Below are 127,469 nucleotides of genomic sequence, written 5' to 3' on the forward strand. Positions count from 1 at the left end.
TTCTTAGGTTTTATTTGACCCTTTTTTTTTTTTAATGATTTTTCAAAATTTGATTTATGGGCCTTTTATTTCAGAGATTAAAGACCATTTTTTTTTTCGGAGTTTAAGTTGGGCTTTAAAAAAAAAGGGGGCCAGGTTCATGGTGATGGTGTGCAAATTTGTATTGCAGGGGGTTCAAAACAATTTTTTTTAAAATATATATATAATTTCAAGTTAGGGGGTTCATTTGAACCCTCTGCCTATAACGTACCGCTACCCTTGCGGGTGAGTAAGGATGAATGTCCCTTACTCTTTCAAGCTCTCTATTATGTGAAAAATTAAGGTTTCCCTTGTACAGTGACGATGTTCTTACTAAAAGGGAGGTCTTTTTTCTACCTCACTTCCTTACAAACTTTCTACTCTTTTCTCCAATGTCCTATCTTGGTTCTTACCCTAATAATCTAGCAACATGTTCCTCTTATAGTCCGAGGAATGTTGTTAGGTACAAAAGATAGATATCAAATCGTGATTTCCCCATTTGAACCCTAATATAGTTACTGTACTGTGTAGTGGCTGGAGGAGAGAGAGTAAGCACACCAAGGTTAGTGTAGCGACGTGAAAAGTGACCCTGCCACTATGTGGGGAACAATCCTTGGACAAGAAAAGGGACATCAGGGGCATTGAGAGTGATGCCCGTATCCCCAACAGTGGTCTAGCACAAGCATAGTCAATGAAAGGGAAGGATTTTATAACCTTTGACCAAAGAGGGTCACTATCTCCCTTTTGTGAGTGCTGGGTGTCTATATTATGTGCAAATCTCACTCTTCCCCCAGATGATCACGCCGTTGGCACGGACCAAAGATCTTTTCCTATAGCCAATGTTTCCTCTCCTTTGCTCATAGCCATTCCACGTGTAGGGTATGGATCCAGTCACGTTAGCATCCTCACATGCCTTGGCTGGTGTACTGTGCAATGTGCAATTCATGAACATGTATGTGATGTAATCTACCCTAAGGGATGACATATGAATGCATAAACACGAGATACACATGAACAAGTGCACACAAGATATAATCTATCCTAAGTGATGACATATAAATACATGGGCATGTGCAATGCATGAACGCATGTGATGTAATTTATCCTAAAGAATAACATATGAATGCGTCAGGACGTGAGCATTTATTCTAAGAAAGTGTGTGGCATATGCATGTCTAAAGTCTAAATCTTAGATTTTGAGGGACCAAATTTTGAAATTTGAGGGAGGGGGGGGGGGGGGCAGTAAGTCATTTTCTGTATAAATTCTAATTTTTTCACTATTCTAATGGAAAATTGGAAAAGTTAGGGGTATTGAATTCTTAACTCTGAAACCAACCGTATGTAGCGTGGCTTAACTCGATTATTATAATTTTTATTAAAGGATTTTACTATCAAAGAGAATCAAACAAGATAAAAACTATCCTTGAGATTTATATCAGAGATACAGAGATGAATTTCCTCAATCTAAACGGAGTCAATAATAAAGTGGATGGCATTACGGGCCAGTGTGTGAATTGCTTCGTTTGCATGTCTTCTAATGTGTTGGAAATCCCAGCTCCTTAAGCCCATAACCAAAGTCTTTGCACCTTCATAAAGTGCCCGCCCGAAGTAAGATGAGTTTTTAGTACTGTCACGAAGAGGCTTGAATACTGAAAAAAAGGCCCAAATCCGTTGGGCGTAAATAAAAGAAAAAGGAAAAAGAAAAAGGAAAAATTGAAAACAAAAAAAAAAGTGGCAACCTCGCGCGCCTGTAAGTAAAACTGAAAAAGCGGATAAAGTCTGAGAGCGTAGGGCCTTCTACTCCAGTGAAGTGAGTCTCTCATTGAAGCGAAGCAAAGCAAGAATCAAGAGAAAATGTTAGCAAACCCTAGCAGTAGTAGCCTCTTCAAAACTCCCTGTTACTCTCGAACCCTCACTCTCACCCCTTCAAATTGCCCTCGTCGCCTCCTCACCAGAAAGAAATCCAGGTTCCGTTCCTTATCATTATCTTCATCATCTCACATTTTCTTACCCACCAAAACCTTTCTTGGTGCTACTATCAGAGCAGGAGCCGCCTTCCAAGAACATCAACCCTTGGACTCCGACTCCGACTGTTCTCCTCACCCTTACTCTATCAAAATCCCCGTCGGTGATAGACATGTAACTCAACTTTAAACTCTTCTTTTTTTCTTATTATTATTATTTTTATCGAATTGAAATGAAAGAAATTGTTTTTGTGTAACTGAAAATATAATAATAGGCTTTAGGATATGGTGGCTTTTACTCTTTAGGGAAAAAAAAAAAAATAGTTGCAAGTATATATATCGTATTGAGGGGAAAAAAGTATTTATATAATTTTTTTTTTATTAAGTGCTTGTGAATCTTATGATACACTATACAATTTACATTTTGACAACTATGGATACTAGAAGTAAGAGGAAGTTGCTGAAAGAACCTAAAATTTGAAGCCGACGAGCCTTAGCCTCTAGCTCAAAAAGAACTTCATCTTCTATAATAATAGAAGATATGTATTGAATTATTAACAATGCCATGTGAATTGTTACTGTGTGCTTTAAGATTATGTATGTCTCTCACTCAAAATAGGTCTTTAATGATATACTCTTACAATCTTTTGTGGAGGTGCAGCCACAGAATATTTTAGAATTGGTCCTTGTTGCAATTGAAGGTTTGGATATCAGGCTTTAAAGTCATTTACTTGGAATGATTTGTAATTTAAATATTGAGAAAATGTATGGCGATTGACCATGTTTATTGCATTGTTTCATTCATCTATTGTGTGTTTTTATTTATTTTGAGTGGGTTTTTTTCGTTGAATCTCCCTTTTGTATCCATTCGACCTTAGGCAAATGTATGTACCATAACAAAAAGAAGGAAGATTTTGCTCTTACACTTCTTAGGATTCTAAGCAGAAGACCTTAATCTGCTATTAGCAACTAAGGGAATTTTGCTTTAGTCTTATTGAGATAGTAGGCCCAAACTAATTATTGGAAGATTTTTTTTTTTTTTTTTTCGATTCTTTTAACAGTTCCAAAGGATTGAAATAAGAAGATTCATTATTACCCTTGTTATTGCTAATGAATGCATGGATGGTAGGGTTAAAAGTCATATTATGGGTGTTATCTTCAAGCCGGATATTGAAAATGCTTATGAGCATGTCGGTTGAGAGACTCTTCTTTACATATTGGACTCCTACTTGCATCTCCTCGACCCATTTCTTTATCTTAGTTAATGGTTCCCCTGTTAGCTTTTTTTTATTTAAAAAGAGCTGAAATGCACTGTACTGACTTATAGTCTCACGCCATTACCGCTGGTGCTGCCAGCATGTTTACGCTACTTCTTATTCTTCTTCTCACATCGCTTCAGCATCTTAGATCTGTTTTTCTCTTTTACAATCTCCCCCCATTGCCCCTTTTCCTTGTTTTTTCTAACTCACAAACGTGAATAACTGATTTAAGTTTGTATGAGGTTTTTGTGATAACGAGTTAGAATCGGTTGATTAAGTGATTTATATATATTTTTTATTCTAATGTTCCAATATGTGAAGTTTTTGATTGTTTGAGGTACATGCCTAATTTGTAATGGTAAGTTGTTTGTGATTGGGAGATAATGTTCCAATATATGAAGTTTTTGATTGTTTGAGGTTCATGCTTAATTTGAAATGGTAAATTTATGTTTGTTGTTTTCATGATATGTTAAGAAGTTCAGATGGTATGCCATTCCCATGCATTAAGAGATATTAACTGTAGATGATCTCATTAAAAGAAATATTACTTTGGTATCTTGGTGCTGTATATGGAAGTGTAGTGGAAACTGTGGATCATTTACTAATTCATTATGCATTGGCAAACAAGTCATGGTCTTATGTATCCTCTATGTTTGGAGTCCAATGGGCAATGCTAATGAAAGTGATCGATGTACACTTTGGGTGGAGAAGTTAGTTTAGGCACATGAGTTCTCTCATTTGGAATATGTCCCCTTTATACTTAATGTTGACAATTTGGGGGGAAAGAAATAATCTTACTTTTAATGGTATTTCAGTGTCAATTATTGATTTGAAATTGGTGTTTTTGATATTTTGTGATTGTTGTTTGAGTGGTCTTTTGTGCTTTAGCACCATTGATGTGCTTCCTTATGTATCTTTTATTGATTCATTTTCTTTCTAATTGTAATTCTTGAATACAGTAAGTTTTTAGAAGAGTTTTGTATACAAATCCTGTGTTACATGAGGCTTCCCTCAATTCTAGTAAAATATAAATTTTGTTTTTTCAGGAACGCTCTTTTTATTGGATTTTCTACTGTATTTAGAATTCTGGTCATTTGGTGTACATGTTTATAAGAAAGGGTAGCTGAATAGCGCTTATTTGAATAAATATCTAATTTCTGTTTGGGATCTTTGCAGATTTTGGTTGAGACAGGCCACATAGGGAGACAAGCTAGTGGTGCTGTTACAGTAACAGATGGAGAAACCGTAAGTTCCACCTTTGCTCATCAGCATTACATTCTTGTATAATTACAAATAAAACCCATACCTTTCTAGCGCTGTCTGTCTCTCTCTCCACCCATAGGGGATTTGTTTTGGTGTCATTCTTGGAGATAAGAAGATTTTTTAAATATTTTTTTATAATAATTTTAATTTAATTTAATTATTTATAATTTTTTTATTACTAAAGCACACTTTTGGTCCTTAAAGTTTGGGGTTGTTTTCATTTTGGCCCTTTATGTTTAAAATTTTATTTTAGCCTTTCATGTTTGATTATGTTTTCATAATGGTCTCACTGTCCATCTCCGCTAGTAATCTTGCTAGTAATCTAATTGTTAAATGCCAGATTAACGGTTAGATTACTAAGCACTCATTTGGCACTTAATGATTAGAATACTAAAGGAGTTGGATGGCATGACCAATATGAAAACTGAATCAAACATGAAGTTTCAAAATGAAAACAATCCAAAATTTTAAGGGTCAAAAGCGTACTTTAGTCTCTCTTTAAAAAAAAAAAAAAAAAAAAAATTATCTCGACTAATAAGTAAAGTTTTTTGGTAATAATGTGCTTAACATTGTCCCTCAAGTGAGATCCAGATGCTCTTTCTCATTCAAAAAGTTTGTAGTTTAACTTTATCGTTAGTACACTGGAAGTATATGGATGATATTTTAATACAATTATAAGATGTGATATATATATATATATGTATATAATTTTATTACAAAAATAGGTTTCTACATAACCATGTTGTACCGTGTAGAAAAGGAATAAATGTATTAATTATTTTATTTGCAATGAGATTCCATTTAGGTGTAACCTGGTAATTAATAAATTGTAACTGTGAATCTGGGATTTTCCAGCTTCTGAAGAAATAACAGATGTATGTTTCTTCTCGCAGATCGTGTACACATCTGTTTGTATGGCTGATGTTCCAAGTGAGCCTTCAGATTTTTTTCCTTTATTTGTTAATTATCAAGAGCGTTTTTCTGCAGCAGGTCGGACTAGGTGTGTCTTGCATCTTTGTTTTCCATTTCATAGTTATTTTATTTGTTTCATGAAAGAATACTTTTTTTTTTACACACCTTATGTTTGTTATTTTCTTAGTGGTGGGTTTTTCAAACGAGAAGGGAGGACAAAAGATCACGAGGTATTAGGCCTTAACTTTTGAGTAATAGAAATCATATAATCCCAGCTGGCAGTTGAAGCTGTCTTCTTAAATATGGATATTTTTCCTGAGATTAAAAAATATGATTGTTCTTTGGTACTTTGTTTCATTGGGCTTGTATTTGGGGGTGTACGAATTTTATTTCTTTATTTGATTTTTTAGTCTCTATTTACTTTAGTTCTTGATTATATTGTATCTGTTTCTTGTTCAGAGTGTTCTCCATCATGAACATGATGTTCAATTTTTTTCAATAAAAGTCTTATTACCTATAAAAAAAAAACACTGGATTTTGTTGGAAAGTTCATGAAGGCTTGCTTTGTGTTTTTCTGTGAAAATCTAGTTGGCTGAGAATAGAGAGAACAAATAATTTTTAGTGCAAAAGGTTGTTAACTCGTTCTTTTCTTGGGGCATTTTACTTGAAAAATACTTTTGTTTTAAAGCTTTTGGTTGATGCTTTATTAATTATAACGCCTAATTAGTGACACATGACTTTGCACATCGTAAAAGACTTAGATTTATAAATTGTTGTTGTATGTGCAAATTTGGGCCTCAGTCAGTTGAGCATTTGCTACTTAATTCTGTTATTGCATGACAGTGTTTGGCTTTCATTGGGTTATGCTGTGGAAGGTTGTTGAAATCTTTGTTAGAGTGGGATGTTCGGATGACACAAAAGCAGTTTCTCTTGGAATGTTAAGCCCGTCTGCATTATGTGGACTATTTATTTGCAGGGAGAGGAACGGTAGAACTTGAACTTTCCATGATTGTGATAAAATTTGTTTTCCTCAAATCGTTACATTTTTGGATTACTGCTTTGGACAGTATTAGTTTTTCCTTTTTATTTTCTTGATTTGTTGAGAGTTAGTGAAGAAGATTATTCAAAGAGAGGAGCTAAGGAAAATTGTTACAACCCTTAACCTTTATATTCCACTTCTTTACGAGAGTTAGTTATAAAGGGATGGGAACATTCTGAGAATGAAATTTGGTGGGGACGCCTCACCATTACTATATTCTAGACTCTTGTAGAAGAGTGCAAAAACAATGGTACTACTCATAGGATATTAGCCAATTGTTGGATAAATTATTTGAATTTAGTTTAGTGATAAAATAAGATTTCCTAGATATATTAATATTGTTATTATTTTGTAACAAAATTAATTCCTATGTTTTAGGATAGGATTGGTTCCTATATTTTAGGATTTGTTGATGAGGTTATCTCATCCTCAGCTATTTTATGTACGTTGAATGCATTAATGAGAATTAACTATTAAGTTGAAAATTAACCCAAAAAGTCTATTCTCCCTCTCAAGTTCAGGGGGCTAGTCACCTCGAATCGACTAAGTTTTATTTTTATTTTCCCGGTTCACAGCATTTGGTATTAGAGCGTTTTGATCCATTTGAAGCATCAACATATCTCATCCAGCACCGAAACATCTAGCTAGCACCATCATCAACACAACAAAATATTTTCAAAACCACAGTGCATTGACCCACAGCTAGCCACTGAATACTATAAGCCCAAAAAAAAAAAAAATCCAAAACCCAACTCATAGTATCCATCAAACCATTCACACAAGTTTCCACGTGTAGCACCCAAAAAAAGAAAAAAAGAAAAGAAGATATGCCTCATCAAGCCCATCATGTGTGCACTAGGAAGCACCTGCATGGATTTGGGTGTGGGTGCACTTGTTACAAAAATTGCATTTGAAGATCAAAGGATCAACGAAGTAGAAAAGATAGATCAAAGGGATCTTCTTGTGATTACGAATAAGTCTACCTCAATCCCACACATTGACTTTGTCATTCCCGATGAGTCCAAGGATGTGGGAAGCAATGCGTTTATGTTTTTGGTGCTCACAAAAGTGGTCGAAGAATTGGTGCAAGTATCAAATATCCAAATTCTTATCCTTCAACACTTAAAGATTCGAGGTCAAGTTTTCTCTAATTGGGGAAGAAGGATGTGGAGTAAGAAAGTATTGATTTCCACGTTTCAGAATCTTGAGGACAAGATTTATCTTGAAGGGGAATGGAATGTTATGACCTGGGTGTTGGATAAATTATTTGAATTTAGTTTAGTGATAAAATAAGGCTTCCTAGATAGATTAGTATTGTTATTTATTTGTATTCAAATTAATTCCTATGTTTTAGGATATGATTGGTTTCTATGTTTTAGGATTTGTTGGTAAAGTTATCTCAAGTTTGGCTATTTATGCATGTTGAAAGCATTAATGAGAATTAAACAAAAAAATAACCCAAAAAATCTATTCTCCCTCTCAAGTTCAAGAGGCTAGTCACCTCGAATCAACTAAGTTATCTTTTTATTCTTCCGGTTCATAGAACACTCCCCCTCAAGCTGGAGCAAATATGTCATAATAAGCCCAGTCTTCTTTTTTGATTGGTAACTTATGCAATTTTACCAATCAGAGAAAATAGAAACTTTGAGTTCACGATGGCGAACACAAAGAAACAAAAGAAAATACAAAAATATTATATAGCATATCTAAGAGAATCTAGGAACTCAAGGATGGATGAACAATTAGAAAAGCCCCACCACATTGACCATTCAAAAGAGTGCAGTGAAACATAGATTTTAATTGATCCAAGGAGTTTTTGGTTTCCTCAAAAAGGCAATGATTCCACTCCCAAACATTCACATTAAACAACTTAGTACCATATTCCAATTTCCAAATAATTGAGCCATGCTTCCTAAACCAATTCCTCCAACAAAACAATAAACTTGCAACAGACCCTGGCATGACCCAATGAATCCCAAATATCTGAAACGCAACCCCCCACAGGGCATGGGCAACGTCGCAATGAAGTAAAAGATGATCCAATGACTCCCCCTTAGACACATACAAGACTAATATACTAATGGCAATCCCCTCCTTATAAGATTATCCAACGGGAGGATTCGACCTAAAGCTCGTATCCACATAAAGAAAGCAACCCTTTTAGGAAACTTAATAGTCCAAATACCCTTTCATGGAAATGGGGAATTAGTATCACCCCGAATCACAATAAAAAGACCATTTCATGTTTATTTTGTTTCTCCATTGAGTTGAGATAGAACTATTTGATATCTTACTAACAAAATGTCATTTGGTTTGATTATTTGTGTTGGTTTGATGCAATACCAATATAAATCTGTTGTTATTTGTATTGGTTTAAACTTTGAAACTCTAATAAAATAGTTTGTGTTGGATTAGTGCTATACTCATGTTTATTAGGTTATAAATTTGTATTTATTTGTGTTGGTGCTGTACTAATGCTCAATTAAAAAAAAAATTGTCCAACGAATGGGTCCAACCTGAACTAGGTGGGTTGGATTGGACCCTTGTGATGAGTTGGGTTGGGTTGGATTTTGTTCAACTAGACCATGGTGGATAGGATTGAAAAAACCCCTCAACTCGACCTAACCCGATCCATGCACACCCCTTATATAGCTTAGTTTGACCCAATGAACACTCGATGTCGGGCTTAGCCCACAATGTACAACACACATCTATCCAATTCAATCCACGTAATTCGGGGTATCACACATGACATGTGCAATCAATATTTTAGTCTTGAGCAAGGAATTATTATTATTATTATTATTATTTATTTATTTTTTTTTTTTTACTTATCAAAAAAAATTTCCTTGCGCAAGACTAAAATATTGATTGCACATGTCATACAAGGGATTCATATTCTTTCTCAAATAGAGTAAATGTGTTGCAAACACTATCAAAATAACCTTTGCAGATTGGTCGTGTGTCAAAGTAACCCCAATGTTGGGTCCTATATTGGATAGCACTAGAGAGTTGATCAGATTATTCTCCTAATCCCATAGGCTTGTGGAAGCAGCAGACGTAGTGAAGGTAGTTGAGCCTTCTGATGAGTTGGTTGCATCACTTGCAGATGCAAAGGCTGATGGCTTGTCACATATAGGTGATCAAAAAATCATTTATTTCTTGCCAAATTCAAATTTCTGGAATTACCCAAAAAAAAACCAACCAGACTACCATTATAGCATTATCTAACACTGAAAATCGAACAGTAGGGGGAAAAAAAGAATCCATTTCATTTATTTCTCACCAAATTCAAACCCTCCCAAAATGTAAATTAAGCACCCCCAATTAACATGATTATAAGCTTTTTTGAAATGTAGTATGAGTATAACCTTTGGGTGCAGAATGAGAATTGAATCCAAAATCCAGCTTCTTTCTAGAAATGCATTATTGAGAATCTGTCACAAGCTTCCCCAACACCTGTCTAAAACGGTTTTCCAGGACTTTAGCTATATGTTTGTACACATCCCAACTAGGCTAATTTGCTGAAAATTGTGAATATTGCAAGCATCGGCCCTTTTTGGCACTAGTTATTAAGGATATATCCAATAATTTCTTAAACATCATACACTCATAAAACTCCAGAAAAAATTCACAATATCTTCTTCCATGGCACCTCTTGAAAGCTATCAAAAAAATTTATTATTAGGAGTTACACTTGACATGGCCAAGTTTCTCCCACCTCAAAAGTTGGTGTGGAAATCATACACTTGATCCTCGTCACATGGCTGGATGATGGAATCCCACTACCAGTTGATTCCAATTAATTCATATTAATGTTGATTGATGCTGAGACTTTTGGATTTGATTTGATTTTTTATTTTTTATTTTGGTATTAAATATATAATTGATTACGAGCTTATTTCCATATTTGATGTAATTTATTATGATTTTTTTCCTTATTTGATTCATCTTTGGATACCTACTTAAAGGCTCTAGAGAACATTTTGGAGTATGTTTGATTTGATGAATAAAATTTTGTTAAATATTTTCCAGTTGGTGCTGTTTCCAGGCAACTTTAGGTTCTGAAACCTAGGGTTCAGAATTCAGATTCTAAATTCCTGCACACATTCCCTTTGCAAACTTTTTGCTGCGTCAAGCTTGTTATTATTTAAATTCATGAAAATGATTGTTGATATTTTTCCTCTTTTTAGTCTTTTACCATTGCTTTTGATTTAGTTGGCTGAACGTAATCGATTGGATTGGAGACAAGCATAATTTGTTGATTCTAACATGGTCTTGCTTTTTAACTATCTAATGAACTCTTCAAATAGTCAACTTCTCTAAGCAAGCATGGTGAGAGCGGTAACTCTTTTTTATTGTTTCATATGGTGGTTTCACAAAGACAAAGAATGAAATCTTTGTGGTTCTTCCAGGTTTTAGGACTAGGTTGAATAGTTAATGGGTTGGATGTGTATTTCCTTTCGCTGTTGGAGTGGGCTTCTGCTGTTGCATTTTCATCTGCTTAACCTTCTTTGTTTCTTTAATTCTCTTTCCCCCCTGGGCTTTTAATTCACTAGGTGCTTTGAATTTGAATGACAATCTCTTGTTAATTCTATTTCCTTACTTCCAACCTAGGATGGTAATAAGAATTGAAGAACTATTTCATTTGTTAAAGCATAATGTAGCATAAAATTGTTTAGCATTTGATTCTTTGCAATAAAATTTATTCCATTTTATTGATAAAGTTGTTGTGTTAGTTAAGTCCTTACTTTCTGTTGTGTGCAGGTTCTTATTTGTAGATTGATTGATAGGCCTTTGCGCCCAACAATGCTTAAGGGCTTCAACCATGAGACTCAGATACTATCTTGGGTAAAATCCTTGGTTATTCCTCCTGAAGAATGCCTTTCTTATATCTGGTCTTCTGTTGTCTTTATATATTGTTTCAGTTTGCATCATTTGGAAATCAGATGCTTGTGTTTTGTGGCCTTTTAAACAATGGAGTAACTAATAGCTGCTTGCTTTGAAATTGGGATCTCTGATATTTTCTTTTATTTGTAAGTTTACACAACCAGTGGTGTTTTATTTTTTTGATAGGTAAGAAAAAGTTTATTAAAGATACTACAATATGCCAAAAAAGCTCAAGTAGTCAAAAAGTACAAAACAAGGAAAGAAAAAAACAGAAGACTAACTACAAAAAAGAAGAGAGCTAATAAACAAAGGGATGGAGTCACAAGATGTGAGTCTCCAAGCCTGAGAACAATCAAACCAATAACCACTAAAAGAAGCAAGTAACTGATCATCAGAACTATTCACATCCTCAAAAGTATGACGGTTACGTACTCTCTATATGCACCATGACAAGCACAATGGTACTAATTTCCCTAGGAAATTTCTCCAAACAAACAGAAGATCAAAAACCGTTTTTGGTAGGACCTAAGAAACCTCAAAATATTGGAAGACGAAATGCCATAACTATTGAGCCTTATTACAATGAATCAACAAATGATCCACAATCTCCCTACAACAGCGACACATGGAACACCAATCAACAAAATCAAACTCTTTATTCTTCATATTATCACTAGTGAGTATCTTATTCCAAGCTGCGGTCCAAGCAAAAAAAGAAACTTGCCTAGGGGCCTTCACTCCCCAAATACCTTTCCAAGGAAAAGTGACAGAGCTCGTAGAGCATTATAGTGCAATTGAATGTCAAAGTTTCCATTCTTCTTCTTAGTCCATCTCAATTGATCCCCATTATCAGTTAAAGGGGTATTATTTTCCAAAAAATGAAGAAAATCCACCATAGAACCCACTTCCCAATCGTTTAAATCCCGGGTAAACCTCACATCCTAAGGCCACCTTTCCCCTTCCCTCTGCCTAGACAAGGATAAAGCAACAGAAGCTTCTTCTTTATTAATGGCTATCCCATACAAAACTGGAAACGTCATTCGAAAAGGTTGATCCCCACACCAACAATCATGCTAGAATTTCACTCTATTCCCCGCCCCAATCTCAAACCGGATATGTTGTCTAAAGTCCTCCCAACCCTTACGAATGTCCCTTCACAAACCACAACCATGAACACCCCTTCCCAACTTAGAAATACATCCCTCTACTCTTCCCCAAACTTCATAGCTATCACCCTTCGCTAAAGTCAATTCTCCTCATCTCCAAAGCGTCATAGCCATTTTCCTAATAACACTTTATTAAGGTAGTTAGTTTCCGTATCCCCAAACCACCGTTAGCCATAGGAACGCATTTTATCCCATCCTACCAAATGTTGCTTAGATTCACCCCTCATACCTTCCTAGAGAAAGTCCCTTTGCAGTTTTTCAATCTTATTGGCCACACTAGTAGGAATGGTAAAAGGTGATAAGAAGTAAGTAGGAAGACTTGATAATGTACTCTTGATCAAAGTCAGTCTACCACCTTTGGACAAATACAACTTCTTCCAACTTGCCAATCTTCTCTTAGATTTCTCTAAGGTAGGATTCCAAATAGAAGAAGATTTATGAGAGGCTCCCAAAGGCATGCCAAGATAAGACATGGGTAAATTCCCAACCCTACACCCCAAAATCCTTGCCAAAACATGCACTTTATCTACCGCCCCAATTTGGACTATTTCTTCAAGCCAGTGACAACTTGAAAACATAGAAGCAACATCTGTATATGAAGAATTTGCTCCACATCTGCATCATAAAACAAGTTTGTATCATCGACAAAAAAAAGATGAGAAACACAAACTTTATCGTCCCACCTACCATTAGCCTTAAAACTGCTAATTAAACCAGTCCCTTCCTACTAAAGATCTCTATCATGATCAAATATAGCATAGGAGATAGTGGATCTCCTTGTCTCAATCCCTTCGAACTTCTAAAAAAATCAGCTGGAGACCCATTAACCAAAACAAAGAACTAAACTGTGGAGATACAAATGCGAATCCACCCACACCATCTCTCTCCAAAACCCATCATCCTTAACAGATCTAGGAGTACCTCCCAATTCACATAATTGTAGGCCTTTTCAATGACTCTTCACTCTTCTATTCACACATTCATTGGCAATAAGAACTGAATCAAGGATCTGTCTACCACCCACAAAGGCATTCCGAGATTCTAATATTAGCTGGTCTAAAACCCTTTTTAGGCGATTTGCTAACACCTTAGCCAATATTTAATACACACTCCCCTCCAAACTAATAGTCCTGAAATCTCTAATATCAGATGCATTATTCTTTTTAGGAATTAAAGCAAAGAAAGTAGTGTTGAGGGATTTTTCAAACTTACTATATTGATAAAATCCTCAAAGAAAGTTAGTACATCTTTTTCCACCACTTGCCAGCAATGATGAAAAAAAGGTCATAGAGAAGCCATTTGGACTCGGAGCTTTATCCCCTTGCAAATTCCTAACAGCATGGAGGATCTCCTCCTTATCAAACAGCCTTTCAAGTCATCCCCTATCCAGCCCCCTATTTGCTCAAACTCTAAACCCTCCACCATAGGTCGCCATACCTTAGTCTCTTGATACAATTTTTTATAAAACTGTACTATTTGAGAAACCTCTTTAGATTCCTCCTCATATAATACCCCATTTACCTCCAAAATACCCAAATGATTGTACCTTCCGCGAACGTTTGCCATCTTGTGAAAGAATTTAGTATTATTGTCGCCTTCCTTGATGCATAACATCCTCAATTTTTGTCTCCAAAAAATATCTTCCAGGGATAAACGTTGCACTCTATTTGAGAGGAAGAATCCACAACCTTACCCTCCATCCATTATTATGGAGGGAGGAAGCACTGTTTAGAGCTAGAGCTCATTGGCTGAAATCTTTGATCTTATTTATTTTTTCAACAATTGAATTGCAAAACTCCAACGGGATTTCTTATGGGGTGGTCTCGGGATTGAACCCAAATTTCACCTAGTTAAATGGGCTACTGTTTGTACCCCACTTTCCTCAGGTGATTTGGGAATAAGGAATTTGATACTTTTTATTGAAGTTTTGCTTGGGAAGTTGCTGTGGAGATTTGGGTTTGAAAGGGATGCTTTTTGGCGGCAAGTGATAGAGGTGAAGTATGGTTGTGTATAGGGTGGCTGGTGTACTAGCTTTGTTGCTAGTCCTTATGTTGTTAGTCTATGGAAAAATATTAGCCAAGGTTGGCCTTCTTTGTCTTGCTATATTCTATATGAAATTGGTGATGGGTCGAGGGTGAAGTTTTGGTATGATCAGTGGTGTGGGGAGACTCCTCTTGCAGTTAGCTATCCTGAATTATTTAGAATTTGTTGAGATAAGGAGGCAAGTGTGGCTGAACTTAAGAAGTTTCATAATGGGGTCCTTCATTGGGATATAAGTTTTTTAAGGGATGTCAACGATTGGGAAGTGGAGGCTTATTCGAGCTTCATAGTTACCATTTATGGCTCTTTTGTAAGGGGAGAGGGATTGGGGAGGATAAAATTTGTTGGAAACTAGATAGAAATAAGGGGTTTATGGTTAGTGCTTATTACTCTCTTTTAGTTGGCACTAATGATTTATTTTTCCCTTGGAAAAGCATATGGAAGCAGGGGATCCCATCTCAAGTGGCCTTCTTTGTCTAGACTGTTGCTGTGGGGAAATGTTTGACGATTGACATTTTAAGAAAAAATGTATGGATTTTGGATTGGTGTTATATGTGCAAGTGCAATGGTGAATCGGTTGACCACCTTTTCCTTCATTGTTTGGCTGCTATGGAATTGTGGTCTATGGTTTTGGGTTATTTGGAGTAAGTTGGGTTATGCCTAAGTTAGTTGTGGGGCTCCTAGCTAGCTGGCAAGGTTGGTTTGGTCACCATTGAAATGGACATACATGGATAGTTCCCCATTGTTTAATGTGGTGTTTTTGTAAGGAAAGGAATAGCAGATGTTTTAACGATGATGAGAGATCTTTGCCAGACCTGAAGCTATCTTTCTTTAGAACATTATTGGATTGGTGGTCAGCTTTGTGACACCAATCTTTTACTTCTTTTCTTGATTTGTCTTGATTTATGTAATTTTGGTACTTGATTTGTTAACTCTTGTATACTCCTTGTGTACTAGGGTGTTCCTTTTTTGATATCAATAAATCTTATTAATTATTCAAAATTTTTTTTCAACAATTTCATTTCAAAGATCTGGTGCAGTAAGATTTCTTTTTTGTTGCCATTGTCCTGATTAGCAGCCAATGTATCATACCATTCTCGGATTTTGTTAATGATGCAGGGCATTTCCTGTACTGTTTTGAGTGTTGTTGCTTGTTCGTGGATATGAAATATGTAAGGATAGTATAGTCTATTATTAGTTGTAGAGAGTGCAAATAGAATTCTAGCTCTTGTAATTAGTTTTTCAGTTGTAACAGAATATCCTTTCCCTTCCTAAGGACTATTTCTTTTTTGTTAGAAAAAGGCTACATCATGCAAGAAGAGTGAAGTAGCAAAAAGATACATACAAAAACACAAAAGAAAGCAAACTATGTACAGTAAAGAAGGGAATCTAAGAACAACGGAACAGAATCACTAAAAGTGAATCCCTAAAAACGAGACCAGTCAAACAACATCCCTGTCAATAATGCTATAAGCTGATCCACCAAATGCTCCTGATCCTAAAAAATACAACTATTCCACTATCTAAAAATATTCACATAACACACAAGGGTACCAAATTCCAAATATTCAATGCATGCTTTCCCAACCAATTTCTCCACTGTATTAATAAATCACTCACCTTTGGAAATATCCAATATACTCCAAAAAGCCGTTATTATGCAGGAGCATAACCAAGACTATCTCAATATTTTATTTTGGATTTTTATTGGATAATTTTATATTTTAATATTTTTATTTATTTAGAGTTATGATAGGGATGGAATTTCATATCCTTAGATAAGGATTAGTTTAGTATTTGAGTTCGATTAGGATTTGTTTTAGGATGTCTACTTTTATCTCGTGATTCATGGAAGTTGTATATAAAACTTTAGATGATTTCTTTTGTATTTAGACTATTATTAATATTATTCAAATTATTCATGCAAAGTTTGCATTGCATTTGGTGGTGAATCCAAACAACCTTAGGTGGTGAAGCCTAAGGTCTATAGTGGGATTAATCTAGGTGGGAAGCCTAGGTTGTCCTACATCAACTTTGGTATCAGAGCTTAATCTGATCTATCAAGTTTTTAGCGACCAAAAAAAAAAAAAAAATTGCCATTCTTTTCATCACTGCGAACCCAGACTTTCAAGCCAAACAAGAAAAACATCCAGCCACTCTGATCAAACAGCCATGTGAGGAGGCCACAATCCACTTTTCTTGCTTTAGTTGCATGACCCATTGCCCAGTCTCACTAAGCCAGCCTAATCAAGGCCCAATGTACAAGATCACTGCATCACACTACAAACATCACTGACGTGCCAAGATAGAGCAAAGCCATGGTTAGTGATAATTCAAGTTTGCAATCTCAGGTTCTTGTCACAATTTCCTGTTGAAAATTTTATTCTAGTGAATCATGGCAGTCTCAGAAGCACCAACATTTGATGGACATCAAGATCCATGGACCCTCATCAACTGGCTAGATGAGATGGATCAATTCTTTGATCAAATACGTTGGCTAGATGCTAATATGGTTAGGTTTGCTAGGATAAAATTGACAAGTAGAGCTAGAGACTTTTGGTATAGTATTGAGAATTTACACAATGGAAGGAGCAAGCCTGCCATAATTGATTGGAATGAAATGAAACAAATACTTAGAGAGAAATATGTTCCCCAATCCTATCAAGAGAATTATCAACCTCAATCCTCTCATGGAAATTTTCTACATCACAGGCAATATTCAACAAGAAAACACCTCATCCACTGCCATAGCTAAAGACTTAAGAAATATAATAAAGTTTTTGCTAGACTCTTCTACTAAAAAAAAGGATGTTCAAGATCCACCAAAGACTAATGTTGATATAAAGGTACAAGTGCCAATAGATGATATTTCAACATTCGTGCAGCAAGAAGAGAAATTTCAACAAGAGAGGGAAGATTTAGAGGGTGCACTTGATGTGAAAGTTGATTTCGATGAAAGTGCTACTGTTCAGCCCTTCATAATCCATGAAGATCTATAGGTTGATGAAGTCCAAAAGGTTGATACCATGGTTCAAGATAAGATTGTGCCAGCTCCACACATTGATTTTGTGTTCCAAGGGAGTTTCATGGTGTTGTGGAATTGAAGATTATTCTACTCACGGTGCTTCCTAGGGTGATTTCTAAACTGAAGGAAGTATTAAGCGCTAGAGTCCTAATTCTTCAACACTACAAAACTCGAGGTCGAGTTTTCTCAAACAAGGATAGTATGATGCAAGGGCATAACCAAAAACTATCTCAATATTTTATTTTGGATTTTTATTGTATAATTTTTGATTTTAATGTTTTATTTATTTAGTTTGAGTTATGATAGGGATGGAATTTCATATCCTTAGATAAGGATTAGTTTAGTATTTGAGTTTGATTAGGATTTGTTTTACGATGTTTATCTTTATCTCTTGTAATTCCTGGAAGCTGTAAATAAAGCTCCAGATGATTTCTATTGCATTCAAACTATTATCAATATTATTTAGATTATTCATGCAAAGTTTGCATTGCATTTGGTGGTGAATCCAAACAACCTTAGGTGGTGAAGCCTAAGTTCTATAGTGGGATTAATCTTGGAAACCCCTTCACAATGAATCAACATATGGTTAACATCCTCCCCACTACGCCGACAAAGACAACATCAATCTACCTAAATAAGTCCTCTCCTTCTTAAGTTATCACCTGTAAGAAACTTTCCCCATGAAGCTGTCTAAACAAAGAAAGAAACTTGATGTGGAGCCTTCACACGCCAAATACTTTTCCAAGGAAAAATAATAGAAGATCCCCTTAGAGCACTATAAAAAGAATGAATGTCGAAATCTCCATTTTTCTTCAACTTCCACCTCAATCGATCCCTATTTACATTTAAAGGAATATGAATATGAAGCTCCAACTAGTGAAAGAACAACCCCTTTTAACTCCACCCCCCAATCATTAAACTCACGTTGGAATCACACATCCCAACTGTCTTTCCCTCATATTAGAGCACTAGCATCTGGGGATGCAAAAAAAAACCTAATTTACATCCTCAAACACCAATTTATTTATTTTACCAACCCATTTTACAACTCACCTTACATCCCAGTTTTTATTTTTCATACAACCCAATAAAATAATATAAACTACTTAATAAAATAATAAAAAATACTCCTCTCTCTCTCTCTCTTCACCCACAACCACAAATATAACCAACTGGCAACCACCAAACCCACAGTCAAAAACTAGCCGCCTCCACCACCACCACAATTAGTATCCAGCCAAAAATCAATTCCATAGCAAAAAAAAAAAAAAAACACACGTGTACCTAGAAGTCTCAATCCTCACTGGCATGGCTGGACCACGGCCCCATGACCCATACCCATCAAGGCGTGAGAGAGGGAGGCAGAGGATATAGCGGCGAGCAAAGCCCATCAAACCCAAGACCCATGGCGAGCAAAGCCCATTGCCCCATGGCCACTGGCAACCCACAACCCAAAACCTGAAATAGCCAAGCCAATCTACACCCACCCACCCACCCAACGCCGATCTGAAGCCCACCCACTCAAAGTCGACTTGAGAGAGAGAGAAGCAAGTGTCACCGACTCACCGTGAGAGGAGAGAGAGAGAGAGAGAGAGAGGAGAAAAGAAAGAAGATTGAGGAGTGAACTCTGAAAGTGAGAGGAAGAAAGAATGTGAGAGATCAAAATATTCTATTTTTGTTTACAACCCCATGAACAATAAGGTTGCATATATGCAACCTTACTGTAGTAAGGATGGGAAAAAATTTGGGTTTACATACCCGAATGTAGCATGATTTTAAGGGTTTATGTGGTAAAGTAGCAACTGGGGGCCTTTACACCCCCAATGCTAGTGCTCTTATGTCTCTCCAAGACATCCTTATTGATGCCTCTCTATTTGATGCAATTGCGAATAATAGCGGAAACGTCAATGTCATAGGCTGATCTCCACACCACCAATCATGTCAAAACTGTACCCTATGCCCTAAACCAACCTCAAATCGAGTATACTTAGAAAAGTCCTCCCACCCAATCCTAATACTCTTCCACAGACCATAACCATGTGAACCCCTACCTAACTTCGAACACCAACTCCCCTATCCACCGCAAACTTTGAAACTACTACATGCCTTCGTAAACAATTCTCTTCAACTCCAAAATGCCACAATCATTTCTCCAATAAAATATTGTTGAAGGTAGTGATCTTCCTTATCCCTAGTCCACCACACTCAACACTTATGCGAATCCCCCATCCCCCCCAACCAAACAAAAAAAGAAAAAAAGAAAATTCGTTTGCAACTTTTCAATCCTATTTGCCACACTAATAGGGATAATGAACAGAGATAAATAATATGTTGGAAAGAGTACTTTTAAGCATTGTCAAATGACTGCCCTTAGGAAGATATAACTTTTTCCAACCCACCAATCGGCGCTCCAACTTCTCCAATATCAGGGTCCATATAGTAGCGGACTTATAAGACGCTCCCAATGGCATACCAAGATAAGACATTGGCAAGGACCCAATCTTACACCCCAAAATCTTGGCTAGAACCTCCACATTAAACTCCCCAAGTGGAACCATCTCACTGTTACTCAAGTTAACCTTCAAACTAGCTGTAAAGCATATTAGCAACATTTTGATATGAAGGATTTGTTCCACACTAGCATCACAAAAAAGAATAGTATCGTTTGCAAACAAGAGATGAGAAATGCACAACTCATTATTGAAAACACCATTCTCATTAAATCCCTTTATGATGCTAGCCCCCTCCATTTTCCTTAACATTCAGCATAGGACATAAATGATCCCATTTTCTTAAACCTTTCGCACTACCAAAGAATCATTCACTAAAACTGAGAACTGTACAGTAAAAATACATGTACGTATCCATTGTCTCCATCTAGCACCAAATCCCATCCTCCCTAGCAAATAAATCAAAGCATCTCAATTCACATGATTGTAAGCCTTCTCAATGTCTAGCTTGTAGATAACACCTGGAATCTTACTGCGAAGTCTACCATCAACACACTCATTAGCAATTCAAACTAAATCCAAGATCTGTTGACCACCCACAAAGCATTTTGAGACACTATCTCCTATCATAATTTACTGATGAGATGAGATGAGATTTCTCATTTCTCAATTCTCGCACACCTTTAGACTTAGCTTTTGTCGTACGTGTCCACTAGATTTTGCTCCTTTCAAAACCCTCATATCATCTAGCTCCCTTTCAACATGATGCAATAATGCCATACACAACTTTTCATGACACTCCAAGGATAACCGAACCAACTTGCTAAATCCTCGAATTTTGTATTTTACCCATCTAGATACCTCCCTACTCCCGTCAAAAACCTCCAAGAGGGTTGCTTCTAGTTCATTCAAATTTGGGTAAACTGAATTTAACAATTGGCATATAAGTGGGCTCTCCTCCCTATCCACACTTGACTCCAATAACCCAACCCATTCCTCACCCAAATTCGCCAATCTATTGCAGCCCAAATTTGACCCATCACAGTTCATCTCCACCGGTATCGATAGTGCATACGAACCTCCTAAACAGGTCACTTCCTTCAACCCTGAAACAACCTAAGGCCACTACACCAACCAAGACACCGTATCCTTAGATCAACCTACCTCTTTGCTTGTTCTTGTCAACATGCCTACAGTCACCTTAGTAACCAACTCACACAGCTTGACAAAGAAAGAATGACCCAAAACATTTCTAGTGGAACTACTATTGTCAAACAAAACAGCTACCAAAAACTGCTTATCAACATCCGACACTAGCTCAAACACCCTGCCTTCATTTGAAACTAAGAAGTGACGCATTCTAGGTGAAGGCTCAGATATGACTAAGACCTCTCTTTTCTCTTGAATACCCTCCATAAGCTGCAGATTTGGACTTTCTTCATTGGCCTTGGATGTTTTGCCTAACTCATATGAGCTTGGGCTTGAAAAAATTGAGCCCATGCACCCTTTATTAGTGGGTATAGGCTGACCCCCTGGTACATCAAGTTTTGGGTCCACACACATGGCTTCTTTACCCAAGCACATAACTTGGCTCAGCCCACATTGACCCAAGACTTGAAATTGTGCATTATTTTCTTTCAATTACCTCCACAATTAAATCTCTCCTTGACCAATGTGAACCCTTTAAATCTCTCTTTTTCCCACTATCGTTTGAATTTGAAAAACTAAATGGAAATCGTTTATTTATAATGCCCGAGATTTTTGCCCCCTCATTAACAATTTCCATATTCAACTGGACGACTCCAACCCCCGGCTCCCACGGCTGTTGGGAGTGGTTTATCACCAGTCTTTCCCATTGATGCTATCCTATTTATTTGAGATTGATGTTGGTTCTTCAAATCAGCGGGCAGAACCACTGTTTCCTCTGCTTCACTTTTCCCTTTGCCATCGACAAGAGCTTGCCTTATTTGCACCACCTCCTCTTGTTTCTTTTCCCCTCTAACCACTTCCATGAAAGACCGATCTGACTGTACCACTGAGTGCCTCTTGCTGTTCTGTACCAAGTTTTTTTCCATGACCTGGAGCCACCAAAGCATAATTGGAGGTTTCCAACAGTTTTCTTAATTCAAGTCCAAACCCCCTCTTGCTCCTCTTTAATTTTCCTTCAGGTATAATAATAGCCTTTCTTCACCCACCAACTATGAGCTCAGTCATTGTCAAGTATTGGTCAAAGGCATTTGATGACCGTTGACATTTGTAAGCTATGTCACTATACCGAAAGGTGAAAAATTGTTTTGCACTATCTTCAATGACACTTTTCTTAATATTATTCATCAACCACTGTGCCGCTTTCTTGCCCATAAGCATTGATCTCATGAAATGCTTACCGCATTCAATTATTTGTGCTGCTTTCTTGCCCATAAGCATTGATCTCATGAAATGCTTACCACATTCAATTATTCGTAACACAAAAAAATTTCCCCTCTCCTCTAACACCAATGGGATTAACTTAGATTCAATGAAAAACTATGAATTCCCCCTATGCCGATCTCCTCAGTTGTCACAAAGCAATTTTCTAGCTAATTTGTGGTAGCTAGGCCTCCAACACGATCCAGAGTGAGAGAGACCCAAGTACTATCTCTATCATTTAAAATCAAAACGACGCATTGTGAATAGGTAGAATTATAGTAAAATGTAAATGGTTTTTGTGAGAATAAAAACAAAATAAATATTAAGAACAGTGACAAAGTAATAACAAAAAACAACAGAATAAGTAACCATAAAAGAAAAAAAAAACCAATAAGCTATAGCTCAATTGGCACTTCCTTTTTGATAAGTAACAAGAATTCATTGATAATAAAAAAAAAAAAGACACCCAAGCACACAGGGAGTATACAGGGGTGAACAAGTCAAGAACGAAAATTACAAAAGTCAAGTAAATCCAAAATAGAAAAAGGATGGTTTCTCCACACAGAGAACCAATCAAGTAAGGTTCGGATGAAAAGAAGCTTAAGGTCAGGCATAGCACGCTCAAAGTCTTCAAAGCATCTACTATTCCTCTCCTTCCAAATACACCACATCAAACAAAGAGGAACGGCCTTCCAAATAACTCCATTGCGGTGACGACCAAAGCGACCTTGCCAGCAAGCAAAGAGCCCAACAACAGACAAAGGCATGACCCAACACACTCCAAATAAACCAAAAACCATATCCCATAACTCCGAAGCAACCGGGCAATGAAGGAAAAGATGGTCAACACTTTCACTATTACACTTGCACATATAACACCAATCCAAAATGCAAACCTTTTTTTTCCTTAGATTGTCAATAGTCAAACATTTCCCCAAGGCTGCGGTCCAGACAAAAAAAGCCACTCTAGAGGGGATCTTCTGCTTCCAAATGCTTTTCCAAGGGAAAAATTGCTCACTATGGCCAACAAGAAGATGGTAATATGCACTAACCGTGAACCCCTTACTCTTACAAGGCAGCCAATATCTCTTATCCTCCTTGATTCCCCTTACAGGAGTGCTATAAATGGAATTGATGAAGCTCCTGAAAGCTTCCAATTCACGATTATGCACCTCCCTACAAAACTGAATCTCCCAATGGAGGACTCCATTGGAGTACCTCATTAGATCCGCCGCACTTGCCTCTTTGCTACAGCTAATCCTATATAATTCGGGATAGCGGACTGTGAGAGAAGAAGTCCTACACCAACAATCTAGCCAAAACTGCACTTTTGAACCATCTCCAATATCATACATAATAAACCGAGATAAAGAGTGCCACCCCCTGCTAATATTTTTCCACAAACTGACACCATAAGGACCAGAGGAAGAGCTAGAACACCAACCACCCCAATCACAACCATACTTTACCTCTATCACTTGACGCCAAAGAGCATCCCTTTCTTGCCCAAATCTCCAAAGCCATTTCCCTAAAAGAGCTATATTGAAAGTTCTCAGGTTCCTAATCCCTAATCCACCTGAAGAAAACGGGGTACACACCGTAGACCAATCAACCAGATGAAATTTGGGCTCATCTCCTAGGCCACCCCACAGAAAGTCCCGCTGAAGTCTAGCAATACGTTTGGCCACAGAGGCAGGAATAGGGAATAAAGAGAGAAAATAAGTAGGAAGGTTAGAGAGAGTGCTTTTAATTAAAGTGACTCTACCTCCCTTAGATAAATATAATTTTTTCCAGCCTGCTAATTTTCTTTCCATCTTCTCAAGAATTGGATTCCAAATAGACTTGTCTTTAAATTTTGCCCCCAAAGGAAGACCCAAATATTTCATTGGGAGAGACCCTTGTTTGTAGCCTAAGACAGCTACCAAAAGATCCATGTTATGAACAGCCCCCACAACCACCAGCTCAGACTTACCCAAATTGACCTTTAGACCAGACACAGCCTCAAACCAAATGAGCACCATACGGAGAATCAACATTTGATCAATATTAGCATCACAAAAAATTAGAGTATCATCAGCGAAAAGGAGATGAGAAACCATCAAAGATCTACCAGCAGAAGCACCTGCATTAAAACCTGACAAACGACCTTCATGGACAGCCTTATCCAACATTCTACTGACTGCCTCCATAACCAGAACAAATAATAAGGGGGACAAAGGATCACCTTGCCGCAACCCCCTAGAACTTCCAAAGAACCCATGGGGAGTACCATTAATAAGGATAGAAAAACAAACAGTAGATAAACAAAAAGAGATCCATCGCCTCCACTTATCAGGAAAACCACAACGCTCAAGCAAGAGAGTAAGAAAACCCCAGTTCACATGATCAAAGGCTTTCTCAATGTCCAGTTTGCATAACAACCCTGGCTGACCAGACTTCAATCTACTATCAAGACATTCATTAGTAATAAGAACAGAATCGAGAATTTGCCAATTAAGAATAAAGGCATTCTAAGGAGCAGAGATGATCTCGCCTAAAACCAAGCAAAGACGAGAAGCCAAAACTTTAGCAAGAATTTTATAAACCCCCCCCAACAAGGCTAATGGGCCAAAGTCTTTTATTTCCACTGCTGCAGCTTTTTTAGGAATGAGAGCAATGAAGGTTGCATTCAAGCTTTCCTTCCATAATAATAGGATGGAGGGTGAGGTCGTGCGTTTAAGACCCATTGGGTGCATGCGTAACTTACCAATCAATAATAATAATAACCATAAGAAATTTAATAGTAAATAAACAAAATAAAAACAATGACTACAACAAGAATAAGAGTATTAAAAATAGGTTTTTGTTAAATGCAAGAATAATAAAAAAGGAAAGAAGATAAAATGAAAAGGGTAGAGAGAGAGAGTGTTCAAGACGACCATATTAAACCATAAATGGCCACTTACCCTGACATATTAGACCCCACATTTCCAACTTTAAAGTAACAAAAAAAAAAAAAGGACCATGCTTGGAAGCCTCATAAAGAAGCGGCTACTATGTTTATGCAAGCTTCAAACTCTTGGCTCAACCCCTGACCCTGAGGGCAGGAGCTGAGAACCTTCTCCAAAGACCTCCCAACTGCGCTCATTATTGATTCTGCCTTCATTGAGTCCTGGAGGCCCAACATGGACCCTCCTAAGAGTTCTTCCCACTTCATGCAGCCTCTTCAATGAATATTGAGAGAGAGAGAGAGGCTGATGAACTTGAAGCAGGGCTAACGAGTGCAGATCTGGGTGGTTGTAGTGCAGATTGAGTGCGAGAGTATATCTAGAGAGGGAGAGAGTATGTCTAGAGAGTGGGAAGTCTGTCACTGTGTGGGTCAAAGTGCTTTGATTATGCAAGGTTATCAAACATCCATCTTTTTCCTTTTCTTTTTCAAACTTTTTTAGGTCATGTGTCTGTGCCATGTCTTGATTGTGTCCAAATTATGTATATATTTGCCAGATAATTTGCAGACACGCATGCAGCTGTGTCTTAGTCCAACACATTCACATAGGGGCTTTTGCTGTGTTTGTGCTCCTTAGGTCGGGCCTCTCTCTCTCTCTCTCTTCTTCTTCTTCTTCTTCTTTTATTTTTATTTTTTGCGTTTTTTAAACATTACTGGCTACCTGTTCTATGTATTGTTAGTAGATAATTATGCTCTTTTGTCAGTACTTGCTTTTTAATACAACACACACCAAACATGACAATGCTTTTCTCTTGCTAACCTTATATTTTATCTTGCCAAGAAATTCCACATTCACATTATGCTTACAGGTTTTGAGTTATGATGGTTTGCATTCCCCTGATTCTTTGGCAGTCACAGCAGCTGGGATAGCAGTGTAAGCCTGATAAATTTTCATTTGCTCCCCCATTCCTATGAGGATTTACAGCAAGTTATTACATTTAAGACATCAATGTTTCTTTAATCCTAATCATTTAAAAATTACAGAGCTCTTTCAGAAGTGCCCAACTCAAAAGCAGTTGCAGGAGTTCGAATTGGTCTTGTTGGCGATAAGTATATTGTGAATCCCACATCGAAGGAGATGGAAGAATCTGAGCTGGACTTGTTGTTAGCTGGTACAGATAATGCAATATTGATGATAGAGGTAAACTCCTTACTCTTATTTTTTTTTAATGTTTAATTTTTCTTTTGTTTACCTTTTTATTTTTCATTTTGTATATTTAACGGATAAGTGGATGACAATATCCATATATATTTACAATTTATTTTTTTGATTGGTGAGTATTTTTTTGATAGATTGACTGGTAAGTTATACACACATCTAGTGGGTTTTGAACTTATGACATTACCCTTCACCCATTCTTATGTCATTGACTATATTTCTATTTTTAGGAAACTTGGAAACTGATCTTTAGTCTTTACAAATGGAGTACCTTTGTGAGAACTATTGCCAATTCTTATGTCATTGACTCAAATGGCATTTTCTCCTCTCACAAAAATGAGTGGAGGGTGAGGTTGTAGGATCAAAACCAATTGAGTGCTTATATAAATTACCATTAAAAAGATATAGGCTTCTTTACTAAATTTCATTTCCCTTAAGAAGTATTTTTAATAATCACAAGATCGAAATGCTATAAATCTTCTTGCACGTACTACATTGGAAGAAGGAAAAGAACCTGTTGTAGAACAAGGAGCTCCGATACCAAGTTTGATGCAGCACAATAAACTTTAAAAGGGTGACTTGTGTATGGGAAACAAAAGAATGATATTACAAAAGGGATGGGGCCTAGGAGTAAGCATCTAGTGTTTGTTTGGAATCAACATCAAGCATGATAGGAACCTAGGTATCAGTACATGGCCTTACCTGGAATCAGCACAAAGCATTGGAAGAAAACTTCTAACCCAAATTTAATAAATCCGTAATCAATTGCTTACAATACTGCATTTTGGGGCCTTTTAATAGGACTCCCATATTACATCATAAAAGGAAAGGAAACACATTTCTAACCTAAAAATGAAAGGATAATACTTGTAATCAATTATATTAAATGGGATGTAGGATGGAGGGATTAGTGGGCTTTGGTAATACCTAGAAATGCATCTTTGCAGTAAGGTAGGTTTTCTTGGGTATATGGTGACAAATAATGGAATTGCGATTGATGAGGGGAAGGTTAATGTCATTCTAGATTGGCCTGTTCCATGATTAGTGGCCGAGGTAAGAAGTTTTCGTGGTTTAGCAACATTTTACAAGTGATTCATTAAAGGGTTCAGCACAATTGCAGCACCACTCACTGACTGTCAAGCTGTCTACTATTGCATGGGATGAGGCCAAGCAACAGAGTTTTAAGGTCTTGAAAAGCTGTCCTTACCGCAGCACCGGTATTGCAGGCTCCTGACTTTGAAAAGATCTTTGAATTGGATTGTGATGCTTTTGGTTTGGCATAGGGGGTGTTCTCAGTCAAGAGGGTAAACTAGTGGCATACTTCATAGATGCATGATCTATCAACAAAGCAAAGAGACAACCACCAATGCCTAAAAAGCCTTGGACTAGCATTAGCATGGACTTTGTGCTTGGATTATCCCCTACTACTAGAAGATCAGACTCTATTCTAGTGGTAGTGGACAGATTCTCCAAGTGGCCCATTTTGTGGCTTGCAAGAAGACTAATGATGCCTCCAATATTGCTGGTTTATTTTTTGGGGAGATTTATAAGTTGCATGGAGTTTCAACCAACATTGTGTCTGATAGGGATGCCAAGTTCCTTGGCCATTTCTAGAGGACTTTGTGGAGGAAAATTGGTATAGACTTGCAGTACAGTACCAGTTTCCATCCTCAAATGGATGGATAGACTAAGGTGATCAATAGGAGCTTGGGCAACCTCGTAAGGGTGTTTTGTGAAGGACAAACCTAAGGAATGGGAGAATCTTTTACTTATAGCAGATAACTCATCTACCAATAGAATGACTCAACACTCTCCCTTTGAGATTGTTTATGGGATGCAACCAGCCAGTGTTCTTAACATGTCAAGATTACCATTACCCAAGAAGGAGCATTCGAAAGCCACTGTATTAGCTGACTTTGTACAACAGCTACATGCAGATATTAAGACGAAAATAGAGGCCAACAAGGCTAAGCATAAGGCACAAGCTGACATGAAGAAAAGGCAAGTGATTTTCAAGAAAGGTGACCTAGTATGGGTGATCTTGACCGAGGAGAGGAACCCTGCTGGACCTTATACTAAGTTGCAGCAAAAGAAGATTGGTCCTTGTCCTATAGTACATAAGATCAATGACAATGCCTACCTAGTCAAGCTACCTGATCATCTATGCTTTTCTAACAGTTTCAATGTACATCACTTGCACCCCTATTGTGCACCAGATCAGCTTACCACAAGCCACACTTGAGGAAAAGTGTTTTCCAAAGAGGGACAGTCTTAATGCAGTTGATTTTTAAAGCTAGTTGTTACTAGTACTTATGTTATATGATAAGTAGTTCCTTTTACTTATAATAGCCCTTATCACTTGTAACAGAAAGTTAATTAGTTGATGGGTTGTTAGTGATAAGTGCAATAGCATATCAGTTAGTTAGAGAAGTTTGTTAAGCTTTAGCCAATCACATGGCAGCCACATGGTGGGTTCTTGTAACTAGCTCAGCAGCTTGCTTATGTAACTATAAATAAGCAAGGCTGCACTCATGGTAACTAGTTGAATATTGAATCCAAGAAATCTTTACCTATAAGATATTATCCCAAGAATGTGTCTCTTGAAGAGTTAGTTCATTCTTTCCTGTAAGCAAATTAGTTTTCTAAAACAGCCTTCCCTTTCACTGATTTCCTCCATCAAGACCACCTGTTCCTTCAATGCCCTTTTGCCTCTTATTTATGGTCCTTTGTTTTTAGTTTATTTGGTATATCCTGTGTTATGGCAAAACAAGTGGTTGATAGAATAATAGAATCTTTGAAGGGGAGGAGCGTTCTATTATTGAGTTGAAGTGCGTTTTCCTTCTGTCTTTATTTGAATAGAGGACTGTTTTTGAGTGGTATTCTGTTTTGAGTGGTCTTGCCATACCCTCTGTTTTAGATTTCATAGATTTATGTAATTTTTAGTAGGCTTTTGCTTTCTTTGTACACCCTGTGTATGAGAAGTTGTTTTCTCATTCTTGTATTTTTTTCGTATTTTCAATAAAGTTTTTTATTTACCGATCAAAAAAAAAAATTATCTTTCCTTATTCACTGTCCACAAGTCTGTTGGTGATAGATTAGGAATAAATTAAGAAGTAGAATGCTAAACCAACGACAAGCGTATGTAAACAAATCCTCCAATTTGTCCTACGTTAGTTTGTTTAAGAACGCATATGAACTTTGGGCAATTCTTACTGATTATAGCTCATATCCAAACATCTGATTAGTGAATGCGACACCCATGAACTTCAGGCAGAATCTTGGGCAAGAACATGGTTGGCTCCCTGGTAAAGATGGTCTTCCCTAGAAGAAGAGTTTTGTACCAGATGGTGAAGATGAAGGGAAGGGTTGAAACAAAGTACAAACCTTTAATTGGATTATAACATGCTCTACAAAAGTTTGTTGCTGACTTGCATAACGTTTTTGTGGAGAACTGACAGATTTTGGGTTCTGTTTTAATTTCTAATGATTGTGCAAGCTGGATTAGAAGTAGATTTCCTTGTGCTATTTGCAAGCTAGATATTGAAAAAGTATATGACCATGTGGATTGGTACACATTCTGGTTTCTTCAGCAGTATATTTCCTAAGTTTTTTAATTCGTATTGAGATTTACAGTTGGGTTGTGAGATAAACAATATATCCTTTCTAGTCAAGATCTCTATTATCACTAACCTGGTTTGTTGCGATTTATTATTGCTATAGTTGATTAATGGAGAACAAATTACTTTGATAAAGGAGATATTGACTTAAAAGAATGTATTGGTTATCTTTTCCCAGTGTTAAATACAGTGTGATCTTTAACAATTGCTGTGCTTGCTCATTTTCATGCTTACTCTCATTAACAGATGTGTTAAGTTGTTCATTGCAGGGTTACTGTAATTTTCTCCCAGAAGAAAAGTTGCTGCGAGCAGTAGAAGTCGGGCAGGTTGTTTACTTCATTTAAGTATGTAGCTTAATTGCTACATTGTTATTATTTCTATTTTTCTAGTTTAAAGAACACAATGCTAAATAGCCTATTGGTTATTTTTTGGTCAAGTTTTTAATTTGATGTTTAATTGGCTTGTCTTGCCCCTTTACATGTCAAAGTTTCATGGCCTTGTCTGTTCTTTTAGACGTTTTCTAATGTATAAGCAAAGAGGGTCTCAATCTAAATTTGACCCAAATAAATGAATGAGGGTCTCTATAAGAACTTGAATTTGACCATATATATAGAGTGGTACTTCATAAATTGTACTGTCAGGTAGCACCATGCATTTCTCCTAGTCTTGTTTTCCACAAGCTAGTGACATTTCTAAGGGAGCACATGTCAACATTGTGGATTATAACTTAGTCTGGTACATTTGTATTTAATTGTTCGGACAGAATTGTGCTAGCAGTTCATGCTTTTTAACTTCTCATCGGTTAGTTGATTATTAGGGTTTGTTTAGATACCGCTTATTGCTAAAAGCTGAAAATTGAAAACATTATAATAAAATAATTTTTAAATGTGTGAATAGTGCCGTGGGACCCATTTTTAATGAAAGTTTGGCTGAAAAAAGAGGTTTGTGGGTCTCGTGAACAGTGCACAAGACCCACATGCAAAATGCTAGATGTGCAAATGCTGGACGTTTGCGCTACCCAAACGTTCACTTAAAGTACTTTCTTGATGTTATGTGGTGAAGTTTATTGATAAGTTCTTGTTTTGACCCTATGAGTTGTAATTGATCTAGAAGTCATTTTATTAAGAGTCATTTTATCTTTTGACCTGCTTTCTTTGTAAAATATAATTTTTTTTGAAGTGTATACCTTGTCATTTCTGGAATATTTGCAACTACCTCAGGAAGTGAGAGTTTAATTAGCAATTGTTTCTTCTAGTGAAGTATCCCTCAGCAGCAGATGAATCTGCATAGATGGATAACTATTTACCTGTTTGCTAATATCAGGATGCAGTACGAGCAATTTGCAATGAGGTGGAGGCTTTGGTTAAGAAGTGTGGGAAACCAAAAATGCTTGACGCAATCAAATTACCTCCTCCTGAGCTATATAAGCATGTGGAAGTATGTTTTATATCCCTTTTATTTAATCAATATCATCATCTCTCTCTCTCTCTCTGAATTGCAAGTATTAATTTAAATTTATTGCATACTTTTTTTCATTGGTAAGTTACGATGAGTCTTGAAGTCATGACCTCACCCTCTACCTAGAACTTGTAAGGGGAGCTGCCAGTTGAGCTAGAGCAGCATTTATTGTGTACTTAGGCAGCTTACTGAAGGGTGTATTTGGTTTTTTCTTTAATAATTTTTTTTCCCAATGTTTTGTGATGTGGATGATAAATGGGAATTTTGAATGATGGATAATGTATTGGAAAGGTAATGTATTTTACAAGGATTGGATCTTCTACAGTGTTTTATTAACCGGTAGCATTTTGCAATGCCTCGTGTTTTTATAAATTGGTCAAAGGGTATAGAAGAAGCCATGTTATTCATTATCACAAGCAGCTGTTTTCCCATTGATATTAGTAACAACAGCTCTTTTTTGTCATGATGTTGGATCGTGTCCACACCCCCCCCCCCCCCCCCCCACAAGAAAAAAAAAAAAAAAAACAGAAAACAGGGAAAAAAATTTCTTGCTCAAATAATTGTTTCTGTGGTGCCTACAAGTTGCGCCATTTTAGCAAGGTGGGGTTGGATGGGATGCTAGTGGGGGAGTTTAAAACTCACTGCTTGTTGAGGGTGAAGCTTCTCATGCTAGCAGTGTTGAGGCATTCTTCATAGGGCACCAACATGAGTGTTTGTGGTGGTACTGGTGCTCATGTGAGCTTTTGGCAAAGGATATGGACTAATGGACTTGGGTCCGAGGTGGGGTTTATTTTTTATTTGGGTTTGGAGGGGGATGTGGTGTGATAGTTGGATTCAATTTTATATTTTGATATTATATCCAAAGATTATTTGGGGGAAAGAAAGTTGATTCATAAGGTTGAAAATAATTGATTGATAAAAGTGAGGGAGTAAAGAATTAAAAAGACTTTTTTTTTTTTTTTTTTTTAAATGGGGGAAAAGTCTCCTTAAGTAGATAACTGATGCGGATTCTTCTATGCCATTGGATTTGTTTGCAAATATGACATGTTATAAACCTCATACCGGATACTACTCGTTAATAACAAATTGGCATTTTTATTGGAGGTTCTTTGAAATTTGGCTGCCGTACTTGGGGATGCTCTCCAAGTAGTTAGTCATTGTCACAACTAGGAGAACGTTAATCACATTTGCATGATACTCCCCGTAATTGCTTTTATAATACAGATCAATCTAGTACATGCTTGATGTGGGATTGGCATGTATTTGTGTGATGCATTTACATACCAAATCATTGTTAACTCACATTCCAAATCCTTGGAAAATTTTGGTATGAGGTTCCTCAATTTCCTTCACTTACATTCTTGATATCCTTGTAGTTAGAGTTGTAAAATATGAAGATTTAGGGTTATGTGAGAAGAATGAGCAAGAGAAGAATAGAGAGAGACAGACAAAGAGGAAAGAAAGAAAAGGTCTAGGGCATAGTCAATTAGGCCCACACCTTAGCATATATTTATATTAGGGTTTATAGCATGATTACAAAAATACCCTTATTAATATGCTAATATAAAAATAACTAGAACTAATAACACTTGTTTTGTGTTGCATGCAATGCCAACAAGATACACGGTGCTGCCATGTTAGTTTTGATACTATTTATCATGACATAGGGAGCTCCTCAAAAGGTATAGTACACTTTTGGTGTAACTAAACAAACACCCACTCTAAGGGACTAAACATTCCTAACCATTGATGACTCACATACAAAATCCTTGACGTGAGATATCATAATGCCCCACAATAGATAGTATCCAAAGACCAACACTCAATCATGTATGGGATTAGGTTGTATACAATATAGATAACTATTTAGAAAACATTGTCATACTCAAAATATAACTGTAAAATATAATTTATGCAAACCTCACATGAACAGATGCTTTCTCATATATATATATATATATATATATAGAAATTATAGCATTCACAATTAGAGTACACTCCAGAAATTTAATTCATGTATTTATAGTCAAACATTAAACGCACAACTCAAATATGAAGGCAAGTATTTCTATGCATTTTAGGTATCACACACATGCACATCAATTGCACAAATTAAGTAAGATTGCGAGAGAAACTAGGGTGTTGGATCCAAAAGACCCTTTTATGTGGTTGGTTTCAATATTAAAGCTTCATCTTAGTTAAACTTGTTATTCTAGGATTTCGTTTCAATTTCTCCATCCTTGATTATTTCTGTATCTTTTTCAGTACTTTGGATAATTATAGTTATTGGAATATGAATTGTAATAAGTGGTAAGTATAATAATTCACCGTGTGCAGGAAATTGCTGGAGATGAGTTGGTGAAAATCTTGCAAATTAGGAACAAAATACCTAGAAGAAAAGCTCTCACATCATTGGAAGAAAAGGTTCTGACTATACTTACTGAAAATGGTTATGTCGAAACAGATACAGTTTCAGGAGCTGCTGAAACATTACCAGATTTATTTGAGGATGAGGATGAGGATGAGGAAGTGGTTGTGGATGGTGAAGTAGATGAAGGGGATGTTCATATAAAGCCAAATTCACGAAGATCTACGCCCTTGGTAACTTACAATTATAAAGTATTTATAGAATCGATTATGTTGAAATTTTAATTTGCCTTTTTGGGTTAACAATTTAATTCCTTTATTTATTTATTTTTTTTTGTTGTTGAGGTTTTTAGAAATTTTTATTGATGAATGAATTATTTCTGTTTTATCTTCTATGTTGTTAAATTTATAAATAGCATATTGTGACGCAAATGTCAATTGATTACAATTATTGTTCTTTTCCAGCTTTTTTCTGAGGTAGATGTGAAGCTAGTTTTTAAAGAAGTAACATCAAAATTCTTGCGAAAGCGCATTGTGGAGGTAAGGTGCTTTCTTTCTGTGAAATAGATGATTGGTACAAAAATTAACATATTTCCCTTCCTAGTAGTGCAGACTTATAAGTTGGTGTTAGTAACATTTCATTCAAGTTGCCATAACTATTACAGAGACGCTAGGATTACTTGATAACTAGTTTTGGCGGGTGGGGTTAGTTGCCCATAGGAATTTGATTAACTATGAGGATTGTTGTATAGTATGTTCTGTGACATGCAACTAATCTGAGTGAAGTTCTCCTACGTTATCAAATAAAAAAGAAAAAAGATAGGTGTTACAACTTAGAACAGATGCAAAAGTTTATTGTTGTCTTGGGCATCCCTATTCTATTAAGGGATTTCATGACGAAGTAATGGGGTATTTTGAGAGTTGAAAGTCATTGGAAAACTAGTCTTGGGGGTAGACAGAAATGCCATAGTTATTCAACAAGGGACTTAAGGCAATGGAAGAATTTAGAGTCTTGTATAAATTATCGTGCAAGGAGTGGATTTTGTAGAAGAGCCAATGGTAGGGTTAAATGATTTGAGGAAGAAGGAAATAATCAAAAACTGTGGGAGGGTTGTTGAACGAATTGTGGAAAGGGTTGGCTTCTGCTCTGGGGGATTTACTTTGTTCAGTTTGTTGGAAATATTGAGGATAGCTCTGAATGGGTTTCTTGAAGGGGTGTACGAGCCAAACAAAGATAGGGAGCTTGGAAAGTTATGGGTTGATCTAATATAAGTAGTAGAGAAGTGGGCTCTTTGATGCGTGGCAGGGCACTTCAATACTGTTTGCTATTCTCATTAGAGAGCTAGAGCTGTCAAATTTACTAGAGCTATGATGGAATTATTAAACTTCATTGACAAGATGCATCTAATAGAATCTGAAAGGGGTTCCTACGCATGACATACAACTAGTACATTCCTGCTATGTCCCGGAAAGATAGATTCTTGGTTTCTACCGAGTGGAAGGAACATTTTGGGGATTCTTTGAAACTGCTGACCTGTGTCAGATCTTTGCTCAAAAAAGTTTCAACTTTTATGATAAATTTTGTTGACATATTTTTATAATTTTTTTTTTAGAAAGTATAGAAAGTAATAGAGATTCTCATTTTAAGTTCTATCTTGGTTTACATCTTCATTTTATTACTTTGTTTTTGGGTAGGTAATATAAGTTACCATTATTAACACACAAACCAAAATAAATTGACCAACCATTTAATAATGTTATGGTCAACTTTTACAAATGAAATGCTTTGTCAATAACATTGTCAACAGTGACAGCAACCAATAGATAGTCTAGGCAAAGTATAATGATAAACTTATCATGATTATCTTATTTATGAGTCAAATGAAATGGGCAAGAGAAAGAACACCACAAATTATTAACTGTTTGAGTATATGTAGTTGCTAAACATCTCCAAGGACACATGTAAAATAGCAAAAAACTGAATGTGGGAGAGGAATATTACTTGACCATTAGTAAACTAGAACTTCAACCAGTTAATACTTTGACTCTCTAAGATTTGCAGAAAAAAAAAGGTCTCTAAGATTTGTCCCATTCTTAACTGTATAGAGGTCAAATATCTCAAAGCATTCTTCTACCCCAAGGGTGGCAAAATAACCCCCCCCCCCCCCACCCGGCAAGCACATTTGATAACTTCCTTCTGACATTAAATATTCTTCCCTCCCTTACATAATAGTGGGAGCTTATGTTAAACGCTGACAAAATCGATAAAAAATATATTTACTGCTTACAGCTATATAAACATTCAACAAAAAATTCATAACCCTATCATTTCATACAGATATAACCAAACTTTTTGAGTGAGCTATTTACAGTAAATATATATCAAGATCCAAAGGGCCATCTAAATCCAAGTTTTAGTTTGACTAGTCACATCCAAAACAATCACAAAAAAATTAACCCTATGTTTGAATGGAGGGAGAGTAGAGGGGAAGGTCCACTTGCCTTCATCTCTACTCTTCTCTTGTCTTACCTCATCTCCTTTTATTCCAAACATACCCTAAAGCTCAACTCAAGACGAACAAAAGCATCCAAGATGGTCAGAATCCAAGTTTACAAAAATGCATTTATGAGAATGTCACATATAAGAAAATCATTAAAAGAAAACTCATATTTATGCCAGCAAAATGAAACTGGCCTTCCTGTTTTAGTAAGCAGCATTCTCTCTATCTTTATGCTAGAAAATTGAAACTGACCTTCCATGACTGCAAGATATTTATATGAGTTAAGATGCATAGATAGTGAAAGATCAGGGAAAATTAATGTATTAATTAGAAAGAATGTTATGCATTAAAATGAATATCTAAAACTGATAGTAAGGAGCAACCTCCTGGAAGTTCATACTTTGTTCTGTAGTCTTTAAATTACTAAAAATTGTTTAAGTGGTTGGCTATATTTTGAAAGAATTATAGTTATTGAGTTTAAAAGGTGGAAGATTAGGAAAGAACAGACAATTTTTACGGTAGCTAAACTGTAATTGAGGGTTATGTTGTTGGTATTTCTTGATAGAAACTATTGTTAAGAGCTGAGATCCTATAATGAAGGTGCATGGTCAGCAAAGTTTAAGGTGCAGACTGCAGACCAATGGTAGTTTTAGGTTTAAAATATTGGAAAAAGTAGGGTAATTTGAGGCTGTACATAATGTAACTGCTGAATACTTGAGAGAAAAAAATAATTGCAGCCAAGTAGAGTTTATTTTTTTGAATGCTACAGCTGAGTAGAATATTGAAGAAGTGTAGTAGAGAATATTTAATTAGGATTAAGGTTTAGTTGAGTTGAGTTGATAATATTCAATAGAAGCTGAAGGAATGTCTCAAATTCCTCTAAGAGCTGTTCATTCAGATTCATCAATAGCTAGTTATTTTCTTCTTGAGGCGGGTTTTCATACCTAGGATACCTTAGGCCTTGCTTCTGGGTTTATCAGGGCTATGTCAAACAATTTGGATCCTTTTGTCAACTTAATATGACTGATGCAAGCAAATTATTTCTTAAATGATTTTTCGCTGCACTTATTACAGGGTGGTAGAAGAAGTGACGGACGCGCCTTAGATGAAATACGTCCTATTAACTCAAGATGTGGATTACTTCCAAGGGCACATGGAAGTGCTCTTTTCACCCGAGGGGAAACACAGGTTTGATGCAATCTAATTTTGACTTTGAATAAAAGCCTTCATGACTACCCGCTGATGTTTATTTTCCTGCATGTGTGTACTTGGAACTCCTTTCTTTTCTTTTCTTCCCATCGATACAAGTTTATATAAAAACATGTTTACATGATTAACGATTGAGTGTGTGGGTGTGTATGTACATATGCATGTGTTGCGTGTGTGCATGGGGATTACTTTGTGTTCTACATGGCTTGCTTCTTTGAAACAGTTACTCCAACCCACTGAGTAATGTTGCCTTTCCTAGTGTTTGTTTCTTTAAAGCATTTACTTCTATCCACTTAATCATATACTTCTTAGTGTTTGTTACTAAATAAATGGGGAGTAATTGCACTGAACAAAAAGAAAGAGAAAAAATTTACATTTGCTAAGTGCTGCCTCTTGCCCCTTAAGGGAGATTTTATAGTTCAACAGTAGGAGGGGTGGGTTTTGGGCATATGACTGCACTGAAGAAAAAAAAAGATCAGAAATAATAGTAATTGTTCGGTGGTTTGACCCCTTTATAGTTCCACATTTAACCCATGTGAGGGGTAGGTATGTGTTGAATTTTGTAGAAATCTTATGCTAGGTTAATTTGATTTTCCCTAATATTGGTTTTATTATACTTAAATAATAATATATGGACTACAAATATACCCTCATAAGGGTTAAAAAAAAAAATTTAAATAATATCTGGACTACATATTCCAACACTCTCCCTCAAGCCATAGCAAAGATATTGCATAAGCCCAGCTTGCTTAGAATGGTATGAAAAACACTACATGGAACTCCTTTAGTTTAGAATTCTTCTAATTGCTCTCCTATCTACATCAATGGAGTACAAATAATGTCATCATCTTGCTTCTCCTTGATGAAATGCATGCCAATTTCAACATGTTTAATCCTATCATGTTGTACAGGATTGTGAGTAATATTAATAGCTACCTTGTTTTGATAATTCAATCGTATTGGTTTGATGCAACAGTAATCGTGGTTTCTGGAACTGATTTAGAGCAAAGAAGAATAGGAGAATAGAAAGTGTACACGGAAGAAACAAGCCCAAAATAGGGCTTCAGAGAATGATTCTCTAAAATATGTATTTTAATAAGTAAAAAATTTTCTACATTAACCCATACTTGACATATAAATAGCACTACACTACATTCTCTAGTGACAATAATTACTCTCCCTAGCTCCAAGATCATGCATTCAAAAGGTCATGAAACTCAAATTAGGACGTATTGACTGACTTAAAATTCTACACAAACTACAACATAAAGGAATAAAAAATAAATTGACCAGACTTCCAAGAAATATTAAATGCATTTTTTGAAAAATCATATCTAGCAGGCTGTATCCGTCTCCCTTGATTTTAGAAAGCTTGTCCTCGAGTTCAAGTTCAGATCCTTCCCCCAATCTATTGGATGTCCAGTCATTCCTTTCCATCCTTTTTTTCTCAATGATAAAAGTGGAACTGACATGCTTCTGGTCAATCTTTTCTCGCTCGTGATAAACCTTGCTGAACGAATTCTCAGTTGTAATTTGTTTTTCCAAAGTGTAGCACATGAGACAAATGCTAAGAATAAATCAGCATTGTTATGGGCATAAGCTAGGGGCAAATCAGTAAATCAATGTATTCATTTATATAAATAATATTTAATATGTTATGGTAATTAGTTTGATAAACCTGATACATGTCTTTCTCCCACAACATGGTTCAAAGCAATGTTAGCGACCATCTGCTGGTGTGAAAGTCGTGTGAGTAGTCCTTTTCATTTAATTCATTCTGATATTTGGGGTCCAAACATCCAATAAACACTCCTTATTAGGATTTAGAGATTTTTTCATTTTTGTTGATGATTATTTTAGGATCACCTATCTTTATCTTATAAAAGAAAGGTCTGAATTTTACTCAATTTTCAAATTATTTTTTATGGAAATAAAGACTCAATTTAATGCTTCACTTTGTATTTTTTAATTTGATATTGCTCATGAGTATTTTCGTACATCTTTGTCTCAATTTTTTGATGATCATGGTATTTTTCACCAATCTTCATGCCCCCATACTCCACAAAAAAAAACAAACAAACAAACAAAAACAAAAACAAAAATAGAGCTATTGAATGCAAAATGTGTTATTTGTTAGAGGTCACTTGTGCCCTATTGTTTCATGTGTTCCCAAATCATACTAGAGTGATGCTATGTTAACTTCTTGTCACGTAATTAATCCCATACCATCCACTGTTCTAGGTGGTCAAATCTCTTATACTGTGCTCTTCCTAATGCACCTTTGTTTCATCTGCCTCCAAAAATCTTTGGTTGTGTGCTATGTTCATGTCTTAGGTAGTGAGAGTGATAAACTTGATCCTAGATCAATTAAATGTGTTCTTCTTAGGTATTCTCTCACTTAGAAGGGATACAGATGTTACTCACCTACTCTTCATCGTCATTTCATTAGTCCTGATGTCACATTTGATGAGTCTCAATCCTATTTCTCTTATTCGGTTGATAGTGACAGTTGTCTTCCTTGTCTTCTTGCTTACCGCCTATGTTTCCTACTAAACCTACTCCTCAGAAACCACTCTAGGTGTATCGTCATCAGCAGAAACCTCCCATTGAGACTTTTTCCCCGCCTAGTGATGCTCGTCCTGGCCCTGACTTTCTTCCAGTTGCTTTTACCTTGCCCTTGAATTCTGATGTTATTCCTTAGTCTGTCCTGGAGGCTATGGCCATCCTTGGTTGGAAGTCGGCTATTGAAGCAGAAATGTCGAGTTACTCGTCCTCCAGGAAAGACTACTATTGGTTGTCATTGGGTGTATACTGTAACATACTTGCTTAATGGTTCTATTGAGCATTTGAAAGTTTGCTTGGTTGCCTAAAGGTATACCCAGGCATATGGTGTTGATTATGCAGAGACATTCTCACCAATTGCTAAAATTTCTTCTGTTCGGATTTTGATCTCCTTAGCTGCTAATTTGGGCTGGCCACTATTTCAGTTAGACATTTAAAATGCCTTCTTGAACGGAGATTTGAAGGAAGAGGTGTATATGGAACAATCATCTGGATTTGTTACTCAGGGAGTCTGGAAAGGTATGTAGGTTGCATAAAGCCATCTATGGTCTTAAGCAATCTCCTAGAGCTTGGTTTCGCAAATTTAGTAGTGAAGCAATGTTAAAGTTTTTAAAGTTTGGACTGCGACGTTGCCAATTTGATCATTATGTGTTTTCTCTTACCTCTGCAAGAGGAAAGATTTTGTTTATAGTTTATGTTAATGATATTATAATCGCTGGTAATGACAAGAATAGTATTGATAATTTAAAGAGATGCCTTCAAAACTCCTTTCGAACTAAGGATCTGGGAAAACTTTGTTATTTCTTGGGTATTGAGGTAGCATGATCTAAAGAGGGCATCAATTTTTCGCGAAGAAAATTGGATATTTTGAAAGAAACCGGCTTGTTAGGATCTAATAGCGAAGACCCCTATGGATCCTAATGTCAAACTGTATGAAGATCAGGGGGAGTTGTTATCTAATCCTGAGAGATATAGTCATTGGTTGGTAAGTTAAATTATCTCACAATTACTCACTCATATGTATCATTTGTAGTTAGTATTTTGAGCCAATACATGAAAGATCCTCTCCTTCCACATTGGGAGGCAATTATTCGGATTGTGAGGTATTTTTAAGCACATCTAGGTTGTGGTCTTTTGTATAAAGCTAATGGTCACCTACGGATAGAAGCCTTTACTGATGTTGATTTGGCAATATCACCATTAGATAGAAAATCTACTACTAGATATTGCACTTTTCTGGGAGGAAATCTGATTACTTGGAAAAGTAAGAAACAAATTGTTGTAGCCAGATCTAGTGCAGAAGCTGAGTATAGAGCAATGGCACACACATCATGCGAGCTTATGTGGACTAAGCATTTACTTGAGGAATTAAATTTTTTTGTGAAGGTGCCTACAACTATGCATTTTGATAATCAAGCAACAATTTACATTGCTTCCAATCCTTAGCAAACCAAGCATATAGAAATAGATTGTCATTTTACCTGGCAGATATTTGAAGGTGGTCTAATTGCTACTTCATATGTTTTTGCAAGAGTCCAAATTGTTGATATGTTTACCAAGGCCTTTATGTAAGACTTGTTTGGGTTTATTATGTAACAAGCTAGGATTATATGATATATACTCTCCAACTTGAGGGGGAGTGTTATGGGTATAAGCTAGGGGCAAATCAGTAAATCAATTCATTCATTTATTATATAACATGTTAGGGTAATCAGTTTGATAAACCCGATGCATGTCTTTCTCCCACAACAAGCATATTCATCCATTGATCCTAGATTTTGTTTCTCTTTTGATTCACATGACACAAAAGCTTCACTTATCTTTTTAGGACAAGGACCCTTAATCTCTATTGAAGGGCCAAAATGAATATCAAATTTATCATCAGGAAATATATATTTGTCAACCCCAAGAAAATCAACATGTGGATTTTGCTCCTCAAGAGATAATGTCTTGACACAATTGCTTTATGGCTACAAGAATGAATCTTACCTTTGAATAATTCTCTTTTATAAAATCAACAACTTTTTGCATTTGAACAAAGGAATTCTCATTATCATCTTCCTCAACTTGTTTGCACAATTCATAATCTTCATCAGGGTGCTTGTAATTGATTGGTGGAGAATTCCAATCCACAATAATGTCTTCTTTAGAGCATTTTCCACCATCTTCAAATATGTTTGGAATACAATAATCCATCGACCTTAGTATAGTAGATGAATAAAGTAAATCCACAGGAAAGACTTCCTTTACTTGAAAACTACCATTGAATTTAGATGAATAAAGTAAATCCACAGGAAAGACTTCTTTAACTTGAAAACTACCATTGAATTTTGGTATTTCAAGCTTTATGTTCATCTCCCATCTTCTATCATCCTGAACAGGTGGCTGCCTACGAGGAGCACGACCATGAAACGGGTTCTCAAAGTCACTACCTTTGATATCAAATCATGCAGTCCATAGTAACCAAAGGTTGCTGGAACTGATTTAGAGCAAAGAAGAACAGGAGAATCGAAAGAGTAGATGAAGAAACAAACCCAAAATAAGGCTGTAGAGAATGATTCTCTAAAATAGATATGTTAATTGGTAAAAAGATTATCTACATAAGCCCATACTAGACATATAAATAGCACTACATTCTCTAGTGATAACTTTCATAATAATTATTCTCCGTAGTTCCAAGATCGTGCAGTCAAAAGGTCTGTTCGTATGGTGACAAAGTCAATCAAGAGCATTCTCCCTCTATTGCCCTAGACGAGTGATTGGTCAAACATTGGAAAATGGAAAACTTACCTGTATTTTTGATTAAAACCTCTTCTTACCTTATTCTTGACCACTATTAGCACAGCTTCGAAAATCGTTATCTTTTATTCGCCTATACCTATATGTGACAAATGAATAAAAAAGAAGATCCCCTCTAGAGTGGCTTTTTTTGTCTGGATCGCAGCCTTGGGGAAATGTTTGACTATTGACAATCTAAGGAAAAGAAAGGTTTGCATTTTGGATTGGTGTTATATGTGCAAGTGTAATAGTGAAAGTGTTGACCATCTTTTCCTTCATTGCCCGGTTGCTTCGGAGTTATGGGATATGGTTTTTGGTTTATTTGGAGTGTGTTGGGTCATGCCTTTGTCTGTTGTTGGGCTCTTTGCTTGTTGGCAAGGTCGCTTTGGTCGCCACCGCAATGGAGTTATTTGGAAGGTCGTTCCTCTTTGTTTGATGTGATGTATTTGGAAGGAGAGGAATAGTAGATGCTTTGAAGACATTGAGCGTGCTATGCCTGACCTCAAGTTTCTTTTCATCCGAACCTTACTTGAACGGTTCTCTGTGTGGAGAAACCATCCTTTTTCTATTTTGGATTTACTTGACTTTTGTAATTTTCGTTCTTGACTTGTTCACCTCTGTATACTCCCTGTGTGCTTGGGTGTCTCTATTTTTATTATCAATGAATTCTTATTACTTATCAAAAAAAAAATGGAGAACTCGATCGAAGGGAAGGCTTGAGTTCAAAGACGAAGATAAGGCTTGGTGGCTTGCAGAAAGACTTTTGACTCAAATTAGGACGTATTAACTGGCTTAAAATTCTACACAAACTACAACATAAAGGACTAAATAATAAATTGACCAGATTTTAAGAAATATTAAATACATCTTTGAAAAATCATATCTAACTGGCTGTATCAAGGTTCCTGTGTGTTAGAACCAGCTCTTTTTACATCATCCTCACCCAAAGTTCACATTTACCATAAGCCATTCTGCACTAGACCTGATGACAATTGCATGTTTCTTGCTTCTCTAAAAGACCAAATTTCCTCCATCAAAGGTGCAATACACCAAGGTTGATCTCCTATTAGTAGAACCTACCCAGTCAGCATCTGTATAGGGTTTTACTATAAAGCATTAGCATCAGTTGTGCTATGCCAAATGCCATTTTACCACACTAAAACGTACTTTTTTTATTATACAATTGCATTTGACATTACTCCATATATAAGATGTTTTATTTTTCCATTCAACACATTAAAATAATATATAAACTACATTAATAATAAAAATAAATAAATAAAAAATAAAAACCTCTTGCAATTTATTAAAAAAAATTCAAAACAAACCCAAAGCTTACGGTCCCTACTACCCCACAAATTACCACCACCCACAGCCCACTACCACTCCACAGCCCACCACCACCTCATCCCCACCAGATTAGAACCCACCACCACCACTACCACAACCACAAACTCACTACTAGCAGCCGTCGTCCAAAATCAACCTAGAACCACCACAACTCACCAAAACTAAATCAACCCAAACTGCAAAACAAAATCCCCAATAAAAAAAAAAAAAAAAAAAAAAAACCAAATTAAAATCATAACAAGCTGGTAAGAGAGACGGAAGATCGACCAGTGGTGGATGCTTTTTCAGTGGTGGTTGCTTCAGACTAGTGGTGGTGGGTTCAGATTGGTGGTTCTACAAAGCAGCTTCAAACAATGGCCAAGATGGGCTTCAAGCGACAGTGATGGCTTCCGGCTTGGGTTTGGTCAGTGAGGGAGGCAGAGAGGGTGACCAGAGAGAGGAGAGCAGGGAGGAGAGGGAAGAGAGAGCAGAGACAAAGGCAGAGAAAATGAGAAAGAGAGAGGGAAGAGAGAGAGTGTGAAGGAAAAAATTAGAAAGAGAAAGGGCCCACCGGGTGAATAAAAAAACAATAAAAAATTTTCCAACATGGTACTGTGCTGTTCTATTAATAGAACGGCATTGTAGCATGTCGAAAAAAATTTGAGATTTGGAACAACTCATGAAGCAAGGATTTTGGTGTTTGGTTTGCCAAATGCCAAAAATTTTGGCATTTGGCATTTGGCACACCTAATGCCAATGCTCTAAGTGACCATGATTAGAGAAGAGTAATCCTCGAGTAAGAGTGCATTTCAAATGATATGGTAAACAATATTCATATAATAAACCCAAGAAGCTTGCATAAATTGACTAACCATGCTAACAGAAAAAGTAATATTAGTGTGATTGTGAGACAAAATAATCAGTCTCCCAACCGGGCATTGGTATCTCCCTGCCAATAGACAATCTGAATCTTCCTCCAATCTATGATTTTGCTCCACTACCGGGGTATCACAGGCCTAGCTTCAAAGCATTCCAATTTTTCTAAGTGATCAAGGACATATTTACCGTTGGTATATTAATATACCTTGCTTGGACCTTGCTACTTCAATACACAGAAAATTATTTAAAGCTCCAAGGTCCTTTAATTTAAATTCCTTGGCCAGATATCCTTTCAACCATTCTATTTCCTCAATAGCATTACCTGTTACCATATCATCAATATAAACAATAAGAGCGGTACCCCTATCTAAAGGTGAGCGCTTGATAAAAAATGTGAGCACTCTAAGCCTGCCTGTATCCATAAGCCCCATGGCCTGACTGAACCGTTCAAACCATGCTCTAGGAGATTGTTTTGATTTTTGCGCAATGATTTATTCAATTTGCAGTCCTGTCCATGAGTTGATAGGCTCCTAAACCTGGGGAACATCCATGTAAACCTCTCATCACAGAGGAAGAGTTTTTTGCATCAAGTTGTTTAAAAGTCCAGTTCATATTTGCTGCTAATATACTCATGGAATTCATCTTAGCCACTAATGCAAATGTCTCTTGATAGTCAATCTTATACGTCTAAGTGAACCCCTTTGTGACCAATCTAGCCTTGTTCCTATCTATGGAACATCAGCCTTGTGCTTAACTGTGTACACCCACTTGCAACCCACTATCTCTTTCCCTTTAGGCAACTCAACTAATTCCCAAGTATTGTTTTTATGCAATGCTGTCATTTCCTCAAACACATCATCTTTCTACTTCGGGTCAGTGAGAGCATCCTATACATTATGATGAATAGGAACACAAGATAACTGGGACACAAAGATACGATAGTTTGGTGAAATATTTTGATAGGAAATATAATTTGATATTAGATGTTGAGTACAAGAGGTTTCGGATCAGCTGATATCGGAGTCTTAGAACAGTTTTGTGGGTGGTAGACAAATACTTGATTCAGTTCTCATTGCTAATGAGTGTGTTGATAGTAGGGTGAAGAGTAAGATTCCGGGGGTTATTTGTAAATTAGATATTGAGAAAGCCTATGATCACGTGAACTGGGAGGCTCTTCTTGATTTGTTGAAGAGAATGGGATTTGGGGTGAGGTGGTGTAGGTGGATTTGCACTTGTATATCTATAGCCCAATTCTTTGTCTTGTTTAATGGGTCTCCAGCTGATTTCTAGTTATGATGGAGGTCTTCAGTAAGATGATGAAAAGAGCTGAAGGGGCTGGTTTGTTTCGAGGCTTTAGGGTTGATGGTAGACGGGGTGGAGGGGTATGTGTCTTGCATCTTTTGTTTGCGGATGATACAATTTTGTTTTGCGATGTTGATGAGGAGTAGATTCTACATGTTAGGATGCTTCTTCTTTGCTTCCAGGCAGTGACAGGTTTAAAGGTTAATGTGTTGAAGAGTGAGATGGTTCCCATTGGGGAGGTTCCTAATGTCCATGTCCTGGCAGAGATTTTGGGATGCCAGATTGGGTCTTTACCTATGACCTATCTTGGTATGCCTTTAGGGGCGTCCCACAAGACCCCTACTTTTTGGAATCCTATCTTGGAGAAAATTGAGCGTAAGTTGGCTAGTTGGAAGAAGATGTATTTGTCAAAAGGTGGAAGACTAACGTTGCTTAAAAGCACATTATCTAGTCTCCCCACTTATTATTTGTCTCTTTTCACCATCCCTATGCATGTGGCCAATAAAATTGAGAGGTTGCAAAGGGATTTCTTGTGGGGGGACTTCAAGTTACACTTGGTGGGATGGGACAAGGTGTGTGCACCTTTGAAAAATGATGGGTTAGAAGTAAGGAAATTAACTACTTTTAATAAAGCCTTACTAGGGAAGTGGTTATGGAGGTTTGGGATTGAGGAGACAAGGCTTTGGAGGAGGGTTGTAGCTCTCAAGTTTGGGGAAGAATGGAGGGGATGGACTTCCAAGCTAGGTAGAGGGGTACATGGGTGTTGCTTGTGGAGAAGTATCCGCATGGGATGGGAGGATTTTAGCAAGAATATTCGCTTTGAGGTAGGACCCTAGGGGTGGGGGATAGAGTGAAGCTTTGGACAGATCAATGGTGTGGGGATTCTCCACTTCAATTGACTTTTCCGAGTGTGTATGGGATTGCATCTAATAAAGGGGCATCAGTGGCCTCTTCTCTTGAACGGTTGGGGATTGAGGAGCGGAGAAGCTGGGATGTTTATTTTACTCGGGGAGCAAATGATTGGGAAATGGGTGGTGTGGATGATTTTCTCTGTACCTTGGGCTCAAATCTACCTCCCACTGAGAACGGAGATCATATGCAATGGAAGTTGACAAAGAATGGGGACTTTGATATTCGATTGTTCTACAATAAGTTAAGAAGCCCCATGCCCATTATTTTTCCTTGGAAAGGTGTTTGGAAGGTTAAGGCTCCTTGGAGTGTTTCCTTCTTTGTGTGGACTGCTGTATGGGATAGGATCCTTACAGGTGATAATTTAAGGGGTAGAGGGTTGGATTTTGTCGACTGGTGTATCATATGCTGTAGTAATGGGGAGATGGTGGATCATTTGTTACTACATTGTGGAAAGGCTTATCGGTTGTGGGGTTTGGTTAAAGATCTTTTGGGTTTTCTTGGGTCTTGCCAAGATCAGTTGCAGATACTCTATTCGGTTGGTGGAATTGGCCCGAAAAGCATTTGTCTAGCATTTGGAATTTAGCTCCATTATGCTTGATGTGGTGTCTTTGGAGGGAGCAAAATAGGAGTACATTTGAGGATTTGGATAGTTTGGATGACCAGCTATTGGCCTCTTTCAGTGGCACTTTGTTTGACTAGTCTAGGGCTTGGAGACTCATCTCTAGTGATTCTCTCCCTATGTTCCTTAACTCTCTCCTGTATACTTAGTATCTTTTCTTGTCTTCATCTTTACACTCTTTCTTTTCCCTTTGTATTTTTCTCTCTGCCTTATGTTTTTCTGCATAAGGTAGTGTTCTTGAATATAAATCTTTATTACCTATAAAAAAAAACAAGATCTAATACTCTTACGAAAGGAAATAGGAGTATCATCATTCTTATGATTATCAGAAGGTAGAAGGAGAAGATAATATTTATATATATAAAATAAAATAAAATAAAGTAGGAATGGGATTAGAGATATTACCTACACTTGAAGAAGTTGATTTATGTGTACTTGGAAGGGTGATCTTGTCCTCCTGCCTTCTGAAATACTTTAGTGACATTCCTAGTAGGAAAAGGAAACTCCCCTTCAACCCAAGAAAGTTGCTGCTATTCCACCTCCATAGTTGTCAAAACGTGAATTGTATCATAAATCGATTATCGTATCATATATTGTAAGATACACAAACACCTAAAAAAATTTATAAAAAAATATTATAGATATACATATAAAAGATAAATTTATTATAAATTCAAAATATATTCGACTAATGACTAATTCAATCATTACTTATGTAATAATATTTAACAAAGCTAACTAAATAAATCAAATTAACACATGTTTATAACATACACATTCAAATTGATTAAACTCAAAAGTGATAATACATGATATATGAACCACAATAATAATTTGGTGAGAAGTGATAATACATGATATATGAGCCACAATAATAATTTATTTTCTTCATATTCATCATCTTGCCTAATCAACTCTATCTAAAGTCATTGCTATCATAATGTTCATCATCTTGCAAAATTATTTCTTCATTATCATCGACATTTACTCTATCTTCTTATTCTTTTATTCTTATAATTTTTCTTTTATATATATACACCTTTTTTTTTGTCATTCTAGCTTCTTCAACATAGAATCATGGACATGTTATTTTATTGGGCTCAATTAAGTAGCCTAATAATTTTGAGTTAAAAAAATCTAACAACTTGTTGGACTCGAATAAAAGCACAAATTTTAATATAAAAAATCAATTTTAACTCACTTGTCTATTTATCGTATGATACGTACGATTCTACGAATCATACAATACAAACCTATGTATTGTACGATTCGTGTGCACTTCCAATATGGAATTTTTTTTACACGATACGATGCATATCGTATATCATATGATACTGACAATTATGTCCACCTCATCAAGCTATTGAGATTCCATCAGATAAGGCTATTTGGGTGGTTTTAAGAGTGATTCTTCATAGTTCAACTAACCGAGGAGGCTCCTCTTCACCAATTCTCTCCTCCTGAAGAGGAGTTGGGTCTAAAAAAATGAGAACAAGACTCAAAGAAAGTAGTATCCATGGTGACAAAATATTTACAAGAGGATGGTAACAACACTATCCTGTTTGTGTTGCAGAATAGCCTAGAAAGATACACTTTAGGGCATGAGGATCTAGTTTACCACATGTGGAGTGATGAGCATGGGCAAAACCAGTACAATCAAATACATGAGGAGTAACATGAAGCAAGTCAGAGGAAGAGTGTGATGATAATACCTCTATTAGTGTCTTGAAATTGAGGACATGTGATTGATGAGTTATGTGGCTATGAGGGTAGCATCTGCCAAATCAAATTTTAGGACATTCATAGTGCTAAAATAATTGTTAAATGATTAAATTTACTCTTTTCTAATAGTTCAAACTTTTGGGATAATCAACAATTTTTATTTATGGTATTAGAGCAAGTAGTCCTAATCTCAAACCAGGTCTTCACTTTACCTCCCATTTAAAAATTTAAAAATCCCACGTATTGGGCTCTTTTATTAAGGGGGGAGTCGAGGACACATGTGAGAGTGAGAGGTAGTTTTATAATAATGATTAAATTGCTAAACTCACTCTTTTCTCACTGATTAAGCTTTTGGGATAACTAATAATTTATCACATAGTAAGCAATAATGAATGTGCAATATCAAATAAATGATGATCTTTATGTTCAGTGACCCCATTTTATTGATGGGTATGCACACAAGATGTTTGGTGAATAATCCCATGCTCACTAAAGTATGATTGAAGATCCTCATCTCTCCCATCAAGTTGATTTAGTGCTATTTTTTGAAAGATGTTAAAGCAAGAAAATACATTACTTTTTTCTTTCAAAAAATATACCAAGTACTTCGAGAGTAAATCATCAATAAATGTAACCATTGAAAACCAGACCAGGATACCACATGAGAAGATGGGAGACATCAGTATGAACAATGGTAAATGCATGAAAACTGTTGCTAGAAGGTAAACGAAAAAAAAAGCATGATGGTGCTTCGTAAGTTCACAAGTTTCACAAAATTTGAGATGTTTAACTTACAAACATAAAGAAGTGAGAATACGTAATAATTGAAATGGTAGATGGCCTAATCTTTGATGCCACAGCCACAACTGAGCACTGGAGGAATCTAAAAGCCATGATTGAAATGCTCATGGGGCAGAGGAATCGAGGATATAAAGACCATCCTGCTAGCACTGCCAATCATCCTCTTAAGATCTTGAAAAATGCAAAAGGAAATTACCATTAGTGCAGTTTTATGTGCATAATAAAGTTTATTTATGTTCCTTGTTTCATGTATACAACGTTATTATTTTTTACTTCTTACTTTATGTGTTTTACAGTCATTGGCAGTGATTACACTTGGTGATAGACAGATGGCACAAAGAATAGACAACCTTGAGGGCGCAGATGAACTGAAGAGGTTTTATCTCCAGGTCTCTTAATTTTCTTTTGATTTTGTATAATTATATGCGGAGAGCCTTTCTTATAGTTGCTCACAGCTATAAATATATTTGTCAGTATATTTATGCCCTGCAATTTTTTTATGGTTTACAATTTTTTGGCCCATAATTATGGAACTACAAATTGGTTGATTGTCCACCCAATTGTAGGCAAGTCATGAATCCCTTTAAACGTAAAATTTCTGAAGTTATTATTGTTTAATTTAGGATATGTCTGAAAAGAAGTCATGGGCCTTTGGATTTTTCTTCTACTTTGATTTTTCAAACTATTGGTTGAATTTTCACTTATCCCAAACAAACAAAGAAACCCAAAGGATATATATATATATATATATATATATATATTGGTTGAACTTAATTTTTGTTTGAAAAGATGAAGTGAACTTAATCTCTTGATGGATTTGCAACTTTAATATATTACTACTGGCGAAATGTTAAGAATTTGTATAAACTTTTCAGTACTCATTTCCTCCTTCAAGTGTTGGGGAAGTTGGGCGAATTGGGGCACCTACTAGAAGAGAAATTGGTCATGGAGTGCTTGCAGAGAGAGCCCTTGAACCAGTCTTGCCTTCTGAAGATGATTTTCCATACACCATACGTGTTGAGAGTACCATCACAGAAAGCAATGGCTCCTCAAGGTGAAAAAGCTTTTTAGCTAATCTGTAAAATTAAAAATTAAAAAATAAAAATGAAAATGATATGTTTTTTAGGTTATTCCAAAAATTTAAAGGCATGTTCAACTTATGTGATGAATATTTCTGCAGAAAATGTGTCTTCTTTTACTCTAAGAACTGCCCATTGAGTCCTTTACTTGACATTATGGTTTACTCCTTAACATCAGCTTCTATTTTGAAACAGCATGGCATCTGTTTGTGGTGGTTGCTTAGCATTGCAAGATGCCGGTGTTCCTATTAAGTGCTCTATTGCTGGGATAGCAATGGGTATGGTTCTGGACACTCAGGAATTTGGGGGAGACGGAACTCCACTTATTCTTTCTGACATAATTGGATCTGAAGATGCCTCTGGAGATATGGATTTTAAGGTCATATATTCTAGAATATAAGTTATTTACTTATTTAGAGTGTTCAATTGTGTTAGAATGGTTAAATTATTACATTCACAATTTTCTAACAGTTTAAGCTTTAGGGACAATTGGTAATTTATCATGTTGTTAGAGAATAAGTTTAGGAGTTGATCCCTTTCCCCACTCTACCTCTCATTCAAAATATTGAAAATCTTACATGTTGGGCTCCAATTATTTAGGAGGAGTTTAGACCCACACATGAGAGGAAGTATTAGAATATGGCTAAATAATTAAATTCATAATTTCCTAACAGCTTAAACTTTTGGGATAATCGGTAATTTATCAAATTGATTTCAAATTAAATTTTCTATTAGATCTGAAAAAGCTTGTACTCAAGATGTATTGCAGAATTAATGGAATGCCAAACTATCAAGATCAAAGGAAAATAACATGATGTGTGTGGTAAACAAAATGGTGGTTACAGGTTGCAGGAAATGAAGAAGGAATAACTGCATTTCAGATGGACATAAAGGTGAGATAGTGTCTACACATTCCAATTTATAGCTTCAAAATTTCTCTTTCTTTCGTTGTTTAGTTAGGAGTAATTGCCATTTATTTGTGAATGCAGCATGCAATTCTGCTTCTATCCAACATCCTCCTTAGAATTGTCTGTGTGAATGTGTGTGTATATATAATAGTAATAAAAAAAATAATAATAAAAACAAAACCAAAATCTTACTTATCAGTTTTTCTTGGAAATATATCAGTAATGTTCAATAACTATATTTAATAAATAATTACGATTGATCCTTCTATGATAGGTGGGAGGAATTACATTACCCATTATGAGAAAGGCACTCCTACAAGCAAGAGATGGCCGAAAACACATTCTTGGTATGCTCTCTAATATTTATTACAAGAATCCATGAAAACTTATCTCTTTGATTTTCTAGAGGTGATATAGTTGTGAACATGGATGTAATTATTCTGGATTTCTTTTCAAATGGATCTTAACATTTTAATGTTGTAACCAACATGTACAACCAATAATATAAATTAGGGTAAATTACATAAATGATCCCCAATCTTTACAACTTATATCAATTTAGTCCCTAACTTTTCAGTGTGTGCCAATTTGGTACCTACTGTTAAGTGTTGGACTGAAATTGTTGACTTGACAAGCGGCCCAAATAAAAAATTATTTCTTTGTCACGTCAACCAACACTTGTACAGCCACATCATATTACATCTAAAAAAAAAAAAAAACAACTTAATCACATCTATTTCTCACGTGTGTGCTAGCTCTTTCGATTACCACTCAACACTCCAAACCGCAACCCATAGCCTCTTCACTCATCAGAGAACCAAATATGCGGTATATTCAGTCTACTTCGGTCCACATGGTCCATTTTGGTCCAATCAGTCTAATTCGGTCAATTGTGGTTTATTTCGGTTCACTTTGGTCCATTCCGTCCACTTTAGCGATGCTTTGAGAGGAGATGTTTGTGTAGAAAGCAGAGCTACTTCATTGACAGTTATGTCACATTCTCAACATAATATTACTAGGTTCTTAATAAAATTATATTTTTCATATGTTATTAGTCTTTTAGTCTTTTATTTTTTAATATAAGTGATGCATTTATTGATATCTCTATCCTCCTTAGGTCATTCAAGTCGTATAAAAAATGAATCGTTTGTAAGGCATGTTAAAAACAAATTTCAACTCCACATTACATTATTTACAAAAGGGTTCGGTTAATGGGTGCCTTTAAGACATTTGTTAATAAACTAGGCATGTTAAAAACAAATTTCAACTCCACATTACATTATTTACAAAAGGGTTCGGTTAATGGATGCCTTTAAGACATTTTTTAATAAACTAGGCATGTTAAAAACAAATTTCAACTCCTCATTACATTATTTACAAAAGGGTTCGGTTAATGAGTGCCTTTAAGACATTTGTTAATAAACTATTTTAGAAAAATTTTAAAACTAATACCACTTTCATGGGAAATAGGAAAAAAAAAATCATAAAAAATTTCTAAAAATATTTCTATTAAGTTTTTCCATTTTAATAATATCTCTTATATAATAATTGAATCTAAAAATATATCATGTTTACTTAAGAAAAAAGAAACACAAAAACAAAACAAACAAATGATTGCAAACAAAACGGAGGTTTCTTGGACAATTCAGGAGTGGGACTTACCCCAAGTTTAAACACCCATGACCCACCAGCTTGTGTCCTTTGACTCCTTTCCCTTTGTGACAAAACCCAACTCCATTCTTGTCTTGAAGAAAAATGCGAGCTTTCAGCTTTGAGAGAGAGAGAAGGTTGGGTTACTAGGGAAAACGCCCTCTGTTGTGTGATTTAGATTGGTATTGGATTGAGTAGGAGAAGAAACTATGTAGCCAAAGATATAAAATTCAGGGTTTTGGCCTGGACTCTTAGTCTTATGCTAAAAGGTGTAGAGGAGCCTCCTGTTGCTGTCAAAGTCAGCATATGGGTCCTAAGGTATTCTAAAGCTACCTAATCACACCATTCTTTAATTCATATTTCTAACTCTTGCTATCTATGCAATATCTCAATAAGAAGCTTGATTTGCGTTGGTTTTTCTACTGACTTTAGGCCCAAAAATCAATTCTTTATTGATTTTTTTTTTTTAAACTGCTTTCTCCATGCACCAGATTTTGAAATGGATGGGAGATATGGGTACAATAAATGAGGTGACTATTATGTTACACTATTAAAGAGTCAATAAAAGACATTATAAATCCATGTGTTTTGGTCTTGTGTCAATTTAGTCCATTATGCAGGAAGTTAAGGCTTGGCTATAGTTCCACTAGAAACTGCTTCCTGTATCACTTTCCTCTTCTTTTTTCTTTTCATTTTTCTTTTTCTATTTTTATTTTTTCAATCTCTTCTTTCCATCTAAATTTCCCTCCCCTTTGAAGGGACTTCAAGGAGAAAAAGATTAGTTAGTCTCACTGTACTCTTTCTTTCTTTGTTTTGGCTTGCTTGGGTTCCCTTACTCAAAAACGGGTTGTATTCTTATGGAAATATGGTTTCTCTGTGTGTCTGTGAATGTGTTGGTGGTGTAAATTAGAAATTTATGTGTTGGTGGACATATTCAAAGAGATGAGTGATGAGGCTGGTTGTGGTTTGGATTTTGGAGTGATGAGTGCTGATCTAAAGAGTTAGGGATTTTTCCCCAAGCACTCACATGAGAAACAGATGTGACAAAGTTTTTTTTTTTTTTTTTTTTAATGTAATATGGCGTGGCTGTACAGGTCATATTACATAAATATGAATTGACATAGCAATTTCCATCCAACACTTAATAACAGGGACCAAATTGACACAACACTGAAAGGTCAATGTCCAAATTAACACAAGGCCTAAAGGTTAGGGACCATTTATGTAGTTTACCATATAATGTACAATATTATATACTGTTTGCAGAGTATCTCTCTCTCTTTTTTTAATATAGTGTAATTTTTTTTTTCTCTTTTTCATAATTTGGTGGAGGACTAACAGTTGAATTTTTCCTAGCAGTTGTGAAAAAAGGTGATTACCTTTATCCCACTCTTGCAAGGAAATTACTTCTATTTCAGAACCAATAATTCCTTGTTTTTCCCAACAACTAGAAAAAAAAAATTGGACAGTTAGTCCTCCACCAAATTAGAAAAGAAAAATTACACTATTCAAAAAAGAGAGAGATACTCCTGCCAAATGTATATAATATTGCATGCTAGTTTGAAAGAAAAGACAATAATTACTCATGCAATTCATAGTTTTCTGGTAACTAACTGTTATTTGCAATCGTATGAAAAAACTATGAGCTACATATGTTTCCTTTAAATTGTAAGACTCAAAATTTGTGCTAATTTTCATCATGTTAAAAGTATGCTCCAGGTTTTTAGTCTACGTACAGCAGTTAGCCCTGGTCTCTGAGTTTCTTTTATTTTTTATTTTAAAGTAGATTTTATATTAAAGAAATCTGAGAGGTTTTATCCCCTAGTATACTAGTTATAGAAAAGAGGTTCTCTAGTAAATCACACTCTGGAAGTTTAATAAATCAAGAAATTCTAAGAAAGAAAAATGCAGAGACCACCCAATCTATAATCCCTTCACACAAGGTTAAATATAAAGATTTGTGTTTGTTTGTAGATGGCTCCCCTCAATTGTCAAAACTGGCAACATATATCCAAATGTTGTCTTGAATATTAGTCGAAATTTCTCTTTCACACTTCCTGTATTCTAGATTGTCTCATTTTGGCAATAAAATTATGACTACTTTAAAATAGATAATAAAATTAGGAAATTTCAATTCCAATTGATTAAAAACTCTTTGATTTAAATAATTAAATTCCTTTTTTGCTTGAATAAAACTTGAGGGTATTTTTTATTTTTTTATTGGTTAGTTACACATGCACCCAATGGATCTTGAATCTACAATCTCACCCCCCCACCATGCTCTTACAAGGGAAGAAGGTACCAAGCTGGGGGATGTTTTGATAAATCACACATTGACTTTAAACCATCCATAAAATGATGTCAGAAAATTATGACTATTAGATATCCAGTGATCATTTGAACATTCCAGGTCTTGATGCCTACAATAGCCTTAGCCTAACTCTCTCTTTGTTACATACCTCTTTTAATAACTCTAAATCATTGTTCATATTGAAGAATTTATAAATAGAATTCACAAAAGTTGCCAGCATTGGAATGCGATGCTCATTATCATAACTTTTATACAACATTTTTTCTTGGTAAGAGAAGGGCTGAAAGGGTACTTTGACTTTTGATTGCCAATTTAGTGGTGTAGATAAAGTGCTGTCCTTTTTAACAACATACACTGCATATGAACAGTAGAACATGTAAGTATGATTTCTGTTCAGAAACTATTCATTTTCTGTTCTTTTCTACATGATCATTCGTCAATATATTATCTTCTACATATTTGATTGTCTCCTTTTAGCTCTCAGTCTAGTCTGTGTAGTCCTGTTTCTTTCAATTTCTCAGGTTCTATAGAGCCATTTAATAAGTGTTTTGTGTTGGTCTTTAGAGGTCATTTTATATGTTGAAAAGCACATTGAGCTTTACTTTGTCCTATCATTTCAAACTAATTTTTTTTTTCTTTAATGTTTGATAATTCAGCTGAAATGTTGAAATGCTCGCCTCCCCCCTTGAAAAGGCTTTCAAAGTATGCCCCATTAATTCACATCATGAAGGTTTGTTTTTCACTTGTAGAACTCATTATACTGCATGGTAAATTAAAATTGATGAACTACAACATATAATGTATTCCCTCACCACGTTGTTTGTAGGTCAAACCAGAGAAAGTAAATGCTATCATTGGTTCTGGTGGGAAGAAGGTTAAGAGTATTATTGAAGAAACTGGGGTAGAGGCAATTGACACACAAGATGATGGCATAGTAAGATCAGAAGAAGGCTTTATCTTTAATATTTTTTTTGTTTTTGATATTTTAAATCCACAATTTATTCTATTTGAGTGTGTAAATATGTGTTGCTTTTGTAGGTGAAAATTACTGCAAAGGATTTATCAAGTTTAGAGAAGTCAAAAGCTATTATTAGTAATTTGACAATGGTTCCAACTGTTGGTGATATCTATCGGTATCCCTTTTTTCCAGTCAAAAGCTATTCTTCATGTATTGGGGAAAAAGCACTCTCCCCCCTTTATGTTTGGGGTAGTTCACGATTTTCCCCCTAAACATTGAAACCAAACAATGTTTCTCTATGTGCAATGTCTAAAATAACCTCAGTTAAAAAAATAAAATATCAAAAATACCCCATGTCAAAACCGAGTAAGTTAAAGATTGAACAAACTACTAACTCCCAAAAATCCCAAACTAATAACTATCAAAGAAAACCACATAATCTCAAAAAACCCACAAGCCCAACATCCCAATCAATAACACAAATTGATTAAAATGAATATTTTAAAAAAAGAAGGTTAATCAAGTAGTTCTGAAACCGTATACCTCATACTCTTCCTTCTCTCAAAATTGTATTCACCACATTCTCAGTCTGGTGCACATCTCTCTCTCTCTCTCTCTCCTGGGATTGCAAAAAATTAGGTCTCTGTCTTGGTCTTGGTCTTGTTCCTAATACCAAAGTTTTAGATTCCCACCATTTCTGAGTAATTTAGTTTTTTCTAGTTCTGTTTGCTCCATGTGTAAATCAAAGGAAAATAAACTCAAATCTCAAAGCTTATATCTTTCCTTACATATCCTTTGTTTGATTCTGTAGAAATGAAAAATTAACTCAAATTGAAGTTTTTCTCTCTTAATTGACTAAAGTGGACCCTTCTAACTTCTAGTGGAAAGCTTATTTTCCCTCTCTTTTCTCAGAAATCAAACAGGTTCCTAGCGTAGGCGTTCACTTCTTTATCTATAAACTTTTCTTTTTTTTGTTATTTTATCGATTAGAAAGCCGCCACTGCAAATGCCATTAGCATTATTTGCATCAGCTGCTCTGCTAGCTTTTTCCCTTGCCAATCCATCTAAAACAAAGTCCACAAACAAGTTCAATTTTTGAGATTAATGTGGTTTTCTTTGATAGTAATTATTTTGGGGATTTTTGGGAGTTAGTAGTTTGTTCAATCTTTAACTTGGGGTATTTTCAGTATTTTATTTTTTTAGTTGAGGGTATTCTAGACATTGCACAATGGAATATTCTAGTATTCATAAAATTCTGTCAAATTAACTCGGAAAATAACGGAATGGGGTCTATTTGCTCATTTCTAGGAGATGGAGGGGTACATTGTTTGGTTTCAAAGTTTGGGGACGGAATTGTGAACTACCTTAAACATAAAGGGGGGAAAGTGCTTTTTCCCCTTATTTATTTATTTGGGTTCAAGGAAAGACTACATTGATGCAATCATTTTTTTATTTATTTTTCTATTTGATGATTCATAACCCTGATAAAGACATGCATAACAAAGGTTCACACATTAATTCTCTAGTGGTCAAATTCCAGTGTGAACTAGGGTCTAGGGGTTCCAACTATTATTTGTGCTTAATTTGTGAGTTTGAGATGTATTTGATCACTTGCCTCTTGCTTTGTAGGAACTGTGAGATCAAATCAATAGCTCCTTACGGAGTTTTTGTTGAGATAGCCCCTGGGCGAGAGGTATATATTTCATCCCAAGTTTCTTATAAAGCACAAACCATTCCATGAGTTGATATTTTTAATCTCTTATTGCTGACTAGTATAATTGATTTTTTCAGAAATATGTACACACACAATGATAGTTGGAATCCCTTATAAAGTTATATCTTGCTTTAACCAGTTTTGTTTCTTGAGTTTCAGGAATGATGTTCCTGTTGTTCTAGCATAGAACAATAAAGTATTTAGTTGATGTGAACAAATTGATGTTATTCTTTTTCTATCTTCAATCAATGAATAATTTATTTTTGCTTTACTCTTTAAAAATATTATTTTACAGGTATTTAGGATTTCTTTTATAGAGGGGATAGGGATCAACAGGGTATCCTCCACAAAGAAGTCTCAATTTTCAATTTTTTGTGCAGGGACTTTGCCATATTAGTGAATTGACTTCAAATTGGCTGGCAAAGGCAGAAGATGTGAGCACATAGTCATTGTTTTCTTTTAATACCCTTATACAGAGTTCATGGTAATCTTTTCTTATTTTTTTTATTTTTATTTTTTTTTTTTTTTCTTTCAGGCTGTCAAAGTTGGAGACCGTATTGATGTTAAACTTATTGAGGTAATGGCAATCTGCTATTTCATCTCCCCCACAACCCCCCCACCCCCCAAAAAAAAAAAAAAGTTCTAAATATTACATCTTATCTGGTGACTAACGGCTTAACATTTATTTTGTTATCTGCCTTTGTGAGAAACATTGTGTTAGGTACCTCATTGCATTGTATCACTTACACTTGTATTGTAACTCTAGTGACAAATAGTCCCAATTACCAGTGGATTAGTTAGGAGGGTTGTTGATTAGTGAGTTAGTTACTTAGCTAACTACTATTCTTTTAACTAGTTAGCAATATTCTGTTAGTTAGTTAGCAAGGATTACGGGTATAAAGGGGACAACAGTGGATTTTTTTGGACATATGAATAATATTTCTTAACAATCACTTGATTGCGATGAACATGATGAAAACCCAAATACCATGAGGAACATACAACAGAACAGATTCCCCCCCCCCCCCCCTTCTTTTCCCTTTGTGCACATTGTGGGGTAGCATGTTATTTTTGTATTATTTATTATTCACATAAATCTATCCATTAGTTTCCACGACACATAGTAGATAATACATTGGTTGCATTTGAATATGAATTTAATTTGTGCTCTCACACCAGAACTCAAGTTACTGTTGTTCTGTTGATCATCTGTTTTCTGTAAAGTCCTTTCAAAATCTTGTTCCTTTTTGTTTTTATTAATTTCTAACATTTGTTAGTAGTGGTGGTGAAGCTAGAACTAGTAAAATTTTATGTGTGTGTGTATGACAATTATAAAAGGGAGCAGGGAAATTTTTTTTTTTTTTAATTTATTATTATTTTGGAGGTTGATATGAAGGTTTGGCATAAATCTCTTTAAATTGTATCTTTAGAAACATATCATTTAATTAATAATAAATGCAAAAATGTTAAATGAAATGACTATGGATGTACTACTAGGATCATAATAAAATGATAAATTATTTTTTAGCAGTTTTCTGAGAAACTTCTGAATATTCTTGTCACATTTCTTTTCTACTTGATGGAGAGCCTCTACAGCTTTATTGAAAACTTGATCAAATGATCCCTATCCTCATATATTTTTCTTGATGAAGTTCGCTTTTTGGGGATCCCAACTCCTTAGTAGAACTTCTTTTTGATAATTATGAGTGTGTAATACAGGTAAATGATAAGGGTCAACTTCGCCTTAGCCGCCGAGTACTACTTCCTAATACAGAACCGGATAGTCCCAATGTAAAGCAGCAAACAGATAGCTCCACAAAAGATATAGTGGCTTCTCAAAAAGCACCTGGCAAAGGCTCAGCTAAGAAAGTAGTGAATGTTCCAAAGGATGGTTTAGCTGAAAAGAACATTGAACAACTCGGGGATAAAATTAGCACACCAAATTTAGAAAGTGCCCCTGAGAGTAATCCATCAGAGGACAATGCTCAACTCCCTCAAAAGAAGTTCATCAGGAGATTGGTGAGCCCTGCCAGAGATAGGCCCGATACAAACAAAGACAAATCAAAAGGCAGCAGTAAAGCAGTCAGTAGTGTCTCCAGCAAGGATGAGAATAGTTTAGTGAATGGAGAGGCTAAAATTGGGTAGCAAGTAAATTGGGTACAGATACATGTTGTTCCCACATGGTCTGAGTGACGGTGCAAGAGGCTTTATGCTAACAGGAAGCAATGGTATGAACTACCTTTCTTTCACATATTAAAAAAATTACAAAAAATTGCTTTATAATCCTTTTCTGCCAATTCTATTGGCATGAAAGAGCCACTTATCATTCACTGATTCAGTTCTTGAATTTTACTTATCATTCACTGATTCGGTTCCCTCATTCAAGAATTGAATACCTCATGCATTGGTCCAAATCTTCCTAATGAAGGTCTATATTTTCTTTTTTGTCCTTTGATCTATTTTTGGGGTGAAGGGATCAAGGTTCTCTAGATTTCCTAGGGTACTATACCGTGTAGAGTTATCTAAATCCCCACCCTTCCTTTAACAAATAAAGGTCAAGGTTATGCCACATCAGCTTGAATCCAGTCTGATTTTGATGGATTAGGTGGTGGTGTTTGATTGGAGCTTAGGGTTGGCTGCGGGTTGGGTTTATGACGCCAGATATTTACACCATGGGAGGGGGAGAGTGGAGCTTCAGCATTAAAAATCAAAGCTATCTCTTAGATTGGCGTCGGAGATTACATGAAGTCTGAGAAATCAGTTTAAACAAAATGATTTATTAGTTATTACCATTATTTTGGCCTATTATCTATCTGAAACGACTTAACAATGGCATAGAAAGTTGTGAAATTTTCAACCAGCTCCTGTTGCAATCTTTGTTTCACTAGTAGTCTGGGAGTTTAGGTTACAATTTTTGTTTCGTTTATTAGAGCAATTTTTTTTCCTCGCTAAATTATCTTGGTTTAGCACGTGGGTTTGTTTCATTAATTTTGCAATTTTTTTGCTTGTTTAGAAGCATTAATTTCTTTTTAAATTAGTGGATTACTGATGTAGCATAATCTTGACCTATTGTAAAAGTAAGAGTGGAGATTCAAAGAACTCCGTACGGTAGAGTACCCTAGGAATTGAACTTTTATTGTAAAAGAAAGAGTGGAGATTTAAAGAACCCTACACAGTAGAGTACCCTAAGAAATCTAGAACATTTTGATCCCACACCTAATGCCACCTGATAAGCTTAGATAACAGTTGTGTGCAGGCATCAACGGGATTGTTTTGTTTTCCTAATGATGTCTGATGGCTTTCTACTTTTACAACTCATTCAAATTCAAACTCATTATTGCATTTTTGTTTTTTGTTTTTGGTAATTTGTTGAGGATTTATAGCCAGCCCAAAAGTTTGGGACAATGGATTTGTTATTGTCGTTTTTAATTGATAAGTTTAACATGCCCCCATCAAGTTTTGAATCTATGACCTCACCTTTCACCGGGTGTGTATTTTTTTTCTATTCTTCTTGTTTCTTTCTATAAAACTTTAGGTCTTTGTGTCAATATTTTTTCGTAAGTCTGCTTTATCCCTGGTGAGAAGACATTCATTCACTTTTTTTCCTGATCATTATATACTGATTAAGGTGTGGACAAATATAATTAATAGTCAATTTTTCCAAGCATGAAAATAAAAAAATGTAATTTAAATAAAAATCATGTAAATTTTTACTTAATGGCTGTTGGCTGACTGATGGATGAATGTCTTTGACAGGAAGAGTTCAAATACCATATTTTGCCGACGGCTAGCATAAATTTTATGATAACCGTAGCAAATTGAACCTTACAGTTATGGCTTTCTGATCAAGTGTTTTGTAAAAGAAGGCTAAGGGGCAAGGGAAATATATTGAAGCAAATGACTTCAATTTAGAATTCCCATTTTTGGTGTTGCGTGTTAAGTGTCTCGCTAAAATGCTTTGAAGTTAATGGTGCTTCGTCACTGCTGCTTCAACAGTTGCTTTTGAAGCAGTCAAAGAAGAATGCTCCTTCCTATTCAATTTTCTTATTTATTGCTAGAATGTAAGAGTACAGCTTCTGTTGATTAAAATACAGTCATTCTTTCTACTGACTATTGTTCCAATGGCGAGAAAACTGTTGTTAATAATGCATTGGTCTCTCTCTCTCTCCATGAACGATTTATTTTCTGGTCACTTCCAAAACCCCGGAGCATACTAGTTATGGCAGTAGCCTTATTTTGCAACTTTCCAGATTGACTTAGTTGGAAATTGTCAATGACGCCCCAACACAATTTGAAGTAGGTTCATTTGCTAGAAGCTGTCTGCATGCTTTTCTTGAAAACGTATTCCATTTGTATTGGTGATGTTAGAGCAAAACTATGTTCTTGTCAACTACTATTTGGCTTACCTTATAAATTCCGTTCTCTCCTTTTTACTTAGCATATAGGCTATGTGGCGTATTTAAGTTCTAACTACTTTTTTTTTTTTTTTTTCTTTTTTAGTAGTATTAGGTAGTCATTGTGATGACTGACTGCAGAGAAAATTATTTGTTAGAATTGAACTTTTTTTTTTTTGGGTTAGAATTGAACTTGAGTTGTCTGGTTTGTAAATATAACTAATGGCTGACCCATGCGGTATAGTTTTGAAAAAATTACATTAAAAGTTTGGTCAAAAATAAAAACTTCAAGTCACAATGCCAATTAAAATACACTTTGATCATCCTTTGGCAATTCAACTAAAATAATGGAATTAAAACAAATGAACATGCAAAAATTTTTTAAAAATTGTGTTCATTGGACATGCAAAATTTTTAGCATTTCTTGATAAATAGCATGCTTTGAATGTGATGCAAGGCATTTCAAGCAATTATATGCCTATATCGTAATCCACTTGTAACTAATTTGTTAGTTAGTTAGAAGATTTCTTAAGCATTAACTTATAGGATTTAGACACTTGTCAACCATCTAGAGGCTGCCAATGCCAAACAACTAGTATAAGTAGGAGAATGTAAGCTCTTGGTCAATTAGTTTTGGTAGTTTAATGAATTGTTAGCCTTTGTGTGCTATTTGGAACTAAGTTTTCTTGCAAAGGTACTTATCCACCTATCAATTTGTTCTAAATAACTCAGCCCTTTCATTGTTTCTAAATCATACACAAACAGCTCATCACATCTCCTGCATTAGTTTGGTATCAGAGCTTGAGATCTTTAGGATTCAGGTTCATTTGCAATATGTTTCTTCATTTTTTTGTCAAAGAACATATCAAGATTTAGTCTTGATTGCTTTTCCTAGCCTAAAATGCCTCTCTTAGAGCATCCACAATAGTGGTGCTATTTTTTTTTGCCATTTGGCTTCACAAAAAGTTATTTTATCTATTTTACCTACTTACTTTACAAAACATCCAACAGCAATGGATCTATTTTAGCTTTCAACATAATAAAATAATATAAGCATCACAATAAAATAATATATCAACTACTATAAACAGCAATCACAACCACCGCCACCATTGACTATTCTACCACCGCCACCACCGCTACCCCACTGCCCCCACCGCCGTCGCCACATGATAGCAAATAGTCGTCTAATGTTAACAAGTGATTTTTTTAACTTCAAATTATACTTATTCATTTTTTGTTTATTAAAACAATTTTTCTCAATCATCATGATAGCAAATAATCATCTAGTGTAACAATAATGTTTTGTTTTAATCCCAAAGTATATATATATACAAATTTATCTTTTGACTAAAAAAATTTCTCAATCATCATGATAGCCTATTATCGTCTGGTATAACAACATTATTTTTTTTTAAACCAAATTATATATATACAAATTTATCTTTGACTAAAACAATCGTCTCAATTGTTCGGAAGCAATCTTAGAACAATGTGAACTATGAAATGGAGGAACTTTATAAGAAAACATATAAAATAGAATACATATTATAGCTAGAACAATATAGTCCATAGATTACTCACATACATAACTCAAACCAAATTACAATAAAACTCACACACTCGCACAAGTTCCTATGACTCATGCTTCTCAACATATAAAAAAAGAAGTTCCTTCGACTCGCAATTAGTTTGTAGTAGCAAGAAGCCATGGTGTTTGGGAAGACAAGGAATGATAAGGGCAAGAAGCAAGCTATTCTTGGAGTAGAGGAAGATGATATTGCGACCAATGGATCAAGGTGTAAACGGGTTCAAAATGGCTTAGAAGCTAAAGTGGAATTGTTGAGGAGGCAATTACAAGCCTTGACTGAACAATTGAGAAGAGATAGGAAACAACAACACAATCAACATGATGTTGCTGGAAGTGCAACTTCAAATGGGGGGGATTATGGGCAGTTCTTTGTTCATATTCCTAAGCAAAAACAAGAGTGGCATAACCGCAATCCTGTGATGGTTCAACCAAAGATGCCAAACCAAAATTGGGAATCAAGATTTGAGATTAGATTCCCTTTATTTGATGGCAGCTTGGATCATGAGGAGTTTGTAGATTGGCTTAGCCAAGTTGAAGAGATCTTTGCTTGTTATGATATTCCAGAATCCAAGAAAGTTAAATTGGCAGCAACTAATTTGAGAGGCAATGCAAGATCTTGGTGGGAGCAGTTGAAGATTCAAAGATTAAGGAGAGGAAACACCAAGATTCATACTTGGGAGAAGATGAAACAGAAGCTTAGAGAGCAATTCTTGGCTTACAACTACAACCACACCCTTTACAGCAAAGTGCAAATCCAAGATGTCCATTTCCTCCAAAACGGCTGGACTATTTCAGAAGCTTTCAATAGGGCAGTGCTAATTGAGAATCATCAAGTCAAGGGGGCACAATTCGTTCCTTTCAATTCTAAAATCAATGCTCGAAGTGGTGATGCAACATCCAACTTCACCAAGAAGGTTGAAAATGGATCAAATGTTGCTAAATCAAGTAAGGCTTCCAAGGTACTAGCCAAGAACCAACATGTTTTGTCAAAGGGTGAATATTGGTTGTTGAAGAGATAGAAGATCAAGACTTTCTGGTTAAAGAGTTAGAAGACCAAGACATTGGACATCTTGTTTTTAATAGCTACATTAAAGAACAGATTAGTGAGGGAGGACAAGAATTGACTGAAAGCATAATAAGTATGGTAGAATCTGTGCATGGTTAGTATGTGGAAGAACGAGCAAATGTTGTTGTTAAGGAAGCAAATGACTCTCCATTAGCAACAAGAGTTATGCAAGTTCTAAAACAAGAAGTGGAAGATAATAGACAACATAAATGTTATGTTCTTTGTGAGGAGGTAGTCATGAATGGGTTCCATCTGTTACATAGATGTGAAAAATCATATGAAGCTATTGTGGGTAGAACGTGCAACACACATAGCATGTACAAGCTAGTGCATCCACACTCCTTGCAACTAAAGAAAGGGAAGGCAAGCCCCAGGCCAATAGTCAAGATGAAGAAGGTTGATTCACTAGTGAAGAATAAAGCCTAGTAGTGTCAAAATATGCATGATTGATCATTAGCAAAGCAAAACCCTTAATGTTCAATTTGGTGTACATGTTTTACAATTGAAAAGTCAACCAAACTTGAGGACAAGTTTGCTTTCAAGAAAGGGAGTCCTCTTAATGCAGATGTATCTACATTGGCATTTCATTTGTGTAGGACTTGGTTGTGCAAAAACAGTAGCCTTTAGTGTGTTGCAACAGCATCAAATTCATCATACAAGGCAACTGTATCATCCTATAACTTCATACAAATTGTGTAGCAACCAAGAGCACTTGAGGTCAAGTGCTTCTTAAGAGGGAGAGTCCTGATGCAGGGCATTTCAAGCAACTATATGCCTATATCCTAATCCACTTGTAACTAGTTAGTTAGTTAGTTAGTTAGAATATTTCTTAAGCATTAGCCTATAGGATTTAGACACTTGTCAACCACCTAGAGGCTGCCAATGCCAAACAACCAATATAAGTAGGAGAATGTAAGCTCTTTGTAAATCAGTTTTGGTAGTTGAATGAATTGTTGGCCTTTGTGTGCTATTTGAAACTAAGTGTTCTTGCAGAGGTACTTATTCACCTATCAATTTGTTTTAAGTAACTTAGCCCTTTCATTGTTTCTAAATCATACACAAACAGTCCAGCACATCCCCTGCATCAGAACGTACAAAATTATGTGAATTTTTTGGGTAATAGTGTTCATTAAATGCACAACTTTCTTTTAAAAAAATGTGTACGTTGAATGTGCGTAATTTTGAGCATTCTTCGAAACATTGCATACTTTTAATGTACAAAACTATGCAAATTCTTTGAGTAATAGTGTTTGATAAATGTGCAATTTTTTTTTTTTTTGAAAAAATGTGTGTGATGAACGTGTAGAATTTCGAGTATTCTTCGAAAAATTGTGTAATTCGCACTTACAAACTTATGTGAATTGTTTGAGTCATAGTGTTCGTTGAATGTGCAATTTTTTTAGAAAAATTGTGGATGTTAAACGTGCGAACGATTGAGCGTTCTTCCAAAAATTGCGTAGTTCGAACGTAAGTTATTATGTAAATTCTATGAGTTTTAATAATCATTAAATGCACAAAATTGTGGAAAAATTGTGTTCTATGGACGTGAAATATTTTGAGTGTTCGTCGATAAATTGCGTACATTGAACGTATAAAATTATGTAAATTCTTCGAGTAATAGATTTCATTGAATGCGCAAAAGTTTTTGAAAAATTGTGTTCCTTGGATGTGCAAAATTTTGAGCGTTCCTCGATGAATAGTATATTTTGAACATACAAAATTATATAAATTCTTCGAGTAAAAGTGTTTGTTGAATGCACAAATTTATAAATTTAAAAATGTATGTGTTGAATGTATGTAATTTTGAGCATTCTTCAAAACATTGCGTATTTTAAATATACAAAATTATGTAAATTTTTTGAGTAATAGGGTTTGATGAACGCGCAATTTTTTTAAAGAAAAACAATTGTGTGACGAACGTGCGGAATTTTGAGCCTTTTTTTGGAAAATTTGCGTAATTCACACTTACAAAATTATGTAAATTGTTTGAGTCATAGTGTTCGTTGAACGTGCAATTTTATTAGAAAAATTGTGGACATTGAATGTGCAAAAGATTGACCATTCTTCGAAAATTTGCATACTTCAAAGTTCAAATGTATATTATTATGTAAATTCTTTGAGTAGTAGTGTTCATTAAATACGCAAAATTTTTTGAAAAATTGTGTCCGTTAGTGATGCAAAATTTTGAGTGTTTCTCGATTAATAGCATGCTTTCAACATACAAAATTATGTAAATTCTTCGAGTGACATTGTTCGTCAGGAGAAGGTATTTGGTATCAAATAATACAGCGTCAGCGGTATCAAAATCCAATAAATGTGAGACATATCAGCAAAAAATAACTAATCTATTAATAATTGAAAGACATGTGTTAGTGGGTAGTTATTTTTGCACACGTCTTTCATTTATTGAGTTTTGATATGGATGACGTGATATCATTTGATACAAAATACTTTTTCGTTCATTAGATGATCTTTTCTTTTTTAAAGTGTGTATGTTGAACGTCATAATTTTGAGAATTCTTCGAAACATTGCGTAGTTTAAATGTATAAAATTTTGTAAATTCTTTGAGTAATTGTATTTGATGGACAAGCAATTTGTTTTTTGAAAAATTGTGTGTGTTGAACATGCAGAATTTTGAGAGTTCTTCGAAAAATTGCGTAATTCGCACTTACAAAATTAAGTAAACTGCTTGGGTCATAGTGTTTATTCAATGCACAATTTTTTTAGAAAAATTGTAAATGTTGTTCATGCGAAAGATTGAGCATTCTTCAAAAAATTGCATACTTCAACCGTACATTATTATGTAAATTCTTTGAGTAATAGTGTTCGTTGGATATGCAAACTTTTGAGCGTTCCTAGATAAAATAGTGTGTTTTGAACGTACAAAATACATTGCCACGTGTCATTGCTATATGAGTCATGATAACTCCAAGACTTAACGTGTGACTTGATTTCATTTGCTTATTGTCTACTATTGACACATCACCACCGGGACAATTAACCAATCTGTATTTACATCTATAAGTCTTTTCTCATTCTCTATGTCTCTCTTTCTCCCTTCTATGTTTTCTTTCTGTCTAATAAAGTAGTTTGATAAGTGTCCTGCAGATTTCTAAGTCCTAAAAGTCTTTTAGTGTTTTTTCAATTCCAAGAGAGTGACCACATGTACGGTTAAAAAACCATATACGGTTAAAAAGCCATATACTTCAAAATCAAAAATTTATATCAATTACTACTTTTTTCTAGGTTTCACATTTACTCATAATCCTACTCTTAGGTGCATTACTATTCTTCTTTAATATATATTTTTATTTAATTGATATTGCATATAAATATAAAAAAGTAGTACTAGAGATACAAACTTCTTTACAAAATTTTTTACAAACTATTGATTTGGTGAATGATTATTGGTAAATGAAAAGGTGATGCATGGGTTCCAGTTAGCTCAACTGGTAAAGTCTCTGATAGTTGTATAAGAGATCTGGGGTTCAATCCCCGCCTACACCAAAAACTGATTGGTGTCTTAGTCTGATGAAAAAGAACTATCATCAGGAGCGGACGCCAGAGGTTGAAACTCTCTCAAAAAAAAAAAGGTGATGCTAATGGTGAGCCTAATTGAAAACCAGTAAAAGTTGGTCACATCAATAGTTTGTGGCTGTAGTATTACTCATATAATAAACTATTATTAATTTGACAAAAATGTATGATTAATTATTTAATTATATTTATTTATGCATTTAATGGTTTTTGTCTTACATATCTTTAAACTATTAATAATTTTTTAGACTATTGTACAATATAGTTATATTGTATACTAAATTGTATATAATATGAAAGTTGTATATACAAAATAATAATAATAATAATAATAATAATTATTATTATTATTATTATTATTATTATTATTATTATTATTATTATTATTATTATTATTTTTTACTCCCCCACAGCAAATTCCCTAGCTCTGACACTATTGACCCCCTAGAAAAAAAATCCTAGAGCCGCCATTGGGCATGGAGTTAGCTAAAACACATTAAATATTGTTATATTGTGTGATATCTTATTTTCTTGTTATGAACTTCCACTAACTTCAAATTACAACAATTGATATTAGAACTTCCGCTATTGCACAACACTAACACTTGTTATAGGTGAAGAAGAAAAATGTTAAAATTACAATAAATTTTACTATATAAAGCTAACAAACTAACATAGCAATGACTTACAAACTGTGATAATGAATGTGATTGGTGAGTTTCAACCACTTAATAATGAATGTTTGAACCACCGCACATCCTTGGTGCGATGGTCACTCCACAAGTATAAGTGTTTGTGGAGTGTGGGGAGTAAGGGCCAGGGTTCAAATCTCCAAGAGGGAGTTTCACACACATATACACTTAGATTATGCTAGAATAGAATTCTATCTTGTATAAAAAAAAATAATAAATGTTTGATTTTTATTATTTTTTTGTAATTGATGACATATCAGTTGTAAGCATTTGCATAGGTTTTTATTATTTTTTTTTTTCTAATAAGCCAATTAATTTGGGACTTTGCAGATCCACAAGACTCCTACATTTGTACACACCTATTTGTCTATGAAAAATGATATGTCCACAACATTTTCACAACATTTTTACAACAAATCCTAAGTGACAAGTTGGTATTGATTGTTATTGTTGGGGCAAAAAAGTAATCTTAGTGTTAGATTCAAATTTGATTCAATAACAACTAACCACTTATGATTTGTTGTGAAAATGTTGTAGACGTAGCACCTCTCATTTGTCTATATTCACAGAAACGCAACCTTCCTTGGGTCTATTTAAAGTCACGTCTCCCCCCACAACCCCCCCTTTCTCTCTCTCTTCAAAACAAGCTTTCTTGGCTGTCACAATCCTTCCCTGAAAAAACTGATAGATGCAGAACTCATAACCCCAAGAAGGCATTTTTTCTCATTGAACTCCATTAGGGTCTTTAATCTTCCATGCTAAATATGCTTAGCATATAAGAACAATTCAAAAAGGCATTTAGGGCTGTTCTGGAGGGAAGAATGATTCACATCAATAAGAAATTACAGTTAATGGAAAATGGGAACTTTCTTCACAAGGGATACCTTTATATGAACAGTTATTTCCATCTGCTTGTAAATAAGAATAAAGATTTTGACAAATACAAAAATTAAGTGGAAAGGGGAATAAAGTACTTGAGAACTGATCAAGCACGCTTGTCATACCAGTAAAAATAGAGCACCAGTCAGTCTTATGAATTACTACTTCATTTCCCCTTTTCCTTTTCCTTTTCCTTTTGGAACTTTCATCCATCTGCAGTACATGATTTTATATGTTCATTACTTCAAATATTATAAATGTCAAGGCTAGAGATCACATATCGTATCTTAAGTTCCCTCATTTACACAAGTAGCCATATCATAAATGACATGCCAATTTTGTAAAATTATTCTTATCATAATGACATGCCAATTTCGCATCCATTTCCACAAAAAGATATGAAGTGAGACAAAAACATAAAAACCTGTATGTTCCACTAATGGAAGGTGAGTCTTCGAGAATGTGAAGCCGAGACTGGAGACCCCTCATTGCTCTGAAAGTCGCTGTGCCAAGCATCCTGAACTTGAGCTGCAAACTGCAAGTTCCAAAGCACATCCTCAAGAGAAGGTCTATCTGATGGGTCCTTAAGCAGACACCTAACGCAGATCTCCATCATTGTTTTTAATGATTGATCCAGGCATGCCTTGTGTACTGCTGGGTCAACCATGTTCCTTCGAGCTACATCATCAGCTGCAATGCATCCTTGTAACTGCATGGTGTTAAGGAGTCGTAGAATTATGCACATTATATGAGATCATCAATCATGCTATGGTTAGCACAAACATTGGTTACCAATATTCTGTAAGCTCATGGCCAGTAAAACATACAATATATCTTGACAAGAGAACACTAACTCCACGCATGTTAGTTCTCTGTGTCCTAAATTTTGTATCCAACTGATCCAAAGGCTTAGAGAAAAGATATAAGTTGTGGTTAAGTTGATGGCCGGAGTAAAGCTTAGTGATTAACACCACTAGAGATACAATGAGTTGAGTAACACCACTATTAGAAGATTGGAAATTAAACTGTGGCAAAGTCATAGCAACATTCTCTATATCGTTCAATTTTTTTGAATAAGCTTCTGAGGGAACTGTTTGTGACAAGTTTAATATAGTAGAACCACTTTAAATTTGCATATATCTGACTACCAAAAAGAACACATATATGAAAATTAACAATGACATACTGACATAGCAATGGTGCGAGTGTGGTCATTGCAAACAAAAGCAAAACAGTTGAGCACTAAGTTAGCAGTGGGGGTAACAGTTGGTGATGTGTGGTCATCAACAACTACAAGAAAAACACTTTTTCTTCCAAAATAATTGGTTAGTTTACAGCTCTTCTTATTATGTACAAAAGTAACTTTAATTTTCTTATTGGCTAGTTGCAAATAAAGGGGGAAAACCCAGGAATACATAGAATTTTGAGCACTAAGTTTGTAGTGGGGGTTGCATACTGCTGGATTGAATCCTGTCTTGTATTCAAATTTGGGGTTGCCTTTGCCTGTGATCTCGTATCGTATTTGAATTCTAATTTTTGTTTTCATATTATTGATCTTGGTTACCATGGCAATTAAACTATTAGGAGAGAGAGAGAGAGAGAGAGAGAGAGAGAGAGAGAGAGAGAGGGAAAGGGAATTGGCATACTTACTTATTGGTAAGTTAGAAAGCAGTCTAATGGAAATGCTTCAAGTCAAACTATGAAAATTTAACTCTAAATTTTTCTTTTTTTAAAAAGAAGAAGAAGAAGACTGCAGACACTTTGAAAAGATGTTTTCCGTTATATAACTATACATGGACAATACCCATCCTAAAATTAGCGAGAAGGGAAAAAAGATGAGTAAATTATTTTTCCAAATCATGGCATGGAAGAAGATACAATTTCCATGCCATTCCAGACTTTACAATGCATTAACCATGTAAACAATAGACATTTTCGAGAAAACAGTCGATTAAGTACACACTATCTCCTAATTTTGAGAACCATACAACTAGATGTTGTTGATATTACCGTTTCGGTTTATGAGGAGAAATGAAGAAACACATTAAGAAAGGGTGTCAAAAGAAAATTATAATAATAGAACCATTCTTACCCGATCTTTTAGAATGTCCACTTCACTTCCAGATTTTACTTTTCTACCCAAAATTATTTCTAGCAACATCACTCCGAAGTCATAAACATCATTTTTGGCTTCATGTGTAACCCTGTGGTGTGATAGTTCATAGACAACAATTGTGTGAAACAATATTACTTGACTATATAATTAACAATAACAAAATAAACAAATCAAGTGTGCGCGTGTGTACTTTTGAACACGCACACCCCATAACTAACAAGATATTAAATCTGATGAAATGAGAATGACCACAAATCATTCTTATCCTCAAACCAGTCAATAATCATTTCTAGTTAGTCAATAGGTAACCTATATACAACTCTCAGATAGGTTTTACTTTCAGCAGAGAGCGAAGGGGGGGGGGGGGGGATAGGTTTCACTGCAATTGCAACAGCTCATAGATTATATATATATATATATATATATATATGATTTAAGGCCTTTTCCTTAACAATATATTTTAAATTATTAATTGAATGACTCAAAACCATACAAAATTTCAATTGCAAACCTTGCATTAACAATAGGATCTTTGGATCCGCTAGGCAGGCTTCCATGACCAAACTGCAAGGATGAGGAGAGGGGGGAATATAAATTCAAAGGATTTGCCCCAAGGAAAAGTACACTACTCAATAAAAAGAAAAGTTACCTTTACCATGTTCTCAGCTAATAAGGGCAAATTGTAACAGCTAATTTTTGCAACAAGGTTCTGATCCAATAAAATATCAGTTATTTTAAGATTATTGGAATATACACCAGGCACGATCCCTGTATGTAAAAATTGGATGCCCTTTGCTACTCCTATTGCAGCACTTATACGTTGTGTCCAAGTAAGAGAATGTTGAGAATGTCCCTCTGCCAAATGAAAACAGTGACCAATCATTATGTTAATGTATAAAGTAACTCAAAATGTCATGACGGAGAACATAATGTGGCACCTAGATGCCACTACTCTATGGTCTAAAATTTAAAGAATGAATAATTTACGGATGGAAAAAATCACTCACACGTTAGATGATGATCATAGGTACCTGAACTAAATGTATTCACTATATCATATAATGATCTTTACATATGATCAAAGGTAAATATATAAAAAAGTCAACAATTCAAAGATAGTTTTGAAAATGGGATTTCATGTGGAGGAACCCTTTCAAAGAATGTTTGCAGACCCTAAGATCCTGCATACCACAAAGGGAGTTTGCATCCTCCAATCTGAGAATTAAATGTATGGATTAATAACATACCAGAGATCCAGCTCCTTAGTGTGCCATTTGGTACATATTCAAAGACAAAAAAAATTCTGCTGACACTTGAATCATCCAGGTAGCACTCAAAGCAGTGTCCCAAAGCACTGACCAAATGGCGATGCCTGAGTTTTAATATCAGCTCTATATGGTGCATAAAATTTTGAGTGCTGTGGCTTTTTTTCATTTTTAGGCATCTAACAGCTACAATAGAACCATCCTTTAGCCTGCCTCTGTACATCTGAGAACATGTAATTTGATAAGGAAATTAAATACGCATCAAATAGCACTAATCTTAAAGAGAAATAGTTTGGCATTTGATTAACTGTGTACAAACAAGCTACCGGTTCATTTCAATTGAGAAAATGCGTAAATGTGTAACCAAGGCAGTTATGTTTGGCATATATACTAGAAAACTTTATCAAAGTAACCTCTGACATACCAGAAGGAATCCCAAAAATTCTATGTGAGAATTAAATTTGAGAGTAGACTAAACTGCTTATGAGTCAAAAGTCTCATGAATATAGTAAAACAGAATGCATACCTGTCCATGAGAACCTTCACCCATGAAAGCAGATGTGTCAAAGTTGTTTGTAGCCTCCTCAAGCTCTTCCAATGAAAAGGTTCGATAAGCTGGAAGACCCAGTTCTCCCATCTTCATTGTTTGAGATATATACCCTTCAGGGAGAATTAAGCATATGTCAGATACATGATAAAGTTGGAAGAATGCTTGGCTGCATCTTTTTCCTCTTTATTTCCTGTACTCTTTCTAATAAGTAAGAGGCTTGAATTGAATATAATGCACTTGAATACTGAAATCAATGCTCTTTTAAATATAACACCTATTTACTGAACTCAATAATACCTTGTGATCCAACTACTTAGGCTGACTTTACAAAAACTTCCTTGCCATGTAACTCTTCATAGAGCTGTATTTAGTTATTTTTAAATTAGAGGGGCATTCAACTATTCGATGCAAACATCTTAAACCAGAATTTATTGGTGGAAGGCTCAAAGAAAGGTGAGTTCAGGGTCAATTTTAGGCCTTACTACATTCCACAGTGCAAGAATCACTAAATAAAATTAATACAAAATATGATCACAATTCCTTCAAACAGCTTGATGAAAGCGTTATATTAATGGACAACTGATGAAGCTAAAAAGCATTTGATTCTGTAATAGCCAATACAGGTTTAACATTGAACGTGTAATTTAAGAAATGATTTATTCTGATCAAAGAACATTTATCTTTGTTGTTATTGGAATATCTAGAAAAAGACCCTATCTAACATATTAATTTTATATGTGGGATTATCCAAAAACAACATAAAACTGTATTTCACTCTGCATACTCATATTCAAAAATGCATACAAGCAGGTGTCTACACCTGTGCACACATGCATGTACACGCATGAGAGAGAGAGAGAGAGAGAGAGAGAGAGAGAGAGAGAGATGAAACCTTACTTGCATCCGAAAGTATCTTTGAGGTGTACCCAGCGGATGCATTCTCTGCTATTAATCTTGTTGGAGGTTTCTTAACCTTTGTTTCTCTCCTGGCATTTACTCTTCTAACCATCAAGTAAGCTAGTCCAAGAAGTGCAATTCCTCCAACAAGCCCTCCAATTATAGCCAAGAAAAGAACTATTTTAGAAGCTTCTTTCTGATTCTTGTGATGTGGAGGAATGCCCACGGCTAAGGCTTCATTGCGACAAAATGAAAATGGATGTTGACTTTGTTTTCCAGTGGCCAAACAATTCCTGGCATACAGGACTACCCTTTCCTTAGAATCTGTCAGTAGACAGCTAGGTAGGCTTCCAGTCAAAAGATTTGAGGAAAAATCCACAAATTCAAGTTCAGAGCTGCAAGATAGATTTTCAAAAAGCATTCCTGTGAATTTGTTCCCTGCAATACTCAGATAAGTAATAGAAGGCAGTGATAACAAGGACGCTGGGAATCTTCCCACAAATGTATTGATAGACAAATCCAGCCATTGAAGCTGATAATAAGAGCTCACTTCAGCAGGGATGCCAGACCTGAACCTGTTCTTACTCAAGACAAGAGTAACCAACTTGTTGCCAAGTCGAGGGAATTGAGGTCCAAAAGCATTATCTTCCAAATCAAGCACTTGAAGGTTTGTCAAACGTTCAAAATCAGGCACCGCTCCATAAAAGTGGTTATGTGAAAGTGCAAGAACTCTAAGATTCTCCAAATTACTTAATGCACTTGGCAGAGACCCATTGAACGAATTTTTCTTCAAACTTAAAACAGTCAAAACCGGAAGTGAACCCAGCCAATCTGGTAGCTGGCCAGCAAACATATTGTCATCAAGTATTAGTGTCTGGAGGCTTGTTAAGGATGAAAGCTCTTGAGGAATGGAACCATACAGGAAATTGGAAGTCACATTAAATATTTCTAACGATGATAAACGCACAATTTTACCAGGTAAAGTGCCCCATAAACCGAGAGAGACCAATGCGAGAACCTTCAGGTCAGGAAGCTTAACTAGGGTGGTCACAAAGGAGTCTAAAGAAAAGTTCCGAGGTAAAAGTGGCATTCCCTTGTTGCCAATTATGTGCAGCTGGGTTATGCTTCCTTCATAGCATATAACAGTTGAAGATGAATTTGCTTCAGTGTTGCAGAAATCTGTGTTGTTATTCCAGCTGCTTAAAACAACTGGAAAGTTTAGAAGTTGCTGAATTCGTAAAAGGGTCTGAACCTGGGAGGTTTGCAGTTGCTCTGAGTGATTGATGAAAAGCAAAAAAATAAAAATAACTAGAAGCTCATGATGGTGCAACATTTTTCCCATTGGCACCAGCAGTAAAGGCAAAGCACAGAAGGGATTTTACAGAGCTTTGAAAGAAGGAAATGGAAAAACAAAGTGCAGAGGTCTTATCACTAATACTGAAGATCATCTAACGAGTATTTAAAGACCATGAAATTCGTAGCTTCTTAACTACTAAAGCTCAAGCTTCCAGGATCACAAACAAAATTCCTGCAACAAAATATATATACATAAACAGATAACTCAACAGTTTTGTAACAAAATATTCAGAAAAAGGGTACGTTACTAAGGACCCAAAAAAACCAAAAGAACTATTTCTTGATAATTATATACCAAAATCACAAAATCATTCTTCTTCTTTTTTTCCTGGTCAAAGAGAAAAGAGAGAGAGAAAGCTGCATTGTCTATGTTGCAAATATTTTAATTTTTAATTCTATTCTTTATCTCAAGCATGAATATTACCTATATATGCTTCATTAAAAGCTTACCTCTATAAACAACACACAAATCACTCATGACCTTCAGAGTTCGAATGTGCAAGTACTCTCCAAGCTCAAGATCGAGATAACCCAGTTAAATTTTTGTAGCCTGGGAATAAATACAATGCTTTATTTTCCTCTCAAAATCAAAAGGAATAGATGCAGCCACTTCTGCCCCAAAACTTTTTGCTCAAGCCTGTGACCAAAACTATAGTCAATCAAAAGTTAAAAAAATTAGAGGATTATAACTTCCAAATGAAGTTAATAATCCCCCATAATTGTTTCCAAGACCACTGCAAACGCCAACCAAATCCAACTGAAATAAGAGAGAGATTGAGAGAGATGTTTCAGATTTTGTAATATTCAGTGTGTACTTATGTCGGTGATCAATGTTTTGTGTTTGTAGAGTAGGTGATCTATGTTCATCAAAAAAAAAAATATAGAGTAGGTGATCTATGAACAAACTCTTATGTAATATTTTCATGTTAGTAATAATATAACTATACTTCTTTACTAAGCCAAAAAATAAAATAAAATAATACAAACAAACAAACCTTTGGACTTCAAAAACGACAAATACCCAACTCAGGTTAAGCAATAGTATATGCATCTCGGATCACACATTTTTATAAGAAGTATAAAAAAACCAGACAGAAGAAAGTTCATATCACATGATAGACCCTGCAAGTGCAAGTGTTTCAGATGACCCAATTGAACAAAACCCAAAAGTTTTTCAACACACATTCAACAGACCTGTCAAAAGAAGGGGCATCCAAATCTTACTGACACATAAAGAGACTCTTTTTCAGGAGAAGGTTTCTGTTTGGACACGCCAAGACAAGTAAGTGACACAAGTTCGAAACTCACACACAATATGACCTGGAAAGCTTCACCAGCCGACACTCCAATTTGCGAAATAATAAAAGAGGAAATAATCTCTTTCTCCATTACTTTATTTTGACAACCAATTTTTCAGAGGTCTTAAAGGGAAGCCATTGTTGAAGAAGAAAAAGCGAAAGAAAGAAAGATTCTTGCGGAGAAGGGAAGTCCCTTTATTCCACTGCGTGTGACCAAATCTTTACAGTCTCTGATTGTGGAGTCCAGCTGATTTTACAGGGAATTTAATGTTGAAGTTGATTTTTATTGTTATTGTTATTTTTAAATGTAATGCAAGCTCTCGCTTTCTGGTCCTGGATCTGGTAAAGCTTTGGCATTCTCTGGTTGTGTCACTTTATCACGGGTGGCCCCATGTTAACGTAGGCTGTTGCTTTTGGCGCCATTCTATTTCTTCGTCCTTTTTGTTTGTGATAAATCCGAGTCATATCTATTCTATAGTGTGTACATTAATATTAATATTATATCCAAAAGTAGCATTTAGCCTGTTTCGTTAGAAAAAAGTATAGTTTTTAGTATTTATTATCAATTTTTATGGAACTCATTACTGTCGATACTATATTTTATCCGGTCCGATTTACGCATCAAAATAAAAATAAACAAAGATTTTAAAAAATTGAATAAATGTGCAAAATCATGAATTTTAAAGCAAAAAATGGTAAAAATAAGTACAACATGACTGGATGGTGAATAAAAAGGTTACTATATTTGAAAAATCCATTTTTGCAGCCATTAGGACCAAGACCCTAACCAAGTATGGTCAAAAAGTTGACTTTTTTATCCGACCGTTGGATTGTATTAAATTTTGGATCATCTCATAGGGCATATTTTTCCCTTTGAAACTATATTTTATTGGCCGAAATCGGAGTTCAAACAAATGAGATATCACCAAAATACCAAAAATCCTAATAAAATCTTCACTTTTTTAGAAAAATAAGCAGTTTTCAACTCGACTTTGTGCAATAGACTGTACCGATTGGGCGAGAACTGTAACAAGCAGGTTGGACCATCTTGAAGAACAAGGTCTCAGCTAATTTTCATCAAAATGGCTTAACGATATCTGTTTCGAATTGGAAGATATGAATTTTTCAAGAAAAAACATCACCGAATTTTTCAACTCTACATCACCTTCCTTCCGAGCGCTATATCTCGACAACCATAGCTCCAAATCAAGCGAGGCCATGACCATTGGAAACCAAACATCCAGAGCTTTCCGGCCATATAAAGTTTGAAGAAAATGGAGCTCAGAAAGGCCTCCAAACAACTACACGAAGATCATGCTAGAAATCGGAAAAAGACAAAATAAGCTGATGAGGTGGCAAAAATGGGAGGCTAGCATAAGTGTAAAATGTTACAATTATGGACGGCTAGCATAAGTAACTTATGCTAGCCTCCCATTTCCTCATTTCCACTATAAATTCCCCCCATTTTAGAGAAAAAGAGTGAAAAATAGAGAAATGGGGAGGAAAAAGTGAGAAAATAAAATAAAATAAAAAAGTGAGGAAATTCTGGAAAAATAAGCCTTGAAATTCTGAAATTTCTCTCTATCTCTCTCTCTCTCTCTTTGGGAAACCCACCAAAAAAAACTTCATCCATTTTTGTTTGTAATCTTGGTGGGTAAGGCTATAGGGATGGGTTAGTTTCTTAATAACTACACTCATCCCACCATCCTTATTATGTTGTAAACATCATTTCCATATATATAAAATCATTTCTTTTTATCTTACTTGTTGTTCATAGTTACTTTATTTTCCTATGTTCTTGTGTATATTTTGCATATATCTCTCTTTATTTCTATATTCATATTATTGTTGATTGTTTATGTTATTATGCTTGTTTCCCTAGATGGGCATTGAACCATCTCCTAGGACTTGTATGGGAAGTACCCTTAGGGGGAAGAAATCTCATCCACCTAAGAATCTAGGGATTTTTACTATTCTTGCTTTTAATTTATGTCACCTCATTTATTTTCCAAGCAATCCCCTTCCCCTTTTAATATATGTCATCCCTTTTATTTCCAAGCAAATCTTCTTCCCCTTTTAATTTATGTCATCTCATTTATTTTTCAAGCAATCCCCTTCCCCTTTTAATTTATGTCATCCCTTTAATTTCTTGCACAATCCCCCTCCCCTTTTACTTTATTGCACTTATATATATATATATATATATATATATATATAGATAGATAGATAGATAGATAGATAAATAGGTGCAAAAGAAAAAACAGTGAGTTAATCCCACATTAGAAAATGAGTGTGTGTTAAAGAGGTTTAAAGTCTGTACTGTGTATCCAAGAGTTAGGCTATTTTGGATATACATCACTGTTAGTTTCTTTAAGACCTTCTCCCATTTCCTCGTGTGTGTGTGTTAAAATAATTAGTATTCTCAAAAGAAAAAATAATGGGTTAATCTCACATTGGAAAATGAGTATAAGTTAAAAATGTTTAAAGTTTGTGCTGTGTATCCAAGAGTTAGGCCCTTTTGAATATATTACTGTCAGTTTCTTTAAGACTTTCTTCTCTATCTCCGTGTGTGTATGTTAAAATAATTAGTATTCTATATATATATATATATATATATTTATATATATATATATATATATATATATATATATTATACCTAAACACCTAAATGGTTTCTAAACCTCCAATAAAGCACAATATGGATATGTCTCATAAGAATGGTTGATGGTTTAGAACTCCCATTTCCTTATGATGAAGAATCCATAAGGCTTGAAAGAGATTAAAATCTATTTAAGAGAGACATAAATAAAAAATAAATAAAACGTTTAGTCAACCTTTACAATATTTCAACCCTTTAAATTTCTATACTCTTTACTTTTATGTCATTTAAATTTCTGCACTTTACTTTCCTTGCAATTTATTTTCTGCACTTTATTATTGTTGTTTCTTTACATTTCTCATTATTAAGTTTACCATAAAATAAATATGCTTGGGTAAAACATTTCCCCTACACACTATTCTAAGAAAATGCCTTTTTAAAACCTTTTTCTAAAATATATATATATATATATATATATATATAGTTATATGTTTTACCTTTTTCTTCTTAAAAGTTTTCAAAAAAAAATCCTTTTTTCAAAAGAGTTTTCAAAGAAATTTTTTTTATGCTTTTCTCGTTTTTTTTTTTTAAAAAAAAGGGGAAAAATAAATGTTTTCAAAAAACAAAATGTTCTCAAAAAACATTTTCATACATAAAAATGTTTTTTTTAATGCTTCTTCAAAAAAATACATGTTTTTAGAAACACTTTTACCCCGTTGAAGAAATTTGTTTCTAAATAGTTGTTTTCAAAAAAAAAAATTTGTGTTCTTTTCTTCCTGAATTATGCTAGTACCACATAATTGGGCACAACTTTGTGCCACAACTTGCCACATAACAAGTTGTGATTAACAAAGGTGTGTCAGTGGGCCATGAGGGCACACACCTTTGTCAATTATAACTTGCCATTTAGCTAGTTGTGACACAAAATTGTGCCCAATTTTGTGGTACTAGCATAATTCTTTCTTTCCTAAAGAGAGTCGAATTTATGCAAAAAATAAATGTTTTAAAAAATAAATGTGTTTTACCATGTTGCCATGTTGGCTTTTCCCACAAAATATAATATATATATATATATATATATTCTCCCTTCCTTTAAAAAACTATAAAATAAAATAAAATAAAAAATCTTTTGAAGAAAATGTGTTTTTACCACATTAAAAAAAAAAAAAAAAAGTTTTTTCTAGAGAAATTGTATCCAAAATCTTCTTCCTTTTTTTAAGAAACCCGAAAATTGTGAAGTTTTCTTTTAAAAAATGAGTTTCTTTTTACACGTTGGATTCCCTTTTAAAATATATATATATATATATATATATATATAAATAAGAGACTTAAAAAAAATGTTTTTCTCAAAACTTCTTCATAAAATCTTTTCTAAAAAAAATATGCATTTTCAAAATAATAAATGTTAACATTGTAACCGTTTTAATGCACTTTAATTTCAAACATTTTTCTTAAAATAGTTGTAGTTTAAGGATTTGTGTTCAAGGCTCATTCTCTTGAGTCCTTGAACACCCTTAAAGCTTACATTGTCCCTATCATTTCTTGGCACTAATGAGTTTCATTTGTCATCTCTTTTGCATGATTAAAAATTTAAAAAAAAAAAAAAAAAAAAAAAAGAGAAAATTGTGGATGACAACAAGGTGCTACTTTTCCAACTCCCTCTTTTTATATGTTGTAATTTATTTTCGTATAGTATTCACATGATAGCTATATAATAAATAAATACTCATATGCTATTGTATAGCATACTTGTATGATCTCTCACATGTTACCTATGTATATACCTCACATGTTTTGATTTTATATATTCTTTAGAATTAATATTCACATGTTAGCTATACATAAATATTTACTCACATGCATGTGTGTGTGTGTGTATTGTTCGCAAAAACCTTTTCAAAAAAAATCAAAATACCAAGTATTCTATTTCTTCATAAAAAGTTAACGTTTAAAATAAATTAAAATGAGATACCATCTTCAGATAAGCGTTGTAGGTTGCCTAACACCTTCCTCACACGTAACCAAACTTCCGAGTCCAAGATCTTTAGTTCAAAGCTTTTGGTTTACCTTAATTAATGAACCTTTAAATTTTGGTATAGTTAATTAGGGAAGTTAAAATAAATTAGACATGTAGGTGACCAATCACACCTAATACAAAACCAATGATTGGTGGCGACATTTATAACAAACTCAAGGGGAATTTTGGGCTTGTTCTACCATTTCATCCTTGCCGCAAAACGTCCTGACACATAATTAACATTATTTTATACTTTATAAGTATAATGATGATAAATAAATAAATTCAATTTCAAAATAACATCAATTAAAGTATAATTAGCATAAAATCTAAAAATTCTCATTTCAAATCAATGACATTCTTTCTAAATTTAGAAATATACAATCCAAGAACAATAAAATTAAATGAGAGTTTTTTTTTTTCTTTATTTTAGTTAAAGAAGTTAGGATTGTAGTAATGGTTTCAACATGCAGGAGAGGCCTTTGACTTTCTTGTTTCATTTCCCACTAACTAAATTATTTGGATCAGTTAGAGGAGCTGTCTTTTCTAGGAAGAGTTATGGATATGTCAAACATTGTCACCCTTCTCTTTTGTTGCTCCCATATCCTTTGTAATAGACTTGGAAAACAGATTGGGTTTGGTGGGGTTCGAATTTGACCTAGTTAGGTATGGATCAAAAACTTATTGGAATAAAAACAAGTTTTTTTCCTATTTAAAAAAATTAAAGATATATAAAAGTTAAAAAATACATAAATTCTTAATTTTATAGTCCTGTAATTATTTCTAATAATCTACTGGTCCAATATTTTTACAAAAGAAGAATAGAAAATGTGTATATATATTATATATGAACATGAGAGAGAGTTAAATTACCTATAAAATAACCCGTGCTTTTGGGTTAACTCTTTGTTGAAAGCTTATTTGCTCAAAGTCAGCAAAACTATAATTATATATAAATTTAAAATGAGGCTTTAAAATATGTATTGTACATAATCAAATAAGCTAAAAAGTTATATTGAGAGAGAGAGAGAGAGGCTAATACAAACTCATATAAAGAGTTTTAAGAATAACTTTAGCATGTTATGTAAAAATAAAATAAAAAAATAAAAATAGGAAGAAAATTTTATGATGAACTTCGGAAAAACTTACTCAATATTAGTAGTATATTATATATTGAAAATTTTATGGCATTTGAAAAGCAATGTCTTTAGTATTTTCATTTACAATATAAAAAATCTAATGTAACCTTAGTATACGAGCATACATAAAAAATTAAGTTCCAAATTCAATAATAGAGGTTTGATGAATGAGTTATATCAAGTCGAGTCTAAGTTTGACCCGGGTGGGCCAAGTCAAAATTGAGTATGGTTTAGACTAAAAATAATTTGGGTAGGTTAACGGGTTTTTATCTAATTTTACTAGGTATATATGGGATACTACTCATTTTTAAATGGCTATTTTCTAAAGATTTTTCTACAAAATATAATGGACATATATAATTTGTGCCCCCAATCTGGGCAAAAGTAATTTTTGCCATCTTCCCTATTCCCTCTACACTAACCAAAAGGAAGTTGTTAGTTTTGTTACATCATGCCAATTTTTAAAAGTAAATCAAAAGACCCAAATATTTTACTATATGCTTTTTCATTCCAAAATAGAGTATATATACTCTCACAAAAACTAGGTTTTGAAGCTATCAAAAAAAAAAAAAAAAAAGACTTGGTTTCGAATTCTATTTTTCTCTAGTTCTTTTTCATTTTTTCATTTTCCTAACCATGGGAAAGAAACGGATTCGTATGGTTAATGCTGAAATTGAGGCACAGCCACAAGGCCCATCACATGGGCCATCAGCACCTAATCAGTCACAAGACACACCACCGCCAAATCAATCACTTTGCCCATCAGCTAATCAATCAAGTGCCCTATTAGTACCTCAACCACAAGCGGATGATAATTCAGAGGAATCTAGAGAAATAGGAGTTCAAATTACAATTATTATGAAATTAAATAATTATGTTTTATTGTAGTCCCTTTTCACAAGAAAATCTTAATTAAAAGAAAGCTTATGTTGTTAACCACATTCTTTGTTTTTTCTTTTTCTTTTTTCTTTTTTTGTATAAATAGATAATGGTGGTATATGTAGCACACGTGGGATAACACACATATGTGAGATATGGAATTTAATTAATGAGAAAAAGGTTGAGTTATCTTTTAATGGTTGTTTTCTACCAGTTGAACGTGAAGGTGTTATTTTTTATAGATTTGTGGGCATTGTTGCAAGAAAGCCAAACTTATGTCCAATTAATTATTTTAATTGGCGTAAAGTGCCTAATGACTACAAAGAAAAATGCTGGACTATTATTGAGGTATTAAAATTCTAGTACCAAAAGCTATATTTATTTCTAAAATTTTAAATGCTTCCATACAATGGGTACATTTTTATTTTTATTTGTGGTTACATTTTAATACCTCAATAATAGTCCAACATTTTTCTTTGTAGCCATTAGGCACTTTACACCAATTAAAATAATTAATTAGACATAATTTAGGCTTTCTTGCAACAATGCGTACAAATCGATTAAAAATAACACATTCATGTTCAACTGGCTGAAACAGCCATTAAAAGATAACTCAACTTTTTTCCCATTAGTTAAATTTCATATCTCTAAAAAACTTGTTATCCCATATATGCTACGTACACCACCATTATCTATTTATACAAAACCAAAAAACAAAAAACAAAAAATGTGGTCAACAAAATAAGCATTCTTTTGATTAAGATTTTCTTGTGAAAAAGGACTACAATAAAACATAATTATTTAATTTTATAATACCGGTAATTTGAACTTCTATTTCTGTAGATTCCTCATCTGAATTATCATCTACTTGAGGTTGAGGCACTAATAGGGCACTTGATTGATTAGCTGATGGGCTAAGTGATTGATCAGGCGGTGGTGTGTCTTGTGACTGATTAGGGCTGATGACTCATGTGATGGGCCTTGTGGCTATGGCTCAATATCAGCGTTAACTATATAAATCTGTTTCTTTCTCATATCTATTTAGGAAAATATCAATATAGATAATTATCAACACAAATCACATATTCATTATACATAAATCCAACAAGAAATGTATAGCAACAACGCAAACTTAACAAATAATTTAAATAATTTATCACCCTATGAGAATGCTTTTTCAGATAATTGGTATTGTGGGATTACATAGAACTGATTACACAGCAAGTTTTCATGCGGGCCGGTGAAAGAAACAACCTAGCAAATAAGATATAGAGAGTGTGAAGAATTTTCTTTGTGTGTAGTTGTAGGTTTTTAAAAATTTGACTCTATTGCATTGACTGAATCTTCTTTATTCATCAAACCCATATACAATTACATCTATAAGCCAATTTCTTGTGCTTGACATCAAGGCCAAGAGACTTTAATGAGTAGATGTAAAGCATATAAATCAAACGGCATATAAACAATGTTTAACCGAAAACACCATACCACCTTTATTAAAATAAGTCTTAATATTAGCATACTTTTGACTACCTATGTACAATCTGTGACATTAGAAAAGAGGGAAAAAAATGGAAAAAAATTACAAACCTTGTGAAAAATTAGTTCTGCCTTGCGATAGAGAAGTGAAAGACAGACATGGAAGAGAGACAGATAGAGAAGTGAAAGCAACAGAAGTAAAAGACAGACATGGAAGAGACAGTGAAAGCAACAGAAGTAAAAGAGCCAACGCAAAGCAATGTTTCGCCCCACGCCAAAATGTATCTAAGATAAGATTTGGGTATTACGGATAAAAGAGAATTTCAAACCTTCGGTTACACTTTTTTTTTTTTTTTTTTTGATAGGATAAATGTTAGTTTTTGATAGACTTCTATTTCAAAAAGAAGATTGCTAACGATTGAAGAGCAAAATAATCTTCAGGCTATTACGTGGGTCATGCTTTATCTAAGAAATTTAATTTTTTTGGTGAAACAAATAATTTTTATTTTATTTTTTATGGAAATAGATAATTTCTCCTTTTTATAATAGATAATGTAGATAAGAACAAATAATTTTAGCTCTCAAGACTATAAAATATATGAAAAAAATTTGAGTATGTTACCAACATACTCAATTTTTTCAGCTTTAAAATTAACTTGTACCATATTACTGTCATAACTTTAGGAAAATTAAATCCAAAATCCGATAAAATTATAATAATTTATAATGACCAATATAAAAATCTAATAATATGATAGTTTGTTATTTTGATTAAAATTAATCATTATAAAATAAATAATAACGTAACTATATGGAGGTGGGCAAATTCCATTGTTCAAAATCTGTTGTTTTATTGTTGAGTTGTTGCCATGGGTTTCGACCATACTAACAGTGTTATTATCGGTGGTGCTAAAAAGTCATATCGCTATTTTTAGCACCACTAATTAGAAAACTTGGGTTGCATTGGTGGAGCCAAAGTCGAAAATTTTAGCTTCTCAACTACAGTGCACAGCCAAAGATGACTATGCACTGTAGCTTGAAGGTAAAAAATAAAAATAGAATATTTTAATTTTTTTTTTTTTCTCCTCCTTTCCCATTTCTACCCGTTGCTCCTCTCTCTTCAGTCCTCACACTCTTCATTTCTTCCCGTTGCAAGTTCCTATTCCTCCACTTACCGCCAACCCAAGCCCCTACCCAGCACCGACCACTCTCTTTGTTCTCCACCCTTCTCTCTCTCTCTCTCTCTCTCTCTCTCTCTCTCTCTCTCTCTCTCATTTTTCCTCTACTCTGTCTCTCAATCTTTCTTCACCTTAAACACCAAGACCCATGATCGCTGATGCTGGGTTTTGATTTTGTCGTCGTTTGACAAAACAACATTGTCGCCATGACTAGGTTCTGTTGATGGGTTTATTTTTATTTTGATGAATGGGTTTTGATTTTGTTGATGGTTGATGAACAGGTTTTGTTGATGAATGGGTTTTGTTGATGGTTGTTGGGTTTACGGTGGTTGATGGTGGCTAGTGGTTGGGTTAGTGGTGGTGGATCGGTTTGTAGTGATTGTAGTGGTTGTAGTGGTTAATGGCACCGATGAGTGAATGTGGGTTGAAGGGAGGGAGAAGATAGAGAGATAGAGATGGAGAGAGAGAAAAAATAATAATAAATAAATGAATAGTGTTTAGCTTTGATGAGAAAATAAGACCACTGATGTGGGAGTGAATTATAAAATGGTAAGTTAAAATAAATAAAGTGACTTTTTGTGGTGCCAAAAAGCTAAAAATTTGGCTCCACCAATGTGGATGCTCTAAGGCCAAGTGTAACATGATGAGATCTAAGCTTTTTATTTTTATAAATACAGCAAATTTAGTTAAGTGACACCTAACTACTAAAATCGACATTGGTTTAAAGGCTAGGCCCAAAAAACTTCCAATATAACTAATGACGTCTTCAAATTATAAACCAAAACTTTAAGTGCATTATTGAGAAGCAAATGAAATTATTAATGTGGGTAGGGGGGGGGGGGAGAGGAGGAAAGATCAAAGAGGATTGGGCCTAGGTTGAGCCCAAAGGGTATTCATGAAAGGGAAATGGGCTCAAACCAAGCATTTTGGCCGAAAGGTCAAGAGAATTGGTCCAGAGAAGACTTGTCTAAAAACAAACCATCATCTAGAATTTCGATAAGACCAACCCGAGGAAGGTTTGAACCAAGAGCCTGGGCCGAGGAAGAGGACAAGCTCAAAAAAATAGGCAAATGAAGGCTAGCAAGCTACACCTAGGATACTATCTAGCTAAGGAACAATAATTTCCCCAAGTGGAGGTTAGAGGAAGCTTTCTTAGAAAGCAACCATCTCCTCAACATTAAATACACTGCACCTACTAATCATGCCGCATTTTTGGTTAAATGACTCTCCTAAACAGTGTTCCGACAGCCTGTTACCTTCACATCTTAGGGTGCGTTTGGTTCAACGGAAAGTCAATTCCGAGCGTAAAATGATTTCATGGGAAATTATTTTCCCGTAAGGAAAATGTATTCAGGCTGTTTGGTTGCACCATGGAAAATAGGGCAGAAAACGAATTCCACTGTTTGGCTGCCTCGAGATTCATTTTACGAAAAGTCAATTCCTGCGTTTGGTTTGTTCAAACATTATACTGAAAATATGAAATGCCTTACAAAAGAAACACCTGCATTGCCTAGACAAACCTGTAACAGTACAAAAATAATCATCCACTTCAACATCAACAAAGAGCATCCGAATAGACCATAATATTTATATTAAAACGCACATAATGTACTTTCACCATTGGCATTACACCTCTATGGTGTACAAAAATGATAACTTGGGCAATTGTATCGTCCCAATAATACAAAAGACTACACATCCTACAACCAAGGTATGTAATTGTTATCCCTTGGAGCATAATAGCTCACAAAATATACGTACCATCAACATATGTCCAAGGTTAGAAATACATACATAGCCTGCTTACCGATAATACAATTGTGTCACATATATAATACAATGATAGGTGAATACTAGTACTACAACAAATGACAATCCCTAAAGCTACCATCACAATCAACACCAAACAGACAAGTCAGAGTCGAGTGAACAAATAACCATCCATCCAAAGCTTCTTCAGCTTCGCATTCTTGGCTAGAAATCCCCTAGCTACCTTCTCATTTTCACAGAGATGGTCAAAGGCAGTTGCGAGCATATCTTCACTATACCCATCCACCACCATAGCCATCACCTTAAAGTAAAGACTATTGTAATCAACAAGCCCCCAGTTGATTTCTTTCAAGGCCACAGCTATTTCCTTCAGGTGATCAGACAGATCAGTCAGAACACTATCATCAGAGGGAGGTGCACGGCCTCTTTTGCGGGACTTCGAAATTGTGGACCCAATGGTAGATGATTCTACCACATTCTTCCCTTTATCCACCACTCCCTCCTCCCTATTGTCAGCCACCATCTCAGTGCTCTCCCCATTGTCTTGCTCTGTGTCAATATCAACATACGACTTAGCAAAGCTACCCATGGCCATATCCTTCCCCACTACAATGGCCAATTCAACGTACATCTCTATCTTTTTGTTTAAATATTCCGCATGCTTACGATGCACCTGTAAGGGAGAAAGGAATGTATAATAACAATACAATAATCACTTCACGTATAAATTCAATATTCAATTCAATATAGATGCCATTAGATGATTTATGTCAATGATAATCAAAAAAGGTTGTTAGGAAACAGGAGACATAACCCATGATTTATGGGATAAGTACAACAGAAAATACAATGCACAAGTGCTAAGACCAGATTTTACAATAGATCCGCACATGAAAGTTACATTTGAAAATTTGTAAAAGTAATGGAATCCTAAAAAGAATGACACTATAAATCTCATATAAAGAGGGTACTTGAGCAGCTTGTCTTGTTCTTAATTCATAGATTATAAAAGCCAAAAAAATATATTATCATTTATATTAAGAAAATATAGTTGGAAGCCATACCATGACTTCTTCTTGATAGGTCTTCGCATCACATGTGATCATTTTCAAGTTATCGTCCCAGCCAAACCCACTCTTCTTCCGGAGAGTTTAAATAGTGCTCCATATGGTCCTCAGAGTACGCAGCCGATTCTCAACATATGAGGGGTGGCACTCTACCCCAAACTGAGTAGATATCTCCTTGGCTACAATAGCAAAGGAGCCGGCCTTGAAAGTGTTTAAGAGCTTGTTTCCCTTTGCGGCCTCTTCGGCAAGTAGAGTAAGCATGGTCATGTGCATTGAGGGCAACCACCTGAAGTGCTTAGTGCCCACTTTTTCTTTCCCTTTTGACATTACTACATATGAAAATTGTATAGTGAAAGTAGCATTTAGTAATTACGCTCAAAATATGAACAACAAATCAAACACACATACAACCACACTTATAGATGTGCACAACAGAGTGAAACAACTACTGGAAATAACAATGTAATGTTGAAAATACTTTTTCCTTACACCACCAGAAGTGTATAGTAAATACATTGTCCTTACAGAAAGAAAAATACAGCACCTATTACAATCATAGAAATCTAAATAAAGTACTACTCTCCACTCCTAGTATAATCAAACCACATAGCTTGGCATATCTCATCTCTTTTAGCATTCCATACTCTATTGTCTTCAATGGAGTCCCGACGTGACTGTGTTTCTTGTTGGGAACCACTAGACTCTACTTGGTTCATTGCAGCTTCCATAATATAGTCAGTAGGATCAACCCCTATAATGTGATTATGAATCACACAACATGCTAACACTACTTTCACTTGGGTTTCAAAAGACCAAAATGGTTCTGCATCAAACACTTGAAAACGTTTCTTCAACACTCCAAACCCTCACTCAATGGTAGTTCTCAATGAAGAGTGTCGGAGGTTGAACAATTCTTGTTCATTCTCAGGAGGACGATCACTAAGCTCTTTCAAGTGATATTGCACACTCCGATAAAGTGATAGAATTCCATTTTTATTACCATACCCAGCATCACCAAGATAATATTTACCTACATATATTCAAAAATAAAACCAAATTACTACTATGCTTAGGAAAACGCACAAAAGTTATTAAACTAATAAACCCAAAAGGTGAAGTAATCCTATAATACCTTTGGGAATTGAAAATCTGCCTGGCCTAGCAAATGCATCATTTAACACACTAGACTCTAGACTCGGTTCATTGCAGCTTCCATAATATAGTCAGTAGGATCAACCCCTATAATGTGATTATGAATCACACAACATGCTAACACTACTTTCACTTGGGTTTCAAAAGACCAAAATGGTTCTGCATCAAACACTTGAAAACGTTCCTTCAACACTCCAAACCCTCACTCAATGGTAGTTCTCAATGAAGAGTGTCGGAGGTTGAACAATTCTTGTTCATTCTCAGGAGGACGATCACTAAACTCTTTCAAGTGATATTGCACACTCCGATAAGGTGACAGAATTCCATTTTTATTACCATACCCAGCATCATCAAGATAATATTTACCTACATATATTCAAAAATAAAACCAAATTACTATTATACTTAGGAAAACGCACAAAATTTATTAAACTAATAAACCCAAAAGGTGAAGTAATCCTATAATACCTTTGGGAATTGAAAATCTGTCTGGCCTAGCAAATGCATCATTTAACACACGTGAATCATGTGCACTGTCTTCCTATCCAGCCAATACATAAGTGAACTTCAAGTCAAAACTAATGGCAGCTAACACATTTCGCGTGATTCCATCTTTGCAACCATGAAACCTTCCTTGTATTTTAGGTGGCACAGATGCACAAACATGTGTATCATCTATTGCTCCAACACAATCCTAATTTTCGACAGACATAATGATTTAAAATTACACAAATCTTCACAATTTACAAAAATACACAAGTCGCAATATTTACCTTAAAATATGGATAGAACCTTCTGCTATCCCTTATCTCTAAAGGTGTATCTTCGCTAGGCAGTCTTATTAGAGTTCTATATAATTTTAGGACCCCCCTAAGAACGACATTGAAGTATCTATGAACAATTTCAGTCGATCTATGGAACTGACTACCAATTACACGGAACCTCACATTATGACCAATAATGTGTAAGAAAATTAGCACTTGCTCTGTAACGGACATGTGAATAGTTGAGCGTACGTGCTCCCTCTCAGTGAGAATGTGACATAACTAGTGGAAAGCTATAGGCTTCATCCTAATTTGACTCACACAAATTCTCTCACTTCCATGCAAAATACTATTTATGTAATGCTCTCTTTCAGCTACATGATTAACATAAGGCGCCCTAGGCAGTCGTCTACGCCACAATTTCCTTACCAATGCAACCCCCACAAGAAGGACAAATGCAATTGAGGCAAGAATTAGGGTTTTGGTTTTTTTCTTCATCTAAAAAATCACAAACACTATGGTCTAAGAGATACGCAAACAAGCATGCTATTGATTACATAGTATATTAAAACAGCCACAAACAGAAAACAGTAGAGCACACCCTATCAACCAACACAACACTCGTGATCTCTAACACAATCAATATATACAGCCATGCTCAAAGTTTGTTAAACCATCCAAATTCACATAAATGTCATAACAAGCCCAGTTCAAAATCAAGGGAAAAGACACAACCACTATGGCAATGTGTCCACAGTATTCACAAGGTGCCATGTACATTCACCAAAACATCCAAATCACATTGATAACGAGTACCAAAATTTATGCACATATATTTCTGTATAATTGTAACACCAACAAAAGTTAATTTCTTAAATCAATAATTAAATAAAAAATGGATAATTATAAAAAGTAAATAAATAAATAAATATGTATTTAAATAAATAATTTTATAAATAAATAAATATATATATATATATATGGATCAGATTTGAGATAGTGAGAGTAGCATTTGGGTTGTTTATAGGTTTGAGGGTGGATTTTGGCTAGATAGGTTTGAGGGGATATGGATTGGCTTTTGTAGAGGGTGGGTCGGAGGTGTGTGGATTGGAGGTGAGGTGAGGTCGTCGAATTGAAATAGAGGGTGGATCGGAGGTGAAGTGAGGTGAGGTTGTCGAACGCAAATAGAGGGTGGATCAGAGGTGAGGTGAGGTGAGGTTGTTGGACTCAAATAGAGGGTGGATCGGAGGTGAGGTGAGGTCGTCGAAGTGAAATAAAGGGTGGATCGAAGGTGATGTAAGGTTGTCGAACTGAAATGAACTCAAACAGTGGAGGAAACTCACCATGGGTGGATCGGTGGCGCTCGTCGAACTGTGGGTGGAGCTCGAACTGGCGTGAGGGAGAGGGTGACCTACTTTTGGCGTGTCTTGCTCTGTGGAGCTCAATCACAATTGAGCTTGGAGAGTGTCTGTGAGGAGTGCGTATGAGAAGCTTCGAGAGAGTGTGTGAGAAGCTTCGAGAGAGTGTGTGAGAAGTGTAAATGATTTAAAGGTAAAATAAAACCTAAAATGGTTTTACGGGGAAAGAGGGTTATTTTACGGTCAACGCAAAAATTGATTTCCGTTTGACCAATTTTATGTGCTTACCAAACACATAGGCTGGTGTAAAATGATTTCCTGAAACCTTTTTCAGCCAAAACAAACGCACCCTTAGTCTCAAAATGAGGGGAAAAGGAAGATGGGACAAGTATCCCACTTGAAGAATCATCCACCCTACAAGTGGATGGCTGAGATGGCTGCAATCAACCTCTAAATAGGAAAAAACTATATTATGTTAAGGGATGGAAGGAAAAAAAAAAAAAAAAAAGATTAAGTCTAGAGATAGATTATTGTGATCACCCTCGTGTATAAGTAGTCTTCCTCGGATAAACCGATGAGAATTTATAAAAGAAGAGTATTGTTCATTTTTCAAATCTCTTAGCCTTTAAGTATTTTTATTATGAGTTCCTTTGCACTATTTCAAAATTAGCTTTTTAAGCCTAAATTAGTTTTTTTTTTTTTTTTGAGATAATATAGACAGAAGACATAGGGAATGGGGAAAGATGGAGTGGAAAGACAAAACTTACAACACTAGTACTTACAAAATGGTCTAACTTTTGTAAGTACTAGTGAGGCTTATAAACCGAAGACTCACTCACTAACTAACCGATGTGATACTTTAGACCACTTATCTTTTTTTTGAAATAATATAGACAGAAGACATAGGGAATGGGGAAAGAGGGAGTGGGAAGACAAGACTTACAACACTAGCACTTACAAAAGGGCCTAACCTTTGTAAGTACTAGTGAGGCTTATAAACCGAAACTCACTCACTAACTAACCGATGTGGTACTTTAGACCACTTATCTTTTTTTTATAGATAATATAGACAGAAGACATAAGGAATGGGGAAAGAGGGAGTGGGAAGACAAGACTTACAACACTAGAACTTACAAAAGGGCCTAACCTTTGTAAGTACTAGTGAGGCTTATAAACCGAAGACTCACTCACTAACTTGAGAGCGTTATTCGGTTTTTACCGAGTACAATTAAAATAAATGAAAATGAGAAAAAAAATGCATTAATTCTGAAATTACTAGGACTGTTACTCTGCTAGTCAATTCTTTGGGGGCAATTCCTAATTATTTTATGAATCCTTTAAAAATCTATTTCCTCCAAATGTGAAGAATTTCTTTTGGCAAGCTTATACTAACAGCTTACCTACTTAAACAAAACTATTTGATAGAAATATTTCTCATAGTTACACTTGTGTTTTATGAAATGAAGAGGCCGAATCCACCTCTCACCCATTATAGGGATGCTCTTTTACGCAAGTTGCTTGGTTTCAAGCTTCTTTTTTTTTTTTGGATTCCTTTAATTTGCCAACCAAAACTCACTTCATTGATGTTATGGAATTAGCTTCGCAAAAATTGAAAACTTCAAACTTTGACATATATTGTGTCTTGCAAGTGCGACAAAAATGTTATGGGATTGCGGGATCAATTGCAAATTGTTGAAAAGAGAATCTCAAAAGCTTCGAACTTATGGTCCCGAACTTCTGTCTACACACTAGAATTCATCGAAGCAAACAAGAAATCTGTTTTGGGATAAAGTACAAGAAATCTGTATTCACTAATTAAAAAAAAAATACAAAAATACAAAAATGGAACAAAGTTGTACAAATGAGCAATCTTGATTAAAAATATAAAGAAATAAATAATTTTTAAATATAATTTTATTAATGTGGGGGCCAGTTACTCAGGAAGTATTGTTAAAAGCAGTATTAACTGGGCCTATGGCCCTATCCGAGGATGTTGGACCATCCGAGGAGGCCCAAACAAGGCTATGAGTAGAATAAATCTAAGAGAGGAGTAGAGGCAATGTGAGATGGGTCCAATAAGTGTCTGAGGACAAAAGTATCCTCAGCAACATGTGTCCGAGATGGGTCTGAGTACCTTATCATCACGAACTTACTTCGAGACTACGTCATAGCTGAGAGTGGAACATTGGATTAGGGATAAGGATAAAAAGCCAGAAAAATATCTTCAAAGGCTACGACCTCCGTATTAATTGTCTCTCAACCAACTCTCTAGCCGCATTAATGTGGAAGTGATGCCTGAACAGTGATCAAGCAGCCTTACAGCTACTGGTTGATGGTTCCAGGAAGTGTTGGATGGGACAGGAATGAATCCCCCTAATCTAGCATACACATGTGTGGTAAGGATGACACGAAAATTTCAATATATAACCTGGAAGAATACACTGAAAGCGGGATCAAAAAAAACTCTTATACAAAAGACTTCTTGAGGAAAATCATAAAAAACTAAATAACCTAGTTGGTTCCGAGGAGAAAATTCGATAATTTAATCTGTGTCATATCATCTTGAATCGCTAAGTTTAATCGTTTTTCCTCTGGGATAAATCTAGTTCTTCTATCCACGCTCTACAAATTTATTGTTTGGGTCGTTAACGTTTAAGCCCAATCCGGTTTTGGGATCAATACAATTTCAGTCTCCACAATTAATTTTATATATATAAAAAACATTAAAATTATAATATTAATCCTTCAAGAATATTGGTTATAATGAGAATGGCTAAGTATCTGTCAACTATAAAACATAATGATTAATGCTAAATATATTATTTATAATAATAATAAAAAAAAAACTTATATATAAGCTTATGTATTTTATATTTTTATTAATTAGTAGGTGTCATGAACTATTTTAATTTATCAAATTCTTTAAATTGTACTTAAAGAACACGTGTTTAGCCCATTGGTCATCATCTTGGACACTTGAGAAGGTGGGTTCTATCCCTGCCAATTGGAAAGTTTTTCAACTTCCTTTTCTTTTCTTTTTTTCCTTCCAAACAAACGTGTGTTGGAAGTTTTCCTTCATTTTATTTTATTATTATTTTTTTTTCAAATAAACGTGTGTTAGAAAGTGGAATTCAGGTCCCTTTTTTTTCCCCAAATAAACGTATTTTTCAACTTCCTTTTTTTATTATTAACCCCCACTGAGTCTTTATCTTATCTTGGTTTCTATTACTTTTAACTTTTTAAGAGTCCTTATCTTATCTTGGTTTCTAATACTGCCGTTCTTTATCTTTAACTCAAAATTGTAGCTACCCGCCATGTTAAATACTAAAACCTGTAGTCGCCAATAATTGCTCTGAAAAAATTAAAAGAGTTTTTAGTCTTCTTAAAAAAAATAAATAAATAAATAAAAACCTTTTGTAGAAGGAGTCATAACAACAACTCACAGGTGAGTTTTTAATCTCTCTATTTCTCTCCCACTTCATCAATTTTCTTAATCTCCAATATTTTTTTACAATTTTCTTAGAGAATTAGCTATTTTTCTAAATCTAAGAGAGTGAAGACAGTAGAGTAATTAAGAAAACGTTTGATAGATTGTAACGGTAATTACATAGAAATAAGAATAGGTATTATAAGGAATAGAAGATGTTGTAATTTAATACTTTTTTTTTTAGAAGCGTAATTTAATACTTAATACTATTCATTTGTTTGGTGACAACACAATAATAAAACTCTGAAGACAATGAAATGAAAACCTTTTAAATCAAATCTAAGATATATTTTAGGAAATATCATAACCAAACTATTGAATAACTAAACCATAGGAATATTTATTACATTATAGTACTTATTACAGTCTACCAAACATACCCTAAATTATGCATCAAGGTTTTTAACCATCAACCCCAGGTAAACATCAAGATTTTTAAACTGTTATGCATTTTTTTATTAAATAAATATATTATATAGCATATAAATAAAATAAAATAATTTTAATTAGTTTTTTATTTTTTATTTTTTATTTTTTATTTTTGTATTTCTTGATCTATTGAGATTTAGCATTTTTTTAATAAAATGAGTAATGACTGAATTGAGACTTAGTTTTGACTTTGAATATGTGCATGTGATTCTTAAATTTCACGAATATATATTAATTTAATCAAATATTAGTGAAAATTAATCTTTTTGCCGGATTAATTACTAAAATTTTTTGTTTAAAAAAAAAAAACAAAATGTCTTTTTGGGACACCAAAAAATACAATTGACAATTCTATGAGCCTAATACAACTATTTGGCACACTTAACAACAATTATTAGACTATGATTATTATCCTCTCACACTAATTTACTCTCAACAATTTAGTTGGGAGCAATTTGTTTTTTTTTCCATGAATATTATCATGGTTAAATTGGGGACTTTTGTTGGGCGCCTATAAAACCTTTACTAAAAACAAAAATAATGCATAAAAAATAGAGAACATGGGTAAATATCCGATACACCATAGATATGACAATGGAATATTTTTATTTAGTTGAGGTTGAAAATAAATCTCAACCACGAGGTCCATCACATAACTCATCAACACCTAATTAATCATATGACGTATCATGACCTAATCATTCACTTGACCCATCAACTAATCAACCAGGGGCTCTATTAGAGACTCACCCTCAAGTTGATGACCATTCATAGGGAGAATATATGGAAGTAAAATTTCAAATTAAAGCTACCTATAAATATGATTACTTATGTTTTTAGTCCTTGTAGCACGTAACACTTAATTTAAAGTATGATTGTGGTGTTGACTACTTTTTTTTTGTGCATAAATAAATTATGTTGGTATATGTACGATACTTGGAATAACAAGTATGTCTAACATATGGAATTTGCCTCCTAAGAATAATGTTAAGTTATCTTTTGACCGTTATTTCCAGCCTACTGAACATGAAAGCTGTAGGTTTAATCAATTTATAAAGATTGTTGCAAGGAGGCATCACTTATGTCCTATTAATGTTGTTAGTTGGTGTACAATGCCAAATGACTACAAAGAAAATTGTTGGAATATCATTGAGGTATTAAAATTTTATTAACATATGTTATATTTCTTTCCAGAATTTCAATGCTTCTACATAGATTTTTTTTTTTTTTTAAGAAAGAATGCTTCTACATAGTGGTTATGGTTTTTCTATATGTATTTATATTTCAGTCAAAGTTTGACATCCCCCAAGATGAGATTGCAGGAGGGTTGATCAAGCGTCATACTTTAAAGAGATTGGGTGGTCAATGGAGGAATTGGAAGCATGCTTTGAAAGCAAAGCACTTTGATAAGTCAAAAACTGCAACACAAATAGTGGCTAAGGCTCCAAATATAGTAAATCACCAAGATTATGTTGAGCTTGTTGACTCTTGGTTTAGTGGTAATACAATAAAAATAATGCACGTGAGAATTTATGTACTTGTCATCATTTTTTTTTCCAATAGCCATTTGATATATTCTCTAAGTTGTGTCTATATAGTTTTCACTAATGCAAATATATGGTTTATTGCATTCCAAGAAACTAAGACAATACATTGGACTATAAGGGAGACCAAGTTTCATTGCTGGAGTGACTTTTGGTGTACTTCGAAGGGAATATTTATAGTCTTACTTTTTATTGTAGGTTGTCTACTGTAGGGTCGGTTTTTGGGGCCTAGGCCCAGCAAGTAGGTGATTCTGGCCCAAAGAACCCTAGACAATGAATTTGTGAGAGCGAGTTACAGAACTAGGACTTGACGAAGTGAATGTCAGTTAATTTTAGGCCATGCAGCGGTTGAACGTAAGAATATCTCCTTTATGTCCACTGGATGTTCGGTCCGAGAAGACGTATGGGTGCACTTCTGTTCTTGATTAAAGGCTATAGTCTTTCTCTCTCTATCTTTCCTTCTTTCTTCTCCTTTTTTCCGATCCCCTCTTCATGGGGATGCCCTTCTCTTATATAGCCTCCTTAAAGTAATAAGAGCCTTACACTTGTTAATCATCTGAACCTTCACTTGAGTGCCTGTCCCATCGAACATCCACCCTACCTTTCTGTGAGTTGCAGTGGCCAAAGTAACACTATTCACCTGTCCTCTCCACATTAATGCGGCCAGAAAAGTAGCTTCCTTACATTTAATGCGACAGTTGTGGTCTCTCCCTGGACATCCTATACTCTCTTCCTTCTCCCAGCTCTGTGAGGCTCATCCTTACTACCAATATTCGTTTGGAGTGATTCCTCATTATGGATAGGATGCACATTGGGCCCATATTTGGTACGTCCGAGGAGACATTCCTCCTCGGACGTCTTTTTAAATAAGTTTGGACTTATCAAGGTTGGGCTGGAAGTCTTTTTGGCGCCCCATTTTCTCCTCGGTTGTGGCTGGACTCTGTATGGGGCCCAAGGCCTATTGTTTGACTTGGGAATTTTACCCTTACATCTACAATTTTTTTTTCTCAAAAAAAAAAAAATATATATATATATATATATTTTTTTTTTTTATACTCTTATTTGGCTATTTGTGATTTCAAACTTTTGAATTGTAAAGTTTTATTTCTTCATTTAGATCAATATTATTAACCATTTACCATTATTTTATTACTTTGAGTTTTGAAATTGTGGATCTTAATAACATTCCAAACATATTGTATTACTAATTTTCAGGGAAAATTATAATGAAATTTTTTTTTTGTAATATTCAATAATGTTGTATATCTTCGACAACGGTTTTTATAACTGCTCCTATATGGAACCTATAGTAGCGGTTGTTTTTTGTTGCAATAACTAATTTATAACAAAGTGTACGAATGGGAGAACTAGAGGTTATATATATATATATATATATATATATATATATATATATATATATATATATATATATTTTATAGGAGTGTTCTATAAAACTGTTGTTAAAGAATATCTAGTAGCAATTCACAAAACCACTATTAAAAATAATTCATGCTAGAAATAAAGGAATTGTATACTAACATTTTTAATTTTATTTAGTGATGGTTTATAGAATTGCTGCTAAAGAATATATAGCAACAATTACATAACCGCTAGTATAAATAATTAATTCCGAAAGGAATGGGCCTATGTACTAGTGGTTTTTTAATTTTCTAGCAACAGTTCTATAAATTGCTATTAAATAATCTATAGCAGCATACATAACCATTGGTATAAATAATTAATTCCAAAAGGAAGGGCCTTGTGTACTAGCGGTTTTTAATTCTCTAAGCTGTTATAACTTATAGTGACAGCAACTTAACAACGGTTATTCAAGTTGTAGCAGTGGTTTAGAAAACCATTGGTATAGACCTATCTGACTTTTAGAAGTAGTTTTTAATATTTTTAGTAGTGGTTACAACCGCTACTAAAAATCAAGTTTTTTTTTTTTTAATTTTTTTTACCTTACTATATTAGCATCAATTCTTCTTTTCATCTCACTTTGTGGACAATCTTAAAATATTTAATAAATTATAACCATAAGGTCAAGAAATTAATAAGTTTTTGAAATATTTTTTTAAACGAGATTTGATCTCATCAGGGACAGAACTACCTTAGGGTTGAGGTGATGCCCCCCCGGAAATCCTTTGAAAAAAAAAAATTCCCTAGTAAATATATTAGGATAAAAAATATACTTTTGGCTCTTAAATTAATATACTTGGTCCCCCCCTCTCCCAAATAATTTACAAGCTGACCCATGAAACCAAAAAATGAAAAAAAAAAATTATCAAATCATCCCTTGTTTGGTTGTCCCAAGAATATCAAGAAAAACATTTAGCTAAACATTTGGACAATTTACAAATCCAGACAACAAGGAAAATCTACAAAACAATTCACATATTCAAATAATAATAAAAAATCTTTGGACATGGTCTAAGAAAAAAATAAATTTTAAAAATTTTAAAAAAAAATATAAATCCTAGCAAAAAAATCACAAAAACCCAATAATCTTTACCCAATTTCTACCTCTCATTTGAGAGCTCTTTGTTCCTCTCAAATAACTCCACTCCATAGTCACAGAGACAACTCATATGCTGCTAATCACTCCATCCATACATCAATTATTGTCACCAACAACTTGGATCAATTGGTGTCTTTAAATCAATCCATGAAAAAAAAAATTATTCTTTTAAAGAGCTGCTGCTCTTTAACACAACCCATGGAAATTTATTTTTTGAATGATAGAATTTTATTAATTTTTAATGTTTATTAACTTTGGGACACACTTGGTATGCATGCATAAATGTAATACACGTGTGAAACAACAACAATCTACTGTTTTTTGCCTTACCTAAACTGCTACCAGAGCATGTGTGTGATTAGTTTATTGGTAATAAACTTTGTGCCTTAACTAAATTAATGTAGTGATGGGAAAACTTTATTTACATAGTTTAAGACTCAAAGTTACCGTTTATTATCATGTGATTGTTTAACAGATTTCTTTTTCTTTTCTTTTTTTACTACTTTTTCAAAATTGCAATTAAGGAAAAGATCTCACATCTTTATGCTACTTCAACCTTAACCAAATAATTATTAAAAAAAAAAAAAAATCCTTAACCAAGACACCAATAATTGTCTCACCCTTTTTTTCACTAAATATTAGTGCATGATATTGATTAACCATTATTTTAGTTGTTTTATTAAAGTAATACTAGACATGGATTTGAACTTTTAACTATAGTTTTTGTTTTTTTTTTTTTCAGAATATTTTATATATAGCATTATGAAGTTATTAGGTATAGAATTATGTGGATAGAATAAGTAATTGGTCTAACTTCAGTCAAACCTTGAAAATATCAAAACATGTCAATTGACTTACAAAACTTTAGATTATAAATATCTATTATTGATTTTTAGAAAAAGAAAAAATACCAAAAAAAAAAAAAATAATGCTAATAATACATCGTTGTCAACCTTTAGTATTAATATTCCAACTTTTTAAAATTTTGGAACAAAGAACTTTGGCCCCCTTAAGTTTGAATCCTGGTTTTGTCCCTGGATCTCATATCCTTTATATGTGTATAAAAAAAATTACCAATTAAATTAATTGAAACTACAAATAAATTTCAATTTCAATTTCAATTTCAATTCAAAAGAAATATAGGTCCTAAACTGATTTAGACATTTATACAATATCACTCAAAACAAAAGGTAACTAAATCACTAAATTATTCAAAATGAGGGTCGGAGGGTGTTTAGTTCCTTAGATGGCTCGCACTTCTCTAAAACCAATTATTGATAGAGCCCTTTAATTAACCACCGACAGTTGCCAAGAAAAAGAAAGCAACTGAATAGTCATAAAAGCCTTATAATTCCTCTATTATTTGTGTTAGGACATAGGAAGGGAGGACCGACAAGCAGACAAATGTTTTAAAATATTCAAAGATAAGATAAGACCCTAGCTGCCGGTAAAAGGGATGTGTCATAACTCATCACTCATGTCCTTTCCTTAGAGCATAGACCCCAGTTGCCTCTTAATTAAATTATTGGAAGTTTCCATCTTCACTTTTAATTAATGTTACATCATTTGATCTTGGTTTCCAAAGGCCTAATAATCCATTTAATTATCTTCATTTTTACATATACAAACAAAAGATGAAAGCCCTTAACACAGAGTCCAAATTTTCTGTCCCATTTTTCGTGCTTCACTCTATACTCTACCAATAAAAACTTGTCACGTATTAACATAATTAATTAAATACTATCATTAATTAATAATGGTAATATTAATATGTCAATAATGATAGTATTTAATTAATTATATTAACACGTGGCAAATTTTTATTGGTGAAGTATAGAATGAAGCAGGAAAAATGGGACAGAAGATTTTGATTCCTTAACACATTTAATAAATGATTTCTTGGACTTGAATCACAAAACAATGACTCAAAAAGCAAAAAGCATGCATTGAATAGTCCTACGTTATTCCTAACAAATTCTTCTGGCAAACCTTAGACATTATTATTACATTAATTAGCGTTGGGAGATTACACATTAATATACCAGAAGACTAGAGTCCAATGCAATACTCAAAGCATGAAATTAACCTCATCAGCCTAGCTAGTTAGAAAAGGACAATCGAGAGTGAATTAAAGCAATTGAGGTTCTTCCTTGCTTACCTCAATTATCTAGCTAGGTCACATAATTGAATCATAAAAAAATAAAATAAAATAAATAATAATAATAATAAAAAGAAGAAGTGAAGATATGACGTTGACGTGTTCAAAATGCGAGATAATAGATTCATTCACAATGAAAAGAGGGGGCCAAAATAGCAATTGCTGTAATATAATTATAGCGATGATTAATAGTTACTATGTAGTAGTTCCATAGGCTTTGTATATTTGGTGGGGAACAGGTAGCTGCATGGTGGCAATAATATTCATATGATAATGACACTGATGAATATATATATATATATATAATTAATGTAACTCTAAGAAATATTACATCGTTCAATAACTTATTATATATTAAATTTATATTTTGAAAATATCTCCGTTAGATTACATGTTCCATATGTTCTTAATAAGCATGCTAATTTCCTTTCTTATGATTCTATCATGTGGTTACTTAATTAAAAAAAACACTTCCATCCCATGAAAAAAAAAAATCTATATGACAGAATTTTAAGAGGGGAACCTAAGTAGGGGTGTCAATTCGGGTTAGCGTGTCGGGTTCGTGTCGTGTCGAGGTAGGGGTATTCGACTAAATGACTCAACCCTAACCCAACTCATTAATAATCGTGTTATGATCCTTTAACCCTAACCCGACTTGTTAATAAGGCGAGTTGACCTGACCCAACCCATTTGACACACTTAATAAACGAGTCGTGTTGGGTTGACACGAATGTAACACAACCTATTTTAACCTGCATAATATTAAATTTAACATCCAACTAGAAATAATTTTTTTTACATCTCAAAAAACAATGCAAACACTTCAAGTTTACAACCCACATTCAAAATAATATAATTCAACAAAAATATAACATTCATTTATAAATAAGTTTTTTACACTCCAAAAGAAGTACATACACTTCAACCCAAATTCAAAATCACAAAGTTTAAAAAAAATAAAATAACATAGTTCAACAAAAATATAATATCCTTGGAACTCCCCAAATGCTAAGTATCAATATTGAAAGAATTTGAGCAAACAGTAGACTAATCCTGACTATGACCACAATTATCATCCATAGATTCTTTGTTGATGTCCAAATTCATAACATCTTCCACAAGTTCATCCAAATTCATTTGTGCAAGTTCTATGCCCAAAAAAAAAAAAGTATTAGTAGTTCTAAGGTCTGTAAAATTTCAATTTCCAATTATATCCCTTGTAAATTTTTGTAATTGCTCACTTTTTTAAAAAAAATTTAAAATATATGCTGGATATAAAGATATTTAACAAATCTAAAATAAAATAAATATTTATTTGTTATACGAGTTAAACGGGTTGTGTTAAGTGAGTCATTTCGGGTTGACACAAATAAATTGGCGTGTCAAACATGTCTATTGCGGGTTACACGAGTTGACCCACTTATGACACGTTTCTTATTGTGTCGCTTTTAGGTCGACCCGTTTATGACCCAAACCCATTAAGGCCCAACTCTAACCCGAAAAAATCAGTGTCAGGTTCATGTCGTGTTTGTGGGTTGGGTCGAACATTGACACCCCTAAACCTAAGGAATAGCACATAAGTATCATACTTAAGTCTTGCTCATATATATAGTATGGCATAATATCTGTAGTTATTCTACTACACCTTGGCAATGCACATACATGAGGTATGAGTACGCATGCATACACACCCAGAAACTCAGACCTAGAAATAGCAATCAAAACAGCAAATCTAGCAACCTATCATACTTCAAATATGAAAACTATAAACCCTAAAGTAACAACAAAGATATTAAGGCAGTAAATAAAGCAATAAAACAATCAAGCAAACAAGAAAATGAGAGAGACAAGGATAGATCCTTACCTCAAACCAAGAACACCTTTAAGTTTTTAATTTGACCATTCCCCTCAGTTAATCTTTTCAAGACAAAGCCAGAAGGTTAGTAAGCTTCAAACTCAAAAGTCAAGACCAAAATAGGTCCCAACAAAGCAAAAAATTAACGTGAGTTGATTCACTATGCGTGTTTTGGGAAAAGGGCCTTTAAGGCCTTTGATAGTGATCATAGAGGGGTGTAAGGCGGCTCCCAGCCGATGTGGAATTCACGCTACACAATTTTACACCAAAAAAAAAAAAAAATTCCATACAGAAATCTGGAACCTACATGCATGCATATAGATGGGGTATGTGTACGCATGTTTTCAATATGCGTGCGCATGCATGAAACATGCATACGCATATTTCAGGTTTCTGTAGGTTTTTCTCTTCAACAAAACATCCTTCAAGCTAAAGTTTCACAAGATTGAGACCTAAATCAACCTCAGGCCTCCAAGTGATATCATCATTGGGGAACAGGGGCTCGAGTTGTAAGGGATACAAAATAAGGTGTCTATATTATAATTGTGATTGTTTTTTAATGTACCCGTGCATATGCACAAGGTTATACACTAGTTGCAGTAATGTGACAAACACAACATTTTTCACAATTACTAAAGTGGTAAACAAAAGTGGTGGATCCATACAAAAAATTGTTTCCATCGCTCAAAACTGACCATTTCAACAAATGTCAAAAATGTTATAGAAAAGATTTTATTTATAGCATTATGCAATATTATAGTTGATACTAGAATTGTAAGGGAAAACCCAAACTGAGCTAATATGATGAATGAGGGATGGCTGGAATATAATTTGGATAAATGGAATAACTCAAACACTCAAGAATAAAAGGAATAAATAGCTCACCACCAAAGCAAAAGACCAATGGAATACAAATATCACCACCCAACGGAATTCTACTAAGGATACTTGGCTAAAATAGCTCACCACTCAAAAGGATACAAATTATCACCACCCAAAGAGATATAGAAACCGAAACTCGCCACCTTAAGGAATCCACCCAAGGGATAAGAGTTGAATAGAAGAAATTCTTCTTCTTAAGCACTGAGGCTAATAATCTCAACATACACTTTGATTTATTCATTCCAGCCAAATAATTTCTATAGAAGCTTAGAACAGCCCTCTAAGCATGGAAGAATGAAATAGCAATTAAAAAAATTACATTTTCAAGAACATAGTCAAATAAGACTCATAGAGACTAGAAACAAAATAAATGATTAGTGTACCTAGGAGAACTAAAACATAAAGGCTAGTTACTTCCTAGGAAATATTAAGCAAATGCTATTTGACTTCTTTGGAAAAATAACTCATTAATGATCTTATTTGGAGGGAAAATTCGTTCAAAATAATGAGCTTTATTGCTGGACTTCAAAAATATCTTGGCTGGGCTTTAGCATTAAATTGGGTTGGTTGGAACTCAGAACGCTTTGGTGTCATACTCCCTTGGTTGATGAAAACTTGCCCCCAATTCCACTTGGTCTTCTTGATCTTCATAGTAAGGAGAAAGATGAGTAACATTGAAGGTTGCTAAAACACGATAATCACCTAACAACTCAATCTTGTAAGCATTCTTTCCAATTTGCTGCAGAACCCTAAAAGGGCCATCTGCTCGAGGCATCAACTTAGAAGATCTTTTAGAGGGAAATCTTTCCTTCCTAAGATGAATCCAAACCAAGTCCCCTTCCTTGAAAGATGTTGGTTTCTGATGCTTATTAGCTTGCTTGCAATACTTCTCATTTTGCTTCACAATCTTATTTTGGACTAGCTCATGCAATTTCTTAATTTCCTTAGCCCTTTCTTTAGCATCTCTGATAGGCCAAGAATGTATTGACCCCTTGTGATAGATTAACCAATTAATTAGTCAAGTTGATTAATTGATCGGATTAACATACAATATGCGTGGCAACACAAACGAATTACCAATTAAACTAAATGCAACAGAAATCAAATTGACACGAGTGATTTGTTTTTGAAAAGGGAAAACCTACACGACAAAAACCCCACCGGGTGATTTTAAAGTCACCACTCTCGAGAATCTACTATTATCAAAACAAGCGGTTACAAGTAAAGGAATTTCAGTACCTTATACCAACCTACAGTTGAACCCTTACCCCAATACCCAATTAGACTTGTTCTATAGTGCCAATCTCTCCTTTTCAATGCACGGCTCCTAGTACGTGACTAACTAATAGATGCACGGATCCCAATACGCAACTTAATCACCAAGTTGAGAAAGATGTTGGCTGCAAAGTTCTTCAGTTCAACACACGATGAAGATCAAGAAGCTCCTCGGTCACAAAACCCTATAGTGTACAAACACAGTAACTTCTTCAAGAAAAAGATGAAATAGGGCAAATTCTGTCTCCGGTCACAATTTGCATGAACAAGACTTTGCTTCACACTTGTGCAACTTGTGTAACCCTTGACGACCCTCAAAATAATCCTTATATCTGTTTAAGGTTGTGAGAAAAGAAAACTTAAACACATACTCACGGATTGGATGAAAAACAACTCTAAAAAACTGAATTTCATAAACCTTGATAGATAGCCATCTATCGAGCTAGCTGTCAAGCCATGAGCTGAAACAGCTTTTAAATCTCGATAGATGCTAGCTGTCGAGTTTTAAATTCCAGCACTTCTTCACTTGGTTCTTGGACAGACTTGCATGACTTTAACACTTGAACTTAAAACCTTATTCCTTGAAGTATTAAACTCATCCTAGATCTACCCAATTACAAGTAAAGTGCGTTTTGTCAAAGGATTAGCCAATTACATAAAATATTGACATATATTCCTAACAATGAATCACATATGTCCTAACAATCTCCATTGAAATGCTTAGTAACAAGAAGTGTTGTCAACTCAAGTGGTCTAGTAGGATTAAGACTATAAACAACTTCAAAAGGAACATGACTAGTAGTTTAGCTAATGAATCGATTATAAGCAAATTCAGCTTAAGCCAAAAGAAGATCCCACTGCCTAATGTTTTTTTTCCACAAAGCTTCTCAAGAGATTTTTAAAACTTCAATTCACAACTTCATTTTGGCCATCTATTTGTGGATGGTAAGAAGAGTTGAACCTTAGTGTAGTTCAAAGCTTCCTCCAAAGAGTACGCCGAAAATGACTTACAAATTTTGAATCATGATCTGAAGTGATAGTTTTGGAACACCTTGAAGCTTGACTATCTCTTTGAAGTAAAAGCCAGCAACATAAGATGCATTTGAAGTCTTGTTATAAGAAACAAAGTGAGCCATTTTTTAAAATCGATCAAGTATACCATGATGGAATCTTTATTTCTTTGAGTACAAAAAACAAAGTCTAAACCGATATCTTCCCATGGAAAATCATTTTTGCACTAAAGTACCTTTTACAATCTCATAAGACTTCAGGGAAATTACATTTTACCACCCTAAACTATACCTTATTTTACACTTTGCATCTTAAACTTTTCGAATGCATGTTTTGCACCTTAAACTATGACCCTTGTTACATTTTGCTCTCCAATGTCAAATTTGCTGTTAACTTGGATGGAAATCTAAAGATTATGGTGCAAAGTGTAATTAGGGAGTATAGTTTATGTTGGTAAAGTATAACTTCTCCTTTGTTTTTAAGGAATTAAAAAGATGGGCAATTAGGTCTTTTCTCGCGGTGCTCTACTTTTCCATCCAAATTAACAGCAAACTTAACATCAAGGTGTAAAGTGTAATAAGGGTCATAGTTTAAGATGCAAAACATGCATTCGAAAAGTTTAGGATGTAAAGTGTAATCAGAAGTATAGTTTAGGTTGGTAAATCGCAATTTCCCCAAAGATTTAAAATGCATCAATTTACCCTAAGACTTTCAACACATCAACAGATGGTTCAAAGCACTTCCATGAGTTTCTGACTGCACTAGACAAAAATGATTCTTTTCTCCTTCACCTCATTAATCCCAATGATCCATATTGCAAAGCTAACACCATGATTTGACTTTTTTTTGTGAGCAAACCATCAACATTTGCCCTTATTTCACTTAATATCTTAGAAAGAGCATTTCGGTATATATTATCTCCATCCTATTTTTCTCCCTTGTACATCACTAACATAATAAGGTGCTAAAATCCACTCATAACTGCCGCATTTCACACTTGCCAATACGAATCTTTGGGATTGACCTCCTCGCATATGCCTCAAGTGTTAGGAACCTAGTGGTTCCTAATGGGATTGGATAGGAATTATAGGGGGATTAATGGGAATTATAGGGAAATTGACTTAATTCGAGGTAGTCACCCTCTATAGAGAAAAAGAAAGATTAAGAGAGAGAGAGGGAGAGAGATGCACTAATGCACTAAGAAATTGGTTTATTCTTCAATGATGGAAATATGATGACAAGTAGGTATATAGAACCATGAAACTATTCTATTGGCCCACATGGCCTTATCATAATGGTCTTATTATTTTTCATGTGCATTAATAATTTCAACATGTATTAAATATGATTAACATGCAATGGATTGTAACTAACTTACCAACTAACTAAGTGTGCATTTGGCTCCAAATTAAAAAGCCAACTTATTTTACTATTTAGCTTATTTTTGCTAGTATTCATGAGCCCGACTACACTTTCTAGTATTATTCATGAGTTCCACTGTACTATTTCAGTCAACTTTTACCTTTACGTACTTTCAGCAAAAAGTTTTCAATTTCAGCAAAATAAGCAAATCCCAAACAGACCTTAACTAAATCCATTCTAATGATATGAAAAATCACCAAGTTGAGGACCTCATCTCACTGGATAGAGGATCACATAGTTGGTCGTGTCTCCGGTGCAAACCTGCAAGAAAGTTTGGGAAAGAAGTGTAATACACCGGTGTGGTGTTTACCAAAAACACTGTGATGCTTAAGTCATAAAGGAGGAAAATGATTTTGAGAGAAAAATGACTTGGAGTGGTTTTTGGGTCAGTATTTGCGTGTACCTTTGGATTATGTTGTCCCTTCCTTTTATAGTTGTTTCCTGTCTTAATGGGTAATGAATCTCAGCATTTATAGGTAACAGCTAGTGTGTAATAAATGAGAGCTCTGAAGTACACAGTTCATTTGTTACCATTGCTCCTTCCGTTACTTTTCATCATCAATGCACGCAACAAATGTGTAACGCTCATTCAAGTCATCATTGACATGGAATAACGATCCCATGTTATTTTCGACTCATTAGCTGCCCCCTGTTTGTATTCTCATTTTTGAGACTTGATAACATAACCGTCTGTCTTTTCATGACCCATATTCAGCATATTTATTGCAAATTAATGTCTTGCCTGTTGCATGCCACGTGTACGATCAGGATATCTTCTTCGTGTCAGCAAATCTCGGTATTCCCGCGCACGTTCTTCCATTTATTTTGCCTTTTTCCCTCCTTTTCTTTTCTTTCCATTTTTTGCTTCGTTCTTTCCTTCTTCGTGGCGTTTCAGTTGCTCTAGAGCCTCCTTTTCCATTGAGCCTCCCTCGTTCCCTTCTCATTTTCTATTAAGTCTTTCTCGTTCCTCTCTCTGTTTTTGTTTTTTAATGGAAGACTATTCTGTGGTTAGGTCGAATTGTTCCTCAATCTTTTATTTCTTTACTCGCTTGAGTAGTTTGCTTGAGGTTATAGGTAGACAACACCCAAGGTTAGGCTTTTCGTGGGTAGAGATTTTTCTTTTAGGTTTGCTTTGCATTTCCTTTTTCCTTTGGTTCATCATTTTGTATGGTTTGCACAACCTTTGGTAATGTCTGGAGAGGGTGACGTTAGGTCTAGTGAACTCGAGACAAATTTGTCCTCGTCCAAGGACCGTGAGGCTCTTAAGGTCACTTCTTCATCAACTCCCTATAAAGCTTGGGATGTTTGCTGTGTTTTGAAAGGGAACGATGAGGGTAGGATTAGGAGTAGGTTTCAATTCCCTCCATCAGTTAGGGTTAGGATCCCTAATGACGATGATAGGGCTTGTCATTCTTACGTTGACAAGGTGTGCTTCTACGAGGCTAATTTCGTCAGTCGTCTTCGTTTTCCCATCCATCCCTTTCTTAGGGAACTTTTCAACCGTTTGTTGCTTACTCTTGCTCAACTAGTCCTCAACTCGTGGAGGATAGTTATTTTCTGTTTGGTGGTGTGATGGAGAAACCATTAGGTTGGATGAATTTTTGCACTTGTACCACCTGAGGCGCTCTAGGGATCCTAGTTATTGGGAGTTCAAACCCTAGGATAGGAGCTCAGGGCTAATTATTGATTCCCCGTCTTCTCTTCAAAACTAGAAGACGGAATTTTTCTTCGTCTCTGGTGAAGGCTGGGAGATTGTGCCTGGTGAGGATCCAAGTGAAGCTCCCAAGCTGCTTTGTAGTTTAGGGACTCCTATGTCTGATGCGTCCTTTATTCGTACTCATGTTTGCATGTTTCTATGCTTGTGTATTTGTTTCTTTCTGAATCTATTGTCTGCTGTTTTTTGGTGTAGATAAAGTTCGTCCTAAGCTGAAGAGGCGAGATCACATTCGTCTAGAGAAGGTTAAGGAGTATTTGGAGACTATCAAGGATTTTGACGAGCTGATCTCCCCCCAATCTTTATTTTTCCACTTTCTTGGTCCAGAACCCTCCAACAAAGTTCGAAAGAACATCGAGACCGTAAAAAAGAGTAAGCACACTAGTAATATCCCTTTTTCAAGAATGATGACCTAGTTTAGCCAAGCAAAACTCGCCAAAGCCTAGGAGAAGAAAACCAAGAATGGTCTGTCAGGTGGCTTTCTATCTAGGAAACTTCAAAGGGAGAATGAACCGTCAAAGGACGATGTTGTGGTGACCTCTTCGGTGGCCAAGTTTCAAGACCACCGTACAACTTCGCCTACTTCTTCCTTGGAGCCGATCGTCTTTCTTGAGGGTGGCTCTAAGGCTAAAGCCATGAGCAAGGTCTCGATTGCCTCCTTTTGGGAAGAGACAGGGATTGCAACACATAAGGCCCATGACGCAAATTCCGTGGAGGATTTAGAGCCTTTGATGGGAAAACCTCCTTCTGAGCTAATGTCGTCACACATTCATAAGCTCATGCAGGTATGTGTTCTTGTCTCCTATACACACATTATTCTTTTTCACTTATTTGTTGTTGCAGGTGCTGGGAGAGTCCTTGTACATCTCCAGAAAGTACTTGAATTATGATAAGAAGTTGGTTGAGGCTAAATCTGGGATTGCTTCTCTTTCTGCCGAGAATGAGTCACTAATGATAAAAATTTCCGCTCTTGCTGACGAGGCTAAGAAAGACAAAGATCGTCTGAAAACTTTGGAGAAAAATATTGACACTAAGAAGGAATTTTCGAAATTGAAGAATAAGCAAATTGAAGACAAAACACTAATCTACTAACCAAATTCCTAAGTTCGGGGGCTAGGTTATGGAATGGGAAGGCATCAGGCACCCATTCCGCCCAGACAGAGTCTGGTCTTCTAGACTCTAATGACTATTATATACCTTTTTTGTATAATGTTGAATGATATGTTATAATAAACATGACAAACACTCGACAAAGTTAATTTAAACAAATTTGTCTTATGGATATGTCCTCTTTTCAAAGAAAAATCATATCAGTTTTGAAAATTAAAAAAATGAGACTTGATTTGTAAAAATCAAATCTGTTTTTGTAAGATAAAAAAAAATGAGATTTGATTTGTAAAAATTAGATATTTTTTTAATAAGGGTAAAAAATGAGATTTGACTTGTAAAAAATCAGATCTGTTGTTTGTAGAATTAAAAAATGAGACTTGATTTATAAAAATCAGATCTATTTTTGAAAAGGGTAAAAAATGAGATTTGATTTGTAAAAATCAGATCTATTGTTGAAAGTAAAAATTAAAAAATAAAAAATAAAAAAAAGACTTGATTTGTAAAAATCAGATATGTTTTTTAAAGTAAAAAAAAAAAAAAAAAAAAAAAAAAAAAAAAAAACTTTTGAAAGAGGATTCACTTTCATGAGACAAACTTACTATGCATGCACCACATATTAAAAAGAAAGACCTTAACTTAACTCTTAATTCCTTCTTTGAAATTTCAAAATTTCCAATTTTATAAAAAAAGAAAACCTTTTCAGAAAAAAAAAAAAATCAAATCTATATTTAATGAAAATACAAATCTGTTTTATGACCAGAAAAAAATTCTGATATATATCTAAGGAAAATACAGATCAGTTTTGTGTTTAAAAAAAAAAAATCAGCTCTATATCTAAGGAAAATACAGATCAATTTTGTGTTTGAAAAAAAATTTAGATCTGTATTTAATAGACCTATATTTAAGGAAAATACAAATCAGTTTTGTGTTTTAAAAAATTCATACCTGTATCTAAGGGAAATATAGATTAGTTTTGTTTTTGAAAAAAATTTAGATCTGTATCTAAGGAAAATACAGATCAGTTTTGTGTTTTAAAAAAAATTCAAATATGTATCTAAGGAAAATACAGATCAGTTTTGTGTTTAAAAAAAAAAAGGTTTTAATGATCATTAGCAGATTTTGATATCAAAGAAAAAAAATTAAAACAAACAATTAATTAAAGAACGTGTCAAAGAAAGTTTCAACAAAATCTAAGCATGGCAATCATGTATTAAGAACAAGGCACGATAAAAAAAATAAAACATATTAACCACATTCATGCAACGAACAACCCCAACATACTAATTAATAGAAAGGAAAAACATATAGAAATATATAACTAAATACCTCTTGCATGAACGTGCTCTTTAAATAAAAGAATATTTTAGAAATCAAAGAAGTTTTCACTTCTTTGGAGGTCTAAAATACTTTACTTACAAAAAAGAAGTTCTTAAAGCAAAAACCTCTGGAATGTCTTTAACGTAAGGGGAGCAGAGAAGTCAAAAAAGAAGAGCCCCTCAACCCCTTAATTCTGATTTTTTTTTCCCCTTAATTTATAAAGGGTGGGATGCTTAAAAAATAAGCTGAATGAGATCAGATACGAATTGGAACACATCCTTATCTCTAAAAAGTTGAAAAAGATAGGTTTTATCTCAATCAGAACATTCCTGGGCCGGGCTGAGCATTTGGGCCAATCGGCACTCCAAGAATGCCAACAGGCCCTCTTGGGTGCCAAGCCCGCATTTGAGTTTTGGCCTAATTTGGACTCCCTTTTAAGGATTTTTGAGCCGGAAATTGCACCTAGTCGCATTTTTTATTCGTATTCTAAAAATTAATCCTTTTTTTTCTTAATATTCAAGTCTTTAAAGTGATAATTTTCTTATAGATAAATATTCCAAAAAGACTTGATCATCCACAACTTCTCCCGTTAGCACTTTTGTGGTCGTCTTGTATGCCCATAAAACGTTAGGCAGCTCTTCTGGCCATGCACCCTTTGCCCCCTCAAGCCGAGTTTTGATAATTTTGAGCAGACTTCTGTTCATCACTTCTGTTTGACCATTAACTTGGGGGTGTCTTGGAGAAGAGTAGTGGTTTTTGATGCCTAGATCTTGGCAAAATTCTTGAAACTTTACGTTGTCAAACTACTTCCCATTGTCTGATATGATTATGTTTGGAATGTCGAATCTACATATTATGTTCTTCCATACAAATCTAGTGATCTTGGCCTCCATGATCGTCACTGTTGACTCAGCTTCTACCCATTTGTGAAGTAATCAATTGCAATGATGAGGAACTTATACTGCTTCCTTCCTATAAGGAGTGGTCTCATTATGTTAATCCCCCATTGAGCGAAAGGTCACGGAGCGGTTATCAGCGTCATTGGCTCACCTGGTCGTGTTTGGACGTTCACGAAGCATTGGCACTGGTCACATGCTTTGATGAGGTCATATGCATCCTTCCGTAATGTTGGCCAATAATAACTTGCTCTAAGTGCTTTTCTCGCAAGAGACCTTGCTCCTGTGTGGTAACCGCAAATTCCTTCATTTATCTCTCAAAGTACATAGTTGACATTTTCCTTGTTAACACAACGGAGATAAGGGAGGGAGTGTCCTAGTCTATATAGGGTATCTTTAATAATGATGAAGCGAGTAGCTCTGATCTGTACCTTCCGTGCTTCATTCCTGTCTTCTAAGAGTTTTCCTTCTTTCAAGTAACAGATGATGGGAGTTATCCATTTATCTTGTTCCTGTATTTTCATCACCTATTCACCCTCTATGCTGGGTTGTCCCCTTGTTTCTATGCATAACTTAAGAGATATGCCATGTTCGTCTAACGAGGCTAGTTGTGCTAAAAAATCAGTTTCAGCATTCTTTGCACAAGGGATTTGCTGGAACTCAACACTGTCGAAATACTGTAGGAGTTCTTTGATGATCTTTAGATACTTCTGTGTTCTTTCTTCCTTCGCTTCGTAATCTCCTCTTACCTAGCCAATTACAAGCTGAGAATCAGCTTGGATGATGAGGGTCTTGGCTTCGAGCACTCTTGCAAGACTTAATCCTGTTAGAAGTGTTTCATACTCGACTTCATTGTTGGTTGCTGCAATCTGACCGCGTATTTCAGGATTTCTCCTTCTGGTGATATGAGGACCACACCTACTCCTCCGACTTTCTTGGTGGCGAACCCATCTGTCTAGACCGTCCATGTCTTCTTTTAGGGCTCTTCTTCTTCTTGAGGATAAATGAATTCTGCAATGAAATCAGCGAGGACCTAGGCTTTGATTGCTATTTGAGGCCGATATTCTATGTTGAATTGGCCAAGTTCTATAGCCCATTAGACGAGGCGCCCTGCTGCATCTATTTTGTTCATCGTTTTTCTTATCAGTTGGTCTATCATGACGGCGATGAGATGTGCTTGAAAGTAGTGGCGCAGTTTTCTAAAGGCGACCACCATAGTGAAGGCAGTCTTCTCTAGCCTTAGGTAATTAGCTTCAGCTCCTTGAAATGCTTAGCTAGTGTAGTACACGAGCCTTTGCAGCTCCTCCTCTTCACTGATCAGTGCCGAGCTTACAACTGTATTTCATACAGCCAAGTAGAGTTGCAGCCTCTCTCCTGTTATTAATGGGCTGAAAAATGGTGGTTGTGTTAGGTATTCTTTTAGCTTCATCAAGGCTTCTTCACATTTATCAGTCCACTAAAAGACCTTCTTTAAGACTTTGAAGAAGGGTAGGCATTTGTCTGTCGCTCGAGAGATGAATTTGTTCAACACCGCAACTTTTCCTATTAAGCTCTGTACTTTCTTTACTGTTTTAGAGACTTTACCTCCATTATTGCCCTTATCTTGTCTGGTTTAGCCACTATACCTCGTTGAGATACCATGAATCCCAAGAATTTCCCTGATGAGATAGTAAAGACACACTTTGTGGGGTTTAGTTTAATCTTATACATGCATAGCATGTTGAAGGTTTCCTTCAGGTTGTCCAAGTGGTCTGCTTCGTCATTACTCTTCACCAACATATCATCTACATACACTTCCACATTTCTTTCTATCTGATGAGAGAACATACGGTTCACTAACCTCCAGTATGTGGCCCTAGCAATCTTCAGTCCGAAAGGCATCACCTTATAACAATATAACCCTTGGCTAGTGATGAATGCGGTCTTCTCTTAATTTTTCTCGTCCACCATGATCTAATTCTAGCCGGAGAAAGTGTCCATGAAGTTTAAGAGCTTGTGTCCAGCAGTTGAATCCACCAGTTAGTCGATCTTGGATAAGGGAAAGCTATCCTTCGGGCATGCCTTGTTGAGATCTGTGAAGTCAACACACATCCTCCCCTTGCCGTTGTTCTTCTTTACCATCACTACGTTGGCTAGCCATTCAAGGTAGAATACTTCCCTTATGAAGCCTACCTCTAGGAGTTTCTCCACCTCTTCTACTATTGCCTTATTGCGTTCAGGAGCAAATATTCTTCATCTCTACTACACTGGCTTACACTCTGGATTAACATTGAGACGATGTTTGATGACTTATCTATCAATTCCTAACATATCCTCGTGCTTCCAAGCGAAAACGTCTTGATTTTCTCTTAGGAAGTTTGTTATCTTCGTCTTCTCTGAGGCTGAAAGTGTTGAACCTATTTTCAAAACTTTGGACAGATCTCCAAGGACGACCTCAACCTCTTATGGCACTTCTGACGATTCAGGGACTGGTTCAAGTTCGTCTATCATCCATGTGTGATTCTCCCCTGATGCTAAGGTAGTTTGATAGTATTCTCTTGCGAGGACTTGGTCTCCACTAATTTCTCCTATGCCATGGGTTGTAGAGAACTTCACCTTTAGATAATAGGCCGATGTTGCCGCTCTCAATTTGTTAAGTGTTGGTCATCCAAGGATGACGTAGTATGTCAATAGGCAATCTACCACGAGGAAATCAATCTCCTTGGAGACTTGTGCTAGATAAGTGCCTGCAATTATGGTTAGCTTAATGACACCTTTGGGAACAACTCTATCCCCGATGAAACTTACCAATGGGGAAGTGAATGGCCGAAGCCTTTCTTTATTCAGCTTCATTTGTTGAAAGGCTGGTAGATAGATGATGTCTACTAAGCTTCCATTGTCTATCAACACCCGGTACATGTTGAATTCTTCCATCCTTAGCATTTTAACTAGCGAATCGTCATGGGGCTGTCTAACACCACGAGCATTCTTCTCGGAAAAGACGATATCCGGTTCGCTGTATCTAGGCGTTTTTTAAGGTGGGAAACATGTGTATATGTTGTTCATTTCTCTTGCATATTCCTTTTACAGTGATTTGGAGGATCTTCCCATTACCAATCCTCCTGAGATCATCCATATTTCTCCTATGGGTGCTTTGTTGCCTCCTGTCTTCGACTCCCTTTCTTTCTCATTCCACTGTTGTCTTCTATAAGGCTCCGTTCTTCGTACAAATTTCTACAATTTTCCCTGACGGATTAATGTTTCTACTTGGTCCTTCAGATGCCTACATTCACTAGTGCAATGGCCGTGGTCTTGGTGGAATCTGCAGTACTTGCCTTTGTCTCTTACTTCTACTGGGGCGTGAATAGGTCTAGGCCATTATAGAGAAGGTTCGTCCTTTATCTACATCAACACTAGCTCAATAGGCATCACTAGAGGAGTGAAACTAGTAAACTTAGGTCTTTGATCTGGGAGGTTCTTCTTCTTGTCCAATACATGCCCAATACCCCCTATTTCCTTCCTCCTATCAGGGTTGTGACTGGTTCCTTCGTCTCTTTTCCTTTTAGCCGTCACTTTTTTAGCTATTACTACGTACTCTATGTTCATATACTTATAGGCCTTGTGAAGTAATTTTGCTACTGTTTTTGGCGAACTCTTGGTGATTAAGAAGAAGAAATCTCCTAGTAGCAATCCTGCTTGGAAGGTCATTAGGATCACTTGGTCTTCCGCTTTGTCCACTTGCGGCAACTCTTTGTTGAAGCATGTCACGTATTGTCTCAGTGATTCTCCCTCTGCTTGGCATATGTTGAGAAGATGCCAAGTTGGTTTATTGTGTCATTGTTCGCCAATGAAATGACAAACAAAACCTTTGCTAAGCTAATCGAAGTTTGCAATGGTGCTTGAAGGTAGTTTGCCAAACCACACCCCGACTGCGCCCTTCAGCGTTGTTAGGAAGGCCCTACACATTACTTCGTCTAGGGTCATCTGTAAAAGCATCAAAGTCTTGAACGACTCAATGTGATCTAAGGGATCTCTTGAGCCCTCAAAGGACTCCAATTGGGGAAGACGAAACTTTGGTAGAAGTGGACGGTTCAACATTTCAATGGTGAATGGTGAATCCGTCCTTCAAATCATTCCATCCAAGTTTTCCATGGCTTTGTCTTTTACCGCATTCCTGAGTTCATCCATCTCCCTCCTCATGTTGTAAAGCTCACTTTCCATTCTAGACGAATTTTCTTCTGGCGTTCTCATCCTCCCATTCGTCTAGCTATCAAATCCTTCCTCATTACAATTTCCTTAAATCCTCCAATGCTTTTCTTCATTCTGGTTTTCCATGATCCCTTGTCATTCCTCATTCTGGGATTCAACGACTCTCCTTAGCTCTTTATTCTGGCAAGTCACTTTTTCCAAACTGGCTGTCAAGGCTTGGATTTGCTATGCAGCTTGTTCAGCATCCATCCTATGCTACGAGGTTCTCTTTTGTCACTTAAGGAAGATGGCTTTGAATGATCAGTGTTCCCCACAGACGGCGCCAAACTGATGATGCGAAAAATCACCAAGTTGAGGACCTCGTCTCACTGTATGGACGATCCTGTAGTTGGTCATGTCTCTGGTGCAAACATGCAAGAAAGCTTAGGAAAGAAATGTAATACACCAGTTTAGTGTTTGCCAAAAACACTCTGATGCTTAAGTCAGAAATGAAGAAAATGATTTCGAGAGAAAAATGACTTGGAGTGGTTTTTGGGTCAGTATTAGTGTGTACCTTTGGATTATGTTGTCCTTTCCTTTTATAGCTGTTTCCTGTCTTAATGGGTAATGAATCTCAGCATTTATGGGCAACGGCTAGTGTGTCATCAATGGGAGCTCTGAGGTACACAACTCACTTGTTACCGTTACTTTGTCTATTACTTTTCATCATCAATGCACGCAATAAATGTGTAACACTCGTTCGGGTCATCATTGACATGGAATGATGATCCCGTGTTATTTTAGACTCATCACATTCTATGCCCAAATGTGGGTTCCTAACATTAAGTTATTTTGGCCAAGAGAAAACATGGGTTGTTTGCAACTAGGATAAGTTCCTATATGTCTTACTCTCTTAATGTATTGCTACACATCTTCATATAATGTTGCTTAATACATTTATTGGCTAGGGTTTAATGTTGAATACATTAACTTGGGCATTGACGAATATGTACTTTTTTATCACACTAAATAAATTTGTTTAGCATTGCTAAACACATTTCTTTACCTCACTACAATTCAGTGTTCATTTCAAAAGGCAAGGAGAAAGACTCACGTTGAGAGGATGGCACCGAGCCATCCAAATTGGTAGGATCAACCAAATCATACGACTTGATGTGCATTGTTCCTAGAAGGAGCTTACTAAAAACAATCATTCCTGGATGGTTGTGAAGGGGAATAACTCCAGTTGCGGGTAGAAAGAATAAGCACAACTGCACAAGTGAAACATACATAACAAAGAGACACATCAACAAATCTGACTATACATTCAGAAGAATGAAAATGACCTGAAGAACTCCCTTTAAATACTTTTATTACACTAGAATTTACTAGAGAATTCCAATTTTATTAATTTTGTAGCTCAAAATTAAGCAACTTGATAATTAATATTAGCCCAATTTTAAATGCTTTTATTCTTTTTGCTTCATCAAGGCTTCTTCACATTTATCAGTCCACTGAAAGGCCTTCTTTAAGACTTTGAAAAATGGAAGGCATTTTTCTGTCGCTCGAGATATGAATTTGTTCAACGCCACAACTTTTCCTATTAAGCTCTGTACTTCCTTTACTGTTTTATGGAACTTTACCTCCATTGTTGCCCTTATCTTGTCTAGTTTAGCCTCTATGCCCCGTTGAGATACCATGAATCCCAAGAATTTCCCTGATAAGACAGCAAAGACACATTTTGTGGGGTTTAGTTTAATCTTATACTTGCATAGCGTGTTGAAGGTTTCCTTCAGGTCGTCCAAGTGGTCCGCTTTGTCATTGCTTTTCACCAACATATCATCTACATACACTTCCACATTTCTTTCTATCAATGAGGGAACATGCGGTTCACTAACCTCTAGTATGTGGCCTCAACATTCTTCAATCTGAAAGGCATCACCTTATAACATTATAACCCTTGGCTAGTGATGAATGCGGTCTTCTCTTAATTTTCCTCGTCCATCATGATCTGATTGTAGCCAGAGAAAGCGTCCATGAAGTTTAAGAGCTTGTGTCCGGCAGTTGAATCCACCAGTTAGTCGATCCTGGGTAGGGGGAAGCTATCCTTCGAGCATGCCTTGTTGAGATCTGTGAAGTCAACACACACCCTCCACTTGCCGTTGTTCTTCTTTACCATCACTACGTTGGCTAACCATTCAAGGTAGAATACTTCCTTATGAAGCCTGCCTCTAGGAGTTTCTCCACCTCTTCTACTACTGCCTTATTGCGTTCAAGCACAAATATTCTTCATCTCTACTACACTGGCTTGCACTCCGGATTAACATTGAGATGATGTTTGATGACTTATCTATCAATTCCTAACATATCCTTGTGCTTCCAAGCGAAAATGTCTTGATTTTCTCTTAGGAAGTTTGTTATCTTCATCTTCTCTGAGGCTGAAAGTGTTGAACCTATTTTCAAAACTTCGGACAGATCTCCAAGGACGACCTCAACCTCTTATGGCACTTCTGACGATTCGGGGATTAGTTCAAGTTCGTCTATCATCCATGTGTGATTCTCCCCTGATGCTAAGGCAATTTGATAGCATTCTCTTGCGAGGACTTGGTCTCCACTAATTTCTCCTATGTAGTGGGTTGTAGGGAACTTCACCTTTAGATAATAAGTCGATGTTGTCGCTCTCAACTTGTTAAGTGTTGGTCATCCAAGGATGACATTGTACGTCAATAGGAAATCTACCACGAGGAAATCAATCTCCTTGGAGACTTGTGCTAGATAAGTGCCTGCAATTATGGTTAGCTTAATGACACCTTTGGGAACAACTCTGTCCCCGGTGAAACTTACCAATGGGGAGGTGAATGGCCGAAACCTTTCTTTATTCAGCTTCATTTGTTGAAAAGCTGGTAGATAGATTATGTCTACTAAGCTTCCATTGTCTATCAACACCCGGTACATGTTGAATTCTTCCATCCTGAGCATTTTAACTAGCGGATCGTCATGGGGCTGTCTAATGCCACGAGCGTTCTTCTTGGAAAAGACGATGTCCGATTCGCTGTATCTAGTGTGGGTTTGGATACACTTATTCTGTGTCCATGTTTGCGTTTTACTCTCTTTTTTCTTTTTGCACGCGTTTCAGGAGCTTCATGCTCTGTTACAGCTACTGTTCATGTACAGTAGCCGCAACTTTTGACTATTCTCCCGTGAATAGTGTACCCGTGCACTATTCACGGGACCCAAAAAACTCACTTTTCAGCAACTTTTTCATTAAAAATAAGTTCCATGGTACTATTCACATATTTAAAAATTATTTTGCTACAGTGTTTTCAATTTTCAATTTCAGCAAAATAAGTTCTATCCAAACGGACCTCTAGGCGTTTTTTAAGGTGGGAAACACGTGTGTACATTGTTCATTTCTCTTGCATATGCCTTTTACAGTGATTTGGAGGATCTTCCCACTACCAATCCTCCTGAGATCATCCATATTTCTCCTATGGGTGCTTTGTTGCCTCCCATCTTCAACTCCCTTTCTTTCTCATTCCTCTGTTGTCTTCTATATGGCTTCATTCTTCGTACAAATTTTTACAATTTTTTGTGACGGATTAATGTTTCTACTTGGTCCTTCAGATGCCTACATTTATTAGTGCAATGCCCGTGGTCCTGGTGGAATCTATAGTACTTGCCTTTGTCTCTTACTTCTGCTGGGGCGTGAATAGGTCTAGGCCATCGCAGAGAAGGTTCGTCCTTTAGCTGCATCAACACTAACTCGATAGGCATCACTAGAGGAGTGAAACTAGTAAACTTAGATCTTTGATCTGGGAGGTTCTTCTTTTTGTCCAATACATGCCCAATACCCCCTATTTCCTTCCTCCTATCAAGGTTGTGATTGGTTCCTTCGTCTCTTTTCCTTTTAGCCGTCATTCTTTTAGCTATTACTGCGTACTCTACGTTCATATACTTCTGGGCCTTGTGAAGTAATTTTGCTACTGTTTTTGGCGAACTCTTGGTGATTAAGAAGAAGAAATCTCCTGGTAGCAATCCTGCTTGGAAGGTCGTTAGGATCACTTGGCGTGAATAGGTCTAGGCCATTGCAGAGAAGGTTCGTCCTTTATCTGCATCAACACTAACTCGATAGGCATCACTAGAGGAGTGAAACTAGTAAACTTAGATCTTTGATCTGGGAGGTTCTTCTTTTTGTCCAATACATGCCCAATACCCCCTATTTCCTTCCTCCTATCAAGGTTGTGATTGGTTCCTTCGTCTCTTTTCCTTTTAGCCGTCATTCTTTTAGCTATTACTGCGTACTCTACGTTCATATACTTCTGGGCCTTGTGAAGTAATTTTGCTACTGTTTTTGGCGAACTCTTGGTGATTAAGAAGAAGAAATCTCCTGGTAGCAATCCTACTTGGAAGGTCGTTAGGATCACTTGGTCTTTCGCTTTGTCCACCTGCGGCAACTCTTTTTTGAAGCATGTCATGTATTGTCTCAGTGATTCTCCCTCTGCTTGGCATAAGTTGAGAAGATGCCCAGTTGGCTTCTTATGTCATTGTCCGCCAATGAAATGACAAACAAAACCTTTGCTAAGCTGATCGAAGTTTGCAATGGTGCCTGAAGGTAGTTTGCCAAACCACACCTCTGTTGCACCCTTCAATGTTGTTGGGAAGGCCCTGCACATTACTTCGTCTGGGGTCATCTATAAAAGTATCAAAGTCTTGAACGATTCAATGTGATCCAAGGGATCTCTTGAGCCGTCAAAGGACTCCAATTGGGGAAGAAGAAACTTTGGTGGGAGTGGACGGTTCAACATTTCAGTGATGAATGGTGAATCCGTCCTTTGGATCATTCCATCCAAGTTTTCCACAGTTTTGTCTTTTACCGCATTCCTGAGTTCATCCATCTCCCTCCTCATGTTGTGAAGCTCGCTTTGCTTTCTAGATGAGTTTTCTTTTGGCGTTCTCGTCCTCCCATTCGTCTGGCTATCCGATCCTTCCTCATTTTATTTCCTTCGATCCTCTGATGCTTTTCTTCATTCTAGTTTTCCATGATCCCTTGTCATTCCTCATTCTGGGATTCAGCAACTCTCCTCAGCTCTTCATTTTGGCAAGTCACTTCTTCCAAACTGGCTGTCAGGGCTTGGATTTGCTATGTAGCTTGTTTAGCATCCATCCCATGCTATGAGGTTCTCTTTTGTCACTCAAGGAAGATGGCTTTGAATAATCAGCGTTCCCCACAAACAGCACCAAACTGATGATACGAAAAATCACCAAGTTGAGGACCTCGTCTCATTGTATGGACGATCCCGTAGTTGGTCATGTCTCTGGTGCAAACATGCAAGAAAGCTTAGGAAAGAAGTATAATACACTAGTGTGGTGTTTGCCAAAAACACTCTGATGCTTAAGTCAGAAATGAGGAAAATGATTTTGAGAGAAAAATGACTTGGAGTGGTGTTTGGGTCAGTATTTGTGTGTACCTTTGAATTATGTTGTCCTTTCCTTTTATAGTTGTTTCCTGTCTTAATGGGTAGTAAATCTCAGCATTTATAGGCAACGGCTAGTGTGTCATCAATGGGAGCTCTGAAGTACACAGCTCACTTCTTACCGTTACTTTGTCTGTTACTTTTCATCATCAATGCGCGCAATACATGTGTAAAGCTCGTTCAGGTCATCATTGACATGGAATGATGATCCCATGTTATTTTCGACTCATCACATTCTATGCCCAAATGTGGGTTCCTAACATTAAGTTATTTCGGCCAAGAGAAAACATGGGTTGTTTGCAACTAAGATAAGTTCCTATATGTCTTACTCTCTTAATATATTGCTACACATCTTCATATAATGTTGCTTAATACATTTATTGGCTAGGGTTTAATGTTGAATACATTAACTTGGGCATTGACGAATATGTACTTTTTTATCACACTAAATAAATTTGTTTAGCCTTGCTAAACACATTTCTTTACCTCAATTTCATATGCTTTATTTTCTCCATTTTACTTATGCTTCATAGCTTCAATCATTTATACATGAAAATACCATTTTTCCCATTAATTTGTTGTTTCCATCAATTATCATATTGTCTAGGAGAAACCGTAATGGTAATGGCCCATGGACAACCCAATGACATCAGTACCGTACTTGACTACCCAAAAAAATCTAGATCCAACCACTAACTTATTGAAACACAACGCATGTCCTAGCCATAGAAAGACTTCAAAAAAAAATGCTAGTTAAGGTATAAGGATTTTAAAGAGTTGAACACCTTTAATTTTTATAGAGAGCAAAAAAGTCAGTTTAACCTAAGAATTTACTGATCCTTCTAAAAAGAAATTTTTAAAAAACCTAAAAAATTTACTACAAAGAGTTGAAAAAATTAATTCTAAGTATGCAAGTACAATTTAAGAGTATAAAGTAAATTTTTTTAAGAAACAAACACACATGCACACAAAGGAGAGAAAATAAGATTCTAACTAAGTCATTTCACAAACTCTACTCAAAAGTCATGGTGACTTTTAAAGGAGGATGAAACAAATTATATTACATTCAACACACTTTCTTGAAGGATGAGAAACATTTATTACTTGAGGTAGTTTGCCTACCCTTAGGCTTCGTTTGGGAAGAGGGAATGGAATGGAATAGAAATGAATGAAAAGAATTATTTTAGAATATTCTTCTCTTCCCTTATTTGGGAGTTATAATAAAGGAAATAGAAAGTCTATTCTCTTGTTTGGGAGTTTAAATAGGAGGGAATACTCATTCCTCTCTATTCCCTTAAAACCTCAAATTTTCATTCCCCTCGAAATTGGGAGGAATGGAAGGGAATGGAATTAGATTTAATGATTTTTTTACTAAAACTCCCAAAATACCCTTATATATTCAACTATTTATTTAAAATAGGGATCTAATAGTAATATTACCATAAAATGATTTCATTCTATTCCCTCCATATTACTCCCAAACAAAATTACTTACATTCTATTCATTTTCATTTATTTTCATTCCTTTATTTTAAAACACCCAATCAAGGTTACTTAATTTCATTTCATTCTATTTTTTTCCACTCTTTTCTCTTACTTAAATACGTTCCATTTCATTTCATTCTTTTCCATTCCCTTATAATCATTTCATTCCATTCCATTCCATTCCCTTCCCTTATAATCATTTCATTTCATTCCATTCCCTTCCCTTATGAACTCCCAAACCCCTTATGAACTCCCAAACGGAGCCTAAAGGCCCAAATTCATTGTTTGCTCAAGTATAGCTCATTGTCATATATTATTTACCTGTTTCTTTTAAACCTAACAAATCTTAAATTCTTAAATAAATTTGAACCCTTTTCTTACTTTTGGTCAAATTGACTCCACCTTTCAAATCTGAACCTAGTCCC

At 35.2% G+C, this 127,469-nt stretch overlaps 2 protein-coding genes across 8 annotated transcripts; one reads left to right on the plus strand and one right to left on the minus strand.

Moving 5' to 3' along the window:
* Window positions 1–1,745: 1,745 nt before the first annotated feature.
* Window positions 1,746–63,693, plus strand: LOC115952785 (polyribonucleotide nucleotidyltransferase 1, chloroplastic). 2 transcript variants are annotated; one of them, XM_031070055.1, is made up of 26 exons: window positions 1,746–2,157; window positions 4,418–4,486; window positions 5,398–5,504; window positions 5,604–5,646; window positions 11,223–11,306; window positions 25,919–25,998; window positions 26,203–26,295; window positions 26,406–26,562; window positions 30,467–30,523; window positions 31,521–31,634; window positions 33,993–34,256; window positions 34,488–34,562; window positions 37,598–37,711; window positions 50,933–51,025; window positions 51,512–51,690; window positions 51,911–52,094; window positions 52,561–52,608; window positions 52,898–52,970; window positions 57,241–57,314; window positions 57,411–57,518; window positions 57,623–57,717; window positions 59,172–59,235; window positions 59,637–59,690; window positions 59,792–59,833; window positions 60,976–61,484; window positions 63,013–63,693. In XM_031070055.1, the coding sequence occupies exons 1-25, from the start codon at window positions 1,873–1,875 to the stop codon at window positions 61,399–61,401; spliced, it is 2,982 nt and encodes a 993-aa protein (XP_030925915.1). In that variant the 5' UTR covers window positions 1,746–1,872; the 3' UTR covers window positions 61,402–61,484; window positions 63,013–63,693. The 2 variants fall into 2 exon arrangements, with proteins under 2 accessions (XP_030925915.1, XP_030925916.1); XM_031070056.1 differs by lacking the exon at window positions 25,919–25,998 and having other exon boundaries at window positions 26,231–26,295.
* Window positions 63,694–71,347: 7,654 nt separating this feature from the next.
* Window positions 71,348–79,171, minus strand: LOC115952728 (probable inactive leucine-rich repeat receptor-like protein kinase At3g03770). Of its 6 annotated transcripts, XM_031069948.1 has the most exons (10): window positions 78,909–79,171; window positions 78,051–78,237; window positions 76,245–77,772; window positions 75,324–75,457; window positions 74,780–75,020; window positions 74,182–74,387; window positions 74,044–74,096; window positions 73,509–73,620; window positions 71,841–72,125; window positions 71,348–71,629 (listed from the first exon to the last, which is right to left on the minus strand). In XM_031069948.1, exons 3-9 carry the CDS (start codon window positions 77,584–77,586, stop codon window positions 71,853–71,855), a joined length of 2,361 nt encoding a protein of 786 aa, XP_030925808.1. In that variant the 5' UTR covers window positions 77,587–77,772; window positions 78,051–78,237; window positions 78,909–79,171; the 3' UTR covers window positions 71,348–71,629; window positions 71,841–71,852. The 6 variants fall into 6 exon arrangements, with proteins under 6 accessions (XP_030925808.1, XP_030925809.1, XP_030925803.1 ...); XM_031069949.1 differs by having other exon boundaries at window positions 71,348–72,125; window positions 74,188–74,387; XM_031069943.1 differs by having other exon boundaries at window positions 71,348–72,125.
* Window positions 79,172–127,469: the final 48,298 nt, after the last annotated feature.

Source organism: Quercus lobata, chromosome 7 (assembly GCF_001633185.2).
Source record: "Quercus lobata isolate SW786 chromosome 7, ValleyOak3.0 Primary Assembly, whole genome shotgun sequence".
In the NCBI taxonomy this organism is placed as follows: domain Eukaryota; kingdom Viridiplantae; phylum Streptophyta; class Magnoliopsida; order Fagales; family Fagaceae; genus Quercus; species Quercus lobata.

Bases quoted from the DNA above. Each gene is read 5' to 3' on its own strand.
- LOC115952785 (XM_031070055.1), top strand. From the start codon at position 1,873: ATGTTAGCAAACCCTAGCAGTAGTAGCCTCTTCAAAACTCCCTGTTAC. The intron at 52,971-57,240 runs GTATGCTCTCTA...TTGATAATTCAG, and splicing joins TGGCCGAAAACACATTCTTG to CTGAAATGTTGAAATGCTCG. The intron at 59,834-60,975 runs GTAATGGCAATC...TGTGTAATACAG, and splicing joins TTGATGTTAAACTTATTGAG to GTAAATGATAAGGGTCAACT.
- LOC115952728 (XM_031069948.1), bottom strand. From the start codon at position 77,586: ATGGGAAAAATGTTGCACCATCATGAGCTTCTAGTTATTTTTATTTTT. The intron at 74,097-74,181 runs GTAACTTTTCTT...TCATCCTTGCAG, and splicing joins TAGCTGAGAACATGGTAAAG to TTTGGTCATGGAAGCCTGCC. The intron at 72,126-73,508 runs GTAAGAATGGTT...AACACCATGCAG, and splicing joins TGGACATTCTAAAAGATCGG to TTACAAGGATGCATTGCAGC.